At 47.0% G+C, this 144,179-nt stretch overlaps 1 protein-coding gene and 1 long non-coding RNA gene across 6 annotated transcripts; both read left to right on the top strand.

Moving 5' to 3' along the window:
• The first annotated feature begins 28,155 nt into the window (after window positions 1–28,155).
• Window positions 28,156–113,302, top strand: LOC306653866. 5 transcript variants are annotated; one of them, XR_013761805.1, is made up of 6 exons: window positions 28,156–32,313; window positions 32,405–32,721; window positions 35,041–35,156; window positions 106,093–106,187; window positions 106,603–106,732; window positions 107,529–113,302. It is a non-coding gene; the product is annotated as an uncharacterized lncRNA (long non-coding RNA). The 5 variants fall into 5 exon arrangements; XR_013761806.1 differs by having other exon boundaries at window positions 106,884–113,302; XR_013761808.1 differs by adding an exon at window positions 80,453–80,532 and having other exon boundaries at window positions 106,603–113,302.
• On the top strand, window positions 59,077–62,600 carry MAFB (MAF bZIP transcription factor B). The gene has a single exon (XM_079126932.1). It carries the CDS (start codon window positions 59,673–59,675, stop codon window positions 60,642–60,644), a length of 972 nt encoding a protein of 323 aa, XP_078983058.1. The 5' UTR covers window positions 59,077–59,672; the 3' UTR covers window positions 60,645–62,600.
• Window positions 113,303–144,179: the final 30,877 nt, after the last annotated feature.

Raw genomic sequence — 144,179 nt, 5'->3', positions numbered from 1 at the left:
ACACATCACGTGAAGAGGAACCTACTCCTTTCAACAGTAGAGTGTTGAGATCGCCTTGGTTTGGATACCACTAGCCAACCCATTGGCGGATTGCTCCTGACTTCAGGTCATCTAACAAATGAACCTCAAACATTGAGAAATGATCTAATATTGATGAGGAAAAAAATCAAGGACAGAGGCTTGTGACCTCTCCCGTTCTCACCCATCACTGCTCATGAGGAGCCCTGGGGATGATAGTGTAACACACTCAATGTTCAGGCCTTACCCAGATTTTCTTTTTCCCATGAAAACCACCAAGAGTGGGACAGGGCATCAGCTGGTTTATTAAAGTTCTCCAGTTGATGCAACAGGGCAAGGCCTTCCTCTTAGGTACCTTCAACCGGTCATGGATCCACCTCAGAGTCCCAGCAACCTGCTCACATTTTCCTACCTGTCAACAAGGACATCGCAAAAGCATTTGTCAAATGGATTCTTGCCTCATTCCAGATACAAAATTATGGAAACAGAATTTATCTAGAATACCCCGGGGTGAGATTAAACCTGAGATCACTTCAACAAAAATCACCCATGTTTCAGTGGTTCTGTCTCCATGAACGAGCTGTGATGAGTCCTTTCAACTTCGTCAGGGAGTTTCTTAAGCATTTAGGAGTCGGTCTCATTCCATATGTACCAGAGTTTGCTGAGTTCTTTCTTTCCTGCTCCTCCTTTCTTGCTGGCACCCATGAACCGTGGTAGGGCACCTCACTACTTCCACCTGTTAGTGTTCCTTGCAAGCACACATCTGCCCATTTCAAAGATGCAACATCCCAGGTGCTGGAACATCCCCTGGCACCTCCTTTGATTAAAATTGTATTGGATCTTTTGCAGAAGAGAAGAGTCCAGTCTTCCTCTCTTGCTTGTGTATGTACTGGGTTTCAGTAAGTCTCTTGTGAACTCATCCTTACCAGCCTCCTCCTGAAACCTCTCCCTCGAGGACCTGGGCATGAGTTCCTGGCCCAAGCCCAGGACACCAAAGACCACTGTAGCCTCGTTAGTGTAAATTTTTGCTCCTTCCACCCCAAACCAAAAAGATTGAACTGATTCCATCCCATATTGACTTGGACAGAAATCACCTTCTAGCTGGTCTACACCCAGATTTGCTTTATGAGCCCAGTCTACACAACAGCATGATTTAGAAGCCCAGGTCCAGCTCAGTTGCAAGATTAGACTCAAGTTAAAGCAGAAACTGCAAATTCCTTGTATGTTTTATTTCCTTGGTTTCTCAATTTAGTTCCTTCACTGGGGTGGAGGTGGTGGTAGAAGTGGAAAATATTAATAGCTGCTGTTTATTAAGTGCTTAATCTGTGTGGTATGATGCTGTGTTTCACAGGTTTTATCTCATTTAATTCTTATGAAAGCTTTATATATTAAGTGTTATCATGAGCCATTTTAGAGATGAAAAATAAAAGATCGGAAAGGTTAAGTAAATTTCCACGAAGGTGGAGGAACTGGGATCTCAATCCAGGTCTTTGTGACTTAGGTCCTCCAACTCATGGGACCTCAACTGACTGGGTTGTTCCTATGAAACCCAAATGGATTCCTGGTCTTCTGTACCCAAGGGCTCATGGGCCATTCAGAAAATAAGCAGATCTTTAGACTTAGCAGGACACCACGTTCAAGATTATGACCCATGTTTTCTATTGGAAAACTGGATAGTGTTTGCCTATCTTACCTTTCCATTTCCTAAATTCACCACACACCCTCCAGAGTCCATTTAGACAAGGACTCAGAGTTGAATGTCAGAATTTCAGAACCCGGAAGACCATCGAGCCCACCAGCTTCATCAGAGAGAAGGATAAATGAACTTATCAGAGATCACAGGAATCTGTAGTAAACTGGGTTCAGGATTTCTCCTATAACTTCGTGAATTCATTATGTGATTTTGCATCAGTCATCCTTCTGAAGACTAAAACAGGCAATTATCTATAGTCAAGCTAAATTTTTAGAGCAGCAGAATTCTTTGACCAATTGGAACCTAAAGTGGCAATCTCCTCCAATAGCTCAAAGCCAAGATGGTTTAGTGAGTCAGGAATGTGATCTTTGAGACTCATTCTTCCTTATGGCTCCTTTCCTCATCTATCCTTATGGGAATCCAAGCTACTTGATGATGCCTGTTAGGAAGGAGGGGACTTAAGAAGTTTGGGGGCTTCAAAAGAGAATTTGATTGAATTAAATCTAATCATCATGCTAACTGATCTTGGAAGAACTCTCCAAAGATGTGTGAGTAAATGGTTAACAACAAGCTCTTTGAAACAACAAGAATAACAACAATGACAACAACAACAAAGCCCTGATTGACAGCATCTGCCCATTTCCATGATGTAAATGCTCCTGCGATGGCCAGTTTCAAGTTACCAGCATGATGTCAATCAACTTGGAAATTTCTTGACAATTTACAGTTGGTACCTTAGTTCAAGATGACTCCGGCACACGGCTGCTTCCAAACTTTAAATACTTGGCGACATCTTGCTTCTTAAACTTTGGTATCAGGCTTTCATTGCCACGAGTATAAGATGAAGTACAAGGTGGGTGGAAGAATGCAGGTAACTTGGAGAGCACACGTTGACAGGTCTTTTCCTGTGCTAACACTTCCTTTGTTTCCTATCTTGATGGAAACGTTGCCATTTTTATCCAGTTATAGAACAAATAGAAGTGTGATGTGTGTTCACAATCTCTGATACTGATTTCATATAATTTTCACAATTCTATCACATTTCTTGCAGTTACTATTTTTTTTTCCTCCTGGGATGGCGTGACATTATGTTGGGATACCGTGTCGAGAGTAGTTCCTCTTTGATTCTGTCAGGCTTCCTTCTTTCTGGGTTTACACTTGCTTAAGTTCAAGGCTTTACACGCGCTTATAAATTTTCCCTGCCCCCAGCCTGGTACATCGCGGGAGGAGGGGTGGGACTCTGTGGTTCTGAATCTCTCCTTGGCACCTGTTCTTAAACATGAGTGAGGAGTCAGTGATTCAGTTTGAACAGGGAAATTGCAGACAGATGTACTGTTCTCACATCTGGCTACTTGGAGGTGCAGCTGCAGTTGGCCACCCACTCTTTTTTGCACCTGTGGGGGAAGGGATCACTTCCTTTATCAGGCTGGGGTCTTTGTGACATAGAGGAAGATATTCAGGTCATGTTCTTAGAGATGCCAGGTGAACTCCTGGAGTTGGGGTAGATATTTTCTTAAGTCTGGGGTGGGTTGGCAGACAGGTGGAAGGTACCCCTGTATCCCTGGTCAGCTCCTCACACCTGCTGACTTGGCTCCTGAGACAAAGTACAAACCCATTTTTATCCCAATGACTCCAATTGTACATCTTCTGGGGTTAGGAAACCCATTCCCCAGATGGCACTGAGCCAGAAAATTAGCAATGATCAATGAAAGGGGAAGGATGATGAAATAAAAGTGGAGTCTCAATTATGCTCTAAACGAGCAAGATGATGTTAAGACTTCAGTAGAGGAGGGGCCAGAGGTTGGGGGAAGGAAAAAAACGATTACTTGGAAGAATTCAGTGCCCCAGTGTGGACTTAGTCATTGATTTCCTATTCTGGTTCCACAGATGGACCATAAAGCCTTGTAGAGTGCACGTCTCCTCCTGCTATATTTCTCCATGATCTGCATAAAGGAACTGTGAGTTCCTCTGTCCTGCTTTTCTGTCCAGTAACTCTGGCTCCTCAGTGGTTCTAAAGGGACAAATATCTGTGGATATTATGTTCCGGATTCAAACTTACCAGCTGCTCCGGGAGGTCGAATATGTGGATTCTGTGTAAACCATGGTCAAAGTTGCTCTTGTAAAATTACAAAAATGATTTGTTGTGTGTGTGAAAAGGTGGGCTGAAATGTTTCTATGAGATTTCAGTGATCTCTTTTTAAAAAGAAAAACAAACTTCTTTTTTTTCTTTTCTTTAACTGCTAAAAGGCGGAGTAATTGATGTTGAATTTGGTGATTTGCCTTGAAAAATGCAATCACTGGGACAGCCTGTACGGGTCATTTAGAATGGAAACCAAATGTTTTCTTCCATATATATCCATAACGTAAGACATATCTCCCATCTGGCAAAACCTCTTTCGGTAGAAATGTTCAGAGTGGAATTGCATTAATAAGTAGACATCAAGTGAAATTTACTATTTATGCACTTTCAATGGTCTCTGGAAACTGAGTTGCACATCAGCCTTGTATCAATAAACATCTCTACCTGCGGGTTTTCAGGACAGATTAACTGAGAAGAGCCATTATGTGATGAAAGAGGGGAGCATCCTGGGAGAAAAATGAAGTAAAACATTCACCCGTGCAAATACTTCCTTCCTGGACACTGTTTGGCTTTTAATTTCTTCTTCTTTATTTTCCCTCCCAAATATAAAATAAAATACGAGATGCTGTTTAGAGATAGCCCACATCTGTACGGCAATGAGACAATTCTCCAAAGTGCAGCTCGCAGTGGGGTATTTATTTAATTCGTATTGGTTTTGGACTGCAGCCTGTAATGAGGAAAGATATGGAAAGAGGCAGGAGATGACAGTTGGAAGTCTGTACCTTTTTGAACATGAAAGTACAAAAGGGTCATGCATGTATTTAGGTTTTAGTGAAAATTCAATAACTTTAGCTGCAGACACTTTGCTCCGGAACACTAATAAAAATGGAAGAGCTAATAAAGGGCCTGAATTTGAGCTTCTTAGAGATGAAAGCTGGCGTCTGGCCAGCTTCGGCTGCCCCCAGTGTTGAAGAATGCCCTGGTATGTTTTTTTGCACATGGGCCACTTGAGGATGAAGCTGAGTATAAGACATCTTCTACCAGCCTGTGAGCCCCTGGTCCTAAAAATGTCAAGCAGACCCTACTGAAATTAGATTCATTGAAGGGGGTCTCAGGAATGCCTGATGTTCTTGCTGGCAAATGCCCTGACAGAAAGGCAGACCAGAGTTAAAAATAGAAAAGTCCTTCTCAAAGCCAGACCATCCTCCACGGGGTCTTTTATTACTCTGCAAGGTAGTTAGTGGCATGAAGAGCTCATCAGAACTTGCATATGAGTCAAAGACCCAAAGCCTGGAAGGCACAGTCATCAACTCACATGGAGTTGTAGGATGGAGGAAAGGGCTAATCTCCACAAAGTCAAGAACCCTCCTGGCTTAGCTAGCTCCCTCCCCTTCGCCACCAGACACTGTCACTTGCTTTCATTTTCAGATGCTCACTTATCTGAAATCACACCCCTGCAAGGGGCAGATCCAGGACTTGAACCCAGACCGAAGACATCCATGAACAGCATGTCTAGCCCAGTCAAGCTGTCTGGGGTTCACGTTCTCCAGCTCCAGGAGGAAATCAGAGGACCGGAAAGAGAAATCTGGGGTGGATCTCAGTTGAGTGATTCACTTGTTCTTAGACTTGACCTTGTTTGCAGAAAGTCGTTTTAGAAGCTCTTGGGACCACACCTCAGCCTTCCCTCCTGCAGGTGGGTACCCTCAGCTTCCAGAGGATCCATGCTGTGAAGATGAGCTTGCACACATTTGCAGAGGTCTGCCTAAGAGCCATCCGTGGGAGAAGGTCAGCTTTCTCCTTGAGCTAGAGATTCCTAACCTGCGCCACCTCTCCCTGAGGTCTGAATGCTCACTGGGGTGCCACAACACCAGGCATGTTACATGGCACCTTACATCCTGTGTCACTAGATGTCACAACTGCAAGAGTGGATGCCTTATTATTCCCATTCTACAGATAAAAAGAGTGAAGCTACCAGCTGTGTGATTTGGTGTCAGGTCTGCCTACAATTCAGGTCCTGTGGTTTAATGTTGACTGGGGAGACTGTGAGTTTGGGTCTCTTCTGGAGAAAGGTGGAGGATGCCTCTTGCACTTTGGCTGACTTCATCGCTGAGGACTGAGGTGCACACTTGCAGGGTAGGACAGCCTGACCGCAGGAGGGGTCACCACACCCAGCCCTTCCCCCTAGCCCACTCTTGCAGCCCCCAGCTCTGCTCTAGGCCCTTTTTGTCTGCCTGAGTTCCTTCCCCTTTTCTGTAGAGTCCTGGAGCCTCTCACCCAGCAGAGCTGACCTGCCAATGATAAATACCATTTAATTACAGAACAAGCTTTTCTGCCATTTCTCTCAGCATGGCTTCTATTGCTGAAGATTAAACTTCATTCCAATACCACTGAATTACCTTTTTAAACCTATTATTTCAATGTGATTAACTTCACTTCTTTTCATTTAGCTGTAAGCAAAATCTTGTTTACAAGGCAAAAATAGTCTTTGCCTTAATATCGGCAATAATAATACAAACGAACATTGCAAGAAAATAATTTATGTGAAAAACAGGAAAAAATGGCATTGATACATGAGGCTCCTCTTCAATTAATAAAAAGGAGGAAATATTTAAAAACAATTTATCAAAGAAATATATACAGTTCATACATCATGCATTTGCAAAGTACGTACGAATATTCATTCCACAGATAGCCCTGTGACCCTGGGATTCTAATTCTTTTGTGTGTGCCAGAATCAGAGTTGTGGTTAAAATCCAGAGCTGGGTTTGGTTAAGGGAGTCCTGGGGCAGGCTAAGCTACTGTTGGAGAAAGAGGTTTGTGTTTGTGGGACACCTGCCACGTTCTTTTGAATGTGGCTCAAATGCATCTGAGGTTTTTGGAGAAATCTGTTGTTATTGCAAACCTGGTTGGGCAATCCAACACCCAGGATGGCTTCGAAGGCACACCTCCATCATTTCATGTACATTTCTTCTTTCCAAGATAAAATTCCAAGCTATGAAAAACAGATTTTTATTAACAATTGCAAAAGGGATAAATGCTTGGTAATTTAAAAACATGATTTTTATTTGAAGCAAACCCTGGCAGACTGTTTCCTGAAAGTTGTCAAGGCCGGGTGGCCACTGGGAAGTGGTGGCATCTGTCGCTGCAGTTATGCAAATCCCCTCCTGTTAGGGCCAGAGTTTGGAGAGGGGATATGTGGCTGCTTGTTGGCAAAACAGACACTGTATGCCGCCACCCATGTTTCTTCCTAATTTATTTTTACCATTTTCTTTTATGGCCTTCCAGAGATGTACATCCCAGGGAGTTCCTTTCCAGGGTAATGCAGAGAAATTAGCATTTACATCATATTTAACAGTTTACAAAGTGTTCCTCCACCCACTCATAAAACAATGTGCTTTTATAAGGAAAATATCAATAGCAGAATGACTATTTCCACATATGGTGTCCTTGTTTAGCTGACGTTTAAATTCCTTGATGGTTTAGGAGGGAAAAAAATGGAAGTTAGGCTTGGTGGCACATGCCTATAAATACCAGTTACACTGGAGGCTGAGGAAGGAGGATTGCAAGTTCAAGGCCAGCCTTGGAAGTGTAGCAAAACCCTGTCCTAAGATTTTAAACATGGGGTAGAGGCTAGAGCTCAATGCTAGAGCTAAAGCACTTGCCTCACAGGTACAAGGCCTTGGGTTCAATCCCCATTATCACCACCACCACCACACACACACACACACACACCCCTAAACAAAACACCCAGGAAAAATGGAGAATTGGGGGCTGGGGATGTAGCTCAGTTGGTAGAGTGCTTGCCTTGCAAGCATAAGGCCCTGGGTTCAATCGCCAGCACCACAAAAAAAAAAAAAAAAAAAAAAAGAAGAAGAATTGGCATCCCAAGCCAGGGTGCCCAGCCTGCTGTGTGCATCCAGAGAGACGCCACTGGAAGAAGGCAGAAGGTGACAATTGTACAGTCGCAGGGCCAAGGGCCACAGGAGCTTCTGCCTGGCTCCCCGCTTCCTTCTCACAGGCTTTGTCTCCTAGCTGGTCTTCCTGGGCCCTCACCAGATTCCCTCGCCTTCCCCTCCCCTCTCTTCCGTCTCCCCTGTTCCTCATCCACTTGATTACCATATTCACTCAGCACCAGCTCCAGCCAGGCTCTGAACTGGGTGCTGACATGAGGAAGGAAAATCAGGCACCTTGGACTTTTCCAATCCATGGAGGTTTCTAGCAAATAAAAATGCACCTATCCAGGCACCGTCAGTCAGACTGGCCTTTCCCCTTCATCTGCACGACATCAAAGCACTTGTCATCGTGATGAAGGCCCCATGACGGAGGCCCATACTGGCCAGCAGAATGGGCACCTCCTCCGTGCTCGCGCGTCCTCTCTCTCCCCTATTAGCTCTCTCTCTTGTTCGACTCAGAAGTTGTTAAATACTGCTGGATTTACGTGTTGTCATCCTCAAAGAATTCACAGTGTGGAAGAAAACGGGAGGCAGAAGCGGGTTGGGTCGCTTGCCGTGCAGGTACTGGTCCTGCTCTGCGTTGGGATTCGCCTGCAGTAGCCCAGGCAGAGAGCAGTTTACTGTGTCTGTGGGGACCGTGCTGGGGTCTGTGCCTGCTTTCCCTCTGGGAGGAAGGCTTCATTAGAGGAATGGGGAGCAGCAAGCAGCAGAGCTGACAGAGGAAGCAGTCAGTCCCTGAGAGCAGGGGACCACCCTCTGGGGCAGTCACTTCCAGGACACCGCACCAGGCTTCTGGAGTAGGGGGGCAGGAACTGTAGAGCAGAGTGCTGTCTTCTTCCAGGGCGGGGGCAGAGGCTCTGAGAGGCTGGGGAAGTGCCAGAAGCCATCAGGGTAGGGTGACAGCTGTGTTTTCAGCATCTGCCTCACTCCTGGTGTTTGGCAGATGGGGTGCAGGGACCAGGCAGCTGAAATCTGGATCTATTTCAAACCACTCCATTTCCCAGACTCTAAGCGGAGCGTTTCCAGAGGGCAGCCATGAAGCCAGCAGCTCCAGGGGCCCCAGCTAGAGCAAGTTCCCCCAGAACCCTGAACCATGCCTGGAATTGAGGGCAGGGACCCAACGGACGTTCGCTGTCTTATGAACTCTCCCGTTTCTGTATCCACCTTTGTACCTCTGCCCTTTACCTTTGATGCCTTCAGACACTGGTAACACTGAGAAAGACCCGCTTGTCAGACAGGACTGTCAAGCTGAAGGCTGACTTGACTTCCTAGAACTACGCAGTCCAATACAGAAGCCACTAACCAGATGCCACCATTCCTAAGGGGGGTGTAGTGTGAGTGTTATTTGTTCACTGCATTTGTGAGGATTTTGAAATGAGGCTAGCCCAAATTGAGATATACTGTCTGCATTTCAAAAAAGAATGCAAACTATCCCATTAATATCTCCTGTATTGATTATGTGCTATAGTCTAATATTTTGAATATATGGGTTAAATATATTATTAAAATTAATTTTACCTTTTTTTACTTTTAAAAAAAAATGTGACCCCTTAAAAATGTAAAAGGTTATACAGGTTTTGCATTCTATTTCTTTTGCACAGTGCTATTCTAGAGGGAAGATATCAAGGTATTGTCTTTAAGTGATTTGTGCCTGTGTCCCCAGTAAAATTTGCCCGGAGGCCCTTCCTGCATGGCACCAGATTGTAAAGGCATGAACCAGCCCTTCCTCTCCTGACTGGAATGTGAGTGGAATTGGGTCCTTGGGGAACCAGGTCAGCTGTTTCTGAAGAGCAGTACGTTGGCTGCTTTGGTTGCTCCGAGCAATTCTGCTGATCTACTACCACTGGTGTCTAGACACAGACCCTGCGCTAGATCCCAAGCCTCGTGGCTCTGGACCGAAAGACAGGTATCCAGTGGCCTTCTTCCTGGTTCCCATGGTGGCTGGGCTTGTCCTGGGCTGACCCACAGGGCCCAGGCTGCTCTACCTCTTGCTTTGTACAACCTTTACCATGATGGGAGATGGTGTTCTAAGCAGGAGCCCCCACAGCGGGAGCAACCTTGGCCAGCAGTCAGGAGGGGAGGGAGCTTGCTGGAGCCACCTCCATTCTGTGTCATTCCCAGCCTCCTACCACAAGGGACACTTCCAGCCATGGGCAATAGCGGATCTCCCTAGGGGTAGGGGGACAGTGGGAATGGAACGCTAGCTCTTTACTCTGCATCTCAACCCAAGCCTACCCGGCAATGGACCTATCCCTTTACTCAGCAGCATATCCTCTTTGAACCCCTGAAGAACTCCCAGAATTTCCCACCTTCTATGGTGAGTTCAGTTTTGCAGGGTGGACGAGGACGTGCTTGCCTGCCATTCTCCCTCACTGAGTGGATACTTGCTGAGCACGGGCCCTGTGGTAGGTCTTGCTGAGCAGCAGCAAACAAAAGCCATCCTCCTCTGGCCTCTCGGGGTTCCTTCTAGCAGGAGAGACTTGCTGATCCACTCTCATTACAAACTGCGGGAGATGCTTGGCAAATGATGCTGGAAGCTGACTGGGGTTTTTGGTGAAAGTGGATGGGGGTCAGGAAAGGATGTGAGGGTTGAGCCGACATTGTTGAATTTTGGAAGCTTCGCTTAGGTTCCCATCCAACTCTCCTGAAAGAACTGGGGTCAGAGTCCCTGGGAGAGGGTCTTGAGGATCAGGAGAGACTGGAAAATATTTACCAGCATGGCCTGAGGAAGAATTGTCTGGAAGGAAATTTTTAATGAGAATAGAGTAAATCGGATCCAGAGAGTCAGCGTGTCCCTGGCATTAAGTCTTAATATAAGTCTGGGCTGCAACTGGGGAGAGCACCAGGCTGGAATTTACTCGGGTGAGGCAGGAGGCTCAAGACTAAGGTGGTGCAGGGTGACAGGGCGTGTGCCTCCCTTCTGGACAGGACTCCTGCTCTGGCAGAGTGATGATTCAGTAGATCCATGCAGCGTTCCACATGGTGTACTTGGTGTTTTGATGGGTCCTCTGTTTATTGGCTCTCCAAAAAGCATCCAGGGATGGGGTACGCCTGATGGGGTGCCCAATGTCAAAAAGAGTCCTGAACCAGGAGACCTGGTTCCAGCCCTGATTTTGCCCCCAGACTCACTCTGTGACCTTGACAAGCCCCCTCCCCTCTCTGGAATGTAGCCTCCTCATCTGTAAAATAAAGGGGCTGGACTGGGTGACCTCGAGCACGCAAGCCCATCTCAGGGTCTGTGACTCTGGGAGTCAATGACGTGCTTGGCTGAGCCGCTCCCCGCTCTAGCCCAGAGGTCGGGGTTCAAGCCTGTTATGGAGCTGCTACTCAGTGGCTGCCACTTCTGATATTAATTTCTTTTTTCCCCATGAGGCATGGAGACTTCATGAATGACTTCAAGAATTGCCTCTGGCCTTGGAGACAGAAGCTGGCCCTGAAAGCAAATGGAGCTAAATCCCTAGAGCACACATCCCCCAGGCTTTGGGGACTTGATCCAAATAGTTTCTCCTGTGACCAAACTGTGGCTGAACTGGCAAGTACAGGGCTAACAACAAACTTGGCTTCTGGTTGTTCTCAGAGCCACGCCCTGCTTCCTGCCAATCCTGAGCGGAGAAAGTCCTGATTCTTTTGAAAGTATAAAAGGGTCATGGACATGGTGTTGCTCCAGAGACCAGTTGAGTTAACTGAGTAACACCATGAATCTTGATTTCTTCATCCATAAAATGGGGAAGAGAAAGTCACTCACCCTTAACAGATTATTAGGAGATTCAAAGTTTATACTATAGGCAAATGCCTAGTAAAATTTAAAGCTCTATGTAGATTATTATAAAATAAACCAATAAAAATATCCCTTCCAGATGAAAAAAAAAAAATCTCTCAAGTTTAGAGATGTTATTGCTAATCAATGCACTACGTTTGCCCAGTTCTTTAGCTTGTCTATGTTCATTATATCGTTTTATTCTCATTAGGAACTGTGTGGCAGGTGCCATGCCTAGCAATGATGCAGCAAGGGAAAATGGAATACCTGAAGTCACAGCTACCCAGAGGGATGGAACTGGAATCTGACTGCTCTAAGTGGGGAGATCTCCCACTGTCTTCTGCTGGTTGAATGGTACACACAGCTCAAGCATCTCTTCCCTGTGCTACTCTTGGGGCAGTTGCTGTCCCTTTCTTGTAGGTGTGGGTCATCCAGATCTGTGACCCCCTTACTAGAAGGGCCTGGGACATGCACCTCTCCCTTTCCCCAAGGTCAGAGGAGTTGGTTTAGGATACTTCTGTGGGAGACCACAGAGCTCTGTCCAGGCAGCTAGAAAAGCCCCAGCTTCACGCTCAAGTGAACGGTGGTCCATCTGCAGGACCTTCCTGTGTCTTGAGCTGACAGGTGGCCCTGGAGAGCGGCAGGCAGTCTCTAAAGGCAGGAGACTCCAGGGACGTAGGTCAGTCACCAGCTGAGCTTCCTACCAGGGAAGATCCCCAACAGTCTCCATTTCTACCCCAGATACTGCTTGAGCCCTTTTCCTGCCAACCCCCCTACCCCAGGCCAGGGCCCACATACTAGTTCCCATTCAAACTTTGTCCCTTTCCTTGAGAAACTCCACAAGTCACAGCCCGGAGAAGCCATCGGGGCAGCCACCAGATATCTGTTAGCACAAAAGTGTTCGAATCCTTTCCAGCTAAACAGGAACAAGTCTCTTTATGGGGGGGTGGGAAGGGATAAATAAATAAATAAGTCCCCAGAAACAATACCTTATCAGAATAATAAAATTAAATTATAACAGGGCTGTCAGTGACACAATATCTGAGGGTGACAAGATGTAATCTCAGTAAAAACATCGGATCTGTCTGTTTATGGATCTAATAAATTATGTTAGAATTGTGCTCTTATAAATCTAGGCTGTCGAGGAAACCCAACAACTAATTCATCAGTTGCTCACCGAGAGGACTCCTTCTCCGTTCCAATTGCTCACCATGTAGATAACAAGGAGCCTTACAGACCGGCTGGTTAAATGTCATTTGTTTCAGAACTGTAACACGGCACGGATCATTGCTCACACATAGACACCCAATTATATTAACCTGTGCAGCAATACGGTGTAACGACATGACATTAACAAAGCCACTTCAGAGGGGCGACAACTTCCCTCCTGCAGAGGACCAGCCCTGGCTTCTCCCCAGCAGCCCCCTTGTCATTTAAATGCAAAACGCAAGCTTCTGAATGGAAGGAGCAGAGAGAGCCACTTCCCGCTGAAATCTGTGCTTTACCCTCCCGTCTGCTCCATGGGGTGAGTCTTCTACCCAGCAGCTCAACTTTTCCAAGGGATGGAATCCCCAACCCACTTCCCAAAATCCACCAGTTCGTAGAGGTTTTAGAGGATTCTGTATCTGGGATTGCCCCCCAAATACGGAACAGTGAGAAGACTGACTTGGGGGATGGGAAGCACAGAGAGATCCTTATTGCAGAGGTAAATTACAAAGCACGGAGTTCTGTGGCATTTGGGGTATCACATTTCTTTTATCTTGTCAAAGAGACAGGAGCAAGATGAACAGACCTGGTTCACTCCAAAGCCTTGTGTTGCACAACCAGCACTCCTGGATTTGGGACAGGGCAATGCTTGGCCATGGGGGATCCATCTTGTACACTGTGGGCTGTTCAGCATCCCTGCTCCCTACCCACTGAGTGCCAGTTGCAGTAATCAAACATACCTCTAGGTCCTGCCAAATACCTCCAGAAGAGCACTCTTGCTCCCAGCTGAGAACATTGATCAAAGAAGAACTTTTCACTCTCAAACCTTCAGTACATATTTGCAGATCATGAGGTCATTGCTGGACTTTGGGTCCCTTAAGTTGCTCTGGAACTTTCTTAATAGAGGAGGAGCCTGTCTCGGATACCCAGTCTCTCTGCTTAAAGAGGAGACGTACATTTGTCTTTCAGGCTTCTCAGGTTAGAATCCTATTTCCTTGGCCTAACAGCCATAATCCTCTAGGCCTCTGCTGCTTCAGCTATACAGTGGGGATAATAACAGCACTGACCTGAGTGTGCTTTGCAAGGACCTGTGATTTATGCAGGCTAAGTGCTGAAGGCCTGGCACACAGGAAGCCTCTGGCTTTGGGTTACTTACGTGAACAACCTCTCATCCAAGATCATGGACGTCCTGGAGATAAGAAATTCACTTGAACCTGAAGGACAGAGACTGATCATGAGTCAGGACCAAGCAAAGCAGATGTCCTTCTGAGGAGGGCTCCAATTCCTGCTGCCCAGAGGGTGCACCATGTCCAGAAGAGGCCCAGAGGTTACCAGTGCTGGTCACTTCAATCGATCAATAAATCAATAGCTTTTATGTGCTATTTGCTATGGTAAGTGCTTCAAATATGACAGACCTTATTGGTCACAGTGGCCTTACGAGAGAGGTTCTACTGTTAGCTCCATTTAACAATGTGGGGAAACTGAGTCATGGGAAGATGATGATTATTATTACTATTATTATTATATTATTATTATTTATAATTTGTTCAGTGTCATTCATTTAGTAAGTAGTGGACCTGGGATTTGAACCCAGGCAGCCTGCTTCCAGAGCCCAAATTCTCAAAAAAAAAAAAAACAAAAAAAACAAAAAAACGCAAACAAACAAAAAAAACAAAACAAAACTTTTTTAAGCTAGGGATTGAATTTAGGGTCTCACACATGCTAAATACCCCGAGTCCTGGAGTGCACATTCTCAATCATTACATTCTGCTGCTCTCTCCTGTACCCCTCTTTGATAGGAATCTGGGATGCTCTGTCCTGCTCAGGGTTGACTGGGGGAGTGGGTAAGTGAGCAAAGCCAAGCCAGTGGTCCAGGAAGCTGAAGCACAGAGCTGCCCATCCCCCATGTGACCTTGCTTCTGTGTTTCCAGTTAAGGTTGTCACTTGTGTTTCATCTTCCCCACCTTCCCATTGAAATGTTTATGAAAATGTGCAAATATTTCCATGTTCAAAGCACAAGAACCCTGGAATATGAATCTGTAGTATGCATGCAGTTTCTACCACCAAAACTTAGATGAAGACTTGAGGCAGAAAGTGGAACCACAGGGGGAGAAGGCAGACTCAAGCTCCCCACCCCCACTCTGTATCTTCACCTCCAAACAAGGCCTTTACCTGAGGTAAAGGAGACTTCCCCACCTCTGCCCCTGCTTGGTGGGAGTTGTGTTTGGGAGGAATCATCTTCAGAGAAGGCTGGGATTCTGGACTCCCAATTCCACCCAGCAGTGTTTTTCACCAGTCCAGCTGCGAGCACTCAGTGCCTCTGGGTGGGTGGAAATGCACAGAGCAGGTGGTGCCCGCTCCTGGTGTGGTGGTAGCTCTGGGAAGCGGTTGAGCCTGCATATACTCGGGAACTTGGGTTGGAGTTTGTACTGTTCACACACATTCTTAGGGAATGTGGGACCTTCTCATAATAATCAGATCAGCTGGTCTCACTCTCCAGGACCCATCAGACTCACAGTGAATAGGAGACTGAAAAGCACTGGACAGTCAGAGAGGATCATAGGATGTCATAAGGATCAATCCATGGCACAAGCTCTGGTCTTGAGAATTCAAATAGGAACCAGAGGAACAGCAAGAATAGAGGGGGAGCCAAAGAAAATCTTATTTTGTTTATCAGAAAAGTCCTGACTGAAAGACTTTCCTGTTTTCATTCCTTTATGGGGGGGTGGGATTAGGGGTGGAAGATAATTAAGGGGGAAAAAAATAAAAGAAACATAGGAGGCCCCTAAGAAAATCTGCGTCTGTATCACGAGACAGAAAATATGGTACTCACAATGTAGAGAAAGAAATTTCTGTTGGAATAGATCAATTATAGTAAGTTGAAGAACATTCAAGAATATATGAGTTGCCCTTTCAGCAAAATTCAGGGAAATATGCAGTTTATGATATAAAAAAATAAATGTGAATCAGTAATATCCCAATACGTGAAATGGAGCAAGCTGAGAAGAGTTGGAAATAAAAAAAAAAAAGATAGATAAAATCCAAAAGATGAACTATGAAGAAACAAAATTATAATCAACATTAGAGGCAGCACAGAGCAGAACTGGCAATGCAGAAAATAGAGTCCATGATCTCTTACTCTCCATATACCTCTATGTTATTATCTATTTAGTGGTGATAACATAGTATCTGCCTGAGGAGTTGTTCCTGCAGTAAATTAATGAAAGCACATAAGTTTGCAGTAGAGTATTTGGGATGAAGCATTTTTGAATGAATATCTGCTATTACTTTTATAATTATAAATCTGATATAAAAGGGCTGGTGGTGTAACTCAGTGGGAGAGTATGTGCTTAGCAATGCATGAAGCCCTGGGTTCAATTCCCAGCACCAAATAAAAGCAAAAATAAACAAATAAACAAGCAAAACTAATATGCTCACAAGAGAAGTGGCTCTTAAGATACTTTAACTGTGCATTTGAGGATTTGAACTAATACTAGATGAGGCAGGAAATGGGTTTGGAGACAGAAATCTTGGATAAACTTGAAAAACTCTAGGAGAATATAAAAGAAAAAAAGTAATGAGATTTTATATATATATAGAAAATAAAAGACAGCACTTAAACATTATTACTACCATTGCTTAAAAAAAGAGCTCACTGTGTGCAATAGTATTCAGATTCACAAGGAAGAATGAAACCTTGTTATTTGTGACATGGATGATTCTGGAAGACCTGAGATTAAGTGAAGAAAGTCAGGCACAGGAAGACAAATATCACATGTTCACATTCACATGTGGAAGCTAGAAAAGTTGATCTCATAGAAATAGAGAGTAGAAGAGTAATTACCAGAGGCTGAGAAGCGAGGAGACAGGGGTGATAGGAAGAGGTTGATTAACAGGTACAAAATTACAGCTAGAGAGAAGGAACAGGCTTTAGTGTTCTAGAGCACAAAAGGGAGCATAGTTAACTCTAATTTATTGTCTATTTCAAAATAGGTAGAAGTGAGGATTTTGAATTTTCTTACTACAGAGAAACCATTGAAGTGACACATACACTGGTTTAATCATTACATATGGTACACAGGCACTGAACTATCACACTGTACCCGATCAACAGGTATAATTATTATGTGCCATTTAAAAATAAAATAAAAAACTAAAAAAGAGACAGTTGTGTATATTCTTTTGTATATGGTGTGGAATACAAATGAAGCAGCCATAAAAAAATGAAATTATGGCATTTGCTGGTAAAGTGGGTGGAAATGGAGAATAGCAAGTCAAGTGAAATAAGCCAAACTCAGAGACTCAAGGGTTGGATGTTTTTCTCTCATCTAGGGAAGCTAGAGTACAGTTAGGGAAAGAGGGAGGGAGGACAGGATGATACAAAGAATCAAGCAAATACAAAATCACAGGCAGGAGAAAGAGAGCTGGGAGAGGGGAGGAAGGATGGGAGGAAAAGGGACAGGATCATGAACAGAAATTGATTTCCCTGCGTGTACGAGTTTGTCAGGATGAACCCAACTACTATGTATAACTATAGATAAAAATCTAATAAAAATAAAAATAAGTTAAAATGCAAAAACAGATTTCCAAAAAGTTTCAAAATGAAACAATATGAAAAGGGGCACAAATAACAAGCGAAGTAATAATTAAAGGTGAACAAGGACCAACCTTTTTCCACCTGAGGAAAAACCTAAGGATTTTATTGAAAGGTTCATAACACTATTGGAAAAATTAACAGAAAAGGATCAGGATTCTGCAAACATTTTGTCCCACTATCCTTTTCCTCTGTAGAATTTATCTCAGATTCTAGTTTTTGTTTGTGACCCATGCACATGTGACTTCCATGAGGGAGGGGCTTTGTTTTGTTTACTATGTCCTTCCTGCCTACATTAGTACCTTGCTGTATAATAGATGCTCAATAAAGCACCTTGCTGAAGGTTTCCTCAATGACCCTATTTAATGTCAGGCATACAACTCCCTCCACCCTTCCTTAGCTTTATCCTTCTTCCCTGCATGTGTCAACATCAGAAATGCTCTATGTTTTATTTCTTCATTTTATCATCTGTCTCCCCAACTAGTGTGTTACCTCCAAAAGGCAGAGTTTTCTCTCTGTTCTTCAAGAAATATCATTCTTGAGGGTGTACTCCATGTGAGTGATATAAATCAAAGTTGGGAATGCAGGAACAGGTAAATAAAGATAAAAATTAAAGTAGTGAAAATTAAAATCAGTTGAACATAGAATTGAATCTGCTATTTTAATAGCCATAAATAGAGTTATATAGCCATGCAATGATCTGTAAACAAGACTTGGAAAAGGTGAACATAATATAAACAAACATAAAATTAAACATTAATAATCTGGGTCTAAAGATTTGAGATATCAACAAAAAGCATAAATGTGGATTAGGAAGAGATTGGGGGTGAACCTAAAAATGCTTTTTAAGTCCCTCAATAGGAGAGGCGTCAACAAAAATGATTTAATTCATTACATCGATGAACAAGTTCAAGTACAATTTTTATAAAGAAAAACAATTACTTAGAGGAACGTAAAAAGTGTTACACTTTTCAATCAGCAAGAGGAGAAAAAAAGCAAAGACAACAGAATTTTTGGAAATATTTTTGTATGTTATTCCTAGGGCTTTTTATGGCTGACTAATACTCCAGGATGTACATATACCACATTTTCTTTATACATTCCTCCACTGAGGGGCACCTAGGCTGATTCCACAACCTGGCTATTGTGAATCATGCCATGAGAAACGTGGGTATGTGGATATCTTTATAGCAAGCTGATTTTATAATTCCTTTGGATTTATACCAGGGCATGGTACAGCTGGATCATATCGTAGACTTTCTACTTCTAGTTTTTAGAGGAGCCTCCATACTTACTTCCACAGTGACTACACTGATTTATATTCCTACCAACAAGATATGTGTTCCTTTTTTTTTTTTTGCATTTTTACCCACATTTATTGCTTTTTTTAAAAAAAATATTTTGTTCTAATTAGTTGTGCATGACAGTAGAATGCATTTATACATTTTGATAGATCATACATAGAGTATAATCTCTCATATTTCTGATTTTACATATTGCAGGATCATATCAGTATTCTCAGCAACTATAATTTTGACTGAAGTGAGGTGGAATGTCAGTGTAGTTTTGATTTTCTTTTTCATAAGGACTAAAGATGTTGAACATTTTTCCATATAATGATTGGCCATTTTTACAATTTTTTTTTTAAGAACTGTCTGTTCTTTTCATTTGTCCATGTATTGACTGGGTTATTTGTTTCTTGGTTCTGTTTTGTTTTAGTTCTTTATATATTCTGGATATTGATCCTCTGTCAGAAGAGTAACTGTCAAAGATTTCCTCCCATTTGAGAATACAATTTCAATAAAAATATGTTTGTTAGTTACCCAGACATATCACTCTACTAAAATACTGAACTCTGTGCTTTTTGGACTGATCATCTGGTCCTTTTTGGTCATGTGCCTTTAAGTTTAAACCTTTTCAAACATTTACTCCAAATATGTTCATATTATCAGTAATATTAATCTTCTTTAATACAAGACACACGAACATAAAAAATAGAAGTTATAAGGGACAAGATAAAACTAAATATAAAATGCAAGTTTGAATTTTTCCTGGTGCCAAATTAGATAATCTTGTGAAAAATAGGGACATGTTCTAAAGAAAAATCTTTTTAAGAACTCTTTATATACTAAGAAAAATTGTTCATATTAGCCAAAAAGGAAAACACCAATAATTTCATCAAATGAGTTATGTGTCAAATTCTATGAGCACAATATAATAAAAGTAGAAAACAATAAGAAAATATTGGAGGAAAAATATTAAATTGATGGAAAGAAAATCAATAACTTTTGGTTAGGGAGAACTTAAACTAGCAGTCATGGAATATTTAGCTAAAAGGAATGAAACATTATTTAGCAAACTCATGGGATGTGACCAAAACTGTGGTCAAAGGTAAGTACATTTCCTTAAGTGAACTACTGCTAAAATAAGAATACAAAAATCAAAGAAATATTTTACTTAAGAAATTAGGGTGAAATGCATATTTTGGAAAACAGATGGAAAGAAATAGTCAAGGAAAAAAGAAGAATAAATGATTTAGAAATTAGAAAAACAGTAAAATTGATAACTAACCGAAGAGAAGTTCCAGAGATGTGGATGAAATCTCCTGGATAGCTAAAATGGTCAAAATAAGGGTACAAAACATTAGAAGTGAAAAAGGGACAGTTTTTAAAGAATGAAAAATCAATAGCCAAGCCCACGTGGTTTTATAGGTACATCCTTTCTAATTTATAATCTCAACTTTTTATCTCATGATAAACTCTTTTGTAGCAAAAAATGGAAAGCAAAATTATACAAAGACAGAAAACTTGAGACCAATCTTAGTTTTGCATCTAGTTACAAAAAATTAAAGAATACTAAGTCTGATCTTTTTTTTTTCCAAGTGTGATCCTAAAAAAAAAAAAAAAAAAAAAAAAAAAAAAAAAAATGTGCCATGAGCACAGAATTATTTCAGTACTACAAGGATAGTTAAATATTAGGAAATCTACATTGAAAGATTGAGTTTCTATCGATCGTTTTATTACAGTGTCTTGTGAAAAATGCCTGTGTGAATTTTTCCTAAATTGGGAGGGCATGTTTGGGATTATCTACCCTAGTGTTGTCTGTCCCTGTGGCATAAGAAAAATTCACTTCACGAGACAGACTCTCGACAGTCCTCAGGAGATTAGCAGTCATTCTTCAGAGCTTCTGAGGGCAACCAGAAATGCATGTCATCCATATTTAGCTTGGACAAATCAGAAGAAATGAACAGTAGCTTCTTATGAGTCCCCACTGAAAGTCACAAGGGCAGACACTCCAAATTACTATCATTGATTTGTGATCAAGCTGCTTCTCACATGGGCAGTTCTGTACAGCATGCAACAGTGGGGAGAAATGGCAGAGATACACTTATTTAAAAAATGGTCAATAATTTTCTAAACTAAAGTCAATGGAACCAAGAAGTCAATTATGATGTAAGACTAGGACAAGTATTAAAAACAGTATTATCATCATAGTAAATTTCAATGAATTAGGTCAAATTTTATAAATTGTAAGTATTGAAAGAAAGAATTGTCATTATTTGCAGAAACTGTGTGTAGCATCCCAGAAAACTTAAGAGAATTACTATACTATTAGGAATAATAAAGCGAGTTCATTGAAGTGGCTGGATATGGAATAGTTGTACAAAAGAAGTCTATCCAAAATTTCTGCAATAATCAGTTAGAAAATATAATAAACCAAAAGATTTTATTCCAAAAATGAAAATCTTCAGTAATAAACTTACCAAGATATGTACTGAACTATATATGGGAAAATCATACAATTAGTTGCAGAAGATATTCTTCGACTCATCTCTGATGTTGTCTTTTAAGAACGGAAACATTATTAATTACTTAAACCAGTCAATTGATTTCTTTTGCCTTCAAGTTAAAGACGGAAGTCGATAACATGCCCTCTTTGGATTCTGTTGACTCATGTAGAAATTTGCTCCTGCTTATTCCCTGGGCTCTGGGAGGCTGAGAGGATCCAGGATACTTGCATACAGCATTAAATTCTGCTCTTTCCCAGGTGCACTCCCCCAGAACTTTAATTTTATGCAGTCATCGTTTTCGGCTCCTTGACCACCCCATCGCTTTTCTCTGCACACATCCCATTCGCTGGCCAAAGTCTCTCTTTAAATATGGGGTCTAGAATTGAATGCGACGTCTGGAGTGTGGTCTGACCAGAGCTAAGTTCTGCCCCCTTTCTCCTTCATCTTCATAGTTTCACTTAGTTACTCATTAACATAAAAATACAAGTAAACCTGCGTTTAATTTCTGGCTTTACCATTTATTAGTAAGTTATGTCAGCTCCTTGATCGTCCACTTCCCTTGTAACAGGATAGGGATAACAGTACCTTCTCACAGGACTGAGATATTAGCTGGTACATGGCACCTGTTCTCATCCCCTTTCGGTGTCACCATGAGTCACATTCTCACTCTCCCATATCATTTTCCCTTCATTCTATGGCCACTGTTTGTGCCAGCATGATATTTTGGCCAGACTGTTATTGAAGCTGACTGATTGGATTCCCTGTCTCCGTTTGCTCCCCACAAGTCCTCTTGGTAGAGTGCTTTTTATAAAACACAAATTATACAAATGACTTCCCTTCTAAAACTTTGGATGGCTCTCTACTGCATCCCCGGTTCTTTTCTGCAGTTGGACTGCATCTACTTTTCTGGCATCATTTTCTGCTCCTCTCTCTCTGGGCATCCCACGCCTCAATCTGACTCAGCAGTGCCTTAGCTTGCAAAGCCAAGGTTTGAGACAGGAGAGTATTTGCACACAGACCTTCCGCTGCACTTGCCCTCCCCTTCGAGGATTCTCAACAAGAGAGAAGATCACAGTAGAATGCATTTCTTGGGAGATGCTCCAAAATGCTTCTTTCCAGGGAGAGGGACCAAGGAAAGGCTGGTAGGCTGACTGGGGGGCAACAGGAAGGATGCTTGGTGGGTTTTTCTCTCAGAGCCAGGGAACTAGCCCTGGGGCTCTGGAGGCCCCATTTCTGAGCACAACCACCTCCTTCCACCCAACACCTCATTGGTCACGGACACTTCTATTTCACGGTCAATTGGCCATAATTTCAATTATGTAGGATGCTTTTATTTTGCATGCAAATTCTAAAACAACTCAGAAATCTGTGGAAAGGTCTTAATAGAAAGGACTAGGAATTTAAGTCTGAGGAGTGGGAATTACCCTATATTCTTCCCGGCCCCTATGCTTAGCAGGTGTCCTGAGAGCGATTATGGAGAATGTTGGCGCTCATGTGTCTGGTACATCACAGATACGACATATTTGCTTGTCTAATGGTTTTTATTTATTTATTTTTGGCAAGGTCAGTTTGCTAAATGTATACCTAAAACATGTTTATATCTTAAAATCCCTGAGGCATAAATATATTCACAAATATTTGAAAAGTTGTGAGATTAAAAGTCCTAAGGGTTTTTTAAAAAAATTCATTGTGGTAAGAGCATTTAGCATGAAATCTAGTTTCTTAACAAATGTTCAAGTTTTGTCATCTATAGGGCTAACCATACACATCTGATCTCTAGCACTTATTCATCTTGCCAGTCTCCAATTTAAGTGGGAGGGTTCTAGCTGTGGAGAGTGTGAACATCTCCCTCTTCCTCTCTGCCTTAAGCTGACCAGGCCAAATGGCTGCCAAGCAGGCAGTACTCACAGCAAAGAGCAGAGAGACCCTAGGACCAAAGGTTCTTAACCTTGGTTGCCTGTTAGCATCACCAGGGTGGATTTTAAAAGCCCAGGTTCCTGGGCCACACCCCAGATCAACTGAATCAGAACACCCTGGTGCTTGGGCCTAGGAATCAGGGCTCTTTCAAACTCCTCAGGGCCACCAAAATGTAGCTAAGGTTTGAGAACTGCCATTCTGCTGACGCCAAGAACTTCCAGTTTTCTCTTCACTTCTCTCCCATGAGAAAGTGCCCATGAACACCACTACTGTGACTTTTTAAAAAATTTTTACAGACTGCATTTTGATTCATTGTACACAAATGGGGTACATCATTTTGTTTCTATAGTTGTGCATGTAGATTCACACCATTCGTGTAATCATACATGTACATAGGGTGATGACTGTGACTTTTGAATGTGTTTCTTCCCAAATTTAGGGGTTGTGAAATTGAAAGGCCCAGGTGATAGGACTAGTGGGGGAGCTTTAAGAAGTCATTAGAGCTCCTCCCTCAAGAACAGGATTAAAACCCTTATAAAAGAGACTTCACTTCAGCTCGCTTGCCTTTCCATTTTGTGTCATGTGAGGACATAGACTCCTCCCCTCCGGAGGAGGCAATAGCAGGGCGCCATCTTGGAAGCAGAGAGCAGCCCTCCCCAGTAAACGGAACCTGCCGGAGTCTCGATCCGTGGGCTTCTTAGCCTCCAGGAATGTGAGAAAATGAACGTGCCTTTAAAAAGCACCCAGTCTCAGGTATTTTGTTATGGCATAACAGACTTAGACAACTGCTATGTCATTTTCTTCTAAGGAGAGAGAAGGCACCTGATGTGTCAGACCATGAGCTCTTCCAACATTGAATCTGCCTAACAGGGCTGTAGGTAAATACTAGCATCTCCATTTCCAGGTGAAGAATCAGCCACTCAGAGAAGCAAAGTGACCTTCCTAGGGTCACTTAAATCCAAGAAGTGTAGGGTCCAGAAGATGAAGCTGGTCTGTCTCCAAAGCCAGCAGTCTTTCAGTTTCCTTCAGATGCCAACCATGCCAAGCCAGGGGAGGGATTTTGGCTATCACTTCCCTGTCCTAAGGCTGAATTGAACAATATTTGTGCTATTCTATGACCCCAGAGGATAAACATGAGCACCTAGGAGCTAAGAAGCACATTTCTGATCACACTGAATTCTTCTGCAATAAGTTCAGGACTCAAGATACCTGCAGGCTGCACAATCCTGCCTGTGCATTCCTAAGAACAAACTCCATCACTCACACATAAACCCAGATATGCACGTAATTGCATTCAGTCATTAAACAAGTCTTTCATGGAGAACCCAGGATGTACCAGGCACTGTTCAAGTGTATATGCCTGTTTTTGAGGGCAGAGGTGGTTTATCGAAAAGGAATTTAAAAGCTCCGAAGACACTTGGCTTGATTTTGAGCCAGTTTCCCAACTGTGTAAATTCAGCCAAGTCACTTAACTTGAAACTTTCTCTTTCTCGCTGTGATTGCTATCTAGCAGAATCTATGCACACATCTGTCTGGGCATGCGGCTGGAAAAGGGAGCTGCGGGACATTACTCTGCACAGTGTCCTCAGAGTCTCCCCCTGAAGTCATGCCGAGGCTCCGGTGGCGGCAGCCAGCCCTGTCTGCCCTGATCCTTCTCCTGCAGAGGTGTCAGCTTCCATGGGGATCAGGTGTCAAACCAGGATGGCCAAGGCCAGCCAGAGGAGACCCCGAGGCTGGGGGCACTGGGGTGGGCCTGTTTCAGGGTGTGGAGGGGAGCTTGAGCTGCCCTACCTTGCTCTGCCTTGGGCAGGGGGCAGGCGTGGGGGTCCTTCCTTCCTCTTGGGATTCCCCTGACTGCCCCCAGGGCTGAGGCCTTGCCTGTAGTCTCTCAGACAGACAGAAAGACAGTCAGTCAGACAGACAAATGGACATCCCTGCAGAGTAGCCTGGGCTCTGGCCTCCATCCTGCCTGGGTGAGACCCATCCTTATGCTTAGTCCTTAGCTAGTGAAGTCACAGAGCTCTTATGTCCAAAGATGGGCAGATGTCCACTCCTCCTATTTTATTACTCAGGCTTGTTCAATTTTCCTGACTTTTCTCTTAAAAAAAAATCACAATGCATTTAGACAATATTTGTACTTATCAGAGGGTCATTTCCCCTTGGCACTTAACAGGACACTGCAGTGTCACAGTGGAAACAAAAATGTGTTAAATTGAAAGACGGAAATAGGCCTGTGCCCAGAATCACCCAAGACCCTGAGAGAAACACTTTGGCAGAAGTGCTATACCATTTCTGGGCTGGGGAGTGAGCAGACCCAGACTTGCATCTGGATTTCGCTACTGTGCAACTCTGGGTTAAGTTACTTAACCTCTCTGAGTCTCTGCTTCCTTCTTTCTGCTTTGAGTAATGGTCTTAAAGAAACTGTGTTGTAAACCATTGATTTTATGGTTCCTTCTCTGATGTCCTGAAAAAGGTCAAATTCCCATGTCAAAGATGTTCATCAAAATGTTCCCTTCCCCTGTAGGCCTCATCAGCATGGCTATTTGGGGGATGATTTGATTACAATCTACTCCTCTTGACTGTGAACTCCGTGACCAAGGACCTTGTCTGATTTACTCACTGCCTTAGTTCCAGCCTAGCCCAGGGCCTGACACACAGTATGTGCTTAAAAAGTACTTGTTGGATGGTGTGCTCAGGGCTGGCCAAATGGATGCAGTTGGTCTTAGTGATTTAAAACGTGGCCCCGCCAAGAGTTCTTGGGAGGCAGCCTATCGATAGACATCCCAAGAAGCTGACCTATTTTACAGATGAAGGCACTGGCCTCCGAGCCTCCGAGCTGAGCCGCCTCAGAAAGAGCAAGACAGTGTCAGGGAAGTCGCCACCCTGCTGGCACTCTCTCGCGGGGCCTGTGGGAAATCAGGGCTGGTTGATGCTGCCGTGTGAGGGTTCCTGTCTCCCCAGCAAGGACACCGTGCCCACTGAGAGCTGTGGGAAAAGCAGTGTTTCCAGGAACAGAGCCAGTGCTGGAAGTCGAGAAGCAGGGTCCCACTAACTGACTGCCAGAGCTATGGGACCTGAGGTGGAAGTCTGGACGTCCGAGAATAGTAGCCGTAGCACCCAGTTGTCCTGAGGAGTCAGCGAGATCATACGATTCAAGCATCAAATAATATCAGTGACAGTGGATGACAGCACACTGCCCAGATGAAGAATCTGTGGTCCACCCTGCTAACAGTGAGCAAATGAACATAAGCAGATGGTGGAACTGGAATACTCTCCTTTATGGTACGAAGACAGCTGGGAACGAGATAATGCGCGCTCTAAGAAAGACCCGGTGGATTTGGAAAAGTCACCATTTTGCAATAACTGATTCATACAAGGATCATCAATAGAGAGTAAAATGACTGGGTCACTTATATCACCTCAGATCTTTCCCCACAATTTGCTTATGGATCATACAGTGACAATAATGTCTTCACAGAGGAGAAACCTGGGGTGACCACCTTATCCAAGTGATTGATGTCAGCATCACCAGCAACAGGACAGAGAGGACGCCCTGAGGATTCAACATTGTGTCCACAGCAGGCCAACCAAAAATGCTTAACTAGAATCTAACCACGAGGCACCATCGGACAAACCCAAACTGAGTTCTCTATTACAAAATAACTGGCTGAGACTCTTCAAACATGTCAAGGTCATGAAGAACAGAGATAAGCTAGGAACTAGTTCCAGAAAGAAGGAGTTAGGAGAGACATGGCATGCAAATGCAATGTGTGGTCTTTGAGTTGACACTTGAATGGAAAATATAAATGGCTAGCAAAAGCATCATTGGGAGAACTGACAACATTTGAATATGGACCACAAAGTAGATACAAGTATTGCATGTATTTTAAATTCTGGATCTCAATCATTGTATTATGTCTATAAGAGAATGTCTTTGTTCTTAAGAAATGCACTCGGAAGTCTTTAGGTGTTAAGAGGGAGGTGAGACGATTCCCTGGAGGTCTTGGCTCCAGGCTAACTGAACACTGGATACAAGGCTGTGTTCTTGGGGGTCCCCAGAAAATACGTCCTTGGCTGGAGAGGGCATTTGAGGAGTGATAAGGAGTCATTGTCTGCAGACAGACATGAAGTGAAGAGAATTAAACCTCAGAGATGTGACACCAGCCAGGCATGACTGGGAAGTGGGGATTCTTGTCTATGGTAATCCCCAAACTTCCCTCCCCTGCCTATCAACTCCCCATTCCTCAGAGAACAGGCCCAAAACACAATGTTCTTCTGTTTACGTACTATCTATGCTCCCAGTCAAAACCCACCTGAAAATACATTGAAACAAAATTAACTTGACAGGGAAATGGATATTTGAATGAAGCTTCTGCTTAAAACAATAATTTAGAATGTTCCACCACACATCTCCACAAAACCAGGACCACGGGTGGTTCAGCTGAAATGAGGGAATTCATTACTCCCGAAACATCTCTGGGACTCATTTCACAGGACTTGGGAGTTGTGGGGAATGAACGAGGGAACAGGCATCTACCGGGCCCCCAACCTGGGCCAGATGCTACTGGGCCTTTTCATGCACAGTCTCCTTGAATTCTTGTAGATACTCGAGAGAAAATGATCAATGCCCAACTTCACAAAAGAGGAACAGAGGCTCTTTTGAGTCTGAGGGCTAAGACTGAGTCACCCAGCTAGGATGTGCTGGGCAGTGTTTGGAGATGGGAAGAATTGCCGTTACCCTCAGCAAGACCAGAATGGGCTTCCTGGCTCCCTGCATAGCTTCCTGACCTTCCAGTCACAAACTCTGTCCTGTCCCAGGACACGTGGTCCTCTTGAGTGTTCTTACCCATGTCCGGCAGATGCTGGGAACCCAGGGAAAGTAGAGTGAGGAATCCCATTTAGAGGGCTCGCAAAGCTGTTGCTCTAATTTCCTCAGTCATTTTCCCACTCATGCATTCTTTCAACACAAATTGAGCTCCTACTATGTACTGGAGCTTAGAATCTAGAGTTTCAAAATCTGATCTTGGACTAGCAGTCCTACCTGGGAACTTGTTAGAAATGCAAATTCTCAGGCCCCACCCAGACCTTCTGAGTCAGAAGGCTGGGAAGTAAGGCCCAGCCTTCTGGGCCTTAGCAAGTTTTCCAGGTGATTCTGATGCATGCTGACATTTGAAAATGACTACACTCAAGGGCACAAAAAAGTAGTGACTGTGATAACGACAAAAAGGGACAGAGGTACCGGACAACTTGGACCTTTGACTCTTGTGAACAGAGCCCAGGACTATCTTGTGTTGCTCTCATTACTTCCACTACATGTGGAAATCTGCTCCCTTGACTGCAGACTGGGCAGCTTTTCAGAGTATCCTGCAAGTGACGCCTGGTCTAGCTGGCCTGCGTACCGAGGTCCTGCTGGGAGCCCAGGGGTGCCTTGAGGGACTTCAGGTGGGGAAAGCTGATGGAAAAGGAATCAACCAGGACTCAAGAGAGCAAACACCTTCTTAGGTTCTGTCTCCTCGTCACAAAATGAAGCACATCAGTGAGTCAACCAGGATTTACAGTAAACAATGATTCAATCGAGTGGCATCAAACTGGGCAGGGAGTGTGAGAAGTACTTGGGACAATAGTTCACAAATGTGAGTGTGGAAAAAAAATTGTACATTATCGGATTGCCAGGCCCCACCTGCAGATGATTCTGTAGCAGGTCAGGGGAGACCCAGAGTTTGCACAGTGTATAAACCCCGGGGGGGATCTCAGTGCAGGTGACCTGAGGAACATCCCCTGAGAATCGTCTTCTGAGGTGTGCTCACGGGGGCCAACTCTCAGTTTCAGCCATATGCCCAGGCTTGTAACCCGACCATCCCTGGCTTCTGGGCACCTGGGGACGGGCCTGCGGTTCGGTGCGCTTTCTCGGAAGAGGGTGAGTAAGTTCTCTGTCTGATGGGGGATAGCAGGGATTAAAAGGGACTTAGTCTGGCTGTGGAGTGGTTAATGGCCTTCTGTGCAGTAGAGAAATAATGCAGGCCTTCTCATTTTATAAAAGTTGCTTCAAAATCTAATTAGAATGTGAAAGTTGAGATCTCAGTCTATTTTTAAGCAAAGCATGAGTTCAGCCGGAGTAATCAATACTGGAGCTGTGAGCTGCCCGTCAGCCTTCACTGGGAGTGTCCCCGATATGGGACAAGAGGAAGGAAGCGACCAGGCTTAGAGGAGGATGAGACTCTACTGATGTGGGAACAGTTAGGGGCAGGTCATAAAGTCTCCAGACTCTCAAAAGTCCTCTCTGGAACACCTGAAGGCGAAGAGCAGCCAGCTGAAGAGTGGGTTGTGTGTGTGTGGCCTCCTCCATTATTTTAGGGGCAGTAAATATGCCCCATTTTGGCTGCTGAGGGCCGTGTGGTGCTTGGTAAAACAAACAAACAAACAAAAAACACGTAAAGTTTTAGAGCCAGATTCTAAACTGAAGCTCAGCCCTGATCTCTTCCTCATTGTGTGAGTTGGGCATTCTTACAACCTTACTGAACCTCAGTTTCCCCATTTGTGAAATGGTAGTAATAACACTGACCTTGAATATAATTAAAATCATCATGGTGATAATAGCTAACATGTATTGAGCATTTACTATGCGCTTTCTGTACATGTGTCAATGCACTTGATCTTTACAACTTACCCCCCATGAGGTTCAGGGAGGTAAACAGACTTGCCCTAGTAAACCAAGGAAAGCATTCAGGATAGTGTCTGGTACAGAGTTGGTGTTCAATTCAGATTTGTCTCCTTCCCTTTCCCAGGGGACTACAAGGAAGCTCATTTTCAGAGGATGGAGAACTCTCTCCCTCTGTATTTCCCTGGCAGGCAGAGATGGCTGCTGGCTGGTCTCCTGAGCCAGATCAAGGGTTCCAGAACTGCTGGTGAGTTATTTCTGAGACTGGAGCCATCGAAGGCAGAGCAGGCAGTTTTGGTAGTGCCTGCCTGAGCCACCAGCATGCACACCACCCAGAGACCTGCGTGTGATCACTGTGAGGCTGCTTCCCAGGAACATCCCACCCAGATCTGCCTTCTTCGAAGAAAAGTAACGCAAAAGGCCATTTTTCACTTTTAAATAGCTTTCATTCTATGTCTTAATAAATGCACGTTTGTTGATTTGTGTAAGCATGATGTGGGAAGTCTGCAAATGGATGTAATCTGCACCGAGGGCACATGTAAGCACCAGCGAGCACTTTTGAATAATGAATCCCTCCCGTAAAAGACGGACGCTATTCATAATAATTCCTTGCTTTTCTCATTTTGCGGCGTACAGTAGCGATTAATCAATTTGCAATGTTATGTCACCCGCAACAAATTGCTAGCACCAAGACAAATTTATTGCTTTATGATAAAAGAACTTGTTTAGGTAGAAATAAATTAAATTTGGGGGGTTGTGATTTGGGTTTGGGGTTGATGTTCACATAGGTGACCCAGAGAGAGTCGGGTGGGGAGGTGAGAGGTCCAGGTGATTTCTGCCTTGACCTGGCACCCCAGGGAGGAGGACCAGTGCAAGAGGGACCCCGAGGCAGCAGGCACTGCCCGGCTTGATGGGAGAGAGTAAGGCAGGGAACGAGGTGGTTCTTGGGAACATCTTCCGGGCTCTCTCCATCAGTACGTGTAATTTGGAGCTTTTCACAGAGAGGTTTGGACATCAGCAATATCCCAGGGAAACAATCCTCTTCCCCTTCTCTGCTTCACCTGGAATTCTAAGATCCCAATTTACCTCCAGTTGTGGGTGAAAGGAATCGACGTGATGGTAACCAGGAATGAGGTTCCAGAGGTCAGAGGGTAAGAGATGCCCTGAGAATTTTTATTTATCAAGGGTTCCTGGTATATTCAAATAGGGAAGAATAAAAAGACCAAACAGGATCACCAAAACTGGTGCAATAAATATTTCAGTCAGCAAATGAATGCTTTAAACACATCCAAAATTTAATTTTGAATAATTGTGCTTTCAACATGGATGCTATCAAATCCTCAATGCGAGGCCTCTCATAATACAAAAGTTGGACTGATGGGTGTCGTGGTCTCCACTATAGTAAGGGTGGCTCGGGGACATGCAATACCGTTTCTCTCTCTCTGTGTTCAATTCACTGAGCAGCAGCTCGGGGAAGCACTTTGCCCAAGGACTGAGTCAGGGGTGTTGGAAACCACGCACGTTCTGTTTGTCATTAATTTATACTCCATTAATTTGGAATCTGCAGTGGGATCAGGGGCTGATGTATTAATTCTGCCCTCCCCCAACACACACACACACACACACACACACACACACACACACACACACACGGGACCAAGGCTTCTTAAGCAATCCGCTAGATAAATGACTTGTAAGAAGCAGGTTTCAGTTAGGAACCAAGTCGGTCTCATTGCCCCTATAAAAGGATTTCTCTGGCCCGGCTCATCAAAATCCTCTCCATTTCTGCTCTCACAGCAGGTCCTGGGACCACCTACCTGAATACCCTAATACACCCTGTTCACCTGCCAGAGGAGGAGCACCCCATGACTCCCCTGGGCCACAGTCTCCATCATCCATGTCTCATTTTAGCCTTGGAAGGTATGTGTGCAGAGTCCTGCCTGGAGAGTCCCGTGCAGCCTTTCTGCAGTGTCTGAGTGGCCTCTTGGCTGCCCCCCAACCCAGTGTCCACATCTAGAGCCCAGTGGACCATGCGGAGCAGAGAACTCAAGCCTTCGCCAACGTACCCTTTGCACTTCCTCATGACTGGAGGGGCCCAGAAGGGTGCACAACAGCCCTGGGGTGCTGGACTCACCTCGTGACGGCTTCTTTCCCTTCCTCCATGCTGCCTGCTCGCTGGGCTCCGGTCTGCCCAGGTTCCCTTGCATGCCTGTCCGAGCCTGCCCACTCCCTGGACACTTCCTGGCCAGGGGTCCCGGAGCGGCTGCCAGCCCTCTGTGGGGCTGCTTTCCCCTGTTCCTGCTGCCAGCCCGCTGGCTAATTCTGATTATTTCTCTTTCTCCTTGCTCTCTTGGGCGCCTTTATTCCTGACCGTGCATTTTCTCTGGACTCGGGATTTAAAAAAAACCCACACTGCTAATATCCTTGTCAGCCTTTTCCTGAATCATTGCTGCGTAGCTCCAGGGAGACACGGGCCAGTGCCTTCTGACTGGTGGGCTCTGTCCCTGGGTCTTCCTGTCCTTGGGGTCCTGGAGTCCCCTGTTTTGGTTCTCTTGACCCCTGAAACCAACACTCAAAGGCCTCGATCTTCTGAGAGAAGCCCAACTACAGGAAACGAATGGGCTGAGGGCTGCGGACCCCCTCACAGGTGACATCTCTTAAATGCTGTCTATTTTTTTAAAGTTTGAAGTGCTTTTCTTCATATTATCTCATTTGCTGTTGTTGTCTCTGTTTTACAGGTGGGCAAACTGGACTTCAGCAGGCATAATGATTTGCTTAAGGCTGCACACCTACCAAGGATCAGCACTTCGGTCTCCACATGCATTAACTGAGGTATGAGGGAGATAATCATCCCATCTGACAGATGAGGAAACTGAGGTTCAAGCTGCTGCAAAGGCTTGTCCCAAATCATTCAACCATGAGAGGTGGTACTAGAAGAGGGATTCTAGCAACCAACATCTAGGCCAGAGCTACCAAGCTGAGTTCCGCTCCTCACGCCAGCCCTGGTCATAGGGGCAATGCCTAACTCTGTCCTGGACTGTGCATGAAAAGCCAGGTCAGTCTGGGCAGGGAAATACCCACTGGAAGGTACTCAAGAGCCCCATCTCCAAGAGTTGGCAGTGGCTGGGGAGGGGTGGGGTATCCTGGTTGCTTTGTTTTTATGTGAGCACAAGACTTTATGGGATTTCTGGGGTGCAGGCCGGCTCACTGTCCTTGTTCCGCACACTGGCCCATCTTAGACTGCTCTGGAATGACAGACCAACTCAGATTGGTTGGTGAGAGACTTCCCACCGTCAGAGTCTCAGGAAGAAGGCCCTGTTTAGTAAGTGTCCCCTCTCCCAGGCAACCCTCCCTGACTTCATGACAGAGCTGGCTCTCCCTCCATTCCTAGTGACAGGACCAATTGCTGCCCTAGCTTCCCTCATTTCAGCTGAGTTGTGGGCGTAAAACCCCTCGCAGAGGCATAAGCCCTTCACCTGTGTGTAGACATACCGTCACATGCCCACCCCCACCTACTCCCAGAGAGACACAGAGACACTGTCGCAGGCAACATACACACACGCGCGTGTGCACGCGCTCACACACACACACACACACACACACACACACACACACACACACGTGCACCTGCAGACAAGTGCAGGCCCAGAGGGAGACAGAGTCTGTTCAAGTCTATGCATGTTCAGGAGACGTTTTCCAGGACACGTGCCTTCCCTACCCCGGGTATTGTGTGTGTGTCCTCCCTAGACCAGAGGCCGCGGTGACTGGCCTGCGAGGATCGGACACTTGGCCTGCTCAGGACGAGAGCTTGCTGGGTGCTGAGCTCCGGCGCGGGGGCTTCAGCCTACTCCAGCGGGGGCCTCTCCGCTTTCTTTTTCCCAGACAACCTGGCTGCGACTATCTCTAGGAATAATCTGCCCACATCACACTCCCAATCAGATAGATGTCCCTCCTGTGGGCCTCGGGGCCACTGTCACACCGCAGCTTGCTGTCTCAGCACTTTTTCAATGATTCCTGAAGGTCACCTGTTCCTCTCTCAGTGGTTTCTCCTCCTCACTGCTGATCCTCTGCTTCCCCGCAGATGGACACCTTCCCAACCCTTGCCTGCCCAGGCTGTTGGCCCAATGGACTAGCAGGCTAAAAGGGGAAGGAGAGCCCAGGGGCCCTGCTGAACTCTGATGTGTCCCCTGACACAAAGATACTGTGACTTCCGGGAGGGAGCAGAGGAACAGAACACAGGTCCTGGGGTCTTAAACCCTAGCATGGCCCCTTCCCTGCTCTGTTACTTTGGACAGTCACTTGGTCTCTGCCAGCCTCAGTTTCTGCTTCTGTAAAGTGGGTATAACAATTTGTACTTTATAGGATGGTTGGAAGAATTAAATGAGGTTCAACACATGTAAAAAAAGAAAAAAAAAAAAAGGACTTAAAGTGCAAAGTACTCTAAAAATGTTAGTGCATAGATTGTTGTTAAATAAATTGCATAATCTCTATCCCCATGGCCTCTTAGGCCTCTCTGACACTCCAGCAGGGTCTGATAGGAAATTTGAGGGAGAGGCAAAGGAGGGAGGCGAGAGATGATGCAAGGCTTGGAGCCTTTCTTGCAAAGTAGGAGAAAACTGGGTAAGGAAGTGGCCTCCTTCACGGTGGGGTGTGAATCTCCTGGACTCAGTGGCTCTGGTCAGTTATTGCCTGAAAGGCTAAGGTGGGTGGATCACCCTTTTCCCAAGAAACTGAGAGGAAGAGAATTTGTGGATAAGAAGCCTTACATGGGCCGGGGGCAGTGGTACATGCCTGTCATCCCAGTGGCTTGGGAGGCTGAAGCAGGATGCTAAGCAACTCAGTGAGACCCTGTCTCTAAAAAAATACAAAATAAGGCTGGGGATGTGGCTCAGTGGTCGAGTACCCCTGAGTTCAATCTCTGGGGTGAAAAAAAAAAAAGAAACCTTACATGGATAAGGACCACATTCTTGCTGGTTATTTTCACACATATTATTCCATTTAATTGCAAAACAATCCAGGAAGGATTTATTACAATTGAAGACGCCGAGGTGCAAAAAAGATAACAGCCCCCGAGTGACTGAGCTGGGAATTGAACCCTCAATTTCTGACTTCATATGTCGGGCTGTTCCCCAACCTCCTGGCCACTGTTGGAGGTTGAACAGCAAAAAGATGGGACCAAATTGAAATGAAGAAACCAGCTCCTTGTCCTCAGAGGCAGACGCTGAACAAATCCACCCTGTAAACAGTGTTTACTACGAACAAATCTTACGCCACAGAACAACTTAGACAAGGACCTGGTTTATGCAGCTGAATATGAAATATGGCTTGTGTCTTAGAACATTTGTATAAAAAGACTATTTCTTTACTGTCACAGCCTCAAAGCCACCTCTGCATGGGAGTACTGACTTTTCACCTGAGCTTGAAACATCAAGCTGATCTGGAAGGCAGAAGACTGGGGAGATTTTCTGTGGACTTGTTGGAGGGCTTCTGGTAAGTTCTGTTCTTTCCCCGAGCCTCAGTTTCCCCATCTTTAAAACATGGTTTTTGGGGGTGATTTCTCTAACTTCTAACTGCCCCCCAAACCATGGCTATATTCTTCAATGTAAACCCATTTTAGGTTAACAAAATGTTCTCCCAACTTGTGAATTTCCTGAATAGAAATTACCTAACAAAGGTAACCACTTAGCATTTGGTTCATGCACATAGTAAATCTACGAATGAATTCACATCAGGTGTAGAAACCATGTTTCGAATGTTTGCTGGGACCCAACACTATGACTGTCAGAAAAGAATGTTTAGTTTCTGAATTGTCTGTCCTTGTCACTGATATAAGTCCTGACTTTCCTTCATTTAGAGAAGGCAGCAAGGTTCCCAGTCCGAGAACTGTCCACCTTTGTCCCTGCCCCAGTCAACTGAAAAATCTTTGTGGGATTCTTCTTCTTCCTTCCAGAACAAAGTGGGGGTGGGGGCAGACACCAATTTTGGCCTCCTTTGGAGGAAGACACAGCCCTGGAAGTGCAGTTTCTAGGCTGCTTTTTTTTGGGGGGGGGGCGATAGAAGTAGGAGGGAATCAGATCTGATTTCTGCTGCCAACAAATCAATATGTTGACAGAGCCGCTATCCTTGTGTCCATTTAAACACCCATCCCCGCGTGGGATTCGGGCTGACCGACTCCGTTTGCCAAATGCAAATGCATTAACCTTCCAATTGGGTAATCTAATAAAAAGGATCAATGGTCTGATTCGGTGCTTATGGAGTCATTTACTGCAAGCGAGAGCAATTTAGCCAGGACCCAGATGGGCGGCTTGGGGGAGCAGAGAGATGGCTTCAGCCGGCGGTCCTGGCTGACTTCCCCAGGCATGGCCCGCTCCGCCTAGAGAGGCCGGGCCGAGCGGGCCAGGGAATGAGGAGGGTGTTCTTCATTCATTACTGCCACTTTAATCACTTAGAGGTTCAATTAAGTATAAATCATTAGTGGTATTTCAAGTTACTTTACCCAGGCCCGCGCGTAACACACTTGACTGGCGGTGGGGAGCTTTCTGTGACTAGATTTAGCGTGCGACTGAACAAGGCAGTCATATGGGTTTTTCTGCTATGAAATTGATAAATGAAGCGGGCATTCGAGGTACAGCAGTAATTTCTGTGGTGCAGTCAAGTGCTCGCTCCCTTGTCTCCTCTAGCAATGAGGGCATGGGCCCCTTTAATACGGCGACTTTCCCCCGGGGCCCCAAAGGCCAGGCTGGGCCGCAGGCTTGGGCTTGATTTCCTTGCAGAAGTTCCCAGAGCGAGGCTCGCTTCATTAGTAGGAATATACCTGGGGAGAAAAATGTAAAAGAGGTGGAAGGGGAAAGGCAGGTCCCCTCAAACTGGTCTGCTGGCGCTGATGCTGTCACCATTTTCGCAGAACAACAGCAGGCAGCGCAAGGATACGACCGGGCTTCTCTGTGTCTCCTTCCCGGGTTCCCAGGGATGCCGTTGTCCCCTGTGGCCGGCATCCCTGTCTGGAAAGCATATTTTCTCCTAATCGGTTTTACAGCTCTTTTAAAGTAATATGTCAGATCATTTTCCCCATATACATAGTTAATGAAAGTAACCCTACAAATTCATTTTAAATAGATGGAAGTTGTTATAACCCTGATCCAGAATTTATTACATTCATTACAATCTTGCTGAAGTAGGTAATGTAATGGACTATTACTTTTATTATCTTTTTAATCCCTCAAAATTATTAGGAACTGACTAATATTTGGCATCACCCTGTTAATGTTTAAACAGAAATTGATACTTTAATTCGTCTAATAAATGATGGGGGCACTTTGAGTGGAAACAAAAGCCTGATGGGATTTATCTCGATCAGTCCCAGAGACTTTTAAGTGGGACTCGGGGGTCCGAGTGCAATTTTTTCCAGGCAGAGTATCTTCATCAAGTACTCAGAAAGGAGAGAGGGGTAGAGATGGAGTGAGTGACAGGGAGACCCAGACAGACAGCACTGACAACCGGGTGGGAAAGAGAGGGGGAGAGATTCTGCGGGTCTCTTCAAGTTCCAGTTCTGATTCACGAGAAGCTTCCGTTTGCAGCGAGCTCTGCGCATCCTTTTCTGTCTGCCCTTTGTCTTCCCCTCCCCTCCTTCCCAGATTAAAAAGATTTTTCTTTATAACCACTCCTGTTAGTAATCAGCTTTATGGCTAAGAATTCTCAAGTGCTCTAGAATCTGTGCGTTTTGGCGACAAATGATTGGGCCACGTTCTCCTAGCAAGGAGTGGAGACCTGGCTGGCTCCGTGGAAAATAATGACAGCTGCTCAATTTGCAAATTACCAAACCTCACCGTGAAGTGGGAGGGGGCGGGAGGGGACAGGAGGGGGCATGCTGTCCAGGCTCTTCCAGAGCTCTGCGTCCTACCGGGCGGTGACAGAATTTAGGAGAAATTAATCTCCCGCACTCTCTTGATTTTTTTTTTTTTTTTTAACAAGGCAAAATGCAACACTAGTCACTTAAAGACAATAATAAAGAAAATAATAAAAAAATCTGTTAATCCTAGCAGGGTGAGAGGGACAGAGTCCTTCCCATTCCGACTTGGTGATAAAAGAGGAAGGGAGATACGTGGGGGAAAGGAAAAGCTGGCATTTTGCGTCCCTCCCAGGCAAGGGTGTGTTTTCTAACAAAGAAAGCTTCCAGTTTGCAAAGTCACTAATTAGTGCAGAGAAGCTCATTAGAATTTAAAGCTGCTTTACTGGGTAGCGTGGCTGTGCTCTCTCCAAATGCCCTGAGTTTCCAAAGCAAGAAAAGTATTGATTAAATTGACTCACATGAAAATGTGCCTGGTTTTGTGCCAACCCCGAGAGAGATGGGCTTCTCGATTTTCAGAGAAGATCCTGCCGGGTGTCCTGTGGGCCGCGCCCAGGCGGGTGGGCTGGGAGGGCACCCTGCCTGCCTGCTCGCCTTAGTCGAGTCGAGGCGGCTTCTGACTGCCCATCACTTGGTTAAAACCCATTTTGATCAGTGGGGGGAAACCTGCCCCGCGCCAAGTTCTCTCCCCAATGCCTTGCAAATTGCGCTGGTTGCTTTCATCAACCCTGATCTGACAAGGGCTACGCGTCATTTGGGGCTTGATAAAGAGACTAAAAGGCAGCTTCTCAGCATGTTTATTTTTAATAGACATAAAAAATGAAAACAAAAACAGAAGCTTTCTCACTCCCTGGAACCCTTGTTGACGGAAAAGCACCAAGTATACAGAAGTAGCGATGCACAAATGGAGATCCCGGAAAAGTCTCCTCGGGCACCCAAGGCCAGCTTCAGAACTGAGAGAGTGGGTCCCGGAAGGCTCCATCACTTCCTTCTCCAATGTGACTTGCCACGTGCCATGCATAGGCATCAGCCGGTTGAGCCGTGGCGACACAGCCGAGGGGGGTTCTTTTTGTGAGTGCAATAAACTCTGCCTCTACCTCATCTATGAGAATTGCAACGTTGGGATGGATACCATGTATTCTGGGTGCATCCTGGGAGGTTAAAATCCCTCCCATTTTCTGACTCTTTACCTCATAAACATAGCTCCTCCCCGCGGGTTCACCAGATGTCGATGCCACTAAATAATTTCTCAGAGACCATCAAGGCAGGAAGCATGTAGCTTTAAAGGTCAATTTAAAAATACTCACATCAAATGTGACAAAGTGCTAATGTCTTTCATACAAAGGGCTCTTTCAAATTGATCATAAAGCTATTAAACTCCCAACAGGAAAATGAGGAAAGCATATGAAAAAGAATTTACAAAATAAAAAATTCAAGCAGCTAATATTTATTGCATTTACTATAAACTGATGTCATTTACATAAGCTTCTCTCATATTCTTTACAAAGACCCTATACGGTAGGTGTTACTGTCTCATCCCTATTAAAAGATGATGAGAAGTTAAATAATCGCCCCAAGATCACACAAATAATATGAGAAGCCAGGATTCAGAACAAGGTGTCTTGATTAGCAGGGACTCTTAACTCTGCTTCTGTCATCCCACAAATTCTCAGATAAAGTCATATAATAAGACTGGAAAAAAAGAGTTCATGTTTACTAGTAATGGAGGTATGTTAATTTAAAACAAAGATTCACTTATCAAATTGGTAGAGAATTTTAAAATGTTAGTATTCAGTGTTGGCGAGGATGAGTCGAAACAGGTATTTAAAGAATTTTTTTTTCAGTTGTCAATGGACCTTTATTTTTATTCATTCATTTATATGTGGTGCTGAGACTCAAACTCAGTGTGTGAGGCAAGTGCTCTCCCACTGAGTCACAATCTTAAATATAAATTGCTGTTTGACAATAACTATCAACAGTCTTAAAAATCTATGAGTCATTTTTCTCAGTAATACTACTATAAATAATTTATCTCAAGGAAATAAAAATGTAAGCAAAACTTTATTCACACAAATCTCCAATGTTACTGGAAACAGCTAAATGTCCTGTATTTAGGGGAGTGGTTAAGTGTATTATAGCCCACCCATTTAATGATGTTGGTAACAATAAAAACAAAGCTGTCAAAGAGTTTCTAATAATGTGGGGAAATGCTTATGCTAAGTGAAGAAAGTCAGGCCAAATGCATATACATTAACTGTGCCAAATGTGGGTTGAAAGAAGAATGGAAGGAAACAAAATGTGTAAACAAAGGGTGTATTAGTTCGTTTTTTGTTACTACAACAAAACACTGGAGACAGACTAACTTTATAAGGAAAAGAGGTTTATTTAGCTCACAGTTCTGTGGATTCAAGGGCTCAAATATGATTAAGGACCTGATGGACAGTGGCATCACAGTAGCATGATGGCATGTGGAAGGAAGAGATCACATCACCAGGAAGCCATAGAGGCTGAGGTTCCATGGTCCCATCCAAGGGCATGTCCCCAATTGACCTAAAGCTCTCCTACTAGACTCTTCCTCTTAAAAATACCATCTCATTATCACCATGTGGAGGACCAAGCTTCCAGCGCACGAGCCTTTGGGAGACACGTGGAAACCACATCCAACCCGTAACAGGGAATGTTCTGAGTGTGATGGGATTATGCACATCCATGTCCTTTTATTGTTAATATTTCCCACATTTTCTACAGTAGCGTGGGGAGGAAGAAGACATCTTTTATTACTTTTATAGAAGTCAACTTAACTTAAATCTTGGACCTAATGGGGATGAATCAGCAGACCTCCCAGAACACCAAATTAACCTAAAATATGGGGTGTGTTTGTTCTCTGGACACCTAATGACAGTGCTGTATTCCTCTCAGGCCGTCCCTTCATCTGTAACATGCCCACTCCTGGGGTTGTCCTGGGGACTCAATATGTGTCCAGGCCTGTAACACTGCTGGCATAGTTGAGCGCACAGAGTGGGCACTCAGCTGATGGGAGCAGGGGCGATTATGGTGACAGGGGCTGCTGGTTTGTTACTAGGAAGGCAGCTGCGCATCCAGCAGGCACTGGGAAGTGTGTATGGGCTGGTCTGTCCTGACAGGGCTGAAAGCATCTTCTGTGGATGATGGTTCTAGTGCTGGACCTGAGCTCCTGCTGCCAACCAGGTCTTCACAGAGGCCAAGAGGGCGCTCCTCAGATGGGCCGTGAACCTGTGCGCAGACCCTCACTTGACCCTCACACCCTGGGTGTCTTCTTGGGACCTGGCCCCAAATTGAACTTTTTCACCTACAGATTTCCTTTACCCATAACTTTGAGATGCAAGTTTTGTTAGCATCTCTGCTGTCTGGGACTAGAAGTCACCCTCCTGGGTAGCAAAGTTGGAACTGGAACCTAGGGTGATCTGGCTCCAGAGATGTCAGAGGAGAATGGCAGAGGCTGAGAACAGAAGCTCTGGAATTGGAAAGACTTGGGGTTTTGACTTCCCGTGTGGCTTTGAGTAGTGAATTGATGTGCCTCAACTTGCTCATCTGTAAGACCGGACTTGCAGTGCTTGTATTTCGCACCATTATTTCACAAAACACTAAGAAAATATCACAAATGAAATTATGGTACAATCCTTTCTTCTCACTGAGAATTTCAGTTTTATAATAATGGAAAGAACTCTGATTTTTTTAGACAGAGATTTTTGTCACAAGGCCTTTGTACACACACAATAAGGGAAACCTAAGGGAAATAATTTGCTTAAGACCTTCCTAAAACCTACAGGAGCTAGTGTTGTCCATGTCCACGTTTTTCAGCACCCTCTCACCTTCTGTCCAATTGCTGGACTTAGTGTGGTTAGCATTTCTTTAAAACCACTCTCTGTCGTCCTTGGGATTTGAAGCCGCTGCAAGTTTTGATGTGTGTTCCCAGATACGACCATGAAATGGGGACTGCTTGCTGCTGGTCCACAGTGATGCAAGAGGCATCTCCATTTCAGAGATGTGAAAACAGTCGTCCGAGGCAAGTGTATGTGGTAGAACTGATGAGATGCAGTGGGCATTTTCACAGGCTTGTTGGGAACATTAAATGAGGATGTGCTTGGAAGGACTTAGACCAACAGAGTGGACACCTCGTGGGTGCTCAGTACACCAGCATCGTCATTGCTACTGCGTCTGCTCTTTGGGATGTACTGCATATACAGGTAGCTCTGTGGGATCTGGCTCCAGATTCTGAGCCAACATGCATTACCGCGTTGCCTTGGGGTAAAGCCTGTCTGTTCCCCTTTCTACCTCCTCTCTATCTGCTCTCTCAACCTTTTCTCTCTCCTCTTCTCTGTCTCTGCTTTACCTGTCTCCCTCCTTCTTCTTCTCCGCCTTCCCTTTCCACCTCCTCCCTGGTTCTTCAGCAAATAAATGGTCCTGTCTGGCTCTCTTGTAGGTTTAAAGTGAATGGAAGCATCTTTTTGAAAAGCTCGTTCAGTCTGACATTACTGAGTGGCTCGGGGCAGGGTCCTTTTCTCTCTCCTCTCTCTTTCTCATAGTCCTGTTTGTTTGGTTAATGATTTGCAGGGCTGCCCCTGGGCCCTGAGCACTCCATCCCACACAGAGGCAGCTGGGCTGTGCCCTCCGTAGGAGGCCCATGGCTGGACTGAAGTGGCATGTGGGTCCTGCTTCTGCCGGCTGTGGGAAGACGGGCTTAGGGGCTGCCTAGAAGAAACCGTTTACGATTCTTTTATAAAAGAAGTTCACAGTCTTTATGATGAGCCTTGTATGTGTATTTAATGACATTAAAGTATCTGATTATGTGCATTAAGAAGAGGTCTGAGAGCTCGTTGGTGTCCTTGGTTTTAAGTGTACCTTAACTGCCTGCAATGAAAGGAACAAGACAAAAAACGCGCCGTGGCAGCATCCTCGTAAATTCTGTGCTGTAATTGACACACCTTTGCTGACACCAGGGATGGTCCAGGCAGGTGGGCATGGGGAAGAGGAACAGCACAGTGTTTCTCCATTTTCTCATGGGCCTGGGTGCCAGACGATAAAGAAGAGGAGCCAGCCATGCCTGCTGGGCTTTCTCTTCAGTCAGCACCCAAATCTAGGAAGGTGCAGGGACTGGAACTGGCCTCCATTGAGCATCTGCTTCATATCTTGCACTGTGCTAGGCTCTTTATGCCTATTACTGGGTTTAACCTGCACAGGTAGCCCATTTTCCAGATGTAGAAACTGAGTCTTGGCAAAGTAGTGACTTGCTCCGAGTAGGCAAATGTCAGAGCTCTTATCTGAAAACAAGTTTTTGGGTGCTAAGGCTTCAGTCATCAGCACAGGCACGGGGTGCTGAGTTTGCACTGACTCCCGCTTGGGGGAGAGTTAATGGAGAAGGAGGAGAAACAGGTGCTGAGGCCTGGGGAGTACAGGCCTTCGCTTTCCTCCTGCCCTCTGGGCCCCATTGCCTGGGAGGCATGCATCGCAGTGGAAACAGAATCAGGACAGAAAAAGCCACTTGAAATGAACTGCGCCCAGACAGGCCGCCATGGTGGCGTGATTGATACTGGAGCATGTAGGTGTAATGAAACTGATGCCGGCTTCTCTGCACCTGTGATTTATTGAGGACAAATTTAAGATGAGAAAGGGCCCCATACCAGGAGCTGCATCTTCCCCTCCAAGGGAGGGTGGTCATCCATCACCAGCCATTGCAAGGGCCCATTGCAAGCGGCTCATCAGATGAGCCAATAGTCTCTTTGTTGGGGTTCCTAACAAGTGTTGGATCAGCAAAAGTCTATTTATGCTGGTGGACCTTTCAGGACCAATTTGTAGTGGGTCACTGATTCTGCTGGGGTATTATCTTCTTTACTACTCGGGCCAGTTGGGGAACGCGGCAAAGATTAATGGTTTTGGCTGCTGACTTGCCGCCGCAATCTACTGCCTCTGGACCAAAGATTAAGTTTTTTTGTGTTTTACCAGAAAGGGCCCACCTTGCGTGCAAGATGCGCTTTGATTTACTGACTTGCTATGGTGAGAAGAGTCATGGAAATGTACTTGGTGATACCAAGGATTTGGCAGATGACTGTTAGACTGGGCATCTGCGCTTTTCACCCTGAGTCCCTGGGTGGCAAACCGGCAGCTCCTGGTGCCATGGTGTGGATTCTGCAGACCCTGGGATCTGGGGAACGAAGAGCGCTCCCTTTACTGCATGCCAGACCTGTGATTGGCACCCAGAAGCCAGCTCTGAGTTCAGAGAAGTAGGCAGTTTCTAAACTTTACTATTTAAAACTGTGTTGTTGTTGTTTTTTTTTTAAAGTAATAACCTTTCCCTATTAGTTGGAAAATTATACATGCTATACATGCTATGGTAATACCTTGTGGAGGAAAAATATTCAAAGAGCAAATAAAATCACACATAAGCCAACTGCACAGTGATTTGACTGTTAATATTTTGGTTTGCATTTTTGTCTGGAACTTTTGCCATGCACAGATCCATCCACGTGGTTTTACACGATTAAGTTCATACTTCTTTTTTTCTTGCTATATGGTTTTGTAGTCTGCTTTTTATAATGAACATTATCCCTTAAGCATTTCCAAATATATTCATTTTATTAAGCCATTCTATTTTCCTTCTCAAGTTGAGTTTGTTGCAACATCTCCAGTGCCAAAGGTCTTTTTTTTTTTTTTTTTTTTTTTTTTAATTCAGCAAGCATTTGTGTGTTTCTCTGGCCAGACTCTGCGGGGATCACAGAGCTGAGTCAGACTGGGTGCTCCTGAAGTCAAGGAGCCGGGATCAGCTCCCAGGGATGAGCATGAGTTCTGTGGGCTGCCTCCTTACACGCATCTTCCATAAGGGCCCAGAACGCTACACGGGGTTTAGAGGCAGGGACCTGTCACCTCTGACTCCTTCCAGGTCTCTGTAGGGGAAACACGCATTGGTTCTGCAGGCAAGGAGCCTGCTGTTGGCTTTGGATGTACCAGGTTGGTTTTTTCAGAGTAAATTGAGAGCTGGAAGCCACCACCTTCCCTCCCCATCACCTTGTGGGCATCAACATCCCAATCTTGGAAAAGTGGAGGGAAAGCCCGGTGGCCCCAAGGAACCAGTCCCCTCAGACAGCTACCGTAAGATATGCCACAGAAGCGAAAATCCTTGAAACTCAGACCTGACTCTGAATCCCCTTCCTGTTGGCCCAGAGCAAGTCATGTTTCCAACCTTCATTTTCCGTATCTGATAAGTGGGGCTTATACCTGGCACTTCAGGTCTTTTGTGCTCATTCACCATGTGTAAAGCCACACCCGAAGGGCTGGTGTGCAGCCCACACCAACCCTGTCCTTGGCCCATCTTCCAGAGACCATGCTGATTCAAGTAGATGGATGGGCTCTAATTGTTCCGACAACATGTCCACGTTTCACAGGCCCTTTCCTTGGGAGCCTTTGTCTCAGGGCCATAAATCACCAGGCAACTGTCCCCATAGTTGGCTAGGACAACCTTCCCCTGACTAAGGCTGGTTGTGGGAGGTGGGGCCTGAGCAGAGCCTGGCCTGCTTTTTCCCATTGGTTTTAAAATCCTTAACAGGGAGTATGACTTACTCAGCGATTCCAGTGGTTGGTTCCCTTTTAGTGGCTTCTTCTCTGCCACGGGGCAGCCTCTCACTCTTCCTCTCCACCCTGTTCCCAAATTAAAATTCTATTAGGAAGTAGAGCATCTTCTGTAGATAGCATGTACACAAACTTTTCCAATACCTGCCTTGGTACCTTGCCAGAGGCATTTGTCAGCAGCCCCGAGCCTCTGTCTCTACATGATATGTTCTATTTATGGAAGAGAAGATTCTCTTGACTCAAGAGCAGTGGTTAGTAGTCCCAGATATCCTCTAGTCTGAGGTCTTCTTGCTCCCTTACTCAGTTCTAGCTGTATCCCTTTACCGAACATTCCTGAAGATCCTGGGCTTCTCGCTGCCCCAGGACATTTGCTCTTACTGTTCTCTCCACCTGAATGCCCTTCCTTGAGCTCTTCACATGGCTGACCCCTTCTCACTATTCAAGTCTCAGCTTCAGTGTTATATAGGAAACTTCTCCAACCATCCCTCAGCCCAGACTGTCAGGCCACCCATGTTAAACACCTCGATGGTGCATAATCTTCTTTCCTTAGATTCTTCATGGTTTGTGAATATATATTTGTGTAATGACAGATTCGCCAACTACATCACTCCCCTCTCTACCCAACTATTGGTGCCGTGAGGATAGGACGGTCACCTTTGTGTGTTACCAGTGCCTGTTTCGGTGTTTGGCACATTGTAGACTCTCAACGGTATGTGTATCAACTGAACAAATGGATGGACAAGTAGAAGGATAGATGGATGGATGGATGGATGGATGGATAAGTGGGTGGATGGATGGATGGATGGATGGATGGATGGATAAGTGAATGGATGGATGGATGGATGGATAAGTGGATGGATGGATAGATGGATGAGTGGGAGGATGGATGGATTAGAGAGTGAGTAAGTGAATGAGTACATTTTCTTTCTCTTGGGTGACCTTAGAATGGGTGAGGGACAAGCTGCCTCTTGGATGTCTGAGGGGCTGAGGAGACTTCTCAGATCTCTTTCCATGAGGCCAAACCTTAGTCACCACCAACATGTCTGAAATCTGTGTTTGTAACTCTTCCTACTTAGTGGTCTGCCTTTCTCCTCTGCTTCTCTGTGTTTTTAAAATTTTTAATTATGAAAAATTTCAAACATAAGAAGGGAGAATTATGGTACTCCTTCAGGTATGCTTGACCTCCTTCCCTTTGTTGAAATATTGAAAGCAAATTCCAGACATCATTTCATTGTGTACATAAGTATTTGGGGAGTTATTGCTAATAGATGAGGATTTTAAATTTCTTTTAACATAATCACAGTATCATTATCACATCTAACAAAATAAAGAAGACTGTTTCTTTAATACCTAATGTTTGGTTGATATTCAAATATTCCTGATTGTCTCAAAAAATGTGTTTCTACATTTTCCCAGTTTGCATCAGACCATCAACACTTTGATTGACACCTCTTCGGTTTCTTCCTAACATCCCCCTATGCCTCCCTTTAAAACTGCCCTTTATTTCTCTGCTTGAGGTGCCGTCTACTTCTGGGTGACTCTGGGTCTTGTGTCCTGCAGTTGGTTCCACCTTGCGGCTGTGCTGAAGCCACCTGGTGCTGCTTGCTGTGTTCCTCCGTCCCCTGTGCTTCCTGGAAGCTGGCAGCCAGACCCAGAGTCCCCACCAGCGTTGTGTTCCACTGCTGGCCAGAAGCCCTAGCAGACAGTGTTGTGTTCCCCTTGTTGAATCGCGTCCTAATGTCTAGTCGTCTCTCCTCTAACGATGTGAAGATCGATCCGTGGCTCGCCCTGCCCTTAATTAACTCCTACTCCTATCTCTATTTCTATTGCTACATAAACTTGTTTTGCAAAACAAGTCGGTTGAGAACATTGATCATATTGAGCCGAAGTGGAGCAGCAGGGCTGATGGCAAATGCACCGATTTAGAGCACCAGGCCCAGGTGAGAGGTTTTAATCTCTCTGCCTTTGAGTTCCCTCGAGCATAAGATGGCATAACGATAGTAGCTTGAGAAACGTTCGGTGCATAATCATTAACACACAACACTAAGTGCTTAGTGTGTAGTTACTCAATCCTCCCAACCACCCAATGAGGCATATGCTACTGTCCAATTAGACATATGAGGGAAAGGAGACACAGACAGGGTAGGTAACTTGGCCAAGGTCACACAGCCAGTAAAGAAAAGAGCTGAGATTTGAACCCAGGGAGTCAGACCCAGAGCCTGTCCTCTTAACACAGTGCTGTGTGGCGAACATCAAGTCCAAGAGGTGTCCCCTGTCTTCCTCCCTGCTGGATGCTTGTTAAGTCATCACAGGGAACAGGTATCTTGTTAGTCCCACCAGAAGGTGCACTCCTGGTGGAGTAAGGAGCCCCTGGTGGCCGGAGGGGGCGACTGTGCCTGACTCCAGCTTCCACAAAGCCGTCTCTGCCCACTACTGGTCTGTGAGCCAGAGCTGATGATCTGGCAAGGTGGAGGGGAGTCTAGAAAACATAGGTCTCATCTTCATTTCCGTGGGATTTTACCACCCTACAAAAACTCTTCTGAATCCTAGAGAGGTTAAGTGACTTGTCCAAGATCACACAGTAAGTTTGCCACTGAGCTAGCACTAGAGTCCCATACCCACTGAAGTTGCTTCAGTCATTTGGTCCTTGCCTGGCACAGTAGAGACATTCCTTTCTGGTCACTATTATGGATATCTGGGCCTGACTAACCTCACCCTCCCCACCCGAGAAATCTTCTTTCCTGTCCCCAGGTCCCAAAGTTGAAATAAAATCAAATAAAGGTGTAGAATCAGGGTTTGAATCTGGTTCTTCAGACTCCAAGTTTGGAAAGAGCTGAAGAAAAAGTAAGTCCATGATTATCCACGTCAGTGTATCTCCCCGGACTACAGCCCTGTGTTCTAGAGGAGAGGAGAGAGGCTCAGAAGGGGAGGTAACTCAATGCACTCACACAGCCTCAGTGACCGTGCAGGCTCCTATAAATGGACTAGGATGTTCCCATTGTGACCTGGGAGGTTCAGTTATGGTCTCCTGTGGGGTCTATACCTATATCCTGACCCGTGGGGTGCTTGATGAGCTCAGGGTGCCTGGGGCTGGCAGCTGGAGGGGTCTCTGAATCTAGTGAACCAGCCCTTGGTCCCTGGTCCAGCTCATTTGATTACAAAGGCCAAGACAATAATTGAAGGTGGCTTTGGGTTCCCTGGGCAGGATCTGGCGCCGACGTCTGGGGGCTCCATTGGCGCCTCAAGCCCTGGGCATTCACTAATGGACTGTGGCTGATCCCAGGACTGATTGGCAGCCGGCCCCCAGGTCCTCAGGGAAATCCTGGGAGTTGTGGTCTCCAACATGGAGACACAGTCCCTTCTGGGAGCCCATGGGGGCGGGGTGGAGAGGGTGAGGGGCTTCCAGCTGGTCCAAAGCAGGAGAGCTGTTGAGCCTGCAGTAAGGAGAGAGGGGGAGATTAACTAAGTCCCCCTTTCCCTCAACCACCTGGATGGAACACGGGGTGAAATTCAGAAGGCTGTCAAAATGCTGACTCCTCATTTCCCCTCTTCTCGGCCTCCCTGCCCTTCTCTCCCGGGCTGGCCAGCACAGACCCCTCTACCCCCACCAGAGGGTAGTAGGGCCAGGAAGAATGCCCAGAGGTGTTTGAATAACACCTTGGGATGGGGGTGACTCCAAGGACAGTGTCACTCCCAGGACAGAGAGTCAAGGAATTAACTCTAGAGGTCTGTGAGGACTGAGGACATCTGTCCTATCTGAGAAGGGCTTTCCAGGCCTAGGGCACGGCATGAACAAGGGCACAGAGGCACAGATAACCATGCAGGGAACAGCACAGGGGAACTGGAAGGTAAAGCATTAGGGAGGTGAGGCTAGGCCTTGAACTCAAGGCAGAAATCTTGGACCTTTTCTGGTTGGCAATAGGGATCCATTGAAGGTTTTAGAGGGAGTGCAGAAGAGAGGTAGCTGGGGTCTGCCCAGAGTCACGGCTCTTTCTTAAGCACACCAGGCAGGACGAAAGGCAAACATAAAGCAGATGCATCTGACCTTTCTCTAGGACATGCAATATTCATGTGCTTTGCGCATCACCCAAATTTTATTCATTTACCCAAAGAGTGAGAAAAAAGCACTTTAGGAAACTGCTATAAATCCAGTGCAAGTCACCATGGTAACCTGATTAGCAGCTAAATTAAGTTCATGATTAAGAAGAAATAAATAAAAATAACTCTCCTCCTTGGCTGGGCTACCCACTGGGCCACTGGCAGCTGAGCAGATGCGGAGGGTCTGGGGATCGAGGTACAAGCCTGGCCCTGCAGAGAAGCTGGGGTCGGTTAGGAGGGCCCGACCGGCTGGAGACTGGCTCTGGGTTTACACTGCCTGGGGTCTGATGTGGCCCCTGGTGGCCAGGCCAGGGAGTGCAGGCTACACTTGTAAAAGTCAAAGACCAGGTTTTTCTCCCCAAGGGCCACATGTCCTCCAGGGTGTCTTCTTGATGCCCCAGACCAGCATTCTGTCCGTACTCTGCCATTCCTCCGGTGCCAGGTCTCCATGTCGTGGGTCTCAAGAGTCCTGACAAGACTTAGACCCTAAAGAGGCTGTGTTTGGTGTACATTTGGTATCACAGTAGTCTGTATAAGGTATATGGATGTGCGGGGCAGCCAGCGGGGTCTTCCCAGAGGAGGTGACACAAAGAAAGATTGTGTCTCTAGAAGAAAGCCGCTGGATAGTGCCTACCTCAGGGCAGCACTCCGGGCCTCCTCAGAGCTGACCAGCACCTTGAATGTGCTGACACTGGTTCCGAAGAGACTGTGGGAGCCCTTGTTGGGGGTGCCTGGTTCACATATCCCAGGGCTGAGAAGGAGGAGAGATGGGTGCACAGAGAGAAACATGCCTCCTACACTCTCCTGCCTGGTCTCCTGGCCCAAGCAGTCTAGAGAAATGGCTGGAGTCAAGCAGCCTTTGAATCTGCTCTCTGTCACTTGGTAGCAGTGGCCTGTGGCAAATGATTTAATTCATTTGAGCCTCAGCCCCATTGCCTCTGAAATGGGGTGGGGGGTTTGAGGAGAACAGTACTGAGCTCACAAGGTTCTTGTGGAGGGTCCAGGGACATGATGCCCGTCCCTCCCAGGTAGAAAACTCTCAGGGAGGGGCCTGCCGAGGCTAATTTCACTACTGGGGAGGTCTGTGTTGGCTGGCCACGGGGACACTCTGCTCAGGTCTCCTCCAGGGGAAGCTGCTGCAGAGAGCAGCCCTGGCTGCCGCTCTTCTGGCTTCACCAGTGTGTGTGCTGAGGCCGCTCTTCCTTCTAGCTGCTTCTGGCCACTGACTGAGTGCAGCGGTTGGAGGCTGGTGTTGGAGCTGGCTCGTTTCCGTGAGATGTGGGAGTCCCAGCAGCAATTTGGCCCAGAGAGGCCCCACGAGCCTGGTTGCAACTTCCCTAGAGCAGAGCTGCCCTCGAAGCTTCTTTCCAAATCCTCCCTCCTTCCCGCTCTCTGTTCGCAGGTATGAGGTGGCGTTGTGTTCCGAAGGTTCTTCCTGCTGCCTTTCCTTTCTTCCTCCTTGATCCTTCCGAGGTGTTTCCCCAGTAAGCCTCCTGTGCATCTCATCCCATTTTGACTTTTGCTTCTCAGCAAAATGACACAGAGGATCTCCCGGGAAGAGTCTCATGAGCGGGTTGTCACAGAGGTAGAAGTGAGGCCCAGTAGCAGGTCACACAGATGCTTACGGATTGGCAGGCAGGAGTTTCTGTGACGCTAGGAAAGAAGTGCCAGTGTCTCCCTGTGTCCTGTCCTTGAGTTCATGTGTATGTCCCATGTGTACAGCCCATGCATCTTTTGCTGAGCTGACCACAGTGGAGAAAGAAGGAGAAGGAGGAGGAGGAGGAGGAGGAGGAGGAGGAGGAGGAGGAGGAGGAGGAGGAGGAGGAAGAGGGGCCGTCCTCATCAGGAGAGGAGTTCTTAGCCCTCCGCCTTGCAGAAGTGCTTAGGCATAGCAGATGCTCAAAACCAAGCCAAAACCAAACTGAGTGGCACTGGGACCTGTATCTATCTTAAGTTTTTCTTTGGACCAATTTTATTTTCATTTTTCAACGTTTTGAATTACATCACGTCAGCTTATTTCAGCCTTTTGAGCCCTTTGCTTTTGTGACAGAGGCATATGCACAGAGACATGTGTACATCTTCATACTCACACGTGAGGGTGGCAGCAACTTTGCTTCAGAGGTCACCCCGTGCCAGCAGACCCTTCAGCCTGCCCCCTTGTCTTTCTGAGCCCTCTGCCATCCCCTGTCAAGAAAGCAGGGAGCCTCTCAGCTGCACTGGGCTGGATGAATCTGCTCAGGGTCTTTCCTCCTTTCCTCCCTGCCCCCTCCCAGCTCCTTCCCCCAATCTCTCCCTCCCTGCTCGGCAAGATCAGGGAAGCTGCAAACCCAACCCTTACATCAAAAGGGAACTTGAAAAATACTTGGAGCAAAAACTGCTAACTGTGCATCCTTGCTCTGTGCTGGCGCTGATATTAAATCAGGAAATGGCACTGAACAGCCGCTCCAAACACAGAAACAGGGGTTGTCAACACAGAAACCAAAAGCAATCTCTAACAGGCAGAGGTGAAAGGGACCTGGCACAAGGCTGGATGGGGGCTGAAACCCAGGAAAGGATTCCTGAACTCTGCTTGTCTGCGTGTTCTCTCCAGAATGGAGCCTGGCTCCCTGTTTCTGGTATGGGAACATGAAAGAGAATTCAGCATGTTGCTTAAATACCTTGGAGAGTTTCCTTTTCCTTTCCATAAGTATTTATTGATCACCTACTATGTGCTTGCCAGGATACCAAAAAACATGCTTGCCCACGTGGAGTTCATCTCCCAGTCCTCAGGACAGAGGTCTGGCTCTTTGGTGTCGCATTCAAGGCCCCTCAAGTTTGGAGTCCCACGGAAGCCTCCAGGTCTGTCTTCGGCATCTCTGTAGCAGTCCCCCAGATGCCCAGGGCGGTGCCTTTGCACAGCGACTTTGCTTGAACGGGCCCTGCCACCAGTCTCCAGGCCTTTGTATTTGATAAATTTCTGCTCAGCCTTTAAAGCTGGTCAAGTACCCTCTCCTCACTGCTGCCTCCCCTGCCACACCCACTTTCCTCCAGGGACCATTGTCTTGAGATCCGCCAGCTGTGTGGATGCGTTGCCTTCGCACCACCTTTCCAGCGACAGTGGAAAGGTCTGCAGTTTCTGGTGGCGGAGAAAAGAAGCCACGTCCTTCCCCAAGCCTTATCTCTTATAGAATTGACAAAAAAAAAAAAAAAAAAAAAAAAAAAAAAAAAAAAAAAAAAAACCTTGATAAAACATTGTGGGTGTGGATGTGGGGAAACAGATTACCCTCATAGCTTTCTGATGGAACGTTAAATAGGTGCAATCTTTTCAGATATTAATTTGATAATATTAACATTGGTAATATGTATTTCTTTCAATCCAAAGTCTTCCATAGCTTTGTGAAGGAATGCTGGCATCTGACAACAGGAGCATGTAAAAAAAAACTGTTGGTTGCAGTATGTTTGTAATAGTGAAGATTAGAAAATGGCTTGAAAGTCCATCACTCTGGGTCTGGATAAAAAAAAAAAAAAAAATCTGCAGGGAATCCATGGGGTGGGATGCTATGCATTAGTTAAAATGAAAGAAGTAGACCTGGATGTATTGACACAGAAGTTGCTGAGTAAAAATAAAAAGCAAACTGTAGCTCTAGACATAGATGTTAAAACTACACTGTTGCGATTTTTACATTGAGAAAGTGATCTTGTGTGTCTTGTATATTTCATTTTACAAAGAAGAAAGGGAAAAAAGACATTGAGACATTGAGTGTCCACAGCAGCTCCCAACGGACCTGAGCCTGGGCTTTAGCATAGCCCCACCACAGCGTCCTCTCCAGCAACCCCGGGCAGCAGGTCCTGATGCAGTGGGAGGGTGCTACCCACCTCTTGGTACCTAGAACTTCAGTCCCCAAGCTGTGATGAGCGTGGGGTGGGAAGCTGGAACCCTGGGTCCTGCAGAGCACTCAGAGGAGGGAGGAGGAAGTCAGAAAGCCAGAGGGGTGGGAGGGCCCAGATCATCTGGATTCCACTCAGCAGTCCTTCTTCATCTGGGGGGACCGAATGAGGCTTGGTTCAGGAATGATTGCCAGTAAGGCAGCAGAGGGCACTGGAGGGAAGCAGGGGAGCCCTGAGGGGGCTGAGAGAGCGCAGCCAGGGCCTCAGGGTGTACCCACCTGCTAACTTCACTCATTCCACAGCTGTAATTGAATTCCTCCTGGTGTGGCCTTGCATTGGCTACTGGGTGACAGAGACCTCCTCCAGGAGCTCACGTTCACGTTCCTTCTAGTTTCTCAAAGTGTGTTTCATGCAGCAGAATTACTTAGGGAACTTATTAAAATGCAAAATCCTCAACTCTATTCAGACCTGTAAAATCAGACTGTGGGTAAGGAATCTGTGTTTGAATACATTTTCTCAAGCGAAAAACATTTGTACTAGCTGGCCCAACCGCTTTCCTTGAACTTCCCTGTGTTTTTCTCCTAAGGTCTTTCCCAAACCTGAGGTCACCCTGATCCCAAATGGGAAAAGGAAGGGATAGAAGTATGAGCCTTGTATGTGTGATTTCCCTAGAATAACAAGGACTTTTATCCTTGCTAGTAGGCTCTTTTTCCCATACCCCTGCTCAGGAACATCCAACTCCTTCTGTAGCTTGGAAAGTTTCATATCCTATCTCTCCTAAGTCTTTCAGAGACAAGAAATTGACTCATTCTAGGGGTGACATGCACAAAGTCCCTGTGGCAGAACACTCCAGGACAACTTAAAGAAGTGTGCATGCCTAAGATGTTATGAGGGGAGAAACCTGGCAGGCGAAGATCATTCAGGACCTGAAGGCTATATTAGGGAGCTTGGTTCTTTTTCAAGTGTCAAAGGAATTTGTATTTAAGCCAGGTAAGAGGGTAGTAGGGAGAATGATCAGATCCATAGGTTAACATAACATGAAAACTGGCTCTACTACCCTGGACGGCAGCAGAGAACCCAGAGCCAAACCCTTTGCTGTCATCTAAACAACAGATGAGGGCAGTCTGGATGAGGGTGAAGCACCTGATGAAGAGCTAGAGCAACCCTGTGGTGCAGGGAGAGGCAGAGGGTGAGGGTCGGGCTGTGGCAGGTCGGATCCTTAGCCCTGGGTGCCATGATAAAGTTTCAGAATTTCTAACACTGACCTTGGGATGGTGAGTATCTGTCTGCTGGTGGGGAAAGGAACTGAAAATCCCTCACTGAACTGTGGTTTTGAGAGGCAGTCAGCTTCGTATCAGCACTGAATGGACTCCTCTTCCTCCTCTTCCTCCCTTTCTCTTTCTTCTTTCTCTCCCTCTCCTCTAATAGGTGAGAGACAGAAAAGTTGATGCTGAAGATCTAACTGGCCAGAGGCAGGACTAAGGATCAAGGCTAAAGACAGCTCCAAGGATTGTAGCCAAGATCTAAGATCAGTCTGAGGCCAATGGTAAGGGACAGGGTGGGAGGACTTGGCTAAATTTCTCTCCTTTAACTTATTCCCCTACCTTGGTTTCTCTGTACCTGCACACAGTCAGGGGAGAGGAAAGGGAAAGAGAAAGAGCCCAAGGGCGATTGTGGCTGTCCACAGGAAGGCACAGTAAACACCACCCTTAGAACTGAGTTCTCAGCAGGGACTTGGTATTTGGCAGAGGTTCTGCAGTGACCTGAGGAGATGTTCCAGCTCATCACTGGGGCATAACTTTAAGTAAACCACTTAACCTCTGATAACTTTGGTCTTTGTGCAAGATGGGGATAATCCTGCCAATCACCGAGGGCAGCAGTAAGAACTGAGGGAGCTGACAGGCATAAAGCTCTTCGGACTCTGCTGTATATCTACCTGTCTGCCTGCCTATCTCTGTAAAATAGGGACAATAATCGTTGCTACCTTTTGGAGCTGTGAGAATTGAATGACAAATTGAATAATATAAGGCCTTGGAGATCCCTGTATGAATAGGAGTGAATGTAATGGAATATCCCCTCTACATTGGAGGCAGCGCTGCCCAGTACTGTCCAATAGAAACAGAAGGCGGGCCACACGTGTGACCTAAAACTGCCCAGTAGTCACATTAAAACTTAGTAAAAAGCAACAGGTGTATGGCTTTAAGAATAAATTCCCACTCTCTGTGTGTGGGTGGGGTGGGCAGGTTCCTGGAGGAGGTCCTGGGGTGGCAGCCAGGGAAAGGGATCTTCAGGGTCAATGTAACACGTTTCCTCCTGGGACCTGCTGAACCTTCAGCTGTCTAAAGGTTACCAGGACACAACCTCAAGAGCAAGTACTGGGTTGAAATCTGATGACTTGTGTGGGGCAGAGGGAAGTGGAAGTGGCAGCTACCTTTGAGAAAGAGGAAGAGGAAAGGCAGAGAAACCTCTTTCTTTTTGGAAGTCACAGGTCTCCGGAGTCTCCTTGGAAAAGAATAGTGACACTACCTGTGGATGATGAAAACACAGAATGCTCCTGGGGGCCCTTGGGATCACCGACCTCTGCTTGGTACCACCTTGCAAACCATCGGGCCTCTGAGACTGCGAGTTTCCAGCTCTCAAGTGCTGCTGGCTCCCTACCGAACGCATATCCCCTCCCCCCTCTCCATGCACCTTCAACCTCACCCCCTGGGTGCAGAGTACTCCTATTCGCTCACCAAACACCTGTAACCCTCCGGGAAACCGCGGGTCAACCTCGCACCTTCGGGTTGAAAGCCGATGCGGAGAGCGGCGCTCCAGTCTGGAAGCGCACGGGAGGGCGCGTGGCCCGGCCTCACTAGTTATCCTGCTAGCTGAACAGGGGCAGGTAGAGGCATCGCAGCGAACCTCAGACCCAGCAGCTGGCAGCGGGCTCCTCCATCCCTTAGGGAATAACTTCTTCCCACATCCACCATCCCGAGTGCCCGCAGGTCCTGCAGGGGCTTCTCCATTATGGTCTGTTGTTAAAGAATCCCAAGGTGGAGAATCTGGCCCGACCTGAAGAGGTTAAGGAGAGAAGGCCGGTTTGGGGTGACACTCCTCAAATTGGAGTTTTGGCGGCCAGAGAGCAGCTGCTCAGTGGAAGGGTTCTGGCTGCTGCTAATCCTAGGGTTTCCAAGAGGCTCAGAACTCTGCACGGCTCTGGCTCTTGGCTTTCTTTCCACTGCTTCTCCTCCGACCTGATGGGTTTCTTTAGTGCGGTGGACCCCCAGTTAAGGGGTATACAGCACTCCGCGACCCCACCAGTCTTTCAGGTATAGGGTGCCGTCCTCCGCGTCCTGCAGTATTCCTAGGATGGGGAGTCCAGCACGTGGATTCAGAGCCCGAAGTGGCAGCCGGGAGTGAGAGGCCATAGGGCCCGGGCTCTGAGACCCTTCAGGCAGAGCGCAGCGGGAGTGGGGTACCCGACTGGCCAAGAAGTGGGTTGGATGCCCTGCAATGGCCTTTGCTCCAGGGCAGCCTCCGGGTCTCTGTCACTTGCCTGCCGCCAGGCAGGGGTGGGGTAATTGCCAACACTTTGGGGAGGTGTGTGTCGCGGTGTGGAGTGACTGGGGGATGGGGAGAGGAGGGAGTGGCTACGCTGGGATAGCTGCAGAGAAACGGATTTTGGGGAGAGGTGAGCCTAGGAACCGGCATGGATATCGCAGTCAAAGCCCGGGGGGAAGGGAGTGACGGCAACAGAGACAGGCACTGGGACAAAGAGGAGCGAACCTGCCCAGACAAAGCCAGAGTCCTAGAGACCCTAAAACGGTGGCAGAACGCGTGCTGGAGGTTTGGAACTGCAGGGCTGGGGCCACAGTGATCCCCAGGGCCTCAATGGACCACACTCTTGAAACTCAGGTCTCAGTTCTCCTTGGCGAGGGTCTGGCAGACCTGCCAGGACACATGGGGGTGGGGCACGGCGCCGCCTGCCCTTTTTGGTGTGCACCGACTAGGGCCACGGCGTCGGGCGCACTCTAGACGCTTAGGGTTTCTTGCGACTCGGATGGAAGGAGCTGCCAGGTCGAGTTCAGTGCGTACTAAGAGAGCCCGGTGCGCTTGTCCCGCTCAGGTCGCCTGAGGCCGAAGCCACAGTCTGCACAGACGCGAGACGGATGGTTGAGAGTGGTCTCAAAACGTTTCCACTAAGCTGAGGTCCAAGCCTGCGCCCACAGCATGCGAACGCGATCCGGACCCTTACAGGCGAGTGCGTGTTCCCAACACCCAGCTTTGGGTAGGAGCAGCGCTGCAGACCGAGCCAGGCTCTCTCCCCAGGCGACCAAATCGTTTGGTAACCACGCTTCTCAAAGAGGGTTGAAGACAGATATTCTCAGTATTACAGTTACTGATCTAAACCTTTTATTTCAAGTTTTAGTTAAAATACGTTCATTTTATTCAAAATTGCCGACTACGACAACACCCTAACCCAGCCTCCCCGAAGGCAAGAGATCGAGGAGTTTCAGATTATTTGGAGGCTAATATTTCACTTTCTAACAGTTGACTTAAGTCTGGTCTCGTTCGCATTGGTGTGGCCCAGTGGACCCCTATGCGCGGCGTCAGTCGTGTTGGTCAGGTGCAGATAGCCGCCGGGGACACACTCACCCAGAGCACTCTTCCGCTTTTCGCTGCGTGCCCAAAGCTGGAGAGAACGCCACGCCGGAGGCGGGTCGGGTCTCCGCGTCCAGCGAATTCGCGATTTATCCGCGTTCGATGTTGGGGTCGGGGTCTCTGGACAATCTCTTATTTCTGGCCACCCTGGCCAGGGGTAGAAAGTGTGCGCGGCGCCTAAGAGCTCTGTCTGAATGCCCAGTGTGCTGCATTCCAGTTTCCCCGTCTGCGCTCCAGGGAGGGTTCTCACCGGACTGTCCTGGGCACCCTCGCTGTGGCGTTTCCACTTGCCGCCGGTGGACCTCCCTTGTCCAGGACCTTTCCGCGCGGGAAGCAGCCTACTGGCACCCCCGAAGGCGGGGGCAAGGAATTTCAGCAGGGGCGACCAGGACTTGCGGTTAAGTCCGAAGATGGGACCAGAGGACCTGTGCGTGGCTGTAGGAGAACTTGTCCTAGTCTTCGGTCCAGTCACAGCCTGCTTTCTGGGCTGTCTTGGGTTGGCCCACGTAGGGAGACCTGGCTGGGTCCAGGCGCCGTCCAAGCCTTCCGGCAACGGACCGGGCAGTTCGGGCGCCTTTGCGCACTGTGGCCACTTGGGGTCGCACTTTATGCCTGTTTGAGCCTCTGAGCGGCCGGCACACGCCGGGATCTGCTTAATCGTTACAAAACGTTCAAACAAAAACAGGGCCCGTTCCCTAGCAGCCAAGAGACACCCAGAGCACCGTCCGGTGCTGGCCTCGGCCCCGAACCTCAGAGCGCTCAGGTTTCCGTGCATCTGACTGGGCGAAGGGATTCAGGGCCTTTGGGCCGATTCTTTCTCGGTTACCTCCGTCGTGAGCGTTTGGGGGTGGGGTAAGCACAGGGAGCGGCAAAGCCCGTGGAGTTGTATCTTAGGACTCCGCCACTGCACCCGCTAGGAGGGTTACAGCCCATCTTGGCCCAACAAAGGTCCCCTGAGGTTAAGAGTTGGGCCTGAACACAACTCTTGGAGCCCCAACCTCTTCCTCCCTCCGACACACGAATACTCGCAGACCTTCAGAAACACAGGCACACACGGCACACATTCGCTCGGCCAGCAGCCGCGAGGACACACAGAGCGTCGCCCACTGGGCGGGGGCCGCTTGGGAACAAAGGGCCCGGGAGGGTTCGTCCCTGCGCTCATTCTGAGCCTCCTTGGGGGTGACACGGGCTGGGAGTGGGGGTGCAAAGGGTATTGAGGGAGGTGAGAGTGCCGGGGGTGTGTGGGTGGAAGAAGCGACCTGGCCAAGAGGTGGGGCGCGCAACGAAGGCGAGCGTGCAGGGGCCAGGACCTGGAGGGTGGGGGGTTGGGCCCAGGCCGGCCGTCCCACTAGCTGCAGCCCTCTGCCAGGCCTCGGCGGCTCCGGGGCTGCTCCGGCCTCCAGTCAGCTGACGCGGGGGGCGGGGGAACTGTCAGGCGCGCCCCGCCCAGCGCCGCTGGGCCGCGGGGGCCGTGCAATCATTGGCCAGCGCGCCGGGCCGCCCGGGCCCCTGCGCCCCAGTGACATCAGGAAGGCGATAAAAGGCGGCGGCGGCGCCGGATCCAGCACAGCTGCACCGCCGGGCTGCGAGCGGCTGCGAGCGAGAGAACCCTAGAGCTTAAGAGCGAGAAAGCGAACGGCGGGCGCTCGCCCCGCGCCTCCCCTCCGCCCTTCGCACGCCTGGCTCGCCTCTCCACCCCGCCCGGCTTGACCCGGCTCGGTCCCGGAGCGGCCACAGACCCCGGCACTGGGGCAGCGCAGGCAGCCTCGGGACTCTCCGGCGCGCCGCCGCGTCCCCAGACAAAGGCTTGGCCGGCGGCCCCGGCCCGCTGCGCCCTCGGCTCCCCGCCTCCCCGGCTCGCTGCTCTTCGCCCCCGCGCTTGGCTCGGCGCGCCCCGGCCGGCCGCAAAGTTTCCCCGGCGGCAGCGGCGGCTGAGCCTCGCATTAGCGATGGCCGCGGAGCTGAGCATGGGGCCAGAGCTGCCCACCAGCCCGCTGGCCATGGAGTACGTCAACGACTTCGACCTGCTCAAGTTCGACGTGAAGAAGGAGCCACTGGGGCGTGCGGAGCGTCCGGGCCGGCCCTGCACGCGCCTGCAGCCAGCCGGTTCGGTGTCGTCCACACCGCTCAGCACGCCGTGTAGCTCGGTGCCCTCTTCACCCAGCTTCAGCCCGACCGAACAGAAGACCCATCTGGAGGACCTGTACTGGATGGCGAGCAACTACCAGCAGATGAACCCCGAGGCGCTCAACCTGACACCGGAGGACGCGGTGGAGGCGCTCATCGGCTCGCACCCAGTGCCACAGCCGCTGCAGAGCTTCGACGGCTTCCGCGGCGCTCACCACCACCACCATCACCACCACCCTCACCCGCACCACGCGTACCCCGGCGCTGGCGTGGCCCACGACGAGCTGGGCCCGCACGCTCACCCGCACCATCACCACCATCACCAAGCATCGCCGCCGCCGTCCAGCGCCTCCAGCCCAGCGCAACAGCTGCCCACCAGCCACCCCGGGCCGGGCCCGCACGCCGCGGCCGCGGCGACGGCGGCGGGCGGCAACGGTAGCGTGGAGGACCGCTTCTCCGACGACCAGCTCGTGTCCATGTCGGTGCGTGAGCTGAATCGCCACCTGCGGGGCTTCACCAAGGACGAGGTGATCCGCCTGAAGCAGAAGCGGCGGACCCTGAAGAACCGGGGCTACGCCCAGTCGTGCAGGTATAAACGCGTCCAGCAGAAACACCACCTGGAGAATGAGAAGACCCAGCTTATTCAGCAGGTGGAGCAGCTTAAGCAGGAGGTGTCCCGGCTGGCCCGCGAGAGAGACGCCTACAAGGTCAAGTGCGAGAAACTCGCCAACTCCGGCTTCAGGGAGGCGGGCTCCACCAGCGACAGCCCCTCCTCTCCCGAGTTCTTTCTGTGAGTCGTGGCGGGTCCCGGCCCCCGCTCTTTCCCGGGCCCGGACTCCCAGTCCCGTGTCCCCAGCCCTGGACTCCCCTGGACCCTGTCCCTGCCATGGCCCCAGCCTTGACCTGTTTGACTTGAGCGAGAGGGAGGAAGGGCGCACGGGCCGCGGGCGACGGGCGGGAGCGCGGGCGGGCAGGGGACCTTGGCTAAGGCGAGAGTAGCGCACGCCAGCGCCGCCTCCTAGACTCGAGCAGAGCCAGAGAGACGCGGAGGGTGGGAGATCCCGGAGCAACTTTTCTCTAGGCTGGAAGGCGGCGAGGCGTACTACCTGAGAGTCGCCAAGCGGTCTGGAGACTCCTGGTTTTCTGAACTTTGAAAGTGCTGGGGCCGCTGCTTCGAAGTCCGGAGCTCAGTCCGCCCCAGGAAGAGAGCAGAGGAGAGGAGAGGGACCCTGGCGTCCCAGCCCGCTCAAGGCGAGGCTGAGCGAAGGGAGGAAGAGCAGTGGACCTGCCTGTCCAGAGTCCGGAGAACACTGGTTCTCAGCCGAGAGACGCGGGCCTCAGTTAGGAAGTTCGGCGCGCAGATCTCATCAGTTTTATTGCCTGCTCGATTATATAGAAAAAAATACGAAAATCTGCATTAAAAATATTAATCCTGCATGCTGGACATGTATGGTAATAATTTCTATTTTGTACCATTTTCTTGTTTAACTTTTAGCATGTTGTTGATCATGGATCATAACCCCCCTTGTTTCTTTGGGTAAGAAGGGATCGCAGTTTGGAAACTCCAGCGGCTGCGAGCCGGGTTTCAGTCTCAGCTGTCGGTTTGTAAATACCCGCCCCGCGAAACCGAATAGAGAACGTGGCAGCAAGCGGAGTGTCTTTGTTTGGGTTTATTATTATGACATTTTTATTTGTAAGTAAAAAAAAAAAAAAGTTCTGGGCATTTAGCATCAGGCAACAACTTTGTCTTGGGGCACCCTTGGAAGCTGCATGTTTTCTGCCCTTCCCCTGTCTACATTCGGTTCTCTTTTCCCTCCTGCTTTAGTTTTGATTTTTGTTGGTGTTGAGGGAAAGAGGGTGCAAGGGCAGGGGCAGTGGGGGAGTTCCACACCCTGGACCCCAGAGATCATCCTCGCTTTCTGCCTTTTGTCTTTTGGCCAAATTAACACCCCTAATAAGAGAGGAAAGAGAAACTAATCTCCTCTGTTTTTTTTATTTTAACAAAAATCACCCCAGGGTCTCTTTTTGGAATTCTCCAGTCTGCACTCATTGTAGGACCCCCAGCCCTCCCAGGGTGAGAGGATTCCCTATCAATGGTGACCCCAGCTTGCAGTGAACCAGCTGCCACTGCTCAAAATGTACCAGAAACCCAAACATTGGCAAGTAAATTTGCAACTTTAGACCAATGCATTGTGTTTTGTTCCCTGCTTCTGAGAGTTATTGGTGGTGTCCCCCCCTTCAGTTGTATAGTAGTTTTAGGGAAGATCTGGGCGTTTTTCTTTATTATTACTTTTTTTTTTTTCTGCAGGTCAGTTAAAAGGATTTAAGTTGCACTGACAAAAAACAAAAACAAAAAAACAAAACAAAAAAAAAACAAAAAACAAAATGAAAGCGTATTTTTTAGTTCCCATTTGAAATTGCTGGCGCTGCTGGCCGGATGCATTTTTGAGTTTGTATTAGTTGATAAATTAACAGTAATAACAAGATTGTATGAACCGCATGGTGCTTGCAGTTTTAAATATTGTGGATATTCGTCCTGCATCAGAAACGAGCTTTGGTTTTTATGGATTCAACTGTGTTGAAATCAAACTTGCCGCAACAGAAATTGTTTTTATTTCATGTAAAATAAGGGATCAATTTCAAACCCTGCTTATGATATGAAAATATTAAAACCTAGTCTATTGTAGTTTTATTCAGACTGGTTTCTGTTTTTTGGTTATTAAAATGGTTTCCTATTTTGCTTATTAAAACCATGGAAATGGTGTTTATTTAGAGGACTCCGCCTTTGCATGACTTTGACTCTTTTGCTTCTTCAAGAGTTGCACCAATTTGGGGGCACTCTCCCCCCCCTCCCCATGGCAATTGAAAAGAAAATCAAGTCTGGGCAGATCTCTTCCTTGGGTGTTTGACTGAGTGTGTGTGTGTGTGTGAGCCTCAAATGTATTTTCTGCTTCTCACCCTAGGTCCAAACCCTGGTCGAGTTCATTTCTGAGCCAAGAGGGTGCGGTGCGGGTCCAAAAGGCCCCAGCATCCCTACGCATGGGGCACACACCACTTTTGCAGTGCTTTCGGACTTGGCAATCAGAACTACCCTGCTAGCCTTCCCTGCTCGGAAGTAGTGAATGGCAGAGACCAGGAAGCCAATAGTTCTTGCCTTGATGGGAAAACCAGGTCTTTGGGATGCTCCGGGGGCCCTTTGCCTTCCTGCCTGGGCTTCAGGTCTCTTGACTTTCTGCTGCCTGGAGCAGAATACCTGCTCCTTATGGAGGCCTACCACCTCCCCCGAAAGGCTCGGCTCGTGGAAGGAGGTGAAACCCAGCACCAAGATTTGGGGTGTAGGGCCCTCCAGACAGGAAGCCCATCCTTGAGGACTTCTTTTGGGGTAGTATGCCCAGGCTGCACTGGCAGCTTAGGCCTGCAGTACTCAGCCCCACAGAAGGCACTGCCGAGCCTGCATTTCAGTGGTTCCTCAAACTGGGACTCGAATGGGGTTTGGGGCCATCATTCTCATAGCAGCCTGAATATCCTAAACCAGACGTGGCCCTAGACCCTTTTCATTTTTCCGATTCCTGGAAGATCAATGTCCACTTAGGTCGTGCAAAATGCCTCTTGGCCGCCTTGGAACCGTGTCTATAACTTAGGGTTAACACCTCTGGGAAGTGGTGTAGGATCTCCAAAGCTCAGAAGAGTTCTGTACTCTTTTGGCCGTAACTCCAGGGACTTCCAGTCTCCTTAGACTCAGTATTCAGCCTTGAGTTTCTCTGGCACAGAGTTCCTAACATGGAAATTCAGGACCCAATTGGGGGGGTGGTGGTGCAGGAGCTACAGCCAGGAACCTGAGCAAAGCTGGCAGGGAATAGATTTTGGCCAGGATTCCTGGAGACTGGCGGGTCAGGGTGGTGGCTGGGGTCTGGGGAAGAGGGATGGAGAGCTAAAAATATAAAGATACAAATAGTATTAGCAATAATTCACACATACAGTACTTCCGTGTTGTGTAGGAGAGAAGCTAGGGATTTCAACTTGAATTTGATTCCCCAAACCAGTCCATTTAACCAACCGAAAGACCATACTGGCAGGGAAAGTTTGGCTCAGATCTGGGAGGAGAAGGTAGCTGAGCCAAGGTGGGTAGATGAAGGGGAGGGAGGGTGTGATATCTTAATTGCATTTGCAAATGCTCCTGCATAGAGTGTGCCTACATGCATAAATGCATCCCTTTGGGGGCAAAAGAGGCCTCTGTCAGGTCCGTCCCTTGGGGGCATCAGAAGAAACTCTCAGTGTGCCTCTCTCAGAGACCAAGGGGGATTACCTTCTCTTGTTGGTGGAGGTTCTCAACTCGGTGGCCTGACTCCTTTGGAATCATCCCAAGCCGACTGGCATCCTCCACCTTTAAAGTCACCTAGACTTTTGCCTGGGAAGAGCCTCCACACTGAGGAGGGTTGCAGACTGGGGAGTGTGCCCTCCCTAGGGCACAAAGACGCCCAAACCCACCCAATGAAGGGCAATTGCATCCAGAAGGAAAAGGTGGCTCAGGTCAGTTGAGTGACCAACTGCACCTTGGAGAAGATGGCAATCTCAGGACACAACTCTAGTGACATACTGACACACAGAAACACGGACACCCACGCCAGGTACCCACATAGATGTGCCCGCAACAGACACTTCCGTTCCTGCATCGAGTCACACTGACCGGGTCTGGGCACATGTGGGCGAGAGCCCTCCGTCCAGAGAGCAGGCTCAGACTTCCAGAGACCTGAGGGCGTGCTCGGGGAGCAGGCAAGCCTCGGCCACGTCTCCACCCGCAGCCTGCCGTCCGGACCCGCCGCGGATCCAGACAGGGCGCCCACAAGCGCAGGAAGAAAGAACTGGGTCCCGAGATCCTCGGACTTGTCCTGCCGGGCGGCGCTCCGCATCTGCACGCACCTTTTCGGCCCTCACCGCTCCCCGCCGCTCGCGGGCACCTCGCGATCCTCCACGTCCCCGGGGGGAAACCCTCCCAGCGCCGGAGTCTTCCAAGCCGGCACCGGCCCTAAGTAGACAGGCTGGCGCCTGCTCCCGGAGACACACGCGGAGACAGACACACAGAGACACCGGGACGCACGCAGGGGGCACACTCAGGCCCGGGAAATGTGGCTCCATTTCGGACCGCGCCCCTTACTGGGGTGGCTGCGGTCTGGTTCGGCACGAAGCCCCCTTCCTGAGACCCGGCTCTCCGGAGTGGGCTGGGACTGGTGCGCAGCAGCCACCTTCTGCGACGCAAGTCGGGCAAGGCGCTCGGGGCGCTTCCTGGGAGCCTGGGGTTCTTGTACGCTGGAGCCGGGAGGCACCTGCTCCTTCCCTTACCCCCTGGAGTCCTCTCTTTCCCTCTTTCCCCTCCTTCCCTCCCTTCCCTCCTTCCCTCCCTTCCTCCCTTGGTGCCTCTTCTTTTCCTCCCTTCCTCTCCCTCCCTTCCTTCTATTCCCTCTCCCTTTCCCTCCTCGCCACCATTTCCCATTTCTTTAGCCCTTCCTTTCTAAACTCTTTCATTGCGAGAACTTTCTCCTCTTTTGTTTTCTCTTCTGCCTTTTATTCTGGTGGCACTGCATGTCGGGAAGGCTAGAGGAGTGTTTCTGGAGGAGCAGAGAAGAATGAGAAGATGCAGACAGAGGTAGGCCGGCGGGCCCCAAGCCTCCCCAAGCTCCAGTACCAGCCGCTAGCTGGGTTACTGCCTCCATTTCGACTACTCCAACTCTGCAGCCTCCCTGGGCACCAGGGGTAGCTGGGGACCCATAGGGAGCAGCGACCCACTGGTCAGCAAGTGTGGAAGGGATCTCTGTGAAAGTTGAGGTTGGTCCTAGATCCAGGTCCATCGTTCAGTCACGGTCCAGATTCACTGGAGCCCTGGTCTCTGGGCATTTTTGTGGCACGACAACCCCTGCCTACCAGAGGGCACCCTCTTCCCACTCACCATAAAAACCTGTGCCTGCCCAAAGGGGCTCATGGTGGGAGCCACCAGGAACCAGGCCAGATACACCAGACTTGTCACTTGGCTTTCTCTGTGACCTGTAGTTCCAGCTTTTGACACCCGGCCAAACCTACTTCTCCCTTATTCTCCTATCCCCAAACCCCACAGCTCACCCTCTCTGGACACTGGAAACAGCAGGGATGGAATTTCCAGTTATGCCCTTGCCTGCTTTCTGATGCAAGACTCGAATGCTGGGCCCTTTTGTCTTCAGAAAGGAAAACCCTTGCATAACTGTAACTGTTCCCTCTGCAGCCTGCAGTCTGAGGGCCTGGCCTCTCAGCCCAGAAATCATTGTGTTTAGATTTGTTATGTAAGCAACCCTTCTCCCCTCACCAAAATAAAAGCCCTCAAATGGCGCTTCCTGTAGGCAGCATCATGTGTAGCTTCAGCCCTCTGGAAAATAGTCTGTTTGAAAGAGCTACTTGGTGCTGGTGCCTAGCACGGCAAGCTGGGAAGACAATCCAGCCGCTGTGAAGGCAGTGTCCTGTGTCCAGGGTAGAAGCTGGACCCCACCCTGGGGCTTCCCAGACTGGGGCTTTCCTTGCTTGGAAGCCTAGCCTCTTTTTGGAGAATGTGGCAGTAGCTGCTGCTGAAATTTCATCCTTTCCACATTTTCTCATCTGGAAGCAGCATCTCTTTGATCCGGGGAGCTCTCTTCCCCCAATTCCCCATGTCTCCTCCCAGTCATGTCTCCTCCTCGTCCTATATGCTTCCTCTGTGTCCACCTAAACACCTTTCCATGTTCTGCATGAATTTCCTTGTCTTCCACTTCTTCTTAGTCTTCTCCATCCTTCTCTCCATTGTCCTACACGTGTTGTCTTAAATGATGCATTTAGGTAAGAAAATCAGAGCTAACTGTTCTCACTTGCAAGAAATTAAATATCTGAGAGAAGTTGCTGCTCCAATATAGAAAACCACCTAAATTAATAATAAGGATTTGTTGCAAAACTTGGTTTTAGCCTCTCTGCATTCTTTGTATGTGAAGTTACTTTCATGTAAAACAGCAGCCACTCATTACACATTCTGTTTTATTTGTATCAAAAAAGGATGATGTCTTTGGGCTGCAGGGGCAGCTACAGAGGCAGTGGGAGGAGACCTAGAAATTTCTGGAAGAAGTAAGCCAGTTTCAGTATGAGAAGGGGGGTACAGTTCACAAATTCAATATTTATATCAAAGTGTTTTCCTTTTTGGAACTCTGTGCGTCTTACCAGGGATTGGACTTTACCAATAAAAGGACAAGGGATGGGAGGCTTGAGGGTCCCCATTTCAGAGCTTTGGAGCATGAGGTAGGCATTGATCCTGGCCCATGGCTCCTTTAGATTCAGGAGCTGAGGCTACCCTTGGCTCACTCTTACGTTTCCTTGTTTCTTCTGGTTAGTTGTCTTCACTACCCTGACTCTGCCACTGTTATAGGACTCTGAACTCCACTCAGGAGAGATTAGGGGCCCAGACTCCCTTCTTTTTGTCCTAGGAGCCAGATCCTGGTACCTATGTCCCTTTCCAAGGACAGGGGGCATAGAAGTCAAAGAGCTGAATTTATGTGGTTAAACTGTGGAGTTAGTATTGTTCAGACATTTCACTTAGCTCTATGTAGTGCTATTATCTGCAGACCAGGGATGGATAAACAAGGCCTACTGTGGCCATTTTCCCCAGTGGAGGATCCAAAACTTGAATCCCCACCTACCTGATGCTGAAATTTGTATTTTGCCACGAGTCCACTATCCTCATGTGAAACACAGAAGCAGGGGAAGCATGGAGGGGCGGGAAAGAGCCCTCTGGGGATGGTTTCCTTTCCAAGTCCGTTTGCAGAAGGTATTTACTTTCTTGGGGATGTGCTTCACTCTCTCCAGCCACAAGGCTTCCCGCCCAGCCAAGGACACGGGTCATGGAGACTTGGAGATGCAGTGGGGCAACATAATGAGAAGAGTGTCTGAGGGAAGCTGCAGCTGTCACTTTTCACTCTCTGACAGAGGAGTGTGGTGGTGTGAAGCGCGTGTGCGTGCATGTGTGCGTGTGTCTGGTTGAGGAGGCCGTCTTGGGCATCGTTGTCTTGGGACATTGGTGCCGTTTGTAATTAATGAACCGTCCTTCACTCTTCATCTGTTTTCAATTGAACTTTCCAATGAATGGATCATAATTACCAGAGCAAGTGCTCAGAGAAGCCGCAGCCTCTAGGTGAGGCACTTTTGAAGGAATCATCCGCAGTTAACAAAAGCTGTTTCTGGGACAGCTTTGGAGCTGCACATGGATATTCTTCACTCATCGGACAGGCACATGCATAAACACACATGTATACCTTCATGTTTATACACACAGAGGCAGGCATGCATGTGCACACACGTTCAAGCACAGAATCTGCATGTGTTCATTTGTTACTTACTTCCATATTCATGTGCCTACACACATATTCCGCATGTAGTCTCATGAAGGTGTGTACACCTCCATGCATACGTGCCCAAATGCTCATGCACGTGCATTTACAATGTGCATTCAGTGTTCACAATTATGCACGTAGCTGTGTGGATCTATATCCACGTTGAAACACAATTGATTACACATTATACATGCTCTTGCAAAATGTCCGGGGTTCCCTGGACATCCTCAGAGGCTCACCCGCACACATGCACATTCATATATAATTGAATACTGCTTTCACGTTCATTCATAACAAGCAGCATGTGACAAGTGAAATGTGGCACTGGTGGGGTTAATGGAGGCCCCAGACTCCCATAAATATTTATACGAAGCACTCAAGCTCTCAAAGTGGGAGAAGAACCTCTCCCCGCAAGCTCTTGTAAATCACGCGGCTGCTGTGTGTTTCCTGTCAGATCCGGGGCCGTGCGGTCCAGGCCTTGCTCCACAAGGGTGACACATACATGCTGGAGCACACAGCACGCTCCATGCCTAGTCAGGTATCCCAGCAAACATGCCAAGGTTGGCCCCTGCCCTGAGATTCTTCTTCAAGAAGCAAGAGGAAGCATTTTAGTGCTGCGACTGCACTGAGTCCAGGGCTGGAGGGCTGGAAAGGCATTTCGTGAAGATCTGAGACGAGGCTTCTCTAGTGAAGTTATCCTGGAGGGACAGCACCTGGGGGCCTTGGTGGCTTGCTGTGTGCAAGAAGGAGGTGGGGTCCTGGGCAGAGTCCAGCTTCAGGAGCTACTCCGCACCTGCCTGGGTCCAGGAGCTGATTGAACCACAGGGTCCCCAGCTGCTGTAACTCTGTCCAGTGAGTGCTCCTCGTCCAGGCTGCCACCTCAAAACTGTCCATTCAGGCACTGAACAAGTATGTATTGTGGGTTTTTCATGTGCACCGTGCTTGATGTTGGTAAAATAACAAGCAAAGTATCCCAGCCTTCCTGGAGCTAGCAATCTATTAGGGGAGAAGAGATGTCCATTAGATGCTGTACTGAAGAGCGACCAATGTCCCAGAGGGACAACTGCTATGGAGGAAAGCCACCTGGCCCTCTGAGAGCATGCATAGGACACTGAAGACACGCACAGGGCGGGCCTCCTGGAGGCAGTGACGTTTGGTCTGAGATCTGAAGCCTGAACAGAAGGGGTCCAAATCCAATGGGCAGGAGAAGAGCCCTCCAGATCAACACCATCGGAGGGACATTTCTGTGATGCCCAATTTTTTCTATATCAGCACCAGCAAATAAAGTAGTTCTTAGTCAAAAGTGGCTATTCATGTGGTAGAAAATTTGAATTTTTGAACTCTTCATTAAGTTTGAAATAAGTGACCAGGGTGTCTGTTTCCTCTCTAGTTTTCTCTACCTCTGTTCTCTCATGCCTCTCGTTCTGTTGGAATCACAGTGGCCGCCTTGCTCTTTCTGGAACGTGCTGGTTACTGCTCTTGCTTAGGGCATTTGCTGGAGCCGCTCCTTCAGCTGGAACCACTCTTTCCCAGATAAGCCTGATGTAAATCCTGCGCCTCCTTCAGTCTCTTGCTCAGACCCCAGGGCTCATCCTGACCTCCCTATTTAATCTGTCCCCCTTCCCCTTTCTGGGCACTCCTGACCTGCTTGTCCTCCACTATTTCTTTTTCTTCCTTTTCTCCCCCCAAACCCCCAGCACGAAATACCTTAAAATACGGGATTGTTTATTCATTTACGGCTTATTTTCTGGCTCTGCCTGTGGGGTCACTGTCTAACATCTGTTTTGTTCACTGATATTCCTGAGTACCAGGAACAGTGCCTGGCACTTAGTGGGACCTCAACAACCCCATAACTGGTTGAAGGAAAATGAGTGGAATAAAATGTACTTCAAGAGGAAAGGGGTTACGTCTCCAAAGGCCTGTGTGTGGTGTCCTGCCTTCTCTCAATTTATCTCTCAATCAGTTACCTGTCTGTTTATCCCTAGTGATCTGTCTGTCTGTCATCTACATATCTATCTGTCACATATTTATCCTCTATTTCTTTTTCTCTCTCTGTTTTGTGGAACTCTTTAACAATACATACTATTAAATTTTTTTAAAAAGCTTCTTTGCGTACTATCCTCTAACATCTCATATGACATCAGTGGTGCACTTTGGGACACATTCTGGTGTCTGAGGAGGAAGAAGAGGTTGTTACCTGACCTGAGAGGCAAGAGGGAGCAACCACAGAAGGGTCTTCGGGGGGTTCTGGGGCCTCACCATTGGGCGGTATCCCACCTGCTTTCCACCTCCCCTCCCCTCCAATTTATCCTTGTGCAAACAAATAAAACCAGCCAGCCAACCCACCAGCCCACCAGTCAAACAAAAAACTCCTAGCATTCTAGAAGTCCTGGGTCCAATCCCCAGCACCGCCAAAAGGAAAAAATAAAACTCTCCAAACTGTCCAGCCCCCACTCCTCAGCCCTGTTGCTTTCTAAGCTGGAATGAAAGTCTCTCAAATACTTTTGTCCCCTTGACAAGTTATTTTTAAAAAAAGAGAGCATCTCTGAATCTGACACTTGTGAGGATTTTTTGTTTGTTTGTTTGTCTTTAAGAAAACACTTGTCAAATCAACAGTTCTCTTGTTTTAAGCAACTGCCAGGGTCCGGAGAGCAGGCTGGTGGTATGCGCGCACTGTGTGGACACTCAGAAAAACTTGTATTCAGTGTCCTCAGGGCAAAACAGACCTTCCCCAGTGACTACTCTCCATTTCATTGTCCAATGGGAGGAGCCCTAAAAGCAGAACCTGGATGAAGAGGGGTAGACAGGCTTGGAGGAGGACACTTCCTCTGGGTGATTGGACTGGGAAATCAAAACCCAGCCTGGAGCAGCCTCTTCATCCCCCTGCATCCGGGGAAGACTTTTGGCTCTATCCCTTGCACTGGAAGGGATCAGTCATGAATGTTACTAGGTCCATTTCACAGCTAGACAAATAGAGTCAGGGAAATCTCATTTCCAAGCAGAGCTGGGAGAGAATGTATCTCCAGGCACCTGCTAATACCCCGGGGCAAGCGAACGCTCAAAGTCCTGGTTGGTGCAGTTCTTGAGAAACAGGCTGATTTCTGAAGGGCAAATCTGCTCTGGGATTCCAGTTCAGAGGAGCTTCTCTTGGAATGGCCCTGTGCTTCCCTGGCTAGTCCCCAGAGGCTTATCACTTCCCTTCCAGGCCCTATCCTATCTCAACATTGCCAGGGTCTCCTTTCAAAAACTTACCTCTTGGTCCTGTCGCTGCTTTCTTTGCAAAATCAACAAGTTAGGGGTCTGACTTTGACCCAGAAGGGAGGTAGAAATTTCAGTTCCGCCTCAACTGTGGCTTTGGCAGTCCAAGATGCCGCGCTCAGACCCTGATGTGATTTGGGGAAGGTCGAAGGGCAGAAGTTAAGTGCAGAAGCCCTCTCGGGTCTTCTGAAGGGGACCCAGATTTTCTTACATGTTGTCCTGCCCAGCTCTGGTTGCTTCAAGGTCGGCAGTGTGACCTTAAGGTTTCTTTAGGAAAATGACCTGTCACTTGAATTATAGCTACCATGTGTCTAAAAAAAAATCTGTCTTTTGCTTGAGTTCTCTAAGAAGGATTGCTCTGCTGTGTTTCCTTGGGTGGCCCTCCTTCCTCTCTGTTTGCACGAGGAGGAGAAAACACCAGAACACTTGAAAAGAGTCAAAAGCTTCTCAGAAAATGGAGGTCTTTGGTGGAACCTTATGAAAATGTTGACGTGTACTAGATTCATTCCATAAGTTCTAGATCTTTGGGCCCCAGAATTCCAGAGCACATTATTAAAAAGGGACAGTTTGTAGGTAGCAAGGGAATTGATGACCATTAATGAGACCCAGAGAGGGATCCTTAGGAACATACCACACCAGACTCACCTTTTTAGCATCTTTGGAAGATCAAAAACTGTGGACTCAAAGATCCTAATTTGGCAAATACCTTCCCTGTGCCTGACACTGTTAAAATATTTAACAACTATTAGCTCACATAATCCTCACAATAACCATAAGAGATAGGAAACAGAATCACAGAGAGCTTAAGCAAGGGGCCCAAAGATACACAGCTAGTAAGAAGCAATTCAAACCCAGGCAGTCTGAACCTGGAGTCTATGTCTTTAATCATTGTATTTTCTGAGGCCAGGTGTTAGATGATAGGTGAATTTGTAACTGGTTGGAAAGTGTTTTTGGGATTTTATTTAGTGTGACTTGGCCAAGAGCATCTCCCTCAGACCACTGTTCATTCTTCTCTTAAGTCACATTGCTTCTAAATTATTATTTTTTCCTGAGGTAATGGGAACTAGTCCTGCTCTGAAATAATCTATGGCTCCCCACTACCTTCAGGAATCATTGCATTTTCTTTAGACTGACCTTCAAGGCCCTTAGTACAAGCTCCCCATCCTCCCTTCTTCATTCCCTCATTCTGTGCTCTGGCCATACTGATCCCAGAACCCGCCCAGGGTGCCCTGGCCTCCACATCTTCACCTGAGCTGTTCCCCCATGAAATTTTCTGTCACTCTCAGTCCTTGGCTCTTTAATCACCTTCCCTTGCAATTGTACCCAGAGAAAGACACTGTCCTCCCCCTGAAATCCTCCTGGAATGGGTGGGGGCCTAGTTGGAACTCAGATTTTGGAGCCAGGAAGGCAGACCTGATTTAAACCCAGCCCTCCTCTTAGGCAAGTCACTACACTTCTCTGAACCTCAATTGCTTCTTAGTAAAGCCGGGAACATCTGCCCCACTTCTGGTTTCTGGAGGGAACCTTCTGAGCAAGAGTGTGTCAGTGATGTCTGGCATTTGTATGGAGGTGGGTAGTAAGCGGGGGCTGCTGTGATTTGGTGGGCTTGGCTGGGCAGGCAGGTGTCTCCCCAGGAAGCTGTGACGTCTTTCCCAGAGGGCTGAGTCTCTTGCAGTGTCGAGGGCCAGGCATTACAGGAAGGAGCAGGAGTTAGGAAAACTCCTAGAAGCCACTGGGAAGGATTTAGCTTAGACTTAGCCCAAAGCCCGGGCTCCTGTGTTGCCGCTGTGGGGATGTCAAGCAGGTCTGACTGGTTCGGTGCTCTGCCCAAGATCTCTGGTTCAGTTTGCTCTGAAACTGATTGGCAAGGCAAGCCCTGGAAGGAGGTGTGCAAGGCAAGCCCTGGAAGGAGGTGTGCAAGGCAAGCCCTGGAAGGAGGTGTGCAAACCCCAGCAGGAGCTCCTGGGAAGTGGGATTTATAGCCGTGAACATACAGCAGGAAGGAATCCGGAGTTTCAGCCCTGGGAACAAATATTCTCAGCCCTGTCCCCCAGGCCATTTTCAGCTGCTCAGAACCCCAGGGTCTTGATTGACAGGGTTTTTTTGCCAACATTTTCTGGGGAAGGAGAAATTTGCCTGGTCACTATGTAAACTTGCCTCCCACCTTGGGAACCATGTTGTAGAAAGAACATCTGAGCCTTTAGCTGGCGGGCTGGGGTCCCTAACTTGGAGGCAACATAGTCAGGTTTTGGTGTTGGTGTTTCTGTGAGTCTGTGTGGCATGTGTGTCCTTGTACACATGTGGGCAGGTGCACCTGAGCCCATGGGAGACTGTGCCGTGTACATAGAGCCATAGGAAAAGTTCCCTTCAGTGGCAAAGATGGTGGACTGGAGTCAGGTTGCCTGAGTTTCATGCTCACCATCCCCTTCCTGGTGTCCCTGGGAGTCTATAGGGACATGGGCAGGTATACAGGCCACACCCAAGTGGCCCAGAGTGGAGTGTGTATGTGAGTTAATGAGAGCACTCTCAGAATCAGGAACCAATCCACTTATTTGCTCAACAAACACTCGCTTGCTCCATGCTAGGCACTTATATGCCCCTGACCTTGCTTTTTCCTGGGCAACCCCACGGGAACTCTGGGACTGTATGTGGGTGCTCCCTGAGACTGGGATTTGCCCAAGTCCTCCTCTTAAGCCACTGGGCCAGGATTTGAACTCAGGTTCAAAATCCCAAGGCACCTAGTGTGGGCTCCATGCCTCCCTGGAGTTTGGGATCTTGGGAGGGACAGCAGAGCTGATGGAGTCTCGTGGGGCACAGTTAGAAAGATGGACAAATGGCCTGGAATGAGAGCGAAGAGGAGGACGAGCCCCAGGAGGGTGGGTGGAGCAGGCCCACGCGACGGAGTGCGGGAGGAGAGGGTGCCCGGGAGGAATTAGTCTGGGTGAAAGCTCAGGGTGGTCGTGGGAGGGAGCTTTCCGAGCGGCAGCCAGCCAGCTCCTGCTCTGTTTGGCTGCAGCGTGAGATGCAGGAGGAGCGCTGGGATTGGGAAGAGCAGGGAGCTCACAGGTCCTCAGGGGCTTTGGTGACTGGGAGAGGAGTCTGGTATTATCTGCCTTGATGGAATCTGCTGTGGTGCTTCTGCTGTTGACCCAGTCCATGACGCAGCTTCTTGGACTGAGATGAGCAGCCCATCTATTTACTGGCACATCGGGGTCTGGATTCTTGGGTACGGGCCAGATTTGGGTGGGAGTTTAAGTGGGGGAAAGGGTGAGAGGATGGAGAATGGGGACAGGCTCACTCTGAACTTGTGGATGAGAAACCAGGGAAAGGGTCTATGCAGAGAGGGAAGGATAGAGCCAGCGTATGGTGAATGCTCAGAGGCTTACGGAGGTCTAATGAAACGAGGGCCATCGGGGGAACAGGATCCTACTAAAATTACCAAGAACACACACATAGCAAAAATGGGAAGGAAGAAATAAAAAAGAAATATAAAGTCTGCATGGAGAATGGGCCATGAGTTGGCTGTGAGCCTCCTAGTGACCAATGGGAAGAAGGAAAAAAGATCAACAATAAGAGCCCTGGGAAAAATGAACCCACTGCTCAGGAGAGACGTAAACACCACTGGTTCTGGGGCTGGAGAGAAATCTCTCTGGTGGATTGTCAAATACTTGGGCAGATTTTTTGGTCAGAGAGGAGGTGAGTTGAGGCAGCAGAGTCTGGTTCCAATTTCATGTGTGACCTCAGGAGGTGGCTTGACCTGTCTGAGTCTGAGTTTCCTCTATTGTAACATGAGGGGTGCAGGGAGAAGTGCCTTAGCTGTAAAAGTGAACCGACGGATGAGGGGGAAGAGCTGGGGACACAGTAGCTGATCAGTAAGGCTAGCTTGCTTCCTCCCTGCCTCCAAAAGCTGCCTCTCTTTAATTAAACTTTTTATTGCTCTTTTGCCCTCTCCTGCTTTGAGCCAGTTCCTCCCACTGCCCCTGGGGACCAGGGCACAGCCAGGTGGCTGTTGGCAGGGTGCCTGCTGAAATCAGCAGGGCCCTCAGCTCCCTGCTGGGCCTATGTCCACAGCTGACCTGCTCCGAAGAGCTAGGCTCAGCCAGTCCACAGACGCCCAGGGCCACCTCCCTTCCTAGCTCTGGGCAGGGCTGAGAACTCTGCCCACAGCCAGCCACCACCATGTGCGTAGCACCCTGTACGTCTCCTTCCCCCTGTAAGTCCCAGGAATAGATAAACGATCGTCTGTGTGAACCAGTTGTTTTAACATCCACCTCCCAGCGGGAACACATGTGTCCTAAGGCTATGGGCTGTTCTGTCCACCCCACCGTGTCCGTCTGCAGGGCCTGCTCAGGACCTGCTACAGAGTGGCTGCTCAATAGAGTGTTTGAGGCCAGGTGTGGGTGCACATCTGGAATCCCAGCTACTCTGGGGGCTGAGGCAGGAGGAGCCCAAGTTCAAGACCAGTTTGTGAGACTGTCACACAAAAAAGGTGGGGGCTAGGGTCCTAGCTCTGTGGTAGAATGCTCGCCTAGCGTCCGTAAGGCCCTGGGTTTGATCGCCAATACCACCTGCACACACATACACACCTGTATCGAATGGGCCAATGAATGAATGGAATAAGTGAATGACTGAAAGAAACTTTGTAATTGTTGGTCCCGTGGGGTCAGGATTACTATCTTCATTTTATAGATAAGGAGACTGAATTTTGATCTCCTCTTTTTACTTCTTTACCAGGTTGACTGCTACTCATTCTTCAGCTTTCGGTCCAAATGTTACTTCTTTCAAAGACCTGACCTAGGGTTCTAGACTGGCCAGGCACGGCCCTTCCCCCATCACTGCTAATCCATGCTTCTCTGAGGTTTGCTCTCTCCCTCTCCTGCATCTTCTTCTGCTGGGAATGGTTCATTTGGTCTCATGTCCCTCTTAACTCCACCCGTTATATAATTTGCAGGGCCCAGTACAAAAAACAGAAAGGAAGGGTCTCTTGTTTAAAAATTAAGTTCAAGATGGCAACAGAGCATTAAACTGGCATTAAACTGGGTGCTGTCTCTCTCATTACAGGGACATGTTTTTTTTTTTTTTTTTTTTTTTTTTTTTTTTAAGCTTCCTAAGCTTAAAAAAATTACACAAGAATTTCCACCTAGGTATTTTCATGCAAAAATAATCTAACACTTAAATACATGTCTTTATATTATTCAGTATATAAAAGGAGGTAATAAAAAAGTAGAAATCTGATATTTCTTAAGTTGCACATACCATCTTATCTAAATATCAACACCCCCAAATCAGAAATACTATAATTTTAAATTTTACTGCATGGGAGTGGAAGGAGCCAAAAAAACTTTAGCAGCTTTGGTGTTTCCCCTTCTCACATGAACTTTGTTAAAATTATATTTTCAACTCTTACATATTTTAAGCATTTTTATTCAAAACATTTGTAAAGAGAAATATTATTTCTACTTGGCCTACATTTTTCTGGGATCACATATGTGTACACATATTGATCATGTCTATTGGTATGTTGTTTTAATATCAGCAATGTTTGTAGAAATGTATTAGCAATATAATTAAAATGAATGCTCTGTAGTTAATAGTCCTCTGCCTTCCAACTCTTAGATCTGGGTAGTTTGGGGAGATAATCGGTGGCATTTTTTTCGTTTGTTTGTTTGTTAAGCTGTTGACAGGAACTTGTTTGACAGCAAGGACATGGCAGGTCTTATTGACTGAGGCTTCCTGCTGCCCCAAACCTCACCCCATGCCTGCTTCTCAATAGCATTTCTTTTAGCCATCAAGTGTATGAATGAGTGAAAACAGATGCATGATAGAAGTTTCACAACCTCTCTGAGCTTCAGTTTTCCAATCTGCAAAATGGGAATATCTTGCTTCCATCCCCAGCAGATGGACTGTGAAAAAGATCCCATATTTTGGCTTTTGACCCCATTGACTTTCTCAGAGGCAGTGACATCACTGAGCCTTGGGGCCACTAGATCTTATGGCACATGTTTTGGAACTAGTTGGGTTGAGGTGGTCGGAGGACAGAGGCCAGTCCTGTGTGGGGCAGGTGAGGCTGGCCCGATAAGGCTGGTGGACTCTGCTCTCTCAGGCAGCCAGTGTGCCACTAATGACGTACTTTGACCTGGCTGGAGCCCAGGGACTGAGGAGAGGCCACAGCCTCCTCTCCTTTCTAAACTCTTGTTCATTATGCACCTACCGTGTGCCCGGCCTCATGCTAGTTACTTGCATGCATCCATCTTTTATCTTACCTACTTTTCTGCAGATGGAGAAAGAAATCAAGGGTCAGAGAGTAAGAATGGCGTGTCGGAGGTAGTCAGCTGGTAAGGAGCAGAGTCAGTCACAGAAGCCAGATGGGTCATCGCCTAGCCTGAGGCCTACTGAGAAAAAAACAGCAACAACCAAAGCATCGCAAGAGGGGTTTTATTCACAGTACTCCGTGTGCATGACTCTGGCAAACACCATGTATTTCTGCTTTAGACACTGCTGACTCTCTGAGGCCGGAGCAATGACTATCCAGGCCCGTTGTGTCCCTGGGTCTGCAGGGAGCAGCCTTGGCCAGAGCTGGCATCAGGCAGATCCGCCAGTATCCAAACTGTGAGACCAGCATTGCTTACTTTTCTGGGGTAGAATTTTTCACACGAATAGTAAACTTGTCTTTAATTTTTATGATTAAAGAAATATTAGTCTTTAAGCTTAAAACTGCACTAAGACCGGTATAAATTTGGTTTAATAAAAAAAAAAAAAAAAAAACTTAAGGAATTGCATAATGTAAACAGAAACAACTCAGGAGCCGGAGCCCCTGAAACTCTTCTGCCACAGCAAAGTCCTCACCACACGCACAGGGCCTGTCACACCCCCTCCCCGCACGCCTGTCCTTTGGAAGATTACCGAAACCAAGGGCCGACTGCCTGCTTTGAACCCTGGGATTTGAGTGTTTTCTGGAGTCTTGCGGCCATCTACTTCCTCCTTCTGTCCAAAGCATTCGTATTTTGAAACTTGGCAAGACGGACCCTTTATTTATTTATTAATTTTTAAAATGAACGCGGGTTTACACCCAGTCACGAGGCTCGCTTGTTTTCTTTTGCTGATCAACATGCTGTGGGTGACATCTGACCCTCACCCTTTTCTTTTTTTCCAAGTATTTTTTTGTAGTCGTCGAGGGATCTTTATTTTCTTTATTTCTATGCCGTGCTGAGAGTCAAACCCAGTGCCTCACACATGCTAGGCAAGCGCTGTGCCACTGAGCCACAACCCCAGCCCTGACTCCAGGCTTTCTAACGGCTGCGAGATGTTCTAGAACTTTCAGCTCGCGCATTTCCCTCAATGATGGCACACCAGCGCACATCCTCTCCATTCAGACGTGTGCAACAGGAGACTTCAGAGCAATGTCCTGCTTGGGCCAGCTCTCTCTGGTTGGGCTTCCAGAACCTCAGGGGCCTGTGGGCACTGGCTTTGGCCTTCAGGGGCACTTGGGTGGGAGTTTCAGCTGTGGGAAGGGGCACAGGGCTACATTTTCTGTTCTGGGAAATATTCTCTTACACGCTGGTTTCTGCTCTCCTGCTCACACATGCACACTCTTTCCTAAACACACACGCACCCACACTCCCGGGCACCCACTCGGAGCTCCTAACACCAGGAAAACCTTCCCTGCCAAGTCCCTGCCTCCTGCCATGAGCCTCAGCCCCACCCCCAGGTTGAGACACCTATTCAGCCCCCTCTGCAGGTGCCGAGTGTCACCTGACTGGTGTGTGTAGTTCTCGGAGGCTTTAAAGACGAGGACATTTTGAGGCTGGAATAGGGACTGTCCTCCCACAGACACAAATGGGTCAGGGCAGAGCCTGGTCCACGCCTTGCTGCTCTTTTGCATCTGGGAGGAGCTACTCAAACCTGGCCAGCTCTGGACCTGGAAGCCTTAGCTGGGATGCTCTTGGCCATGGAGACTGGAGTTTATCCATTGTTCGCCTGTCTGCCTCCTGCCTCTCCCAACACCCAGAACCCCAGGACAGATACTTCCTGATGTGATTCAACTGCAACAAATTTAGAACCAGGAGGCCCTTTTCCCATCCTTCCCTGGGGCTAGGGGCAGACTAATGGCCCCTCAAAGCTGTCCATGTCCTAGTACCCAGAACCTGAGGGAGTGCTGCCTCATGGTGCAGAGGGCTTCTCAGCTACCCTCAGTCAATGGCCTTGAGGTGGGGAGAGTGCCCCAGGGTAGCTGGGGAGGGCCCATGTCCTCACGATGGCGCCTACCAGTGGAGAGCCTTTCCTGGCTGTGCTCAGAAGGAGATGCGATGGGAAGACGTGCTAGAGAAATGCAGCGCTGCTGGCTTCTGAGGCTCAGGCAGGCAGCCGAGGCGGGGGCGAGCCAACGGGGTCTGTCCTCCAGCCTCCAGAGAGGGAACTCAGTGCAGGTGACATCTTCTTCATGCAGGAAGCTCCCTTCAATCGCTCACAGGGTCCTTCCCCAGGCCTGTCAAGCTCACGTACGTATGTGCACACACAGCATCAGTGGTACTAGTGAGCAGGGAACAAGTGCGTCTGGGGCCAGGCACAGTCCTAAGTCATTATAATAATGATGATACATTATAAGTGCTGATCTATTAATGCTGATATGAATGAGAGCAAACACTTCCGTCATGCCCACTAAGTGTGTTCTGCTAAGTACTTATGAATTCTTTCAACCCTTAGAACAATGCCGGAGGCAGGTTACTCTTTGATTGCCCATTTTACACGTGGGGAAACTAAAACACAGGGAGGTTAAATAACTTGCTCAGGGTCACACAGCTGAGAAGTGGAGCTAGAATCAGAACCCAGGCCATCTGGGTCACATGTGGCTATTCTATACCTAGTGACCCATACTTGCCGTCACATTCATACGCAGCAACACACAGGCTCCACACTATTCCAACCAGCCTCCTCCTTCAGGCTTTCCCTCTCCCTCTTCCCCTCACCAGACCATCACTGGCTGCGGGGCAGAAAACCAAGTGGATAAAGCTGATTCTGGAGACTGTAATTCTGAAAGGGATTGTCACTGGTAGGTTTTGTCAAAGCTTCAAATAATGTATCCATCTAGAAAAAAAGTCTCTTAATTTTTCCCCCCCAAATTTTAGATGTCCTTTTATGAAACTTCACTCTTTCGGCTGGATGATTTGTTCAATGTGTAATTAAACGTGAGTCAATATGTCAAGCTTGGCAGAACTTTTCCGACCTGGCAGCGCACAGTGGTGGGGACATCTTGGTCGGCATGTCACTGTGACAGGGTCTGGATGAGCGGCTTGCTGTTCAGGGCATCCTGCCCTGCCCCTGACCCCAGGGCCTGAGCTGGGCTGGCTGGGCCGGCCAGTGGACTCAGAGGCACTGGTGTGTTCAGGCAGCCAGCAGCTGGGGGTTCGGCTGGCTCCTTACCTGCCTCTGGGGCAGGGCTGGGCCTGGCTCCTGGAACCTGCTGGGCTGGTTTGGAAGCTGTTATTACCAGGGCTCTCTGGGAAGGATGGAGACCCAGAGGAGAAAGAGGGAGGGAGGGAAAGGGAGAAGGGGTGGGAGGAGGGGGAGGCTGGAGACAGAGGGTGTGGGGAGGGTAGGGGGTAGGCAGGGCTCTGGGGGTGCTGGGAGTGGGGAAGGGCTTAGCCTCGGTCCCCCCCTGACCTGGCCAGCAGGTCCCCTCCCCTGCACTCCCTCACTCCATCTCCCGGGTGCAGCACAAGGCCTGACATAGAATAAGGAGGAGGAGCGATTTGAGAAGCTCCCCTCAAATCCCAAGGAGCCCACGAGGTGGGGTTGAGCTTGACTCTGCTTCCTGAGGCTTCTTATTTGGTTCAAGGAGTGGCTCTGGGGGCTCTAACTGAGCCTATGGTGCCTCGGAGGGAGGGGACAGGCACTGTGCAGGGGCCACTCTGTGCAGAGCCTGAGAAACCACGGGCCTGTCCACACAGCTGGGTTACCCGAGCAACCTGGCTGAACACAGTTACCCTTCTTGCTGCTCCCAGTCATTTGGAGACTAATTACCAAAATAATTAAGGTCCAAGTCATTGTCCATATTATCCGCCACTGTGCAACCCCATTCATCAAGCCCCAACTACCTTCTGAGCTGAGCCATTCCCCTGTCCCCTCCTCTCTCCTTCACACGTGGGTCACATCCAGCTCTCTGCACGGGGGTCAGAGGAGTGGCCAGCCCTCAAAGCTCCCTCAGCAGCCAGCCCTCTGCTTGCCCATCTGAGGGACTCCCAGAGGGCATCTCAGAGAAGGTGATGCTGAGCAGGTCTTGAAGGATGGGGCAGGTGGGGGTAGATGGTGGCCCAGGTGGGGCAGCAGAGAGGCTGAAGGATTCCCACTGTGTCAGCCACCCTCTCGTGAAGTAGGCCTGGTAGTGCTAAGTTTTCAGTTGAGGAAATCAATGTTCAGATACAGAAGGGATGATTTGTCCAAAGGTCACACAGTGAGACCCAGGGCCAGCGGGGCACTGACTCCATGGGACTCAAAACCCATGCTCCATCTGCCAGAGTCCTTTTTCTGTTGGGAAGGGTGCTGTAGGCTGAGGGAGCTGCATGCAGCCAGGCAGGGAAGATGAAGGGGAGGACCATTTGGTGGTTGGTGCATTCTTGATATCTTGTGCAGGAACCCTGTGTGTGTGTGTGTGTGTATGGTGTGTGGTCATGAAGGGGTCATGAGATCAGGTTAGGACAGGCCTTGAGAGGCAGGAGCGAATTTGGACCTTAGCGAAGAGGAAAAAGGAAGGAACTTGAAGAATTTCCTTGGAAAGCTCAGGGTCCCGAGAGGCAGGATGGTCTGGGGCTTGGAGTGTGGGGCTCTGCAGAAGGCAGGGTCCACATCCTGGCATGGCCTCTTGCTGTGGTGCGACTTTAGGCAAGTCTCTGGAGCGCCTGTTACTCCTAATGGGGCCCTAATAGTACCCACTGTGCGGAGTTGCGTGTTCAGCACAGAGCTCAGCACACAGTGCGGGTGAACAGTGACTTGTGCTTTCTTTCAGGAAGTTTCCAATAGGGCTGGTATGGGGGCCTGTCAGGAAGCCCCAGGGAAGGTGGTTTTGTTTTCTAAGAGAGAGACTGAGGTCTAGGGAGGCCAAGGTGGGGGGATTCTCACAGCTAGGCGGGAGTGGGGCTGGCGGCTCTGGGAGGCTGGGCTGGGGCAGCCCTTCCTCTCCCTGAGCCCACAGTCCTCCCCGAGCGCTCCAGCGTGATGCAGGTGGGGGTGGAAGAGGAACATTCAAAGGTCACCCTGGGGCCCAGACTCTCCCAGGGAGTGGATGCAGCTTGTTGGGCTGACAGCCGCAGGAGGCAGGCAGAGGACAGCTGGAGCCTCTGTCCACCTCCAGTGCCGGGCAAAGGGCAGGCGTGCGGCTTGGGCAGCTGGATTCTCGTGCTGTTTCTCTGTGTGCACCAACTTGGCCTGGACGACTGGGCCTTTCCTCCCTCTGCCCGCCCAGCTGAAGAGGTGAAAATGTTTCCAGAAGTGCTGTGACATGGGGGTGACCTTCTGCGGGAGTCCCTAGCAAGTGCTATGTCTATTGGGTAGCTTTTAAGGGTGGTACCCTGAAAAGTGGCTTTGGTTAGTTGGAAAAGAGATGGAGTGCCTTCTTAGGGACAGAGATCACACCCCAAAGCACCTTTGACCCGGGTCAATTTCTCCAGCCGGCATGGTAGGCACCAAACACAGAGCCCATGCTACTCTCAGGACACCTGGAAATGTCTTAATTTCTTTAAAATCAACCAACCTTCGTTTGTGCATGGGCCCAGTGAGTCCCATTTGGATTCCCAACCCATGGTGCCCCTTCTCCACAGATCCACATGCAGATTCAGCCCCTAAGTTGTCTACTTTGACATTCTCCCGACAGCTTGCAGGCACCCGGGTCAGGCAACCCCCATCTGAAATGTTGACAAGCCTAGCTTCCTAATAAAATAAAAGCCTGTTTTCTATCTTTTCCCTGCCAAAGGCATCACAAATGATTGATTGATTGATTGATTTAAAGAAATTAAAACATGTCACATATTTTATAAGCAACTTAACTACTCGTGCTGGAGCCTGATTACCTGACATAAAGATTCTGCCTTTAAATGTGGAAGTAAATATATTTCAATACCCAAATCAATATAAGATACAAAAAGATGCATAATGAGCAAAAATAATGTCTCTTAAGTGGCATTAACCACTAGTTCCTCAGATTCCACAGCTTCGAATAAAAGAAAAAAGCAGTAAGTATAAAAATGTAACCATGCGTGCAGCCAGAGAGGCTAGGTCCAGGAGCTGAAGCGTGAATCTTCTGTCCATTTTCACACATGCAGACAACTCTGAACCCTTTGCTCCTCCCATCTGTTGTTGGGCACTCAGCAACCTCTGGATCCTGGCCCTCTTCTAACTTCTTCTTCCTAACTTGCCCGTCATGCCCACCTCACCCAGTGAACCCTATGTCCATCCCCAGGATGCACCTTCTTGCTGTTCCTGGTCCCTTCCCTTTGCCAGGGAATATCTTCTCCCTCTGATTTTGTTGCATATGGAAGTCCTCTGAATGCAGAACCTTATGTTCTCCATGGATGGATCCCGAATTTGTAGAATAGTGCCAGATATTCAAGACCCGTTGAATAAGCACATGGCCACTCCAGGGGACTTCTGTTTACACTTCTTTGTGCTATCCTTGTCCCCCAGCGGGGCCGGGCCTGCTGCCTCTCCCTCCACAGTGCTTTGTGTTCACTTCCTGTAGTGTCTGCCAATCAAGGAGCCTTCTGGACTTTGGAGCTTCCGGGCCTGAATTCTAGGCCTGTGCTGGTACTTTGGTCGTTCATGTGTTCACTCGCGCAACAGAGATTCACTGGGCATCTCCCTTCTCTGTACTGACCCCTGGGAATTAACTGGGGAGCAAAGGCGCCTGTGCCTCATGGAGCTTCCCACAGAGCATGTTCCTTAGCCTCCCTGTGCCTTGGTTTCCTCAGTTGTGACAAGGGCACATGTCCTTCCTTGGAGGGCTGTTGGGCAGATTTGCTTTGGTGGCACATGGAGGATCTCAGTGCCTGGTAGGTGCCTGGCTTCCTCTGTGGACTCTGAGCTCCTTCTCCAGGTCAGGAGGGGTTCCACTTCCTTTCTCCTGCTCAGGCACAGAGGAGGCGATAGTTGTTGTTGGCTGGTGTGGTGAAGGATTGAGCTGCTCTTTGTGCCTGGCTCCTGGTGGCTCTTTCTGCTACATGTTTACACACACACACACACACACACACACACACACACACACACACACACCTGGTCAGGCCTGGCCTGACCTGACCACACAGTCTCTTCCAAGGCCCAGACCACCCTTCCTCTAGAAGTGAGCCAGTCTAGGCCAAGCAAGATTGCCAGAAACCACCAGGATTCCCAGGTTTGGGAGTGTGCCCCACCTCCAACCCAAGGTGGCTGAGGTCCCCAAGAATGTACCTTTTCACCCAATTTCTCAGAATCTCTGAGGGGCGGTGAGAGGGGGCAGGTTAGAATCACCCCTACCCATGCTGCTGGCCTCTGCCTGACCACTCATGCTTCAGTGACCAACGTGTGGCCAGATGGCCACAGGCCCATTCCCTGGATCAAACAGCAGTGCGTGTGAGGCATGTTTGGCCTCAGCCTGGCCACGGCTAGGTGTCCACTCAGGACCTTGCCGGCTCCTGCAGGAGTGAAGGGGCAGTCAGAGCATGCCTGCCTGGGTTCCAGTCCCAGCCTAACCTCGAGGCCAGATCTAGTGCACACGCCTTCCCGTCTCTAGGCCTCGGTTTTCCTCTCTGTACCACAGTCAGGCTGGCTGGTACGAGCCAAGGCTGAGCGCTGTGTCAGACCCTCTTTCTTTTAAATTAAATTCTTGGGTTTGGAGTAGAAAGAAACACGCAGGCCTTTCGATCCAGACTCTGTGTGCGGGCCACATGCCATCCCCAGCAATTCTGGGGATCATCTCCAGACTCGTTTTGTTCTGAGTTTCCACCTTCTTGACCTGCCATCCTTCTCCACTTGTGGGGACAGACACTTGTGGGGACCTCCCAGGTCATGTGGAAAAAACCCCAGAGGGGGTGAGAACCCTGGGAACCAAAGCAGAACAGGTCTCGTATCCTAAGAGTCGGGGTGTCAAGGCATCTGGAGGTAGAGCTGAGGGAAATGTTGGCATTCCAAGTGTGCCTGTTACATGATTTTATTTGAAATTATTATGTAACTTGATATTATCTGAAAGTGACAAATCTCAGAAAATAGTGTTAAGGCTGGCTTTCTCAATGGGGACTTTGCAAAATGTATCTTCAAAGGCCAATAGTTTAAAATTTAGATGAATCATGGCAATTATTATTTTTTAGGGTCACATGTGGCTGAATATTGCAGTTTTATATGGTTCTATCTATTATTTTGGGGTTACCTGGAAAATGTGGGGGCAGCCAAGAACCAACTAGTGTTCTGTAGGAGGGAAGGCTCGGGTTGGTTAATGACTGGACAAGAGGGGGGTGGCCAACAAATGGGCGGGAGGCAAGCCAGGGAGGTCCAGGAAGGAGCCCTGACCAGCAGGCCAGTCTCCTGGGGCCTCAGGCCACATGAAGACGGGGAATGGGATACTCTGGCCGTCAGCTCCCTGTTCAACATTTTTCCTCACACGTGGCCTCAGGGTCTTCGCTGTGGCCATTCTGGACTCCCATGGTGCTCTTGAATGCCCCATGAACTCTCCTTGTTTGAGCCTCCCCCAGGCTATCTCTCTGCCGGCCTCTCTCTGTCCCTGCCTCTTCCATGTCAGAGGGACACTGACTCAGAAGGTCTCAGGTCTGTCCTGCTCCTTTTGCCAGACATGATTTGATGCTCTTGAGGCAGTGTGTCTCCATTTCTAACTTGTAATGACTCGTCTGATGTCTGTCTCCCCAGCTGGACTGTGGGCTCCTGAGGGCCAGGCCTGGGTCTGCCTTGCTTGTCACTGTCGCCCCAGCCCCAGCACAGTGGCAGACACAGCACAGCCATGTAACAGTTACTGTGAGTCAACAGAAGGGTGGCCAGTATCCTCAGAACACCAAAGTTTCTAGCAAGCCTGGCTTTTTACTCAGCTCCAAACCTGGGCCAGGCATGGATTTTCCAAGAGGTTTAGATGGAACTTGTAACTTTGGAAATCAATGTGTGTTTCCATCAAGTTCAGAGCATTGAGAAAAACGGAACTTTGTCATCAGATGGTATTCTGAGAATGTAGCTATGACTATGGAACAAACCCAAATTTGCTGGTGTCAAATGATGTCCCTTTCAGTTTGCTCATAGGGTCTGTGATCAGGAATCAGGAAAAGGTGTAATGGGGACAGCTCTTCTCTGCTCTGAAGTATCAGGGGCCTCAGCTGGGCGGACCCCAGTGGTTGGGGCTGGGATTCCACTTTCAGATGCTTCTTTACTTCCCTCTCTGATGCCTGGGCTGGGCTGACTGAAGTTGGGCTCACACAGGACTGTCACCCAGAGAGCCTACCGCTGGCCTCTAGTGTCATGGTCTCAGGGTTGCTGGGTAGTACGGAAGTAGAATTTCTCAGACTTAGAAGTAGAATTTCTAAGTGTGATTGCTCTGTTAAATAAAGTAGAAGCTGCGTGGCATGCATGACATTGCCTAGGAAGTTCCATAGTGTCACTTCTGCATTCTATTGGTCAAAGTAGTCGCGAGTCCCCCAAGTTCAAGGGGAGGGAGAAGAGACCCCACCTTTCAGTGGAAGGAGAGCCAGAGGATTTGTGACTGTATTTTGAAACACAGACTCACTGAGTTGTTGGCTCTTGGAACATCCACCTCCAAGGGGTGGAGCAAGGCAGCTGGGTGCAGAACATTCTGGTGAAGGGGTGATCAGTGGGTCCACAGAGCTTGTGATGGCCATCTCTGGGTTTCCTTTGGTTGCACTTAGTCGACATATTTATCTTTAATTCAGTTAAAATCCAACAGTTTTCTGGCTTTGTTGGCAAGGACCAAGAGAGGGCGAAACCATCACATGGACAAAGCAGAGTTGTGGTTTTATCTGACTCCTGATACCACCTAACACTTACTCAGTACTGCGTTCAGCACTTTCATGCATAATTCCATTAATCATACCAATAACTTTATGAGGCAGGGCCCTGTATTGTTTCCATTTTATAGAAAGACACCTGAGGCTCAAGAGCAGCTGAGAGGTTTGCCCAGGGCCACATGGTGTGTTAGAGCTGCCAAAATGTTAATGCAACCCCTGACTGCATGCACAGAGTCAAAGTGTCCCAGCTGGGGAGGGAGACACATTGTGTTCCGTACTGGTTGGATCACCCCAGGGGCGGTTCTCATTTAATTCAGACATGGGACTCCGTGCAGGAGAGGGAGAGGGGGAGGGAGATTTTGAAGTCGTAGAACCTCACGTGTTCTCTCTCTCTTGTGCCTCCTGTTGCTAGAGGTGTGGCAACCACGTGGGCTGGAGGTAGGCACCACTGGAGGCACCACTGGAGGCAGACCTGTAGCGAGCAGGCTCCTGGATGTGTATAAAGCCTGTAGCACAGGACCGGGCATTGAGTAGGGCACGCTCAAAGTTAGGGTGAGGGCTTTCCTGGCTGTTCTGTAAAAATCCTTTGTATGTGAAGGCGGTGAGAATTATTTTAATGATGACCAAGCATCTTGCCTCCATTATTTCATTTGAACTTTGCAATAATGGTAATAATTGTGCACACCTTATGGGATTATTATAGTTGAAGAAACTGAAGCACAGAGAGGTTGAGCAACTTGCCCAAGGCCATACAGTAACTGGCAGAGCTGGGATTTGAATCCAGGTCTCTGACTGAGATTCTGTTGTCCTTGCCTGTGGCTTCCAGGGGCAAGATGGACCCTTAGAGTGTTTGGTCAACTCTGAGGACACCTGGAGGTGATCCAGGTTTCTTCTTGTGCTTCTGCCTTTGGATTTTTAGTTTTTCCCACTGGAAAAATGAGGACCATTGATAGGATTTCTGAATCACTGGTGGTCTTGGGGACTGGCCCCAAGCAGGACATCCTTTTACTCCACAAATGTGCCTATGTGCCAAGGACTGGGCTAGCCCCTGGAGATACAGCTACAACCAAGACAGAAGAGATGAATGAAGCTGTGGTCTTATTGAAGAGGCAGCCGCCATGCAGTGTGGGGGGCTACCATGGTGCCTGCTTGAGCCTGGCTCATCTCCCCTTGGGCCTCACTTCACAGTGCACAGTGACTTCCAACTGCCCCAGGACATCCTCGCGCTGTCCGAGCCCACGGGGCCTCGCAAAGGGCAGGTTAGAAAACTGACGGCCATCAGGCATGGCCCCCAACCAATAAAAGGCCATGGTGGGTTCATACCACAGCTCCTTCCTCCAGGTTGAGGGGATTCAGAGGTGCGTGTTCTATCCTGAACCCCAGAGGCTGCAGCAGAGTGAGCCTCAGCTGCCCACAGTGGGTACTTGCCTGATGATCCATTGTGCTTGGAGTTTTGTTTGTTGTAGAATCAGCTTCTGGTGGGACACAGACGACACAAGGCAAGCCTGGGGGCCTCTGTGAGCCCGGAGGCAGCTATTCCAGTGTGGACAGGAGCCTGGGAAAGATTCCTGAAGGGGAGACGTCAGAGGTGAGAGCCCAGGGGAGTGGGTATGAGCCAGCTAAAGGGGAAAGGGCAGTGCTTTAGGACAGGGACGAGTGATTAGGGAATTCAGAAGAAGGCGAGAACGCAGCACGTGTGGAGACGGAGGAGTCGGGCAGGAGATGGCGAGACAGGAGGCAGAGCCAGACTGAGCTGAGATGGAGGCCGCAGGGAGTGATTCGTGTTTCATCCCAAGGGCCTGGGTATCTGATGGACTGTCAGCAGGGGACTTCATGCAGAGGGGCCAGTCAGAGACCCGGGAGCAAGGAGCATATCTGAGGACAGGGCCCCAGGGTTCCTCAGGTCCACTCTCAAAGCCCCGCTGGGAAGATTCCTGGGTCCCTTTCAAGGGACTTCTTTTGCTGCCCATCCCCCTCTCTAAGCCCATAAAGCTGGGCACTTTGGGTAATTACAGGCTGGGAGAGGCCCACGGCACGGAGACTGGGGACATGTGGGGGGCGGGTGGGGTGCCGGCGGACTGGCCTGGCTGCCAGCAAGGAAGCGTGCAGACACCAAGGTCCCTATAAAGTTGTCCAGTGCAGGCCCTTTACAGGCACTCCCCGCTGGGGCATGACATCACTGGCAGCCAATCAGGGGCTCCCCCTGTCTTCTTTTCTTCTTTGGGGCCTGTGTCTGTGGTTGCTGAGGTGCATTCTTGGTAAAGTGGATGCTTTCTTCTGGAATGCTTGGAACCGATGGGTTTTGTAGTGACTGGCTAGGCCAGTCCTCTCTCAGGCAAAGCCAGAGAGCCTGGCGTCCTACACTCCCTTCCAAGGAGGAAGGACCTCCCAGGCAGGCTGAGTGGGCCACCTGGAGACCCCTTCAAGCCACAGCTTCCAAGTCCTCTCAATGAACCAACTTCTTTGGAGTATATCCTTTGGAGAAAAAGAATCCACACAAATTGGCAGCAAAGAGAACCGGTGGAACTAGAGGGATCTGGATTTGAACACTATTTCCACTCTGTACCACCTGTGTTGCTCTTCTACAAATTCCCTGGCCTCTGAGCCTCAGTTTTCCCATCTGTAAAATGGACTGACGTTACTATCCACCCTGCAGGGTCGTTGGGAAGACCAGATTTAATGGATGGGTATTACCGTCTGACAATCATTAGCCAGTATTTTTGACAAACCCATTCTTTCTTGCAGCACTTGATTAACAGACTTAAAAAGTCTTCCCAGGTCTACTTCCCACACTCCATTTATGGGGCAGATGATCTTAAGGAAGACGGAAATGAGGCCCAGACAGACTGAGGGTCTCGTGAAAGCTGCTCTTTCTAATTAAGCGCTGTTTGTAGTTCTTTTGTGGAGCACGATCATTTGTTAGCTCCAGTTAAAAGAAACTATAAAACCAATATATAACCCAACTGAAAGTTTAGAAAACGAGAGAAGAAAATCTTCTCCACAAGGCTAACAGCACCCCATCGCAAGCACTGGGACTTTAATGTTAATATACAGTTTGTACTTACTGCTCTTGACAATAAACTTGAAAGGTGAACGTAGCATAAAAGTGTCTTCGCTGGCTACATCAGACTTCCAGATTATCATATTCATGGCCACCTATTACTTCATCAGATTGATGCTGGGTATTGCTGAATTTTACTTTCAATTTTCTCCTATTTTAAATAATGCTCCAATGAACACTTTTCTGTTTCTGCAGAGCATTTCTCTTTATTTGTCTCATTTCCTTAGGATAAATTCCCAGAAGCAGGATCAGTGGGTCTCAGGGCAGGAACATTTTTGTGGTTTGTGATACATATTTTCCAATTTACTTGCCATAAAGTCTGTTCTAATTTACTTTGCCTCCAGCAGTCTGTCCGTTTAGCAATTTCAGGGCAACCTTACCAGCATTAGGTATTATTGTTTATTATTTGGTCTGCTACTAGGTAAACTGTTATTCCTTTTTTATTTTAACTCACTCTTCTTTATCTGTGGAGTTAAAGGGCTGTGTGTGTGTGTGTGTGTGTGTGTGTGTGTGTGTGTGTGTGTATGTGTGTGATAGGCATCAGAGGATTTAAATTCTCTTTCCAACTTTATCTGATCGTTTGGAGGTATTGAATAAGGCAAGTCTTTTGCTACAAAATGCAAGAATACCATTCCTGAGTGCTTGTAAAAGGCAAATATATTCTCTCCCCTGCCAGACAGTAATAATTGTAATAAACTGGGGCTGCCGCCAAAGTTGAAATAAACACATGATTACAGCACACAATGGAAGCTCAAACCAGACCCTGATGAATGAAGTTGCTAATGTGGCTTCCTGGGGTGGATGTCAGCCAAGGGCTCCCCCTGGGACTTACACTGGGTCCAGCAGTAAATGTGAGGAGGCAAAGGCAGGCTGGGGCTGGAGGGGGTGCACAAGGGGTGGGCAGGAGAGCCTGGTTTCTACAGACAGCAGCATGACCAAAGCGGAAGAGTTTCATTGGGAAGAGCGTTTGCACAGGTGCACGAGAGGCATTAACTGAGAGCATCTGAGGTGGGGGCACCGGGTGGTTATGTTCTCACCCCAGTCGGGGACTGAGCACCCCTGGTGGGTCTGACAGAGTCCAGAACAGCCAGTCCCAGGTTCCAAACTCAGCCCCATCCACAGATTTATGGAAGCTGTTCCTGTGGGTTGAGGGTTGATCAGGAGCCCAGGCAACATATCCTGTCCCCTTTGTTCCTGGCCTCATCTGGAGCTGCAGGCTGGGGTTCTCATGCCTTTAGGACACCCGGCCTGTCTCTCTTTGCTATCCCGCAGATGGCCTTTCCTTCTTCTAGTGCTTTTTTCTTTTTCTTTTATTTTTTGTACCATGAGGACAAATGACTTGCCCAGGTTGCATTGTGAGGCAGGGACAAAGCTGGAATCTGACCCCAGTTCAGTGAGTTGCCAAAGTTCCCACTCTGCTACACCACCCTTCCCAAGGGTATCGCCTCTCCCATCTCCACCTCGAAAGCGAAGGAACAGTCTCTAATGTGTCCCTGCATCTCCCAGGCAAGCGCAGGGTTGGGTGCAGGTAGGTGTCAATAAATGCTGATGAAAAGGATGGATAGATGGACGGATGGACGGTCGGTGTCTGCCCAGCTCTGTTGTAAGTGGGGAGGTTCTGCTATTGTGTAGTGCAGTCAGGAGGTGGGGGTTGGATTTAACTCGGGGCTGATCTTGTACCTGTGTTGTTCTGCTCATAAAACACAAGGTGTGTCCTCGTGGGGACACAGTGAGCAATGTGCCCGCCCGCCAGTGCATCAGATATGTCTTGCCAAACACCAGGCAAAATGAAATGTCCTGGGAGAGCAAACAGCCACCTCCCTCCTGTGCCAGGTGAGCAGGATCATTTTGCTCCATCTATATACATGCATTCCTGCCCTGTCCCTGCTGATGGCCCTGAGAGATACTGCCACAGTTGTGGCTGTGACAGGTGCTGCAAGGGCCCATGCATCTGAGTGGGGAGGACTCACTGGCTTTCCAGGCAGCAGACTCTCAAGGGAAGCAGGACCCCACATCCCAGGGTTGCAATGTCAGATGGGACCTGCCAGGGTCAGGATTTGCTCTCCACCCTGCCAAGGCAGAGGTGGAGCTGAAGTTAGTGCTTTGCTCTAAGCTCCGTGTGCAGGGCCCACCTGGTGGTATGCAGAGTTTAGCTGTAGAGCTGCACCCACAGGCCTAAGTGCAAAATGTGGGGTGCTGATTTTTACATACATCTCATCTGGCTTCCCCTTCAGAGGATTCAGCTTTGCAGATGGATGTCACCTCTTTTGAATTCAGAGGTGAACAAGGACAGCAGGGAGAGTAGCTTGCACTTGTTAAGCATCTGCTCTGTGTTCAGTTGCCATCATGGAGTGTCTCATTTGGGTTGTTGACATTTCCAACAGGTTATCTGCACAGACGTTAGAGTTAGCAGGACCTGGGTTTGTAGTCCATCTCTTGTGCTCACGCGTGTGCCCCAGGGCAAGTCGCTGCTGGGCTTCTATCTCCTCACCTGTAGAATGTTCTGACTGGGAACAGTCTTGGTGCCTCTCAGGGGAAATCCTGCTTTTGCTCGGAGTTGCACTTGGCAGGTCCTCCCTCTAAAGGGAGCACTGTGATTTCACCAGGATGGCCCCCTCTGGTCCCCTGAGGCTCTGATATCGTAGCTGGGCCCCAGGCTTCTTCCGATCCTCTTCCTTGAGCCTCTGGCTGCGGAGTTCTTTCCATGTTTCTATCCTGACTAACTTCTTGGACCCGGGCTTCCTTTTGTGGTGCTGATTGGGACTTTTCTGTAGCAGGCTTTCTGTGACACCGGCTCACATCCCTGCCTGCCCACGGGCAGGCACTTCAGTGCACACCGACTTCCCTTCCAGGGCCTCCACCAGCCTGAGGTTTCTTTCTTCCTCCGTCTCCTCTTCCCAGGAAGAGTGTGTGTGATGTGTGTGTGGTATGTACATGTGTGGGGTGTGTGTGTGTGACAGTGCCGGCTCTTGAAGCTGCGTGCGGATGAGGACGGTGACTGTGCACCTGGATGGGCAGGATCAAGTCTTAGGCTCGAGGTTGCCTCTGCAGACATGCTGTGGAGGCAGCTCGAGGGGTCTGTGCTGGGAGTGCCCAGGTGTGCGTTCGGGTGCCTGTGACTGCCATCTGTCTGACTGCGTGTGACCGTGTGACCGAGGGCGTGAGTGTGATGCAGTGTGGGGACACTGGGCTGTGAAGCCTTGTCTCCGACGGTTCCCTGTGTGCGTGCCTGAGAGTGGGAGTGAGTGCTGCCTCTGGGAAAGTCACCAGCGCCTCAGCGTGAGGGCTGACACTGGGGCACAAGCGTGTGCGTGGGAGCCTCTTGTGTGTGCAGAAGGGGGAGCCGGTGTGTCCACAGGGGTGACCACTCCACGTGCGCCGTGGGAGTGAGATCAGGCACACGGGAGCCTCCCTTCGTGGCTGCAGCCTGCGTGCGAGTTGGCCCATGACCACGTGCCCCTGGAAGCTGTGGGCGAGGGGTGAGCCAGTCAGGCCCCACTGTGCTGCTGGGGCTTATTCTTGGGCAGGGTGGAGTGAGACCCCTCCCCGGAAAGACAGCGGACCAAAGTGCCTGCTTCCTCTCTGTCTTGTATGGCTGCTACTGATACCGTTCCAGAATTTTCTAAGTAAGAGCTAGGCCCAGGTGGCCAAGGCAGGGGGGCTGGGGCTGGGGCCCCCAGAGAAGAAAAGAGGCTGCACAACCTGGCTTCCTGTAGTAGCCCCTGAGGGGCCCAGGGCCCACCTGGTCACACCTAGGTCTGAATCCAGAGCTCTTCTGTTCCCAGCCAGGCTCTCTCCAGTCTTCCACGCTGCTTCCTTGAATGGCTCTGGGAGACAGAGAGGAGATGACAATGACCTTCTCCTGCTGTATTCAGAAGGCCATGGTTTCTCTTGTCTTCAGTGCCAGCGTCCTAATGAATTTTCAAGAAAGATGTTTGTCGAATGAATGAATGACCTGGAGAACGCGGTGGTGGCCCTGGGGAGGAGGGACCGCTTGAAACAGTCTCATTCTACAACACACGAGACAAGGCGCGTGGTGGCGCCACAGAGTGTGCGGGTGTGAATGCACATGTATGCGCACGTGTGAGTGTGGAAGGCTGCCGAGGGAGGCAGGCAGCACGGCCCCGTTCCACCGCTGTCCCTGGAGCCGAGGTTTTCCAGGTCGGGCCACGGTCTCCACGTGTCACACTTTCGGCCAGTAGGGGGACGGGGCAGGGGACCGAGTGTCAGTGCGGGGGTTTCTGTGGGGAGGGGCGCCGTCCTCGTGGGGGATTTGTACCAGCAGTTAAGCAGATAATTGCTTGTCAGATTGATTGAAGGCTTTTCAAAATGTCTTTTCCTTGAAACATCCTCCCATCCCCCCAAAGAGCAGATTATTTGAGTTGGAACTGTTTCCCCCTCAGCTTTTATTTTTTTCTTCTTTCTCAAAGTAGTAATTACGGCCCGAGTGGCCCTCCATGCCGTTTCCTGTCATTTGGAGGCTGAGGCCAGCGGCTGTTTCCTCTGCTGGGTGAAGACAAGCAGGCCAATTAGGGAAATACCCACCCCCAGCCTGGCCCTGAGCCCCAGGGGCTCTTGGCGGCCTTCATGGCTGATGGGGCCCAGCTTCTCCTGTGGGGATGGCGAGTAGGAAGGAACTGGCCGACTGACCACCAGTAGCCTCTGGCTCTCTTCCGAATCCTGGGCTTTGATGCTTCTCTGCATCCCGGTCCTCTGGTGTGCAAGCGCACATGTGTGTGGCCCCGCGGGGGTGAATGAGGATCTGCACAGGTTCTTAAGCCCCAGTAAAAACCCTATAACCTGGGTCACTCAGGGAGCTTGGCTTTGACCCTGCCACTCAGGTGGGTCGTGGCGGGCGACATGAAAGGTGGACTAGCGAGCACAGTGAAATGTGACCGCCAGATCTCGGTGGCCGGCTTGTGGGTGTCCACAGCACAGCATCTTGGGCTTTTCCATATTCTCAAAATGTTCACGGGGGTTGCCAGTTTGCAAGGCTGCTCTGAGCATCCGCCTCTCCACCCTGCCACGCTCACGATTCGTAAGGGCCAAGAGTCAGTTGTTTTCCTTTTCCCCCTTCTTCTCTCCTCTTCCTCCTCCTCTCAGATATTTCTTTCAGTCACAGAAGCCAATATGGAGCAGGGTTCAGTCTTAACGAGCTGAAGAGCGGAGGCTCATGACTCGGGGCGCTTGGAGCCTACTCTCCGCTCTGCTTCCTTGGGATCCCACACGAGTGACCTGACCACGCTGTTCCTCAGTTTACTCACCTGTGAGATGGGGCTGATGACAACAGAACCGTCAGGAGGTTGTGGCTGAATGAGAGATGCACGTCAAAGGCCTAGCATAAAGACCCGGACCTTTGTCTGTGCTTAACACAGTTCTCAGAAGAGGACGTGTTCCATGGGGAGACAGAACAGAGTGTGCCGCAGACGAGCGAGACAGGAGTCCTGTGTACTGGGGTACCAGGGGATGCCATCCCAGATGAGTGAGGCACGGAAGGGTGGTAGTGGCAGGAGGCTGGGGGCAGTGGCTGGGACCATGGTGCTGGGATGATTAGGAGTGTGGTCTCCGGCATCCAATGGCCCAGTTCAAATCTCAGCCGGGACACTTAAGAACTATATGACTTTGGACCAAGGACTCACGTCTCATGTCTTTGTTTTCATACTTGTTTAAAGGAGGATCCTACTAGTTCCTACTTTGGGGGGCAGCGGTGAATTAACTGATTTAATAAGTGCAGAGAACTGGCCCATGGCAAAATGGGACAAAAGTGTTTGCTATTATTATTACATGTGCACAGGGCCTGCCTATGATTCCACAGGTATGGTTTTGGTTCACACGTATTTGAAAGCCCATGTGCACACTTGCACACATCCGGTGTCTATAGGAAGGTGTGTGGTGGGGACAGGAAATCCCTGGGAAGCCTTGGAAGAAGACCTACTCATCCTGGGCAAACAGTGAGATGTGGAGTTCTGGGCCCCCAGGAACTAGTGAGAAGTATCATCTATAAATGATGATCTGTGTCATCTCCCTGCTAAGTAGCCTCGAGAAGTTCCCCTTTTATTCAGCGAGTGAACACTTCCGGAGCACCTCTCCTGCACCAGGCCATCTCTGGACCTTCCCACACACTTTTCTGTACATGTTTTTTCTTTGGCCTTCTGAACCGCCAATCAGATGTCACTTCCTCTGTGAAGACTTCCTGACTTTGGAAGGCCATCAAGCTGGCTTCTGTTGGCATCCAGGGTTTCAAGGCCACAGTGAGACCAGTGACGCTTATCTCTCCACCACTGACGCCCCAGCACTAGACACCAGCCTCAGCACAACTGCTTTTTCCCCACATTTTTTAATTGGTGTGTTGTAATTGTTCATATTGGTGGGATTTGTTGTTACACACTTGTACATGCCCAATATAGCAATAAAATTTGGCCAGTATCACTCTCCGGTATTTCCTCTTCCCCTCTCCACCTCCGGCCCCCTTGTCCCTTTCCTCTACTCTGCTGATCTCCCTTCAATTTTCATGAAATCAGCTCCCCCCTTTTCCTTTCTTTTTCTCCAGTTTCTTTCTACAGATGAGAGAAAACATATGACCCTTGGCTTATTTTGTTCCATCCATTTTCCTGCAAATGCCAGAATTCCATTCTCCTTTCTGGCTGAATAAAAACTCCATCGTGTATATATATACCACAGTTTCTGTATCATTTCGTCCATTGATTGACACCTAGGCTGATTCTATAGTGGCTACTGTGAATTAGCACAACTCTTGGGAATGAGTAAATGAACGACTGGATGAACTGTGCCAGGTGAGAAAACACCCAGATTCGGCTGATCAGCCAACAGAGAGGCTGGGAGTCAGGATTCAGCGGTTTCCTAATTCCTTCCCTGGTCACTTCTCTCTGTACCATGGGCTCCGCAACAGCCTGTCTGGAGCCAGAGGCCTCAGCAAGAGTTAAAGGAGGGGTGGGTGGTGACTGCTGGGGGCAGCAGGCTCCGCAAGGCTGCTAGAAAGTGTTGGAAGCAGGGCAGGGAAGTTGACAGTGTCCTTCAGATAAGAGGACATTCGACCTTGGGCTCAGCCCAAGGTCCTTCCCCGGAGGTTCCCAGTGTGCCAGTACTGACCCCAGGGGAGGCCAAGGAAGCTGCCTTGACTGCAGCAGCCCCGCCTGGGGCTGCACCCAGCCCTGCTTTATCTCCTCCCGCCACACGCTGGCGAGGAGCGCCGGGCACGCAGGACTTGGCTGGCCTGCAGGAAGCGGAGGAGTTTCTGTCTCTCCGTGGGTCAGAGGTGACTGAAATTTGGCAGCCAGGGAAATGGGAACTTCCTGTGGCCCTCCTCAGAGCTGAGAATGGCAGCTCTTGTCGCCAGATCCCAGACAGATCTGGTGATCCCGAAGTGGCCGAAATGTGATTTTCATGGCCAGTTTTTCCTACAAGACATGTGGTGGGACTGTATTCCACAGTGTGTGTGGGTTTGCATAGCGTGTGTGCATGGTCACATGAGAATAGTTAGAGTGTGCACATACGTGTGCCCAGCACAGGCATGTGCACTTACAGTGCCTGAGTAGACATGTGTAGGTGTCAGGGTTTGTGTGTCCCTAGACCAGTCTGTGAATCTGAGCTTATCTGCTTGGATGTGTGAAATAGGGATGCGTGTGTGTGCCCATGCATGTGCTTATATGTGTAAATATGCATCTATCTGAGGTCTATGTGAGCCTGTCTATGGAACACATGTGTCCAAACACATGGGGGCACAATTTCAGTGTGTGTATGTTGCATGTCCTGAAAAAGTGTCCTGGAGTCTCTCAGGATCAAGTCACTGAAAGAGGGGATAAGAAGTCATGATGTTAGAAGCATCTGGTTCTTCATATGGCCTTGGGCTTTCCAGAGAGGGAAAAGCGTTTCTTTTTGCCAACAAATGTGGACATTTCTCATTCAAATACGTGAATTCCAACACTCTCCAATCAATAATACTTCCAGTCCAGCTCAGCCTGGGCTGTTAATCAGAGGTGGGCAAGTGGAAAGAATGGCAACAGGATGATCTCTATGGGTGAAGGGGTGAGCAGAGCTTCCCCTCTACTAGAGAAGGGGCCTCGGCCTGGAAGCTAGCCCAGGTCATTGCAGCCCAGTCCCCATCTGGTCCCATGGGGTGGGGGACACCTCACATAGGCTCTTAAGGCTTCTGGTTGAAAGACTGTCCCTGCCTTCAATGACTGCTCTCAATCAGGGGCTTTCAGAGCACAGAGGAGGGGCCACTGGTATAAGGCCACCCAGAGAGGAGGGGTCTGAGCAGAATCTTCTCCTTTATAACACTGAGGACAATTTGTTATTTATAGTTATTCTTCATTTGTGTGTTGTTTGCTCAACGTCTGTTTCTAACAATAGATGCAGAGTGCAGCCCATTGACAGTTTTCGTGGATGAGGTTTTATTAGAACACAGGCCTACCCATGTGTTTGCCTGTATTCTATGGCAGCTTTCATGCTATAGTGGCAGAGTCAAGTAGCTGTGACACAGACCCTTCGGCTCTCAAGACCTGAAATATCGACTATCTGGCTTTTTATTAAAAACAAATTGCTGACCCCTCCACCAGGCTGGTAAATTTACACAGGTGGGGATGGTCAACTTGATGCATTGTGAGTTCTTAACAAGTATTAGTTGCAATGAATGAATGACTTGGTTAATCTCGGTGGATGATTTTATTGGAATTCTAGGCAGGGGGAATAGCGTGTGCCAGGGCACTGGGCCAGGAGTGAGCACTGGGTGTGCTGGTGCTGGGGGGACGAAGTGTGCACACCCCGCCCCCCCCGCCCCCACACACACTGGGGGCCGAAGTGGCCTAGAGGTTGACCCAGCAGAGGGACTGTGTGGTGAAGGAGGGCTTCTCAGGAGAGGTGGCATTGAGCTGGCCCTGCAGGCATTTTCCAGGGGAAGAAGGAATCACATTCCAGGAAGCGGGGTCATGGGAAGTAAAGACTAAGAAGACCAAGGGAGGCTGGCGTGGTGGTGCACGCCTGTCATCCCAGCGGCTCTGGAGGCTGAGGCAGGAGACAGAGAGTTCAAAGCCAGCCTTAGCAACTTAGTGAGGCCCTAAATAACTCAGGGAGACCCTGTGTCCAAATGAAATGTGAAAAAAGGGCTGGGGAAGAAAATAAAAAGATCAAGGAAAGGAAGGGAGGGCTGGGCACAGCCATATACGTGAAGCCAAGATGTGTCTGTGACAGGGGCCACTGGGCCCACAGGAAACTAGAGGTTCTGGGGTCAGGTTTGCAGGGCCCGGAAGGGAGGCCATAAAGGAGTCTGCACTTGGTTCTCTGGAAACCAGGGAATCACTGGAGGTGTCAATGGAGGCTGCAGCAAGGCCCAGGCAGACAAAGAATGTGGGACACTGGGGAGGCCACTGCCCTTCTCTTGACTATAGTTTCAGGGGCAAAATGAGAATTGTGGCGTTCGCCTCCCAGGGCTAAGTAAGGATGACCTGGGGTTGGGATGTGAGCAAATTCTACCAGAGTGGCTAATAAGCACATCTGCCGGATGAAATAAAAGACACCTAGTTCGATTTGGATTTGATATCAAAACATCATGTTTTAATATAAGCATATCCCAAATATCACACGGGACACACTTGCAGAACAGTTCATGGTTTTTCTGAAATTCAAATCTGTCTGCCTGTCCTGGGTTTTTATTTGCTACATCTGGCAACCCAACTGCTCAGGGATGCTGGTTGAGCCTGGATCTTTGTTGATGGCTTCCAGGCCCCTAAAACCTGCCCTGTGAAGAGAGAAAGAGAATGACCAGCAGTGGGGCTGGTAACTTGAGGTGCAAGGCATCATGGAACATGATGCTCTTGGCTTATGGGGAAGGGAAGGGACTAGCTCAAGGTCACTCAAGGCACAGTGTGGAATTTTGCTTTTGTCTGAGGCTGGTCCAGAGGGGGCTTTGGCTCTTGGTGGTGTGTGTGTGTGAGGGTGTGTGTGTGTGTGTGTGTGTGTGTGTGATTCCCTGAGAGAGCTGAGAGGAAGAGAGAGCTAAGAGCTCTAGTGTGGCTTCTGGAATCTTCAGAGCCACCCCTGTCCTGGTAGGAGATGCAGCGTGTGATCTCCACCGCATCCTTTACTCCATCCGTGCCTCAATTCATCCAGCTATAAAATGGGACTAATTACACCCACCACACAGGTGAGTTGTGAGGATTAATTAATGTTTGTAAAGGCTTTGTGATCCTTGGATGAAAGACGCTCCTTACATATAAAGGGTCATTATTTTTATTATTATTATCCAAGTGCCAAGTATTATTACCTTAATTAGCTTTTCTAGATATCAAAAGCAATTAGACGGATCACTTGCTGAATGCCACTTTGGAAACCCAAGTCACAGAAACTCGCACACTCATTAGGCAGCTTAATTTCTGGTCAGGGACTGGCATCTGTCAAAAGGAAGCATTGAGATTTGCAGAAGAAATTTGTTTCTGGCTCTGGCCAAGTTTCACCCCATTTCAAAATTTTGCAGGCATTTCAGATTCCCTGAAAACGAGGTTCTCAGTACAAATGCTGCTACAGGGAGCTTTGGAAGGAAGACTTAACTTTGTGTAGTCCAGGGAGCTTGGACTTGGGTTAGAAATATGTCATCCCATTTTCCCTGAAATACAGAGAAGACCAGAAGCTGGCCACTAGGGCCAGTCCACATGAGGGGAAGGCACCACTTGACGGGGGCACACTGTGGGTCAGACCTTATCCTAATGGGTGCGTGCGTGCGTGCATGCGTGTGTGCGTGTGTGTTTATTTTTCTCTATCACATTCCTATTTAGGATATAGGAGTTTTCTGATACTCATTTAAAAAACGATGACATCATGGCTCAGAGAAGCTAGAAAACACAAGGAGAAGAAGGCACACCCGAGTCTTGGCTGGTTCCATAGCCTCGATCTTGGTTTGAGGTAATTCCCACCTCTTTGTGTTCCCAGCAATCCCCCTGACTTGGGTCTAATCTGGCCCATAAGTAGTCAAGAGAGTTGCTGATATTTAAGCAGAGGGATGGGTCAGGTTATGCGTGGAGCCACTTATAACTCCAGCCTGGAAAATCTGCCCAAGCCTTGGTCCAACATAGGTTTGCCTTTTTAGGGTCTTTGGAGTTGTCTCAGAATCCCAGGGTTCAAACAGAGGAGGGGACTGTGGCCTGGATGTGCCCATCAGGCAGGCAGGACAGGCTGGGGCAGCAATCAGCGGGGTGAGGCTTCCTTGGTGCTGTCCAGTTAGCTGGGAGGGTGCAGAGCTGGCTGTAATTAACTTTACCAGCGTCCTTAACAGAGGTAAGGAGACCTTTACCCCACTTCCCTTTCCACTCTGTCCAACTTCGTCAGCGTCCTTGAGGACCCTCCTAAAGCCGTGAGTAGGCAAGGGAGTACTGGGCTGAGCTTCACTGGTCATGTATTCCAAACCAAGCTTACGCCCCCAGACCTGAGATTCTACAAACCCATTTTCTTTTTACTGAACCTCCCTAAGGCCCGGGTTGGGGCTATTGTGAAGTCAGTTGGTGCATTGAGAGGTTGTCATGTGTTGAGGACTTGGGGGATAGAAGGAACACGCTGTTCACAGTGTAGGCAGAGGCTGATCTATTAATGGAAGGGCGGTTGAAGGATGGATGGATGGGATGGCTGGTGGAAGGGTAGAAAGGTTGACTGAAAGATGGAAGAGTTGATTCTGTGGCCTGGGCATTAGACTGGACAGGGAAGAGAAACTTTCAGTGTCCAGCCCAGTGGGTGGCTGGGTGGTTGTGACCATCCTTCTCTCGTGTCTTCCCTCCCCCTCTGGAGTCAGGCTCTCTCTAGGCTCATAAATCCCCAGTCCAGCAGGCTTTCTGTAATTATCCCTGGAACAGCAGCCTGAGAGGTGGGGCAGGTGGGGCCATGAAGGAAAGAGCTGACTCAGAGGCCGACGTCTGTCTTCTGGTGGTGTGTCAAATGTGGCCAGTGTCCAGCAGGCCGAGGGCAGTCCTCAAGGCGCCTCCCTTCCCAAGGCGCCTGGCTGTCATGGGTCTCATTCTGGATGCCCCCAAAGAATATGGAACCAGGAGGAGAGGTGTTCGTTAGGTTAAGGACACCACAGACCTCTCTCCCTCCCCAATCTCTCTCTCGCTCTTCCTCTTTCTTCTGTTCTTACATCTTTCATGCCTCTATCTCTTCCACTTCCTCCATTTCCTGTTCTTCCATTTGTTCTCTGTCTTTGTTTGTTTCTGTCTCTGACTCTGTTTTCCTTTCTTCATGTCTTGTTCCTTTTCTCTCCCTCTTCTGTTTCTTGGCTACCTTTCTTCATTCCTCCTCTTTCTTTTCTTCTACCTCTTTCCCTGCTCACTACCCTTGGCCTCTCTCCTGGGCAGGGCCTCTGCATTTTGCATGGGAATCTGTCTCCTTCTTCTCTATCCATCTCTTCTGTTAATACGTGTCTTCACACAAAAGCAAGATGGTTTTGAGGGAGGTTCTCTTCTGAGCTTTGAGTTAGGTTTAGAATCTTCCAAGAAAGTCCTTTCTCTTCTCTTACCAATTCTTGACAAAAATGCAGTAATCAACCCACTGGGAACTCTGGCCAGAGCCAAGGAGCAAATGTAAAGACAACACCACCCTCCCTCTGTGGATGAAAAGTCCCGGTCAAAGAAAACCCGCCCCCTGGAGGCAGTGGGCACTACTGTGGGCAGCAGGGTCCTGGGACTTTGGTGGGACTTTGGTGTTGGGTTGACCATCTCATGGGGCCCAGTTTTATTCTTAAGGAATCCACAAAATGCCCCAGTGGTTGCGAGTGCTATGGAGTTGGAGAGACCTGGGCTCAAATCTCAGTCCCAGTTCTACTCACTACCTGTGGGATCTTGGACAAATGATTAGCTTCTCTGATCCTCACTTTGCTCTTCTCTAAAATCAGACTCTAAATAATATCTTCCTCTTGATGTGTTTGTGAAAATTAAATGAGAGTGTGGGAAGAAAAGACCCTGTACTCCCATCAAGATTCAACCAGAGAAGATGTGAAACCACTAAGAACAACATAGAATAAGGGCTTTAGGGTGAGGGTTTGGTCCTATGCAATTTTGGGAGCCATATAAACACTTCACAGGAGGTTGTTACCTTTGTGTTGGGGGCAGAAGTCAACAGGACAGGCCATGGGGAAGGAAAGGCAGAGCTGGGAAGGCAAAGACCAAGAGGGATCTGGGGATGCATCAGGTCCCCGACAGTCTCCCTTCCCCTCTGAATCTCCAACTTGGAAGATGCACATGACCTGATTGAGAAGCTGGTGACCATTTTCCTATCATTTGATGGGCTCCCGGGCCAAGAGGTAGGCAAGCTGGAGGAGAATGCCTGGCAGACAGTAGAGGAGCTGCAGCAGGTGCTGCCCAGACCGACCCGGTGAGCTTGCAACTAGCAACGACGTGGGTGCACCAGCACAGCCCTGGGGTGTGGGTCTGGGTGCTCCCCCCCACCCCCCAGCTACCTCTAGGTTGTTAAGACAAAACAAAATGACAACAAAAATCAAAGTCTGGCTGCTGCTGCTCCTTCATGTCTCTTGGGGCCGAGGCTGACTCAGAACCATGCTGAGAGAGGAATTCTGGGAAACAGTTCTCATTTAGCTGAACTGACTCAGTGCAAATCTACCACAACACCCCGGCAAGTCATGTTATTTTGGCCTTTAATATCTTTTGTCCCCCCCCCCCTTTTTTTTTCTTTTTATCTTTTACGAAAAACATTATAAATGTATGTCTCTTCTTCTTTTTTTTTTTAAATTAAATATTTAATTTACCTGACAGAAATAGTATATATTTGCTGTGTATGCATGTTTTGCTATAGGCATACCTTGTGGAGTGGCTAAATTGAGATAATTAACATAGGCATTATTTCATGAACTTATTTTTTATGATGAGAACTCTTAAAATTTATTCTCCTAGCAATGTTCAAGAATATAGTAGATTCTTTAAAAATTTTATTTATTTATTTGTTTTTACAGACTGCATTTTGATTCATTGTATGCAAATGGGGCACAACTCTTCATTTCTATGGTTGTGCATGATGTAGACTATTCACACCATTCGTGTAATCATACATGTAGGCTAGTCACACCATTCATGTAATCATACATGTACTAGGGTAGTGATGTCTGCCTCATTCCATCATCTTTCATACCCCTGCCCCCTCCTCCCTCTCATTTCCCTCTATGTAATCTAAGGTTCCTCCATTCTTCTCTTACCCCCTCGCCCCTGCCCCCATTAAGTATCATCATCCACTTATCAGAGCAGCTCAATTCACAATAGCTAGATTGTTATTAACTATAGTCACCATGAGGTCTAATAGAGCTCTTTAACTTATCTTTTCTCCTTTTAATTCCTTAGCCTGAATTCTGGGCCTGAAGATGGCCTGCTTTTCTCTCCAGGTGATTTAGTACTTTAGGGTAAATATAATAGGCTTGAATCGTTCTGTGTGTTTTGAAAGTTCATCTGGTGATTCTAATGCATAGGTGGGCATGGGACTCATTTGTCCCATCAGCAGTGACTGGCCACGATGAACACCAGGGTCGGAGAGGTCCAAGGTCACATAACTGATACGTGATGACTCTTCCACTCGACTGAAATTCTGGATTCTGCTGTACCACATGGCTCCTGCAGAGGACAGGGCCGGGAGTGGACATATTGGTGAGCTCATGTCTGTGACATAGATATGCAGGGCAGGCTCCCCCTCTTCTGCTTCTTTCATAGCATGTTCTGTTTCACCTCTAGGAATCTGACTTGAGACCGTGGCTGGGCTAGCCCACTGCCCAGGAGCAAGGCCTGGGTTTTGGAGATAGGTAGAGTGGCAGTTGGCTCAACCCTAAAGATCTGTGCTCCCTTTGCATGTCTAGGAAGAGATGGCTTATCGAGAAGCAAGTACCCATTTGAAGACTACATTTTCCAGGTCTTTCTGCATGAGGCAGGGCCTATGGACGTGAGTGGACGTGATGCGAAACATGTTCTGGCCGGGGAGATTCTGGAGCTTCTCCCCTTGTTTGGCCATCTACTGTGGGAGGTCAACACTCAGTGTTGACCATGATGGAGCCTCCATACCTGGGTTCCAAGTGATTGACTGGAGCAGTCTCCTCCACTTGCCAACCAGGAAGGAGAATTTGGATCAGATAGTTCCTTTAGTGGTAAATCAACTTTTACTGTGGTAAGTATCTGGCAATACCCTCACCCAATGGCTCTCAAAATGTGGTCCCTGGACCAGCAGCCTCTGTATACCCTGAGAACATGTTAGAAAGGCAAACTTTTGACACAACTCTAGATCTACAGAGTTTGAAAACTTGGGGAAGAGAGCCAGCCTTTGGGGCTTTATCAAACCTCCAGGGGATTCCAATGCACACTCAAGTGTGGAACTGCTGGCTCTAGCCTAGTCACCATGCATCAAAGCTCAGGACCTCAGAGCTGGCTTCCTGCTCTCTCCCATGCCATCCTCATCCCCCACTCCATCTTCGCCTCCCAGGGGCCTCCTGCGGAAGACAGCAGTGACATATGCTCTAATTCATGACATGAAGGCAGCATGAGATAGTTCATTAATTCCTTCCTCAATTTTCCAGTCTCTTGACAGTCACTGAGAAGCATTGACGCTAGGCTGACTGACAACCTTGCCCTGAGGAGTTCCGGAATACAGTTTGGACCAACAGCCCTATAGGTAGGTTTTATTATCACTACAGACTTTCAGATGCAAAAACAGAGGCTCAGAGAGTTGTGGATTGGGGGGCGGGATGTCTTTGATTCAAGCCCTGTTCTCTCTGCTTCCGTTTCCCATATTCTTTCTGCACTCTTACAGCTTTCCTTGCCTGCATTTCCAGATGATTGATCTTTGGCAGACAGAACTTATCAATTGCAATGTCTTTGCACCTATGGAATGGCATCCAGGCCATTCAGGGAAGATTTGCCTGTCACATTTTTCTGAATATATTAGACATGGGTATAGGTTTGATTTATTCATAGTCTGTGACTACGAATTCAATACATCCTGAAAGTATGAATGATTGAGATAATAAATAAATGAATTAATTGCCGGTGGCATAACTCGCTTAAATAATCTAATGTTACATCCCTAGAAACTTCTTGGATTCCTACAGATGGGAAAACACTATCTGCACAGAAGCCGACACCTAGATGCAGTTGCTGCAATTGTTTGTAGAGACTGAACAAATGGACGTGGCTCTCACTGGCCAGGAACAACATGATGTAAGTGAAGGCAGTGTTTCTCAAACTTGAAAATACATCAGAATCACTTGTAGGGCTTGTTAAAACAGGTTCCTGAGATCTACCCCCAGAGTTTCTGATTTGGTAGATATGGAATTTGGCCAAAATTTTGCATTTCTAACAAATTTCCTAGGTCATCCTAATATTGCTGGTCTAGGAAACACACTTTGAAAATGATAGATGTAGTCACATCAAATAAACCCCTGAATGTCAATGGCTGACCATCATGAAAATATAGTTCCCACTCATTGGTAAGGGAATGGTTGAAAATGTGGCAATATGACATATGATGTTGTAATTGGGAAGAATCGGATACAAATGGATTAATTCAAAGTGCTATCCATGATCTGTTACTGATATAAGATACAACTGTTGGAAAGAATCATATATCAATGTATTGATCTGAAGTGCTATCTATGATCTATTGACTGAGAAAAGCCACTTGCCATATAGTTTATGTAGCATGATCCCATTTTTGAAAACCAAGACCAAATCAAACAACACATTTCCCCAAACTTCAAGCCCTACATGTATTTTATAAATATAGTAAAAAGTAAATAAAATTGTACCTGGTTATTAATATAAGAGTACCTCTGGAAGTTAAGGGAGATTATTAGTTTTCTAATAGTATTCTGCATTACTTAAGAGCATGTGATTTTTAGAATAATTTTAAACTTCTAGAAACAATGAAAACTACTCAACTTATAAAGAGAGATTTGATTCTGCTCTTTCTCCCTTACAGGACATGGGAGAATTTTTTTTTTTTTCCTGTCTACAGGACAAATGAATTAATGAATGAATGACCATGTCAGGTACTATATGCATATACTGAGACTCTTGCTTCTTGGGTTTGGGCACACCTAGGGGAACAAACCATCCAGGAGGTTCCAGATGGAATGCGTGGAAAGCATCCTTCCTCCTCAATGGCCTGACTGTAGATGGATAAATACTGTGCCAGCACAACCCTCCCTTCTTGTGTCTAAGACTCTGTGGATCACAGAACTTCATTCCTGAAACTGAAAAATGAGTGGTAGGGCCTTCAGCACTGATGGTCAAGGAAGTATTTCTCCCAGAGGAGAGAGGGAGAGATGGGACTCATTAGACACCAAGGTCAAAGATTTGGGTCCAAAGTATTTGACTCAAATGATGCCAGCGCAGAATTCAGCACTCCACACTCAAAGACTAATCTCTTCTTCTTCCTTGGTGAGTGGCCAGGCTGGTCCTAACAGGGCATTACAGACATGGCTTCTTTGTGTCGGGAGCCAACTCTGTACTGACAGGGTTGCCTTCAAACCTCACTTAATTACACCCTTGCGTTGGCTCAGGTGGCTCCTGCATGCAAGGGCCTTTGCCATAAGTTGGAATCGCTGCCAGCCCTCCTGGGTGCTGGAGTCAGCAGGGAAGATTACATTCTGCAGCTATTCCTGAGGTCTGGTCCCTTAGGGGATCTGAGGAAGGTGGACCAGCTTGAGATTCACTTGCACTTACCTAGTGGGGTGAGGAAGGAGGTATGTTCTATGTGGGGCAAGACAGTGGAAGGAGAAGAGAGAGAATCTTTAGGGGAAATTCTAAAGAAAGGCTCTCGTCCACAAAGTTGGAACAGAAATTCCTTCATGCAAATCTAACTCGTGAACAACTTGATTCAAGCCACTTGGCACAGGGGAATGAACACAGAATAGGAAACTTGGGTTCCAGTGCTACCAATATTAAGCTCTGTGGCCATGTGCCAGGTTTTCTACTTAGTTGAAATATTATAAATCTTAGCTGATTTCATCTTCACAACAGTTCTGACCTGTAGGTGTTGCCAGCATCTCCATTTGCCATTGGGGAAACTGAGTTAGCAAGCATCAGAGTTAGTTCTGATCCCGGTCTGTGCTGATATTTTCTTTACTGGCATTTCCATACTTCTTTCTTGCTTTCTCTGAACTACACTGTTAACATGGGTTTGTATTAATCAACTTCTAGTCAAGAAATGGGAATTTACTTAGGTATTTCAAACACAGGGGATTTAATTCAGGGAATTAGTCATACAAGTGGCTGAAAAAACTGAGAGGCAACCCAGATTTTAGCAAGAACAGGAAGCTGCTACTGCCCTCTAGGCTGAGGAACCTTAGGAGGTGGTATTGTTACCAGATCCCAGGTGTCTGCCAGTCCCCAGAGGCTAAAACCGTGGCAGTTTATGACAAGTGGGGATGGGTACCATGGAGGAGAAGTAATCACAGCTTTAGTTGCTGCAGGAGTAAAGAGAAAGGGGGTCACAGGGAGTTTCTCCCCTTCAACCTTCCTATAGGACTCCCCACTGGATGAAACTACCAGGAAGTAAGGGGACACGGGACCCTGAGGAATGTAGATCCCAGGGCAGATCAGAGGAAGGATATCAAGGGAATCTTGGACCAAATAGGCAGTTGACCCTTTTTAGAGTTAAGGATGACTGAAGAAGCACTGAAGAAGACCCCGTGGGACAGAACGTGACATAGGGCGGCATGTCGCATGTGACCAGACTGGCTGATAACTGCTGCCGCAGTCGCTCTAATGTTAGAAAGTGGAAGCCGAAGAGCGCTTGTTGGATCCATGCTGTGGGCCTCTGCAGGTGTGAGCCAGCAGTTTGAAAGAGATGCCGAGGAAGGCAGTGTCCTTGCAGCTGGGGGAACTTGTCCATTGACCCCACCTGCTGCCATCTTACCAACTGCTCCAGTTACTCGGGTTACTTCTCCACCCTCCATCCAGCTGCCTCCAGGTGAGAGCTCAGGGCCCTGCTGGGAGATTCTGGCTGCCTGTCTTCTTCAGTTGGCTGTGGGTACTTGGCTGGCATGTGGGGAGGAGGAGCACAGAAGGCAGCAGATTTGGATCTAAGATGCAGATGGTCCCCCGATTCCTCTGAGACGTTCGGGTTTGGAGCTGGGGGCAGGGCAGCCATCGGGCAGCCATCCTCATTTAACTCTTTGACCATCCTGATACTTGTCCAGAAGCAGAACTCTCCCTGTTCAATTTCGATCAAACCAGTTAGGGTAACCTCCCTCTCATCATCCTCTCATCCTTCTCTCCATCTTTCCCTTCTTTTCACTCTTCCTTTCTCTTTTTCTCTTTTCTTACTTTCTTTCCAATAATATTTGATCATTAACTTTCTGTCAAGTATTCTGCTACATAAACAAGAGGAACATTGTGGGTAAAATAGCTTTCAAAAGAACAAGCAGATTTGAAATTTAAAAACCCAATTCTAAAAAACTCATAGTACAAATGAGAAATCATAAAATATGTTGTACAGGAAAGATTTACAACTGAATAGAAATGAAAATTCTGTACGTCAATCGTTACAGAGTACATCCAAAGCAGTACTTAGAGTTATATTTATAGCCTTAAATATTTATGATGAACTTAAGGATATAGCAAAAGAATGATAGATTAAAGACACCAAAGGTTCAGTAACACAGAAAGGCAGTAATAAAATAAGAGCAAAATAAAATTTAATAACATAAACATAGAACTCATTAGGGAGGATCAATAGATTAAGGCCAGACTCTGAAAAGGTAGGAAATGAAAAAAGTCTATCTTAGTGCATATGCAGCAGACAGATATTAAAAATACCAAAGGAATATGTGAATAATTTTATACCAAAATCTTGGAAGTCTTTTTGAAAGGGACACTTTAAAAGAAAAATGTAATTTAGTGAAACTGATTTAAGAAAAATAAAAAAAAACCCAAACATCTATCACCATTATTATATTATTTTGGATGAAATTTATAATTCTTAATTATGAATACAGAAGTGGAGTCTCAGAGAGATAAGGAATGCTAAGAGTCTGCAGGTAGGAAGGGGTGGAGCAAACCCAGGTGTGTCTGAGCAGAAGGAGTCTCCCTCTCATGGCAGGAGGGAGTTATCTGATCAGACTCTGCTGGGAAACTCCCAGAGATGCCTGCTATTTGGGTTGCTCAATTACCAGATACTTTTAATGCACCTCTAGGAGAGGCATTTGGCACCTGAATTTCCCCTGAACGTTTCACCATCACTGTCAATTACCGTCCCCACACAGCAGCCCTGCACCTCCTGGAGATTTTTCAATACCACCCATCTAAGGGAGGCAGGACAAGCCACCCAAGCCTTGGCCTGCGGCCCTTTGACTCAGCAGCCTTTGGCACAAGAATGCTCAGTCCTGCCTCTCAGTGCACACAGCTGCAGCCTAGGCTGCCAATCCAGGCCTCCTCTTGCAAGGAAGCAAGTGGGAGACAAACTCCCATGGTCTGAGGCCTCTGAGAAGCCCACATCCCACAAGTAGGAGATGAGGCTCGAAATGGGAATTGCAATTTTGGTGGGGGGTTAAAGCTATGGTGTGGATAAGTGTTTCCCTAGGGTCCATATGTTAAAGGCGTGGTCCCTAGGGTGGTATCATTGAGAATTGGAGCCTTTAGAGGGTAGAGCAATCTAGAAAGTCTTGAGGTCACTGGGAGCATGCCCTTAAAGGGCAATGTGGGACCCCAGGCCCCGTCTCGCTCTCTTTCTTCTTGGTTTGTGATGAGGACTCTGCCAAGCACCCTTGTCCTGATGTGCTACCTTAAGGTAGGCCTCAAAAAGACAGAGCTAACAAATCATGGACTAAAATCTCTTAAACTTTTAGATGAAGTAAACCTTTTCTTCTTATAAGTTGGCTATTTCAGGGCATTTTGTTACAGTGACATACAGCTGACTAACACAGTTGGAAACCCAGTGACTGAACTTAACCTTGATGACCCTTGTAAAGTGACATCTATCATCTGTTTTGCCTCCCTATATTCTTTCTCTTGGGAATATAGTCCCATCCTTCTTTCTCTCCTTGGGGTTCTGGTGGGGTTGCCAAGGACAGAGTCTTACTATCCCTGGCCACATGACAGCTCTTTCCTCAGTTTTGATATATGAATACTCCTTCATTTCTTTGGAAGTGAAATAACCCTGGCTTTTTGGGGGCTAGGTCCATCTCCCTCTGCATTAGGATAGCTAGAGGGGAAAAAAATGAGAGAAGACACAGAAATAAAACTGAGGGGAAAACCGAGACCCTTGGCAATCCCATGTGAACTCCTGGATCCAGATGTGCCCAAGGCACCTCTCCCCCATTTCTCTTAGGGACTTGGAGCCCAGACTGTCCCTTTGTTCTTGACTATGTTTGAGCTGGGCTTTTGTCTCTTGAAACCCAAAGAGTCCTGACTAATGCAGTTTGTCTTGGCTCCCTTTGCTCTGTCCCTCTGGAGTGACTCATCTTCCCAACACCTTATAGCTCTCCCGAGTCTTCCACTCCGGAAACGGGCTACGACACATTCCGCCTGCTGCTTCAAGGGGAATGTTTAGCTTGGCTCTGAATATTTTAATGACTGACATAATGATAAGGAACCATGAAAGCTCCTTGCCAAGGTGGGGATTCAATAAAACCTATCTGCTCGGGGATGGACTAGGCAAAAAATAATAACCCCAGCTAACATGGAGTCAGGAACCGTGCCACGTGCTTGAAGTGAATTAGCTCACTGCACCCTCACAACTCAATACTCAGCTTCTATTATGGTTCCCATTTTACAGATGAGAAAGCTGAGGTCATGGCACGTAAATTGTTTGCCCAGGGTCACACAGTTAGGAAGCAGTAAAGCCAAGTTATAAACTCAGGAATTTTACTTTGCATTACATGTTTTGAACCCCTTGATCCACTTATTCAGTGATGAAGTGACTTAAATAAGTTAGCATGGTGGAAGTGGTTGCTAGAAGGTGTTTTTCTCAAAATCGTTCTCAATCTCTTTTATGTAGTCTTTTTTTTTTCTGTTTAAAAATCCTTACATTAAAAAAACAAAAACTAAAAAACGCAAGTCTTCTTTTGTGGGGGAAGGGGAGCTGTCTGGGAAATCCCGCGAGTTAAGGGAAGAAACTAAAACAGTGAACCCCAAACGACTCTTTTCTTTGCTTTAACCCCCTAAAACTCGGTAATGCTGTTCTCTTTGTAAGAGGGAAAAGCTGTGAGAACTCACCACTACCTGATAGATTAGGGCTGGATTCCCGTCACCTGACTTTCAAAGTGCCCTGCAGTCTGGTCCTCACTGATTTCCCCAAGTTACACACTGCACCCCTCTCACCCCACACCTGCTGACGGGCCTGCCTGGAGCCCTCACTAGGGGTCCAAGCCATATGTTCCCATGGCCGTAGATTTCCAAAAAATCTTGCCGACGTAGGTCAAGGTGACCTCCTCGCCCTCTCTGCTGTTTGTGCTATCCCTCCACCTTCTCTCCTGTCATGGTGGCTTCAGGGACTTTGGGGATCTGGCTAAGAAGAAGTTGAATTGGGGATACACTTGGTTTGGGTTTCCAGTTTGTTATTCATAGTCGTTTCTGTATGTAGTTCGGTAATTGTCCCTTGAGTGTGGAAATCACGTCTAAGAACACTGGTTCCACCTACTGTGATGGCTCACAGGTGACGCAGGCATATTGTAACATGAAGATTTGAGGCCAGAGGCTGTGTCATGACATGAACGTGTCCTGCAGTGCCCAAAGTATGGTGGAGAAACCAAGTTTGGAATGCACAGGGTCAGAGGCTGGAGAAAGAGAGAGGAGAGAGAGAGAGAGAGAGAGAGAGAATAATGCTGTCTCTTAGAATCCTGAGGGCAGGCATTTTTGTCTAAAGAATGACAGATGATAACCTCTGATAGATCACAATAAATTCAAAAATTTAAATTTTAATACTGTCTGAAATTCTATTTTCCTTCCAAAAAGAGTAGCTTTTTTTTTTTTTTTTCCTTTAGTGTTTTCTTGAAAATAGTTATGGGGGGACAAACAGCAATCTTAGCAATCATCACTCAGAAATATCCACTGAAAGCATTTAACTTTCAACTTCCAGTCTTTTCTCGGCGTAAATCAGGATCATACTAAATAATTTTGTATCATACTTTTTCTGCTAAACATTTTTATTGTGACTATTTCTTCAAGTTGTTAGGTATCTCACTATAACATTAATCTTGAGGACAACGCTTTTCCATTTTTGTCAATGTATCAATATGTATTGAACCAATCTGCTTTTAAGTTATATTAAGTTCTTTCTAATTTTCTACTATAACAAATAATGTTATAATGAGTAACTTTATGTGTGTCTTTTATATTTCTGATATTTTCTTAGCATAATTCTGAGAAATGAAATAAATTGGTCAAGATTCTTATATAGCCAATTAATGAGTTAAGATTTTTATATCTGTTAAGAAATTCAGGAGGTTTTGACTCCCAGCATGAGTGATAGAAATTTATTTTTTCCCTGTACATCCTAGTAGAAATTAAGAATTATCATTTTTTATTATACTTGTGGATTTGGTGGGTGAAAATAGTAACTTCTTACTAAACTTGTTTATTTGTTTTGCCATTTTAATATCCATACAAATTACTTTAAAAACATTTCAAAAAGGGGGGCCTTGCACCCTACTCTCTGGGTAGTTTGAGATGTTCACGAAGCCCTGCAGAGTTTTGATTCCTCATTCAAAGCTGCAACTTCACAGAATTTTTTTTATTACTTTGCAACTGGCTCATCCAACTCTTTGGTCTGGTGTATTCAAGCTGTGTCCTTAGTTGTTGTACTTAAGTTCTCAGCACAACCTTCATGGTTTAGGAGGGATTCATTCATGAAATAAACAAATAACCTCTGTTTTAAAGGTGAGAAATTTCAGGTAAAGAGAAGGGGAATCCCTTGCTAAAGACCATCTAGCTAGTAAATGCCAAACCCAAGATTTTATTCCAGGATTATGTCATGCTGTTTTGGCCCAGATTATATTTCTTCCAATTTCCTATGTTGAAGTCATAACCCCCAGAACCTCAGAATGTGACTGTATTTGGGGATCTTTAAAGAGGTAACTAATTTAAATGAGATCATTGGAGTGGGTGCTAATCCAGTATGCATCTTGGGAGGCTGAGGCAGGAGAACTGAGAGTTCAAAGCCAGCCTTAGCATCTTAGTGAGGCCCTAAGCAACTCAACAAGACTCTGTATCTAAATAAAAAATATGTCAAAAAAAAAGAGCTGGGGGTATGGCTCCATGGCTAAGGGCACCTGAGTTCAATCCCCAGTCTAAAAAAAAAAAAATAGAAGAGATCAGGACACAGAGACACTCAGAAGAAAGATCATGTGAAGACACAGAGACACAGGGATCCACATTAAAAATTTTAAAAATAAATTAATGTTAATTAAAAATGTATTTTATTTAGTCGAGTAAAAATTTAAAATGTATTTTATTTAGTCCAGTAAATCTAAAATACAATTGTTTGAACATGCAATCTATCCGAGACACTATTAGTAAATTATTTTGCATTCCTCTTTTCATACTGAGTCCATGGACTCTGATGTGTAGTTTACACTGACAGTACCTGTTAATTTGGATTAACCACATTTCACGTGCTTAATAGCTGCTGTGGACAATGTGGCTATCACAATGAATGGCAAGGATGTAGATAAACCCTTCCTTTCTGCACATCAATTTTTTTTTTTTAAAGTCATTGCTTTATTCTGACAATACATCATTGTAAACAATTCAAAAAATTCCAGTCAGCGTGCTTGGAAATGTCATTCCTGGAAATTTGGTCTCTGCTTTGTCATTAGCAGCTTTAATAGCTGGGTTAGTTGTTCTTCAAAGGACTAAGCCGTTCTTGCACTGTGGTCATCCATTTTCTTCCCTGGAATGGGACTGAATCGGCAGGCATCAGATTCAGACTCTTCCTGTGCCTGGAGGGAGCCTTTGGCCCCTCCTCCCCCAGCCACTAGCCTCTCCGGGCTCCCCTGGGGTCCAGAGGCATCTACACAATGAGTGCGATATGCCTTCACTCCCCAAGCCTTGACCCGGCCTGTGTCTGACGTCTCTTGGATGAGCGCCACTGCCATGTTTGACCCAACCAATGGAACCTCGGCTGGTGCCCAGTGTGGCTCTCCTCTTCCCAGTCCTCCCGCACTGCTCATTCCTGACTCACGGAGGTGAGTCCTCCTGTGACCCTCAAGCCTACCCCAGGCAGTGGACAGTCCATGGCACCCGTGCCGTCCACTCAGCCAGACCTCTTGTACTGACTTGCTGAGCTTCACCATCCGCCATGTGCTGGGCGCACAGACTTGGCCTTTCAGAGGGAGTTCAGCAACTGGAAGAAGCAGAGGCTCGGGGGGTAGCAGGAAGTGATGTGCAAACCTATCAGCTACCCCAGCACTTTCCCAAAGGAGTATGTGACTATTCTGAGGCTCAGCAGTTGAGAGTATAGTTTTCAGGAGTCAGAGGCCTGCTTTCTCATCCTGCTCTGCCAGTTGTTACCTGTATGATTTCGGATGCTACTTTTACCTCTGATCTCGTCTGTCAATTAAATATGCTAGCAATAATGCCTGCTTTATCAGGCTTTGCAACATGGCTCTGATGTGGTGTACAACTCTATCATGTTTGTATATTCTGGGCTGCTCAGCAGGTTGCTCGCCACATAGGAAGCTCTCAGAACCAAGCATCCCAGTCTAGGTCAGTTACTATTCCCTCATTGTTTTGAGTCCTTCAGTTACAAATGACAGAATCCCACTTGTATTAGCTTAAACTGTCTTAAACTGGAGCTTAAACTGGAGGATTGATTATGGGGCTCAGGGGTATTGTACTGAAGGCAATCTGTCCTCAGGGAGGGACTGGAATGTGATATGGAGCTTTCTGGAACTCAGGGAGCACTGTTTCTGTCCCTTATCTGCTTCAAGGTATCTGCCTCTTCCCTTCCTCTTCTGCCACCAGAATGGTGTGCTTCTCCTACCACACACTGGGTGATCCCAGCTCCTCAAGATCACTGCCCTTCCAGTGACCAGCTCAGAGTGTGCTGGAATTCTACCCTCCTGGGAGAGATGGGATTGTCTGGTTTTGAGGCAGGTGATGACTTCTGTTCCATCCAACTGTGACTGAGTGGGAGGAGCCATATAATATAAACCTGGTCAATCCTTGGAATTTGGGATCTGGGGAAGTTGGTGGTCTCTGCCATTGTCCTCAAGTGGTATTTATAGACATTAGGAAAAGATTCTTTTACTGCTTTATATAATAGATAACACTACTCAGGAAAAGATTTGGTCCAATGTCAACAGGGAGAAATTATCAGAATAAGTGACAGGCAAGGGAAACTCACCTTCCTAGCCGAGATTCATCCGTAAAAGGGTAAGCATGTATGGAACTGTTTTCAAGGCTGCATTTAGTTAGAAAAAACAGAGTTAATGCAGTAGATGAACTAGGTGACCATGAGTTGGTGAACCAGATGATCATATTATGGTCAGTTAGGTAAACGGAGAGGTAAACAGACTTGGTAAAAAATGAGAAATTGTACAGATACTGTGGTGACCACAGAAGACAAAGAGATAAAGAGAGAAAAACTGAAGTGGGACTTGGAAACTGTTTGTTGTAAGGTCCAAGTTGAGGCCTTGGGAAGTTGTGGGATCTGAGGTGAAGACTTGACCATCCTGTATCTTGGACGCTGCTCCCACCTGCTATTCATTCATTGGTTCACTTGATCATTACCTGGTTTTTGGTTGTACTGGGCATATATGGTCGTGAGTCTTGGTTTCTCCTGTTGGTGTGGTTTTATAGGAGGAAAATAACAAAGCGTTCTTGGATTCCCACTATTGTCCTAGTTTTGAGGGAAACACCTGCACAAAACCCTGGTCCAAAAGAAGATAAAGGTGGTTTCCTTGCTGATTTTGGAGGACCGGTGTGGGTTCTGATCAGGGTGGCATCTGTTCGCTGCGATTCAGCACCTACCCATTCCTGTTTGTATCCACCACAGCACTGGACTCACCCAGAAGAGGCAGGAAAGGGGGTCAGAGGGTCAGCTTTCGAATATCTGTATTTGTTGGGCCTAATTAAGTCAACCTCCTGGGGCCAAGAGCAGACTAAATCAAGAAGGTGCGTCTCTTACAGAATTCTATTTGTCAGTGCTATATATTCCAATAGCAGATCATTTCTCAGATTTTTTTACTGTTATAATAAAAAATGAATGTCTTTCAGGTAAGTTGTAATTTATTTTCTGTGGTCAGTGTTTCTATATAGGCAGATAACTCTTGATAAGTGACTGTAGGTGATTTCTCTTTCAGGTGTTCAATGCAAGTAGTTGATTCATTTATTCAAAGAATTCCACCTATATTCATTGAGTGTCTTCTAAATACCAGACTGTGCTCTGCGTGCCGGAGACACCGGGGCACTCAAGACTGGCAAAGCCCTGTCTTCATGCAGTTTACATTCTAGCTGAGGAGTTAACATTTTTTCAGTTTGACACATAATTAGAGGTTTGGAACAAAACATGGTACATAGAAGTGACTCGTTTAATAGATATCCGTGGAATTCATTGAATGAATGAGTGAATGAAAGAATGAATGAATGAATGAACCAGTTGATAAAATGGGATCACCAAAGTATTATTAGTTATCAAGATTCCTAAAATTGGGCCTTGTCAGGCTCATTTTTGATCTTTGGACCCTCCCATTTAAACCATTTGTCACAGGTAAGTGGACAGATACATGCATATCATTTGTAGCAGTTGAGGGACCATGTTTTTACTTCCTTATTAGAAATCTCATATCCAAGGTTGGATTTGCTGATGGTTGGAGCAGATGAGCCAGAAGCAGCCGAGCAGGTTCAGGTAGCCTGGTATTTCCAGGATTGCAGTAACTGGGAGTACAGCTGAGTTAAGGAAGGCCATTAGTCCACCCTTTTTCATCCTTGAAGAGAACCCCTCACTTCTGAATGCAGCTGAGGACATGATCATCTGGTTTCCCTTTGCACTGTGGACACATAGACATTTTATCTCAAAAGAACAGTCGGCCCAGGTGAGTATATGTAGGAAATTACTGGGGAATAACATCAGCAGCAGGGAGGGAAAAACGAACCACTGTGTGCTGACTGTGTACCATGTGCCAGTCACTGCCGTGGTGCCAGCCAGCAGTGTGTCTGTAGATCAAACGATTGGAGGGTTTCAAAGAAACCATCTGGATGCATTCCAGTTTAAAATGGCATCTGGCTAGCTGTGGCTGCCCCGACACAGCCTCTCTTGATTTCCAATTAACCTTTCTAATGGAGACATAGAAGAGGACAGCCCACTGTCATAAAAGTGGAGATAGTCTTTCCTTCTCCCCGTCTCTGCATTGGCAGAGCGATGTAGCATCTGCAGCAATTAAAAAATCGGATGACCGTCTCTCAAGTTGGTGAGAGTTGCTTTTTAAGGCAGTCCAGTTTTGCTTTTCTCAAATATTTGGGGATCATATTTTTAAAAATAAAAGGACAGGGTAGAAAGTTAGGGCCATAATACACTGACCCTGGAGGAGTGAGAAAAGAGACAAAGACAGACTGACTAGCAGGGTCTGCTGGAGATTGCAGATTCTCGTGTATTCTGTTGGTTTTGAATGCCCGGAAATAAGGCCCTTGGAGCAGGAGAAGATTCTACCTGAGCTGAGTAAGGCTCTGTTAGATAAATGGCTGAAAAAATAAATTCAAAAAATAAGCTCCTTCTCCAAGCTTCACACAAATGAATGCCAGATTCTCTATGTAGATATAGGATCGAATAAAAAGTTAAGACAATTCTAGGCCTAGGTATCTTCATTGGTGAATCTCTTAATATTTAAGGAGGAAATAACGGTGATCCTTCGTAAACTCTTTCAGAAAATAGAGGAGGAGGAAATGCTAACTCATTTTATTGGGCTTATTATGAAACCATAATATTAATATCTGACAGACATTTTCTTTAACCTCTAAAATAAAAGAATGAGAGAGAGGAAAAAAGGAATTACTGGGGAAAAAATCCTGCATGAATTTAGGCTCAAAAATCCTTAACAAAATACAAGGAACACAAATCCAGTATTATATAAAAAGGTGATGCATCATGACCACATAGGGCTTATCCCAGAAATGTAAAGTTGGTGTAACGTTTGAAAATCCAACAGCATAATCCATCACATTCCCAGACCTAACACATGAAGGGCATCATGGAGAAAAGATGTTTGATAAGAATGAATATCCATCCACAATGAACACTCAGCAATCTAGTAATAAAATGGAAAGTTCTTACTTCAATGAAGGCTTTTCATTATAAATCTACGGTAAACATCGCTGGTGCTCGCTGGTAAAATATCTAACACTTTCTTACTAAGAGTGGGGAAAGGTAATGATGCCCTCTCTCACTGTTCCTAATTCCTAATGAATAATCACCATTGCAAAAAGGCAAAAAGAAAAAATTAAAAATTAAATAAAATACATACCTGATGGGAAAGGAAGAGGTAATTTTTCTTTTTTTTTTTTTTGCTGGTGTAATGCTTGTTTATGTGGAGAACCTAAGAAATCTACCAAACAACAACTAAAACTAGTAAGTGAATTTCAGAAGCGCAGAAAGTAAATATACAAAAGTCAATTTCATTATTTACATACGAGCAAAACATGTTGGGAAGGTGAAATTTTTTAAAAACCCTTTGTAGTGCATCAAAAACTAAAGCAAAAAATTAGTGGGGAATTAAATTTAATAGGATATGTACAAGACCTCCACAGGAAAAACTAAAAATAGCAGTGCTGAGAGTAAATAAAGAAGACCAAAATCAATGAGTATTTATGGATAAGAAGACCCAATGTTGTTAAGATGTTAATTCTGCCCAAATCGGCCAATAGAAGCAACATAATCACAATGGAAGTTCCAGAAGGCTTTTCACTGAAATCAAAGACCTGATTCTAACATTTATATAGAAATGCAAAGCACCTAGACCGTCAAAAGCAGTCTTGATAAAGAAGAACAAAGTTGGAGGAGTTAATACTACCAGACTCATTTTGAAGCTATAATAATCAAGACAGTCTGGTATTGGCATAAAGATCAGCTGCTACGTTAATGGAACAGAACCACATGCTCAGAGACAGAATCAGCTAGTCATTGGATTTTTGACAAAAGCACCAAAGCAATTAAATGCAGAAAGGGAAGTCTTTCACCTAAGGACTTTAACTCCTACTTTATATAACACACAAACTGCAAAGCTTTCAGTAGAAAACAGAATATCTCAGGAACTGGCAAAGTTTCTTTAGACAGGGCTCATAGAAGAAAACTGGACAAGTTAACAGCCATCGACACCTGGAGATTTCTGCTCATAAATGAACACCTGTCTGGTTATCATGGGTAAAGGTGCTCAATATCATCAGGGAAATTCAAACCTCTATGTGATATCCTCAGAAAGTCTAAAATGGAAAAGACTGACAATCTCAAATGGAGCCAAGGATGTGGAACAGAGGGAGGGAGCACTCCAACATTGTTGGTGGGAGTTTGTCAAAAGCTGAAATTTATGGTTTCATAAATTTAAGTACATATCTATCCTGTGGCCCAGCAGTTTCATTCCCAGATAAAAATCTAAGAAAACCAAAGCATGTGTAGATAAAGAATGTCCCTAACAACATTTGTAAGGATCAAAACCAGGAAACAGTTCAGGTGTCCATCAGTAGGATGATTTGTTTATTGTCCCTCAATGAGCAAGTTATGAACAAGTGGCTGAATACTACTCAGCAATGAAAAGGAGCAAACTGCTGAGTATGTAACAACATGAATGAATCTCAAACCATTTCGTCCTGTGAAAGAAGCCATCCATGAGCATAGACTGCATGGTTCCAGTTATATGTTGTTCTAAGACAGACAAAGCTGACTCATGGAAGAAAAACATCACAGTAGTGATTGACTCTGAGGAAAGGAGGGGCATTGGTAGGAGCTGGAGGGACTTTTCTAGAATGTTGCAATGTTTACAATGTTTATATCTTTTTTTCCTTTTTTTTTGGTACCAGGGATTGGCCCCAGGGGCACTTAACCACTTAGTTATATCCCCAGCCCTTTTGATTTTTTGTTTTGAGACAAAAACAAAAGTTTTTGGCTAAGTTGCTTAGGGCCTTAGCTAAATTACTGGGATTGGCTTTGAACTCAAGAGTCTCCTGCTTCAGCCTCCTGAGCTGCTGGGATTACAGGTGTGCCCCACCACACCTGTCACGATATTTATATAGAGAGGTGTAAGTGCACACGGGTATGCGTTTGTCAAAAGTTAGCAAATGTATACATAAGATTTGTGCCTTTCATTGTGTAAGCATTTTACCGATAAAAAAATTAAAGAAATACTGAAACTCTACTTAATGTTATACACTCTGAAACATTTAGGGGAGTGTGTAATGGTATATGTATGCAATTTAATTTAAAGTGTATTAAAAAAGTCAGGATGGGTAGATGCATAGGTGGCTGGATGGGTATGTGATAAAGCAAGTAAAGGGTTAATAGTAAAGGATTAATAGTAGAATCTGTGTAGGTGCTCACTGCATGATTCTTTCACTTTTTTTTCATATACCTGAAACTATTTTTATAAAGTGTTGGAAAGAAATTAGAGTAATATCTACAAACTTTAACTGATATATGTACATATATATTTATCTCAATATGTGTATATAAATCTCTGACTCTCTATATTTCTCTCTCTATATATTTATACATAAATATATATATTGCAACTATACACCCAGTTGGAAAGATGGCGTTGTGCAAAAATGTTAGTCTGATATTAGTTTATACATTTAACACAGTTCAGATTTTGATTTTCACAGTGATTCTGAATTGAATTAAGCAAAACAAATGTGGCCCTCACTGAAGAAACCCAGAAGAATACCATTACAATGTATATTATGTATATAGTAGTTAAAACAATATGACATTATGCAACAAGTAAAATATGATGTCATGAATACAAGGGAGAATTGCGAATTATATGGTAGAATATTTATGAGATTAATAAGGGATAAAATTGTTAATCATTTGGAAAGGGATGGACTTTTCACTGATGGTTGGAACAAAATCAAATTAGAACTTTACCGCCTATCGTCTCTCAGATTAAATTATAAATGGATCAAAGAGTTAATTTAAAAATATACAAGCAGTTCTTGCTTTGGGTGGTTACGATACACCAGTTTTACTTAATTCAGCACTGTGGGAAATTAAGATTTCTTTTTTAAAAACTAGAATAACATATAATAAACATTCAAGTGACTTTCAGGTGATGAATGACATTCCCAGCCTAAAAACTTTGGAAGAAATCTGAAGGATAAGAATAATATATTTGAGACCAAAAAAAAAAAAGAAAGAAAATTTCTATGTCTTCAAAAATGTTACTAGCAACAGTAAAATAAAAACGTCAAGATTGGAAAAATATTTGCAATAAAAGTGGCAGAAGGGTTACTATCCTTAATAGACAGAGATCCTTTAAATCAATAATAATAAAAATAAAACTAAAGAAGACATGGCCGTAAGACTTGTGCCTATAATTTACAGAAGCATGAAGGTGATAACTTAATAGAAATTTCTCATTATTATTGAAATATTGACATCATAAATGGAAGGTACAATTTTACTATACAGTCGCAAAGATGAAAAAAACCCAAACTTCCCTGAGACCGTTTTGTTAATTTGAGTTTCCCTGGCTTTGCTATTAAGGTCGAAGAAACCGTGGGGAGGAATCTCACGAGCTTTGATCATTTCCGATGATTTCCTCAGCATGGTTGTGTGTCTTGATGGTGTTTCATTGTACAGATTCTTCTTTCTTTCTTATGGGGGTTGGTGAGCATGTAAGGTCTATCACAGAAATATCTTTTAGGATATTTGAAATGGTGCCTGATCCAGTAAAGGATTTTTGAATGCAAAAGAGAGAAAATGCAAAGAAGACCACCTTAGAAGATGGAAAGACCTTCCATGTTCTTGGATAGCTAGAATTATATTGTCATAGTGGCCACACTACCAGAAACCCTGTATCAATTTAATGCAATTCCTATTTAAACTCCAATGAGATTCTTCATAGATAGAGAAAAACCAGCCAGGAAATTCACTTGGAAAAATAAGAGGCCTAGAATAGCGAAAGCAATCCTTAGTGAGAAAAGTGAAGCAGGAGACATCACTATACCAGAACTTAAATTATACTACAGAGCTACAGTAATAGAAACGGCATGGTATTGACACCAAAACAGACATGAAGACCAACGGTCCAGAATAGAAGACACAGAGATAAACCCACATAAATACAGTTATCTCATACGAGGCAAAGGTACCATAAATATATATTTGAGAAAAGATAGCCTTTTCAACAAATAGTGCTGGGAAAACTGGAAATCCATGTGTAGCAAAATGAAATTAAACCCCTCTCTCTCATCCTGCACAAAACTCAACTCAAAGTGGATCAGGGACCTGGGGATTAGACCAGAGACTCTGCACCTACCAGAAGAAAATGTAGGCCTGACTCTCCATCATGTCGGCTTAGGAACCCAATTCCTCAACAAGACTCCTAAAAGGCAAGAAGTAAAATCAAGAATCAACAAGTGCTTTTGCTTCTTCACAGAAAAGGGAACAATCAGGAATGTGAAGAAAGAGCCTACAGAACGGGAGAAAATCTTCACACCTCAGATGGAGCTTTAATCTCCAGGATATGTAAAGAACTCTAAATCTTAAAACAACAAAACAGCCCAATCAATAAATGGGTAGAGGAACTGAACAGGCATTTTACCGAAGAAGAAATACTAATGGTCAACAGATATATGAAAAAATTGTCAACATTTCTAGCGACTAGAGAAGTGCATATGAAAAGTACCCTGAGATTCCATCTCACTCCAGTCAGAAAGGCAATTGTCAAGAAAACAAGTAACAATAAATGTTGGTGATGATGTGGGTAAAAGGTACACTCATACATTGCTAGTAGAACTGCAAATCGATGCAACCACTCTGGAAAGCAATATGGAGATTCCTCAGAAAACTTGGAATGGAACCACCATTTGACCCAGTTATCCCACTCCTTGGTATATAACCAAAGGACTTAAAATCAGCAAACTACCGTGATGTGGCCACATCAATGTTTATAGCAGTTCAATTTACGATAGCTAAGCTCTGACACCAACCTAGGTGTCCTCCGACAGATGAATGGATAAAGAAAATGTGGTATGTATACACAATGGAATATTACTCAGCCATAAAGAAGAATGAAATTATGCATTTGCTGGTAAATGGATGGTACTGGAGACTATCATGCTAAGTGAAATAAGCCAATCCAAAACCCGAAGTCCCAATGTTCTCTCTGATATGCAGATGCTAACACACAACAAGTGGAATGGGGGAGAATTGGAATTTGTTATATTAGACAAAGGGAATGAAGGGAAGAGGGACAGGAATAGGAAAGACAGTGGAATGAATCTGACGTAACTTTCCTATGTTATGAACACAGGACTAGTGTAACTCCACATCATTCCCACAATACTCCATGTAGAATATATCAAAATACACTCTACTGTCATGTCTATCTAAAAAGAATAAATTAAAAAAATAAGAAAGAGAAAATGCGCAAAAACTACAAATAATGGCAGTCACGGGGTGATAGGATCGTGGATGATTGTTTAGAAAATCTTTCGGGTTTTCTAAATTTTTAAAAATTGAAGAAAACTAGTTTCAAAAATAAAAGAGTCACTTGGATGCTGTGTGGAGCTGACTTTTATCTTGGCATCTGGTACCGTGCCTGGCCCATAGTAGGTGTTGAGCGCACATACTTCATCGAGAAGGAATTCACATTTCACGCAATTCATCTGTTTGAAGTGCAGGCAAACCTTGATTTACCATGGCTCGATTGACTATTTTTTTTTTTTTTTAATTTTACGATGGTGGGAGGTGTCACCAGACAGGGGTCCAGGGAGGTTCCTCCCTGTGGGCCTCCGCATGGGCCCTGATGGGTTCTTGCTTTATGCTACTGAAAAGAACTTCAGATGTGTTAAAATCAAGACACAAGGGAAGGTTTATTAAAGGACAGCAAAGGTGTGCACACCCACATGCAGGTGCAGGCGCCCGTCTGCTCTCAGGGAGGAGGAGATGAGTGACCCCCTCAGGGTTGAGCTCTCTAATGACACATAGGATTTTCCTGGGGAAAAAATAAAAGGTGCAGGTTCCCAAGCAGGCTTTTGTGGAAATCAAATCCCATGTCAATCATTTGATATTTGGGGTTCAGAATGTTTCTTCTTGGTTAAGCAGTCTAGCCATAAATCAGTTGTGGGCACCTTGCCTAAGTCTTTGAATCTGTTGATGTTCATATTGTGTTTTCTTCTAGTTGACCTGGTGCAAGCGTATGCTGGAGGTTTCGTTGATCCTACTAAAGAGAGGAGCGTGTCCACTCATGTTCATAGATCTGGGTCTCCCTTTAGGAAGGTTTCTTTTTTCTCTCCCTAAGAACCCACCTACCTCCAAGTGACACATGTTCAGAAGAAACCACACTTCAAAATTTGAATTTTGCAGCCAGGCAGGGTGGAGCATGCCTGTAATCCCAGCAGCTCGGGAGGCTGAGGCAGGAGGATTGCAAGTTCAAAGCCAGCCTCAGCAAAAGCAAAGTGCTAAGCAACTCAGTGAGACCCTGTCTCTAAATCAAATACAAAATAGGGCTGGGGATGTGGCTCAATTGTCGAGTGCCTCCAAGTTCAATCCCTGGTACCTACTCCCCAACCTCAAAATTTGAATTTAGCTCTTTTTCCAGACGAGTGATATGCAGAAAGACACATACCTGTGGAGACAGGGAGCTGAGCTCCCAGGGGAAACAACAGACGCTCTGCAGTAGCGCTGCTAACTTGGGATGTTCTGAAGGTCTGGGGCACGAAATGCGGTTTTGCATTACAACATTTTCCATTTGTAACCAATTTATCAGGATGTCATCCTGTGGTAAGTTGAGCACCTTTGATCTATTCAATATTTTTAAGTATGTTCACAGATCTATCCAGCCATCATCGTAAACTTAAGAATGTTTTCATCGCCTCCAAAAGGAACTCTGCCCTCTAGTTATCACTCTCCCCCTCCCCATTTTCCCCAGTTCTAAGCAAATGCTTAGATTTTCTTGTCTCTATAGATTTGTCTGTTCCGACCATTGCATATAAATAGACTTACATACTATGTGGTATTTTGTGACTGGCTTCTTTTACTTAACATAATATTTACAACATTCATCTATTTTGTATCATGTATTATTTCATTCATTTTTTGTGGCTAAATAATGTTCCCTTGGATGGACAGACACATTCCGTTTATCTGCCACCAGAGGATGGGTATTTGGGTTGTTTTTACCTTTTGACTATTATAAATAATTTTCCTATAAACACTGTGTGGAAGTGTTTTGTATGACACATGTGCAGTAGTCCCCCCTTGCCTGTGTTTTGCTCTGTGTGACTTCACTTACCAGCTGTCAATCATAATCCAAAATAGTAAATAGACAATTCCAGAAATAATTCTTAGATTTTAGATAACTTTTATTACAGTAGGTTATTACAATTGTTCTACTCTGTTGCTAGTCATTGTTGTTAATCTCTCTGATTAATAAGTTAAACTTTATCAGAGACATGTAGGTAGAGGAAAAACACAATATATACGGGGCTTGGTACTCTTGGTGGTTTCAGACATCCTCAGAACGTCTTAGAACAGATGTCCCTCGGATAAGGAGGGGCAGCTGTATTCATTTATCTTGGTGATACACCTGGGGGTGGATTGCTAGGTGGTATGGTAACTCTGTGTCTAACTTTTTGAGGAACTTCTAGGCAGTTTTCAGGAACGATCCTACCATTTTACCCCTCACCAGCAGGGTGTGAAGGCTCCGATTTCTCCAGAGCTGTAACACTGACTTCTGTTGTTTCTTGACTTTATTGACATCTCTGCTGTCCCTGTGGGTGTGAAGTGGTCTCCCTCCTCTGTGGTTTGGATTTGCATTTTCCTGATGACTCAGGATGTGGAGCTTCTCTGCCTGGTTAATTGGTCAGTCTTCTGTCTTATTTGGAGAAAGGCTTATTCAGATCCTTTGCTTATTTTTAATTGGATTATAAGTCTATTTGTTGTTGGCTTTAAGAGGTTTTGACGTGTTCTAAGTCCCTTATCAGGTATATGATTTGCAGATATTGTCTCCCGTGCTGTGATTGTCTTTCCTCTGTTTTGGTCATGTCTTCTGAAGCACAGGGGTTTTAATTTTGATGGAATCCATTTGTCTGTGTTTTCTTCTGTCACTTATTCTTTTGGTGTCAATGCTAAGGTGCCATTATGAAATATTAGGTAATGAAGGTTTGTCTCTACTTTCTCATTTTTAAGCTTTGCTTTTGCATTTGCATTTAGACCTTGGGTCTACTTTGAGTTAATTTTTGCACATGGGCAGGAAGTAAGGAGAACATTCGTTTATCCCCGCCTGCACATTTGTGATGGCATTATTTGTTAAAAAAAAGCTCCTCAACTCTGTTCAGCATCCTAGGCACCTTTGCCGGAAGTCAGTTAACCAGACTCTTGGCTTTATTTCTCCACTCTCAGTTCTATTTTATGGAATCTGGTGTCTGTTCTGACAGTACCCCATCACCTTGACCACCGGGACTTTGGAGCTGGTTTTGAGATGGCAAGTGTGAGTGCTCCAGTTTCTTTTCTTCAAGACTTAGCTGGCTCTTCTCTGGCCCTTGCAGTTGTATACAAATTTTACAATCAGTTTTTCCATTTCTACAAAGAAACTACCTGGGATTCTGATTGTAGATTGCACTGCATTTATAAACCAGCTTTGGGAATTTTGCCATCATAACAATATATCCTCTCCCAATCCATGAACATGGAATGTCTTTCCAGTTTTATAGGTCTCCTTTCATTTCTATTAACGATGTTTTGTGGTTTTTGGAGTATACATTTTGCACTTTTTTTGCTAAATTTATTCCTAAGTGTTGTACTACTTTTGATGCTTTTATAAATTGAATTATTTTAATTTTATTTTTGGGTTACTTATTGAAAGTGCATAGAAATAGAATTCATTTTGTATATTGATCTTGTATCCTAAGGCCTTGTATGCTAACTTAGTAGTTCTAATTTATTTTTAGTGAAATACTTAGTATTGCTTATGTATAAGATCATGCCATCTAAAAATACAGTTTTACTTCTTCCTTTCAGTGTGAATGTCTTTGTCTTTTTACTTTCTGATTGACTTGGCTGAACCTCTGGTACAAGGTTAAATAGAAGGAGTACGGGTAGACACCCTGACCTTAGGGAGAAAGCATGCAGACCTTCTCCACTATGCGGGACACTAACTGTGGGGTTCTCACAGATGCCCTTTATCAGATTGAAGACGTTCCCTCTATCCCCAGGTTGTTGAGTTGTTTTTTTCTTTTTTCTTTTTTTTTAAATCATGATAGGATGTTGAATTTTGTCAAAAAAATTTTTTTTCTGCATCTGAGATGATCATGTGATTTTGGGGGGTTTTATTTTTCATTTTATCCTGTTTGTTTTTGTTTGTGGATTGTTACATTAATTGGTCTTCAGATGTTATCAGCAGACTTTTGTTGAATGTGTCCTGGTCTAATAGGTATGTTTAGAAATGAAATTGAACTTGCAGTATTGTCTGGGGGGTACAGGCTGCTAGGGAGCTGTTATGGATGTGGAGTCCCCACCCTGGTCTCTACCTCCTCTTTCCTGATTCCCTTTTTATTGCCAACACAGTCCCTTACACCAGTCAAGTCCAAACTTACACCTCCAGCCCGGTAGACGTGTTTCAGGTTAATTAGGGGCCTCAGTCAATTTAGTTCATGGGCTGTAATTACAAGCACCTAAGACCTGCAATTTCTGTTTTAATTAAAATAAACAATGCGGAGGGGCTGACATCACACCAGGGCAACTGGTGTGCGAGGAATAGGTAATTACACCAAAGCCGGGGCTCTTGCTGAGAGGCAGTCTGTTGGGACCCGCAGAGGAGCACCGGGCTCGGCTGTCCTGGTGCGCGCTAATTACCCACTGCCCACCACAGCTCCAACCAGCCGGGCGGGTTGAGGTTGAAGATGACACGGGGACACGCTTCTTTCAAGTTGGAACTGAGCTGAGACTTTTGGGGCTTGCGAGTGTTCGCGTGTATTTACATACGTGATGTCCCCCTCCACGGATCATCTGTGACCTGCTTCTAGACATACGTGCCAGGAGACAAAAAAAATCTTATTTTAACTTGTGGTTTGAAGAGTGCTCTTGGGCAGGGTGTTACCCTTGCTTAGAATAATAGTAGGGAAGACACATATTGCCTGCTTAGCCTTAGAAATCATAAGAGTCTGGATGAGGTGGTCCAGAGGGGAAAAGTGGCATAGGGACAAGCGAGGCAGCGAATGTCGCCGAGAGGGAGGTGCGCCAGGGAGGCCATTGAGATCGACTGGCAGCCAAGGCGGCTCAAAGATGCACAAAACCAGGGTTTTTAATATTTAGTTTAAAGTGTTTGCAACCCTATGACGTCGACGGCGGCTGGCACTGCAGATCCCCAGTGACGCGCACACCCACACGCACACGCGCGCACGCCTGGCTCTGTGATTAGGTTTTATTTTCTATGAAGGTCAGGGAAGGACTTCATTCTGCACCGGAGGAGGAGCGGAGGAGAGCCTAGAGCCGTGAGAAAGTGAAAACAGGGAACCGGAAGTGGCCAAGGAGTGCAAGACTCTGGGACTTCGCAGGAATGTCGCGCTGGGAGTGGACTGGCCGCGGGACGTGAGTCGGAGTCCACATCTGACTTGCAAAAGAGATCTCCCGTGGCACGCTGCCGCCTGAGACCGCCCACCAGAATAAAGTAGGTGCTCATTTAGATGGTACGGTCAGCTGAAAATTTTACCCCCCAAAGTTATCTGGTCCTAATTCTGGGAACCTGTAAATATTACTCTTGATTTTCTTTCCCCCCCAAAAAAGTGTGCAGATGTAACTAAGGATTTTGAGGTGGGAGATTATCTTGGATTATCTGGGTGGACCCTAAATACCATCACATGCCTCCTTGCAAGAGGGAGGTGCGGGGAGATTTGCCTGCACACAGGCAGAAGAGGAGAAGCAGAGATTGGAGCAACGTGATTGAAATCAAGGAAAGCTGGCAGTGCCCCCACCCCAAACCTGGAAGAGACAAGAGAGGGACTTTTCCCTCCAGCCCTGGAGGGCGCACAGCCCAGGTGAAACCTTGATATTGACCCAGTCAAGCTGATTTTGAGCTTCTGGTCTCTGGGTCTGGGAGAATCTCGGTGGCTGTTGTTTGAAGCCACCAAGTCTGAGAAACTAACACACGTGGTGGCCTTGCCGGACCTTCTGGAGCGGCCCCACCTTCCTCTTCATGCTCACCGCCTGCCGTTCAGTAGACCTTGTCTCCAACCCACACGCCTGTTTGGGCTGCTCTGGCACCTGGAGCCCTCCAGACCCTGCCAACCCCAGGAGACACAGTGAACTAGACCAGCCTACAGATGAGGAAACTGCGCCCCCAGGGGAACCAAGACCCTCTGAGCACCACTAAGTGAGTGGTCTCCAAATCATTGCTCTTGCCCTGGTTCCCTGGCCAGGGCTCCATACCCAGGGAGGTTGGGTCATAGGTCTTAACTCTGACCTTACCAAGTATCCCCAGATGGATTCCTTCTTGGACACAGTGAAATGAACACAGCTTGGTGTAGAATGTAACTGGATTAGCATCTTATCTTTATTGTTTACATGGTGTGTGACCTCAGGTAAGTTACTTAACCTTTCTGAATTTCAGTTCTTTCATCTATAGAATGGGGATAAAACAAATGACTTTCAAGGGTTTTTATGTGTTGGATGTATGCTTATGGTGCACCCCCTTTCTGTGTTGGGTGTGTTTATTTAGGGTATCGAGAGTGCAATGAGAACCGAGCAGCCTCTCCCTCCAGGTTGTCCAAGGTTCCCTTTTCTGAGGGGCCCTAACTGGCCCATTAACCCAGCCTAAGGGACATGTATGCGGGGAGCGCTTTGGGCGAAGAGGAGGCAGGCAGGTGGGGAGGGGCCGAGCGCGCTCTCCGCGTTGGAAGAACTTGCGCTTTCCTCGGTGCCATGACCCTTCCTCCAGGCCGGGAGGCAGCTGCCCGGGCTGCAGAAAACGAGGTTGCCGTGTGGTGGCAGATGGGCCGCGGAGGAGCTCCGGATACCTCTCCTGGGCCCGCAGCGCCTCCCGGGTCCGAAGAGAGACAGCGACGCGAGGTCCACTGGCACGTTCACTAGCTGGTGTGAATGCGCACACGTGCACCACCGCCCGGGGTGCATCGGTTCACGGGGACACGCGGGCACACGTGGCTGGGTACTCATGCCCTGTCTTCCCTTCGTGCGTGTCATTCCGGAGCTGCATTTTGTCATCCTCTTTCCCCATCTGGATGTTTACCAAAAACAACAAGGAAACGGAGACTCAGAGATGTGACGCTCCTTCACCAAAGTCACACAGCTTTCCCACAGCAGAACTAAGCCTTATGCCCCAGAGTCACAAATGTCACCATCAAAATAGCTGCCTTTCTGTGTGCCCGCACACACACATGCACACGCACGCATACATACACACACACGTTTTTGCTCATTTGCACCACAAAGCATCATAGTGGGACAGTTATAGACATGGACTCCACTCGTCCTATCTCAGCCACACTTTGATCATGTGATCTTGAGCAGCCACTTTACCTTTATGAGATTCGGTTTCCTCACCTGTCAAATGGAGCTGATAAGAGCACCTGCTTCATGGAGAGTAGTGAACAGTAAAGAGAAGATAAACAAAGGCTGGAGGCACCCTGTCTGTCACACGGGACGTGCTCAATAAATATTCGGAATGTTCAGTACGTCTCAAGCACCCTTTAGGCACTGGGGATCCCTGCCAAGTCAAGTCCCTTCTGCTGGGAGATGACTGAGCTATTGTTTCAGATGTGACTTTGAAGGAAAGGCAATACATTGCTCAGAGGACTCAGTTCTGGAAGAGAGACAAAGAGAAACCTAGAAGAGAGGCCCATGCCACTGCTGAAATGTCCTCCAGCGTCTGCCGTCCAGAATCGCTTTTATCTAACACCCCGACCCCTAGACCCTGCCCAGCCCGGGTCTAGCATCTGGGCAGAACAGGAGGGATGAGCCCCTGGCACACAGACAGGCTTCCTTAGCCGTGCCGGGGACGGGGCGCAGTCTTGATCATCTCATCCAGAGATCTGCACAAGCTGCCACAGGCTCGCGGAGGGCAGGAGGCAGCAGCGCCCCAGACCCTTCTGCGCTTTGCCTGGGCAGAAGACCTTCCTTGCCTGGGCCGGGCTGTCTTTTTCCCCAGGGCTGCCTCAGGACCTGAGGGAGCCAGGATCTACCAGGCTGAGCATCCTGTCCCCCTGTTCTGTCCTCCGTGCCACCTCCAGATCCGTACAAAGGATTATCACAGCTCCTGGTGGCATCCTGAGCCCCTTTCCACTCCCCATGGAAGGAAGGTTTCGGAGAACTCTGCCTCCTTCTGTGTCGTGAGGATGAAGTGAGATAATGCAAGGTTGCACACTGATTTTGGCACATTAAATTAGTGCTCCATGAAAGTTTCAGCAATTATCGTTATCGTCATCGCCTCCTTCGTTATCAGATCCTGCAGGCAGGCTGGCCTGGGATTCCACCCGGTCACTGGCTGTGTGACGTCAGGCAAGTCACATCTCTGTGCTTCTGATTTCTGCAGTGATCTTGTTGAAACCTCCTCCCTTCAGCTTCATCCAAAGTCTCCAGAACGCTGGCTGAACGATTTTAATTGCCCCACCCCTGTGTAAAGGTGGGCAGGTAATCTTACTTTGATGATTAGTTTCCTCATCAGATAAATGGGATAATAGAGCAATCCACTCACAGTGCAATTCAGAGGATAAAGACAAGAACAAAGGGACATTGCCTTGCTCGGCTCTCCACTGGGTGGGGAAGTCTGCGTTCAGAGCAAGGAAGCCGGCAGGGCACAGTTTTGTACCAAGAACAGTGGATAAGAGGTTCCTCTTTCCTCCTTGGTCCTGCTACCTTTGTCCTTGAGGCCCCGCCCTCCACAGCAGGTGCTGGTTTTCTCTGAACTTCTGGTCGTCCCCCTCAGTCTCTTTTGTCAACCTTTCTTCTTCAAGTCATCTTTTAAAGGCAGGTATTTTTCAGAATTCCATTCTTTGTAATTTCTTTTCTTTTTTTTTTTTTTCCATTAAGGAGTTTTTTCTACTTGCAAATTTCACTATTTCCTCAGTCCTGCTAACGTCTCAATCAACACCCCGGTCCCTGGGTTGCTGCTTGAACTTGGAATTGAAATATCTAACAGTCCACTGAAAGCCTGTACTTGGATGTACCAGTGGGAACAAGAACCCCAAGTTGCTAACCCTGACTCGTCACCTGCTAAACCCATTCCGTGTTCTGTCTTCCACGTCTCAGCCGTAGTACCGCTACTCACGAAGCTGCCTTAGGAATTCTGTAGGATGCTACCCTCCTTCCTTTCTTATGATCCCCCATCTACTTCCTTTCTCCCCCTCCCATCCTTCCTCCCTTCCTCTCAACAAGTATTTGAAGCATTTACTAAGTGCAGCTACGTGTCCATCATTGTCCTGGTGGTTGGAACACCAGGTCATTAAATTCTCTTACCCTTACTCCCAAATGTCTCAGAATTGTTTTAGCTTAATTTCCTCGTTGCAAAAGGAACAGGACCTAGGAAGAAAAGAAATTAGCAAAATATCTGGTGTGGCCCCCAGAATTATTGGATGAGATGGAGAGATTGGCTCGAGGACAAGCTTCTAAGAACATCTCAACCCCCCCTACCCCTGCTGTTGCTGAGGCTGCCATGGGATACTGGTTGTGGGAAACCTGACTTTCATTACAAAGTACCCTGGACCCTGGCACTGCGGCTGCGTCTGGGTGGGCAAGCTGACTGGGCAGCTGTGTGCTGGGAAAGCGCAACACCTGGGTTGCTTCCTACACCAGTAAATCCAAAAGAAGGTCCAAAGAGTACATTCCTCCCTCTGATCACTTCCCAGCAGGAAGTGTCTGACCCTGGAAGGCTGGTCATGTGCGGGTGGCACAACGGCAATGGAGCCTGGGGGTCATTTGCGTCTGACTTCTGCACTGGAGACTGGCACTCATGTCAGACTTCCTAAATTGCAAAAGGCGGTTAACAAGGTGATAGACTGCCACATGAACAAGGACCAGTTTTTGGGTGGAAATCTATCTACCTTCACTGTTGATACCCTGCTCATCTCAGCACCGGCCCCCGGCCTATGTCTTGCCCAGGGCTTACCTGGCTGCATTTCATCTAAAGCCGAGTTCTGACCTTGCTGTTCAGTGTCCTTCAATGGCACCCACTGGCCTGGTACTTCAGCCACCCTGTGTGTCCTTCACAATCTGACCAGTGTGTAGGGCTTCAGCCTCATTCTCTGTCATCATTCCTTCCTGCCCCATGTTCTTCCAGAAGGAATGAAGAGAGGAAATCCACCAGAGTCATTGAATGGCCATTTCTCAGTGACATTTTGAGGAAGCAGTGGTAACTCCTCTTGTGGACACACATAACTCAGAGTCCCAGCAAAGACTCCCTTCACTGCAGGCCCCTATGGGGTATCCCTGTGCTTGTCTTGGGGATAATATAAGTGACAGCCTTCAAATATACCCTATGCTGGACCAGAAGTCTCACCTCCAGGGCTCACACTTTGGGGTTTGGCAGCTCTGTGTGCTGGTTTTCAAGTGGTGCATGGAGAAGGCTCTCCTGCGTGAGGCTTTGAGGCAAGGAGGGTTTCCGTGTCTGTCTCTGTTTTTGGCCTCCTGTCCCCTCAGCTTTTCACTTCTAAATTCCCAAGCCGGGGCCAGCACTCACCCCCTGCCCTTAACACGATGCAATTAATATCTGACAAAACCAGGAGGGCAGTGGGCCAGGAGAGGGTGGGTGGGGAGAGGGATGGAGGGGCAGCTTATCCCCAGTCCTGAGCAGCACAGGATGAATAATCGTTTCAGGACCAAAGTCATGATTACAGGGTGTGACCTCAACTTCTTACTGCAGAGTCAGAGAAGCAGGGAAGTTTCCTAAGAGAACCTTCCCTGGTGTTCCAAAGGACAGAATCTGAGTTGGAGGCAGTCATATGCAAACTTTCCATTCTGCTAGAAGTGACCAGTCTCAGATGGACTGGGACGGGGGCAGCCAAAAGGCCAGCCCAGGACCTCTAGGCTGTGCTCCCTGGTCCTCTGTCCAGCCCCGCCCAATTCTTGGTCCACGATGGGCAGTGCAGGAAGTATATGGGGAAGCTTAGTTTCATGCTGGGTGTGGTTGGTTTTCTCTGTTACCTGCGGCCCCAGGCCAGGTGTGATGTTCATGTCCTCCAAGCTGCAGCCGGTGTGGGCACCTTTCCTTCAACTCAACATCAGCTTCAATTTCCCTGTCCAGCTTTCTTCTGGTGAGATCTTTGATGAAACTATCCCATCCAGCTGGGTCCTGACACTCTTCCCAGTCACTGGCTGGACCGTCCTTCAAGCTAGAGGCAGCCTGTATGCCCGTGACCTTGACACTCTCAGTGTGGACTTTAAATACCACTTCTGCAAATAACAGTGCAAGAACTCTATCAGTAATAACCCTTTATCGAGTGAGAAATACTTAAGTGTCCACAGAAGACTTCCTCTGTGCTTTGGAGGCAGTGCACTCCTGGCTTAAGACTGCCTGAGTTCTTATCCTGGATTGCTCATTAGTGGTGGAACTTTGGCCACATTATTCCACATCCTTCCATGAGCCTGTTTTCTTCCTGCGAAGTGGGAATAACATCGGTGTATATCCACCAAAGAGCAATTCGGAGTGTTAAATGAGATGGCACACATCAAAAAACTCAACAGAGACCCTGGAATGAAGTAAGTGATAATAACGAAATTACTAACTTTCCAAAACAAAAACTAGTAGCTTTTTAAAAAATCTTTCTTTATTAAGGTTTAATTACTAGATAACTGAATATAATCATTTAAAATGTCCAATCCAATAAATATGTCCATAAATATGTGGAACATTACTATCAACCTCCAAAATTTCCTGGCATCTCTTCCCAGTTTACCCTATCTCCCTCCTTTGGCCCCAAGCACCCACTGATCTGGTTTCTATTACTTTAGATTAAATTTATTGTTTCTAGAACACATAAATAAAATCATAACTTTTATTCTTTTGTGTTCTGACTCATTTTGCTCGGCAGCATGTTCTTTTAGATTTATTCCTGCTGTGGCATGTATCAGCATTTTGTTCTTTTTTCTATTGCTGAGTATGATGTCATCAGGTGGATTATACTACTGTTTTTGTATCTGTTCACCTGTTGATGAGCATTTGCGTTGTTTCCAGTTTGGGGTTGCTGTAAAGTTGCTCTAAACAGTCACACATGTCTTTGCATAGACATCTGCCTTCATTTCTTTGGGTGAACAACTAGAAATGAGATTGCTGGGTTACATGGTGAGTGTATGCTTAACTTCACGAGAAGCTGGCAGAACATTTTCTAAAGTGATTGTACTGTGCTACATTCCAATTGCTCTACTCTTCCTCAACACTTGGTGTGGTTGGTCTTTTTAATGTCAGCTGCTATCTTGATTGGTGCCATATTATTTCATGTACTTGCAACTTGTATTCTGGAGGACCAAAGATCTTGCATGTGAATATTGACTGTTCATGTATTTTCTCTTGAGAAGCGTTTTGCCAATTTAAAAAATTCGAGCTGTTTTCTTAATCTTGAATTGCATGAATTCTTTAAATATCATGGATACAAGTCCTTCGTTAGCATATTTTGCCAGTGTGAAGCTGGTTTTTTGTTATTATAATGGTGCCTTTCAGAGAGAAGACATTTTAATTTTGATGAAGTCCAATTTATTATTATTTTTTAAATGGATATTTTAGGTCTTATGTAAGAATATTTTCCTACTCAAATGTTGCCAAGATCTTCTATTTCTTATAGCTCTTCCTTGGTTTTAGCTTTCGAAGTTAGGTCTGTGATCAATTTTTGAGTTAATTTTTGTATGTGGTGTGAGGCAAAACCCAAGATTATTTTTCTGTTTGTGGTTTTTTGTATATGCATGTCCAATTATGCCAGCATCAATCATGAAAAAGTCTAATTTTATCCCATTGGATTCCCTGAGCATATTTGTTGAAAATCTACTGATCATACATGTATGGGTTTATTTCCGGTCTCTGAATTGTGTTCCACTCTTCTGTGCTACTATGACACTCTCTGGGGTCCCAGTAACTTCATTGTAAGTCTTGAAATCAGACAGTGGAAGTCCTTGAAATGTTTTTCCTTGAAAAATTATTTTGTCTCTTCTAGTTATTTACATTTGCACATACATTTTATAGTTTGTTAATTTCTTTAAAAAAAGTCTGGGATTTTTGACTGGGATTATATTGCGATTATAGGTCAATTCAGGATCAATTTTTATTTCAACAATCTGAGTCTTCCATTCCATGAATACAGTATATTTTCCCATTTACCTACATCTTTATTTTCTCTCAACAACAGTTTGTAAATTTGACTGTCTTGTTCTTGAGCGCATTTTGTTAAACTTTCCCTTAGTGTTGCATAGTTTTAAAATGTGCTGGGGAATGAAGTTGACCACATTATGCTAGGTGTATGTATGAACATTTCAATTTTATATGTTACTAAAGTGCATCAATTAAAAAATAAATAAATAGAAAGAAAACCAGTAGAGTAGAGGAAGAGGATCAGGTGAAGGGAGGAGGAAAGGTAAGATGGTAGTGCTGGGGATTGAATTGGAGAAAACTCTATGTATTCATGAATATGTAAAAATGAACACCACTATCATGTATAACTGTAATGCACTAAAAATAAAAATATAACATGTATCATAAGCAATGGGGTTTGTAAATGAGATTTTAAATTTCCATTTCCAATGATACGTCATGAGTATATAGTACACAGAATCACCACTGATTGCTGGGCATGATGGTATCTTCTATAATTCCACTACTCAGGAGGCCAAGGCAGGAAGACAGCAAATTTGAGGCCAGCCTGGGCAACATAGCAAGATCCTGTCTCAAAAAAAAAAAAAAAAAAAAAAAAAAAAATGCAATTGATTTCTGTATTTGGACATTGTATGCTGTGATCTTGTTAAATGCAGTTAATTCTGCTAGGGTTTTTGCAGATTCTGTAGAATGTTTCTTCATTTATAACATGGGGACAATGTGAGCATGCCTACTTCAGAGTGCTGTTGTGGACACGAAATAAAGTAGCACGCCTGAAGAATTCATTCTGGTTTCTGGAATATATGAAATAATAGTAACAGGACAAAGAATACCATATTAACTATACGCTACATTTAACTATGCTACTAGAAGTGAGGATATGGGTCTTGGCAGGCAATGGTAACCTGAAGGGTATAGGAAGGGGGCTTCTGAGATGCTGGGAATGTTGTTTCTTGAGTTGAGTGCTGGTTACATAGCTGTATTCAGTTTGTGAAAAACCAATGAATGCACTATGCACTTAAAATACATGTATTGTTTTGTATGTTCATTGCACTTCAATAAAAAACAGAACCAGAGATGAATGACTAATGTATTTTGAGTGCTTGTTCTATGACTTTTCTTGGTAATTCTCTTTACATGGATGATTTCATTTAAGCTGTTAGCTGGGTGCTGCTATCACCCCCATTGTGCAAAAGACCCAATTGAGCCTCTGAAAGATGGCGGCATGGTCCAAGTTCAGAGTGAATACGTAGGGAAGGTCAGTGTCCCTGCAGTTCTGTGCCCTTCTCACTATGCTGTACTGCCTGTGTCAGAGCTGGTGGAAAGCATATGAAATCCTCAGTTCCAGGATCCAGGGACACGCTGGTGAATGCTGCCTTACCCAGGTGAGACAGGCTGATTTTGGACTGGACAGACTGGATGAGGAGTGGAAAGGGCCGAGGGAGAGGGGCCAGAGAGGTCTTGGGAAGACCCCGCTGGCCCAGCTGGGTTCTCTCTTGCCATCATTCCTCACTGCCAACTTGGTTTCTCAGAACCAGTCCACTCCCCACACAAACACTGTGTAATTGCCTGATCTGGCCCGAGGAACCGGGTGTGAGTGGGGGTACGTTTATTTTTCATTAAAAGGTTGGAATGAGATTGTGGGAGGTGGAACTCAGCAGGGGGAGCTGCCTCAGAAAATGTGCTGACTGGTCCAACCTTATCAGCCCCAAACACGTTTCCGGTACCTTCTGCCACATATTTGAGTCTCACTTTCTTCATATGAAACTATTTATATTCCACTCTAGGGCTCCAGGGATGATTGCGTGAGATGATGTGGGGATGAGAGTGAGAGGAAGTAGGAGACCAGGATTTCAATTCTCTGTCACCTACCAAATGGATTTTGAACAAGTTTCTTACATCTCCCTAAGCCTTAGTTTTCTAATCTGAAAAATGGGCATTTTCACACATCCCATAGGGTCTTTGTGAGGGTACAACTTTGTGATAGACATTAAAGTGTAGAGCAGAAACCTGAGCAGAGGAAATGCTTCAAAAAGCTCAAAATGTTTGTTCAAGCAGCTGCACCTCTCTCCCAACCTTGGGTCTGCATGACGCATGTCCTGAGGAGATGCCCCTTAACTCCTAAGAGCAGAAACCCCTCCTGGAGGTCTCTCTGGAACACCTGTGCCAGCTTGTGCCACATCTACGTGCCCCACTCTAGGTGACTGAAATGCAGTCCATCTGTTCTCTTCTTTGGACCAGATGGCAGTAATCAGCTTTTCTGACTGAATTGGGTAGGCTTTTGGGTCTCCCTCCCGCCACTTCCATCCCAGGATCTGGTCCTGTCCAAGATGGCAGCCTTCTTGTTGAGATGTAGATGCACCACTGTGCTAGAAGCCAGGGAGAACAAAGAAGAGGGCTCTTCCTTGTGAGATGAAAGCTGGGGCAGTTCTGAACGACTAAGCTGGGGACTTGAAGGATCATTTTGACCCTGCAACCCTGGTGCAGATGAATCTCCAAACCTGTGGTGAGACTGATAATGGAGTAATGGGTGGAGGCTAGTCCTGGACTCTGTCTCCTACTTTCTGGTCTCTTCCTTGGTAACACATACAGAAGAGCTGAACGAAGCTGGGATCATACTTGGACTTGTTCTGCTTCCCAACATCCCCTAACGGGCCATGCCCTCCAGATCTTTGCCCAGCTCATCCTATCTGGAACACACTTCCATCTTCCATTCCTTCTAAGTTGTCTAACGGGACATCTCAGCATGAACGCCATTCCTCTAGGGAGCTTTCCTGGGCCCTATTGGTCTAGGTCCTTTCCTAGGCCCTATTGGTCTTGTGCCTCTGTAGCTCCTCCTGTTCCCTATCACAGGAAGTGCTGTACCCTCCAAGTCCTGGCTTTCTGTCCGTGTTCCCCCTTCCCCTTGGACAGGTCAGCCCCAGAACAGATGATCTTCTGCTTATTATTGTTCTGCCAGTATCTGGTGCGTGGAAGGTGCTCATTAAATATTTGTTAAATGAATCAATGTCTCAGGTCCACATCCAAATCCCACTTTCATGTGTCAGGTGGGGGCACCCAGCGTGGGTATTCTTAAGCAGTGACTGGAGAGACTGCAATTTAAAATGCTATGAAACCCATGAACATGTTAAAGAATACTGAGCCCATATTACAGAATGAGAAAGCTATATGGGCACCTTGAAGACACTGGAATAGAAAAAGCCCACCCACGATAGAGCGTGGGACGCTTTTGCTTTCATCATCACTGTGTACCTGGTGCAAACCCAAGGCCAGAAATGGCCGGGAGAATGGACTACGTTTTGATTCTGCATGGAGACACTCCTAAAAATCTTGTTTTTCCTGCTCACATATGTCTGGCCTCACCTTACTGTTCATTTTCAGAAATCGTCCAGTTTCTGTTATGTTCTTGCCCAAAGTTTACTTTATGGGCCATTGGTAAAATTCCTAAATATTCGTAAGGAGCTTTGTTTCCCCTAATATACTCTGGAAAATGACTGCCCCAGTATTTTATTCAATAGATTACCCCCTTCTGCCTTCCCCATGTGCCTCAAGCTACAAATATGATCCATAACCCTGGGCTTCTTATCCATGATTAGAGTTGCTGGAAGGAGTTAATAAAGAGGATATTTCCTGCTCCGCTATTTCTCTGGTAGGAAAGTTAAACTTGCTGAGTTTAATTGGAGCTCAAAATGGGTTCTTCCACTGAGAGTGGCCACTGTGGCTTTCTATGGGACCTCTGTTAATTGTTCCCCTTCATCCATACTCAACAGGGAGAGAGTACTTGCCATGCATTGTTCACAGCTGATCTCAGGTTTTCTTTTTCTCCTCTCTGTGGCAAAGGGTCTGATGGGCTCATAGGCATTCATTCCACCATGCTGATGATCCTGAACCACGTGCTGGGGATGACAAAGTGAGTCAGATGCAGTCACTGTTTTGAGGAATTCATAGTTCTAGATATAAAATCTTTAAATAAATAAGAATAAATGGGAGTTGCTTTCAACAGATAACAAGAAAGATAGCACTCCAGGAAGCATGTGCAAAAGTACTGGAACATAAAAAGATCTGGCGTGTTGAGGGAACTGGAAGACTCCAAAGGGTAGATCCCAGTGGTCCCAGGGAGGAAGGGAGTAGCGGTCACAGTCTATGGAGCCCGATGAAGGGCGACAGCTCTTTCCTTTTCTCCGCCCTCCTGTGCTTTGCTAGGATTGTGTCTCATCCCACGAGCTGTGGCATTTGCAGGAGGGCTGCAGACTCGATGTTTTCTGGACCCGGGCTGTGTGCCTGGCTGCATTCACAAAGTCACTGTGGAAACGTTCTGTCTCTCAAGGGATGTTCATCAACTCAGAAAATTTGGTCACACGGATGTGGCCAACTTGTTTCACTTTGGATCTTATACAAAATTTTTCCAGTGTCTTGGTCTCCGTTTTTCCATTCAAAAACGGGGGAGACAAAAATAAATCTAAGACTTTTAAACTTTATTTGCTCTAGGTCTAAACTCCAGACTCCTGGACTTACACACTTCAGGGCTATTGGTTGTGACTGATGGACCCTTAATGCCAGTCCCTTGGCAATATCCCAATGAAAGCTTATGCCAGATTCTTGAAGTCAGCTTCTACAAACCCAATCGTATGTTTATTCTTGTTGACTCAAGAAGACACCCATGCAAGGCTGTAGAGCAATTTGCAGAAGAATTTGTAAATCCAAGAAGGATGCATGTTGTGTTCTTAGTCATCCTTGGAAAAGGAGAAGAGGAATAAGGGCGTGTGTAAAACTTGGCCAGGGAAATGGGAGTGGTTTCTAGTACTTGGAAGACAGACTTTATCCCTCTGGATCCTATATTTAAATCTTGATTTTTATTCAATGACAATTCTTTAAGTTTTATACGTTCCCAGATTCTCCTGAGTTTCTTACTCATTCCAGAATCTTCTTTGTGGGCTCCATGAGCCTCTTCAGGTCCAACTTCACTCCTGACTTTTAATGTGCTCCCTGTCTTCTGGGAAACTTTTCTATATCCTGCAGTTTCTAGAACTCAGCAAGTCCCAGCCTGAATTGATCTTCTTTCCTGCTGAACTTGCTTCTCCTCTTCTTTTCCCTGTTTCAGGAATGACACCATTCTCTACTCAGTCACCATAGGTAGAGCCTGGCCATCCTCCTGAACTCCTCCCTGGCCTTCACTCCTACATCTGTCAGTCATAGTATCCTGCCTGTTTGGCTCCTGAAAAATGCATAGAGACTACCACGTTCTCTCTAGTCCAATGACTCCTTACCAAAGTTCAGCTCCAACTCTTGTCCCTCCTACTGGATAACTAAAATAACCTCCTCCTGTTTGGTTTCTCTCACTCATCTCCTCTTTTTTCAGTTTGACTTTCCTCTGATGCTACAATGATTTTTTGAAAACCTCCATCCAGCCAAGTCTGTCTTCTACTTGAGATATCACTTGAGGTCTCAGAGCCGATAGAATAAAGTTCAAATTCCCTAGTTTGACCTATGAAGTCAATCAAATGTGGCTCTGCTGTTGTGCATGGGCTTCTGTCTTGACCTTCCACAAATGCTCTCTCTTCCCCCGAGGGCACTCGATGCTTCCAGGATGTGCCTTCTTCTCTCCGAGCTCCATGGCTTCCCACACCTTGCTCCTGCTGCTTCGTTCACCTCTCAGCAGTTTTCGACTTGACTCTGCTGATACATAACCCCTGCTGGCCTCTTGGCCTCCTTCCTTACCCTTCTTCCCCTCCCTTGGTGCGGCTCTTGGTGCTGGCACACAGGGTGGTCAACTTGCCTCCTGAAATCACTCCTCACCAAGTGTCAGGGTGTCCTCTCATAGTCTCCAGAGGTGGCCATGACTATTTACCCCAAGGGCTTTTGAGATGGCCAGTAGGCTCTTCTCACTGATGCCCTCTTTGCATCTGATGGCTGTGCCATGTGTTTTCCTGGGCTGGTCTTAAGCCTTGTGAGCAACGGGCAGACCTTCCTGTGTGAAGGGGACCTTCTTCTTGCTTTCCCCACAGGACCCTTATCTATGCTCCCTGTTCACACCTGTTTGGAAGGTACTATGTTAACCTTCAAAGAACATATTCTGGAAATGCAGTAATTATGGAAGAAACCATTTGAAACATGATTGGAAGATAGTTTATTTTTATTTGTAGGCTATAAGAGTCTATAAATTTGACAACACTAGAAAATGATGGTTCACACTTTCCTACCTA

This window comes from Sciurus vulgaris (genome assembly GCF_902686455.1).
Source record: "Sciurus vulgaris genome assembly, chromosome: 2".
In the NCBI taxonomy this organism is placed as follows: domain Eukaryota; kingdom Metazoa; phylum Chordata; class Mammalia; order Rodentia; family Sciuridae; genus Sciurus; species Sciurus vulgaris.
The sequence above is the reverse complement of the archived record's forward strand: the minus strand, read 5'-3'. Positions and strand labels throughout refer to the sequence as shown.

Bases quoted from the DNA above. Each gene is read 5' to 3' on its own strand.
- MAFB (XM_079126932.1), top strand. From the start codon at position 59,673: ATGGCCGCGGAGCTGAGCATGGGGCCAGAGCTGCCCACCAGCCCGCTG.